Genomic DNA, 105,073 nt, shown 5'->3' with positions numbered 1-105,073 from the left:
CTAAAATTTCCATTCGTCCCGGTAAGAAAATTCTTCTATTTATACCTTTGGTTAACATTGATTTTGTCTTGTTCCAAAGTTGAAAATTAGGTTGGGCACTGATAATAATTTGCACTATTTTGATACTCATTTAAGAAATGATCATTTTCTATTTGCATTTATGAGGGACAGTTCTTTTTATCAAAACACAGGGAAAAACTGGTTCAACATCGAAATACGGTCGCGACAAGAAATCAGCTGTTAGAAAAAGGACATTTTAAAAGCTTGAGACTTGGTAATAAAAGGTTGCTGTACCTACAGCCAGCCAAGCCTCTTGGAAAAGCTTCCAACAGTTTTTGTCGGTGGAAAACGTCCGTAGTCAAGTGGCAAACGCTTGTGGAAATTCCACTCAAAGCTTTGCCTCGTTTTCCAAGTCCTCTCCCAACGGGCGAGCACTCATCGGTGAAAAAAGAGAGAAAGGAAAGAGAAAAAAGAGACAGAAAAAAGAGAACGGCGGCAGTGAAAAAAGAAAACTGAACAGCATGGTGCGAGTTCGGTTCAGATTAAAAAGGCGTTGGCGCCGAGAAGGTCTGGAATATTAAAGAATGCTGATACGAACTCGGTTCCTTTAAGTTTTGTAAATGTGGTCTGTCGAAACACGAGTTAACCGTAGTTTGGTGTTGTAGTCTTGGCAGTGGCGGATTGAACGGAGGACAGTCACTAGTTAGCAGGCGTATTTTCATGTGAAACGATTATAAGCTTTTAGTTTACCATGTGCTATCAACTCGAATCATACTTTACATTAGTTAGCGCTTTTTGTATAACTTTGCGTTACGAATTAGCTTTTGCTGTAAGCTAGTACTTTATATGTTATTTTTGCAATTTTACAAGAACTTGTTATAATTTTTTTTATATTTACGACAAGTCTTTCGTTAAAACTTGAACTACTACTGCGTTGTGTATTTATGGCAGCCCTACTTTGTCATTTTTTGGCAATAAGCTGCTCTGTGCTTTTTTGTTTTTTATAGAAAATATCGTAAATATCCCGCTCATTTTTGAAACAAAAACTTGTATTTGTGGTATGTTATTTTTAACACATTAACCTTGAATGAATGCCCCCCTCCCACACACACGCACCCCTATCCTATACCACGCGTCCCCGTTTCTCGTTTGAATTGGCCTTTTTCCCGTCCGATCGATCGAACGGCGCATCATAAAAGCAAAAACCTCTCGCGCCGGAAACGATACTCAGTAAACAGCTTTATCGACCGCGGTCCGAATCATTCATGTTCCTGGGTAAGCGTTAGAATTCGGTGAAGGCAGTTAATTATAAGTGGTTACTTAATTGGCTTTGAAAGTTTGATTTTCAAGTTCGGCGCAATTACAATTGGGCGTGGTTAATATTTCCTAATTGGAAATAGGCTGCTGCTGATTGGGGCGGGGTTATCGCAACGCCAAAGCTAACTGCAATAGCTAACTGCACTAGCTAGGAGTCGTTATTCTTTGCGACTGAGTACCCGTGGCCAATAAACTTTATGTGGCATGCCACGGCGACCAAACAAAAAAGCTTTTGGAAAAATGCTTGGTAGTTTTTGGCGCATTTTTTTATTACCAAACTATGCGATTGCTTTTATAATTGTCTGAGGTTTGTGATGCTGCAAAACTGTTGAAAAGTAACGTTTTAATTTATTTTGTTTCAGCGTTATAAAATTTTCAAAATTTCAAATAATTTGTTATTATTATTAAATAAAACAACTTGTGATTGAACAATGGGCAATCCAGAACAGAAAATCGACATGGTGACGAAAGAAAGGCGAAGCAACGGAGAGAGCCAGGAAGACCTCCCTGAAAGGTTTGTTTTCTACGGTCTTATTGATTTTCTTGAGGTCGGTTGTTCTGAATTCCCGTTTTCTTTGTCTAACATTAGCGGGTGATATTCACGCCGTTATACATTTGCGGTTCAGCAGATGGATCCTATGTTTAAAAAAAGTGTAACCAACCGCCATAAGGAAACCAAACTTGTTGCCAACGGCAGCTTGCCTATATTTTCTGATGCCTTTAATGTACTTCCTAATTATCGGCAGTGATGTGATACCGATTTCGTACATAACTGATACGCAATGCTATCTAACATAGTAAACGGCTTACTAAAAACTAGCCAAGGTTAAAAAAATATGGAATTTCTCTTTTAAAAAACCTTACATCTGTAATTCGCACGTTTCAACTGTTTTTCCTTGGTCTTTCATGATTGTTATACATCCGCTTAATAGTGAGCGCCATTTGCAGTGGAAATACTCTTAAGCCCAACATATATTATTATTACAGGGAGGGCTGGGGTCATCAGATGGAGTTCATCTTCGCTATGGTCGGATATTCGGTGGGTCTTGGAAACGTGTGGCGCTTTCCTTATCTCTGCTATCGTAATGGAGGAGGTGAGGTTTGATAAGCCGCCAATTCATGTAATTCGATTTGTGTTTTGCCGTGTTTTGAGTGCGGGAGAGCCACAAAAGTCGGCTAACACCTGATGTTGCTTTACGAAATACCTTTAAAGCTAACCAAGCAGTTCCGAAAACCGCGACAGAATGTATAAAATGGGTGGTTTGCACCTAATCAAACGACAACGAAAACTAGTCACAAACGTGTGAAGTGGAACATCACATAATTGGTAAAAACAGCAGTTAAAGTTTTAGCACAAAATATAACAAAAAATGTTCGATATGTTCAATGAGCTATGGAAATAGCTTCAAATTTGAAAATATAACTGAATTTTTCGAAGAGACAATAATAACTGGCATTTTTCCTTCTAAGGCATGGCAAATTCTTCAAACCAAGTCCTAACCCGTCTTTCAATCGGGTTCCAACCATTTTTAAGTTTAATTATTAAATAATAGCATAGTAGGTATTAAAATCACCTCGCCACTGTTTTGAAACCTATCGATAACTTCTATATATAGATTTAAACAAACAGAGATTTGTCCCAAGGACCTCTAAGCCATGGTCCAGTGTGCGCAGCCCATTGAAACGAATAGCACGTGTCGTGGGTGCTTTACCGACGGGTTATCCTATAACCACGAGGTTCAGAGTTGGCACCACGAGGAAATGGAATGCTAAAGGCTAAAGGGTGAAGCGTATCGCCTGTGCGGCACAAAGGGTTAGCGCGAGTCTGGTTAGACACCGAACACTGGAATTTACAAATGTCGGTGTTTCGGATAAGCTAAATCGGGCACAGACAATATTCCACGTGTCGGGTTAACTCTTAGTGTGTCGTTTGTGTAAATCTGGTTGAACAGAGAACTGTAGAATTTTTTGCAACTGCTTTTGGATAAGCTAAATCGGGTAAAGTGAATATTCGCCCGTCGCACCATTGGTAGACTCTTTTACAAAAAAAGTTGACTTTGAATTTAAATAAGCTGGATCTGTCAGGCACTGTATCAAATAAATATTTGCTCGTCCGACAGTTTTTGTTTTAATAAATGTGCAAACGTTTCGATGACCTGTTCAGATAATCTTCGTCAGGGCAATAAACTTGTAACTTAGCGAAAAATATAGATCGCAGTCGAACGATAAATTTGGTATTTGTAATGTTAAAAAACAAGTGAAACACAGAATTTGCTATGTTGGAGCAGAAGGTACTTACGCAATGGTTGATAGCTCAAGGATTTGCAATATATTTTTAGGAAAGACATAAAAATGTCGACTTCCTGTAAACCAACAAATCGCATTTATACCTGCTAAATTTTGACGATCTGCCTTCACCGTAAATCTATATTGCGTAGGAAGATAAATAAAACGTGCCGCACCCGCTGTTAAACGTATCGCGAAATAAAATGTCTAATTTCCTAAAAACCCGCATAAACTCTTTTACGAATTGCAACGAAATGTAAAAACCCTAATTTAATTTGGTTTCCAACCACGTTGTTGACATTGAAGCCGAGAACACAGCTGTACTTGTGATATCTTTGATTAAAGAATAAACGCTTCAGCCCTTAGATCAGTGGTCGGCAAACATTTTTTGTCGCGGCACAAAGTACTCTTTTCATAGATACTGAAGGCCCACTACGTAAAACCACTACGAAAACAGTGACGGATTCAGGATATTTGATTTTAAGGTAAAGTATTACACGGCGGGCGGCGGCTTAATGCCCAAAACACTGCTATACCATAAAAAAGAATATACGCGCGAAGAAACATTTTTCAATTAAATATAGTTAAAGTTGGCTTAAAATTGGTTCGATAGGCTTTCAGAACAGCATTTGACACGTGGGCCTTTCCGAGCTGAGCCAATTTAAAAGTTCTATGACACACCAACTTGTATCACGCGGCCCACAACTACATGATAAGACTAAACTATGACCACTGGCTTAGATTCCTACCATACTGTAACGATTGATATTGTGGTATGCGGGAACGATTCTGTGCCAAAGCAGCAGTAAGACTTGAAAAGTCGGCGGTTTTAGGCCATTGTTCGCTTTTCTGGCGACGCGCCAATTCAACTCAACCGCTAACCTGACGACCTAAAATTTACGCTTTGTTTGATACCAAAAGACATTTTTGACGTTCGTCAAAGGTTATCGTTAACCACGCCTTTGCTTAGCGCACTTGTTTTAGTTGGGCGGCGAAGTGTACAGGTTTACTGTTTTTACGACTGTTTACATGGGGTCCTTTGCGCTTACTAGCAAAATGCGTTGGAAAACGACACTCAATCACGTTTTTAGCACATTATGACTTCCTATAGAGCGAGTCCCCAAATTCAACTGATAAACAAATGTAGCTTTCAAAACCCTTGGTCCACTTATAAACCTTTTTTTAAACTTTAAAGGCAGTTAGGTTCAAGTTTTCCAAAGAGGACTGCCTTTTAAAAGCAGCAAGAACAAAATAGTACAGACTGGTTATGCTTGGAAAAGCCTAGTTGTAAAAAACAGTAAACCTACAGCTTGTTAAAGTTGGATAAAAAGGGAACCAGCCACTCTTTACGAAACGGATCGAAAACGGAACTAAATGCTCTCCCGAAAAGGCAATAAAAACGGGTTGAAGCGGCTGCTTTAAAACCAGTTTTTACGACGCTTTTTCCCTCCATTTGCAGGCGCCTTTCTACTGGTCTATCTCTTCGTGATGCTGCTCGGCGGAATCCCCATGTTTTTCCTCGAGGTCTCGCTGGGCCAGTACACCAAGCTGAGCGCCATCCAGATGTGGAAGCGGCTGCCGTCCATGAAGGCAAGTCCGGCTATACCGCCCCCTTTCATTCGCTTCCGAGAACCTGCCGCTTTTATTTGCTCCCTTTATCGTGCTGTGATAAGAGCCTCGTGTTTTGAGGCAGTCAGCGGGTTGCGCAATCTGCGAAATGAAATGCCGCGTGTGTCGCGACTCCTTGTCCAAAACACCACTGTTGTAGATCGGTGGTTCTTTTTAACCTTTTGACACCACAGGGACCATGCCCCCCCCACAATTTTTTTTATAAATATTGTACTCTTTAATTTGTTTTGTAGCATTTATGAGCAGTTCCACAACAATCGATCACAGGCATGCCACACTTTCAATTGTAATGCATTGTTACGTCACATAAGATGTATTTATTTATTACGTTTGCTATGCTTATTAATGTAGTTTTACTACTTTTTAATTATTTTGTTTTTGCTTTTTAAATGTTTTTTTAGTATTGCGGTAAAACTCAGTCAGTTGCTGCTCGAAACGGTTTGCTAACATTGTTATTTGTGTTTTATACGGCAGTCCATACAATGGTAAAGCTAAACAGAAAGAGGTTTAAACTTTTTCACCCCCCCCCCCATTTGTCTGCTGGCTACGCCGCTGCTTGCAGACCGGTAGAAATACAAATCCTTTCACGGACCGGTAACTAGCATTTCAAATGCACGATTCTTTACTATGACAAATATAAAGTATTTTAAACTTGCTTCCCAAACCTTTAGACACCTACAAACCGGTAGAAGTATAAATACTTTCACGGACCGGTAACTAGAATTTTAAACCACCAATCTACTGAATAGATTCTCCCAAAAGTGCCCTAATATATTTTATCAGGAGACTGATTTTTTGAAAAGCAAAAAAAATGCATTTACACATTTTAAGTTGGTGAAAAACATAATTCCGACTACACAATTAAACATAGCTTTTTAACAGACCGGCAGAAAATTACCGCGGATTGGCGTTTATGTCTACTACTAATAAAATGACTTCAGTCCAAACCCAGTCGTTTGCTAAAAATAGTTAAAATTGTGAAATTTGTTCGATCATGAGACATAATATAATTGACTAACAACAAAAATGTATCGTATAGCGAGCTAAAGAAATGTAAGCAGAATTTGCGACATTAGTCAAGTCAAAACAATCAAAAAACAATGTTTTTTTTTGTGAAATGGAGCATCCAAATTACTGATTTATATTGTTTTACCGTCGTTACTTCCGAACTAGGTGGACTTTAATTACCCCATACTTTTAATTTTAACGTTATTACCTGTAATCAATTTATGCTTCGGCAGCACTAAGATTAGCTTTGCATGCGAATGAACTTTTTTTTGTTTTTTTTTGTTATGTCAAAACATCGGATTCTCATATCACCGATAAAATTGCTCCTGTGCAAATTGGTGAAATAACCTCTTTGCGGAAAATTACTCATACGTTAGAATCCACTGACCTTTGAATATTGTTCGACTATTGAATTGGATGCAAAGTTTTGTTCAACGCAAAACATAATTTCCATATTTAAATAACCCTGTCTAACACGTATCGCACTGAAATGCTTAGCGAACCATTTTTTGGATTGATACTTGAATTTGTTGCCAAATTTTGTTACGCAAATATGAGAGGTGGTTAAGTCTAAAAATGCCTTTCCGATTGTTTTTTTACGACCAACTGGAGCGACTTTTCTCACCATAAAGTTGGTTTACCTTTCTGCTTAAAATGACAGGATCTGTTTTTTCAACTATTGTTGCTCGCCTCAATATAGTCTCGGCCATTTTTTTCACGACCCTTTCGAAAGCTTTTATTGTTGATCTTGGTGTTTCTCACGTCGGCATCGTAAATTCGGAAAAACAATAAGCTGCCACGTAAAATCGTCCTGAAAACGGCGCAAAATATTGATTAAAAAAAGGGATTGCCGCTTCTAGGCGTTGTAGCGCACACTGTTCAAATTTCGTCAATATGACAATAATTTTTACTGTAAAAGAAATCTAAATGCTTTATAAAGCGGCTATGCTTTAAAATAAGGCGCAGTTGAGTTTATGATAAACGCAAACTGTACACTACTGTTTTGGGCAATAACTTCGTTTGCAATGTTGAATAAATTAACTAACGTAAAGGCAATTAATTAGTTGCTTTTTTAACACCCAGCGAACTTGATTTACCGGGATTTTTATTTTCATGTAGGGATAACGTTTTGGATTTAGATTAAGCAGTAATCGAATTGGAATGCTTAATTTGTAGACAATTAACACAGATTAAATTTTCCATTTGCAATGGAAGCATTACGAAATCTACACAATTCTGTCAAAGTATATAGCCAATGTTTTAGGTTTTTAGGCACAATACTTTACTGCTTTAAAAAATAATTACTACTTTAGGCAGCAAGCTGTGCGAAAGGGCTGTGTCTTTGACAAAAGAGACCTGGCCTTCAGTAGGCCTCTGTCACTGTTCAATGGTCCACTTCAGAAAGCTCTTCGATTGTTTTCCAAAGTTGTGTGACAGGAAATTGGACGCAAACGTCACTGGCACAGCGGTCCTTTGTTGTAGTAGCTACATAACAAAACAACTTATCTAGGTCACAGAAGGGGCTTGCGTTTAAAGGAGGTAACCCTCTTCAAAATGCTGCGTTATTAATTTGAAGGCGACCCGCAGTGTTGTAAGTACTTAAGTCAACGAGAGCACTTTAGGTCACTGCTTTTATATGACTTGACTTCGAGTTTGTAGGGTCAAATGACTCGAATTTGGCTGAAGTCTTACGTGTATTAAGGACAAATCACTATACTTGAAATTAGTCTTGTAGAGTGTAGACAATCGGCTTTAGTTAAATAATAATTTATTTAAATACGTTTTTTGTAAAATTAAAGTATTTGACTTATTACTTTGCCTAAAACAGTTGGGAAATTCTTGTTTTAATTTGGTTGCCATGTGTGTTTATGCTCAGCAAAACGTGGATGTTTTCCAATTGAATATGGAAAAACTTTTATTGAAGTAATGAATTTACTTTTAATTCGAACGACTTTGGATTAGAACTTGACTTGCTATTTTGTTGCAAAATGATACGACTTCTACTTTAGATATTAAAAACCACTGATAACTAGGCGCTTTAAAAGTGTCAAGGCAAATTTCAGCTGGCCAATGTACCTCCTCTTAAATGCGAAGTTACTCTAAAATAAAAACGTTAAACCTGGTATGTGGATGGTGCTTCAACTTATGGTATGCGTCACTAATTGCCGTTCAACTGTCCAAGGGTATGGAATCCTTTTGAAGTTTTGCTGTACGCCTGGTCGGTCATCCTTATCAGGTCTGTTGGGTTGTGGAAAATAAAAAGACCCTAGTTTTCCGAGTTACTCTTTGTAGTAGAGGACGCGGTACAAAGTGGTGATTTCCCAAATTTCGTGAATATTGGTTTTAAATGCTCTATCTTATACAGATATTTCCGTTTGTCATCACGCACAAAAAGAATAAGTTAGTTTTACCTCACGAGTCGTTGTGTTGAGGTAAAAACGCAAAAAACAAAATTTTGTAAGTGTTTTATTTTTACTATTTGAAAAAAAGCATCTCCTTCAATCAAATAGTTTTAAAAATTACAGGAATAAAAGCAGTCGAACACGTAATACCATTATACACGATTATACTAAAATCGTCATTTTGTTGTTTTCAAACGTTTCGGCAAAGCCTCGTGCCATCATAAGTGTAAAAAATTGTACACGTCATCCCTGTTAACCGACTACTCTATGACATTTAAACATTTTTGAAAGACCATATATTTAATCTCGACTAAATCATCAAATAAAACCGATTTTTAGCTCTACAAGCCGTCACCAACAGTTTTTTCTATTCTAACGACATATCTTTTCTTTGCAGGGAATCGGTTTTGGCTGCACTTGGGTCAACATGATCTTCAGCACATACAACATGGTTGTAATGGCATGGTCGGTCTACTACCTCGTTCATTCCTTTATACCGGGACCACTGCCCTGGACAACCTGTGGTGAGTGTACTGTCTGGTCATTGGACCCAAATCAATATAAAACCAGTGGTCCCCAAACTGTGGGCGGTGACCCCAAGGGTTGTCTGGGGGTCGGTGGTAGTATTTTATAAAGAAAACTAAAATACGAAAAAAAACGGAAAGGTTATGGTATTTGCTGCTTTTATGGTATTTGCTGCAGTGAACCAGCATTGCTTATTGACGCCACCATAACGCTTGTTTTGTAGTAAATAAATTTAGCATAGTTTTTAGTCAAATAGGGATGGCTATTAAAAATTAAAATTAGACGAAGAGAGGCTTAAACCATACCTTTAGTGAGACATTATCCATATATGGTGCTTTTAAAACTTAACGAAAATTCAGAATACCTTGTTTGTTAAGATTAGCGTTTCTTAGCCATGGTCCTGGGCCTACCGGGGGCACCTAAAATTATTTGGGGGGGCACAAGCATACATTATCTTGGGTTATTAGTCAGTAAACTAGAGTTACAGGCTTTCTTTATGTTTTTTGATATCCCTTGTAACGTTTTATGACGTATTTTTCCAAAACTTGAGCAAGGGAGCCATGCCGATCGGTTTACTGCAAGAGTACAGTTTTTAAGAGCATTTTTTTACTTTTATATTACAGTATTCAAACATGGAAGCACTATGCACGGATCTGTAATGTAGCGTTGTAATGAATTTTAAAACCAAAAAGGGCGAGTAAATCGACGTAATTTTGTTATAGACCAGGGGTTCTTAAACTGGGGTCCATGGACCCCTTGGGGGTACATGAACTAGTTTTACGGGGTCCATGAGAGTCTAATTGAAAGATTTATGTATATTTAAGAAGTAATCAAATTTTTAAAGACAAATATTTCAATTAAACATAAAACATTTTTGCTCTGAATGTATTCACTCTAACATTTTTTTGGTCCGAAAACAGCAGATTTCTAAAGTTCTTTATGTTGTGACGTAAATTTATGACGTCATCTTTAAATTTTTTTTCCCTAACGTGGTCCATGCGAAGCAAAAAACTTCTTTAGGGGTCCGCGGTAAACAAAGTTTAAGAACCCCTGTTATAGACGTTTTGATACTCAGAATGATGAGAATTGCGTCTCACCCTTTTTCAGAATATTTTTCCATCACATTAACTGATGATGATACAAGTGCATATCGAAACTTCTTTATCAAGGTGATGTCGATTACATTGTTGAGAGCCCATTGAAGGGAACCGTTGCTCATAAATTGTTGAGAAACACTGGTTTAGTAGTAAATCTTCACCGTTCAAACGATTTCGTTTTTTTTACTTGTGGTTCTATCACGAGTAATGTTTTTTACGTGTCACCAAGAATTTATTGTTTCCACCACGGGGTTACAGCACCTTATACTATTTTAAATAATTGTTGTTATATTTACCGATAAAAAAAATTATAATGACTTGTTTTTTCCAGTGCCATCAGTTTTAAAAAAGCGCGCCAGCGATCTAAAAGGTGCTGTCTTTATTTTCGGAAACTAAATTATTTTTAGATTAAAGGAAACCAGTAGAAAGCGCAAACATTTCTTGGAAGTTGTTAGAATAAACAGAATGCTTTAACCCGGGACTCGGTTTGCTTTTTGTTTGTTGTTTTTCGCCTGTATTTGCAACAAAACAAGTTGCTTACTGTTTAAGATGGGGATGAAGGAAGGCGATGGTAAGTCTTTATTCCAGGTGCGCCGAATCAAAAAGAACACACTAGAACCGGCGATAAAAAGGCACGAGAAAAATAAGAAAAAGGCAAACATAACGCGGGCGTGTCTGCGTCTGCGTAACTGCTGCGTTACGCGCTGGCAGCCTTCCACGTCGCGGTGGTGTTGCTAGTTTGACCTACTGGGAATCGTCCACATGAGCTGGCTTGAGTCGATCTACGGAGATGCATTCCTCTCTTCCTCCAATCTGTACCGTGTATGTTTTGTCGCCTCATTCCACACTCTGTACGGGCCTGTGTTTGGCGGTGTAAGGGGAGGGCGATGTGTGTCCTTGCGAATAAATACAAAGTCGGTATTTAGTAATGTTGCAGGCAAGGATGTCCGTTGAACCGCATGCCGTAACATGGGTGTTGGCTTCAAGTGACGTACTGCCTCTGAATAGCTGCAAGGCGCTGAGTTTGTTGCAGATGGTACACCTAGTAAATCTCCCGGAACTGTGAGTGGGGTGCCGTATACCAGTTCTGCCGACGACGTGTGTAGGTCCTCCTTTGGAGCGGTCCGTATGCCCAGTAGCACCCATGGAAGTTGATCAACCCAGTTGAGTCCGTTTAGGCGAGCCATCAACGCAGACTTGAGATGACGATGGAATCTCTCGACGAGTCCATTTGCCTGAGGATGATAAGAAGTGGTGCGATGAATTTTCACACCGAGAGTGTCAATCATACTTGACCATAGTTGTGAAGTGAACTGGGCTCCACGATCTGATGAAATGTCCGCGGCAACACCGAAGCGACTTACCCAGTTGCTAATAAATGCACGTGTACAAGTAACGGTCGTTGCGTCTGGCATCGGGATAGCTTCCGGCCTACGTGTAAATCTATCGACCATTGTTAATAGATATCTGTAACCCTGACAAGAAGGCAGGGGACCAACAATATCAATGTTGACATGATCAAAACGCTTACCTGGATCTGCATACCTTACCAGCGGAGCTCATACATGTGTCTGAACTTTTGCCTTCTGACAAGAAATGCATTGCTTTGCTCACAAACCGACTTGTTCGTGGAGGCCGTGCCAAACACATTTTGAGGATATGATTTTCCTCGTGGTCCGAATAGACGGGTGCGATAAGCCATGCATGACGTCGAAAATTTTGCGACGAGGATATCCGGTGGACGTGTTACATAATAAAACAACTCTTGACGAGCCGAGCGGAATCTGTTCGATATGTAGGCCAGAAATAGCTGTTGTGTAAGCTTCAACTTCCGGACATTGTTGTGCCGCTGCCAAAGATGCGTAATCGATGTCAAGTAAATCATCTTGACATAGATTTATGGACGACAAGCGGGAAAGTGCATCAGCCACGCAGTTGTTTTTACCATTGATATGCTGTACATCCGTAGTAAACTCAGCAATTGCAGAAAGATGTTCGTTGTTGCCGCGCAGACATGGATCCGATGCTTCTACAAACGCGAAGGTTAAAGCTTTGTGGTCGGTAAATGCTGTAAACCTACGCCCTTCTAAAAAGTACCGAAAATGTCGGACAGCCAGGTGAAGGGCAAGTAGCTCCCTGTCGAACGTGCTGTACTTTGTTTCTGCTGGCCGTAAATGACGACTGAAAAATGCTAACGGTTTCCAAACACCATCAATGTACTGTTCCAAAACGCCACCAATAGCTCTATCCGAAGCATCCACTGTAAGTGCTGTGCGCGCATTTGCCTGAGGATGGGTTAACAACCAAGCATTGGCGAGAGCGTGTTTGGCTGCGGAAAATGCCGATTGAACTGCAGCTGTCCAAACGAGTGTTTTGGGTTTTCCAGCCAGAGCTTCATAAATTGGTTTCATGACGTTGGCCGCAGACGGTATAAAGCGATGATAAAACTGGATCATTCCCGCAAATTCTTGCAGTCCTTTGATGGTAGATGGTGCAGGAAATTGCTTGCTGATTTCTACCTTTTAAGAAGTGGTGCTGCTCCATTCTTGTTAATGTGATGCCCAAGAAAGTCCATTTCTGCGACACTGAATATGCATTTGTTTGCGTTAATAATCACCCATGTTGGAATCATCTCGACGAATTGTACGAGCGTTCAGTGTCATTCACCCTGACGAAGGCGGCTTGCATAGGTTGCCGAAACGTTGGTAAAGAAATACAATTACCATAGGAGCTGTTTTTTGATTTATATTACCATGCCTGGTAGAAAGAGTTTATATATAGTTTGTAAGAGTTTGGGGGTCACCAATAAGGCGATGGTAAGTCTTTATTCCAGGTGCGCCGAATCAGAAAGAACACACTAGAACCGGCGATAAAAAGGCACGAGAAAAATAAGAAAAAGGCAAACATAACGCTTCGATAAATCCGGGTCGGTGTAGTGTCGCTACAGTCGGTTGTTTTTCGAAAACAATTCGCTGGATATTGTTTGTGTGCATAGATATCGCTGTTCCATTTGTTTTAAGTTGCCGGCAAAAAATAACCGAAATAAAAGCGACAGCTTATCGTTTTTTAACAAAAATACACGGCTGACAGGCATCTTAAAACCTGACCAAAAGTGAAATGTTTCACGTGTTGGTTTAATCACATTAGGATTTAAGTTTAAACATAGTTAAATAATAATGATTAATTCGTGACGCGCATATAAAGATAAAAGCCAGGAAAATTGTACTTTGTGATGCTAGCACTGCTTGTCTTATTATTAAGCGTTTATTATATGCCGTTTTGTCTTTCGTAAGTGACGTGTGAACTCTGCTCTAATTAAGGATCAATTTGTAACCGCATAGCGATACTATGGTGTCATATGACAAAATACACCTAACCCCTTTAGTCCATTTGCATTGTTGATTTTTTCGTCCATCTAAGAATTAAACAGCACCATGACATCCGATACACCTAATTGAAGCGAACAGGTCGCCTGTATTCGTGTCCATTCACACTATAGAGGAGAAAGTCCGTGTTTTTTGTTGTATCCCTATCCCGCTGTGACCTAAAGACGCGTGGTCCTCTCTACCGTGACTCATGCTTATCCATGTTGTATTCACGTACCAATTCTCCTTCAGCATTTTTCCACCAATCGACTCAAATCTACCGTTAGTATTTCCAATAAGGTTGTCATGACTTAAGTAAACAACTTTACTTTACTTAAATGTACTTGCCTTTAGTATTTGCAACCATTGTTCTAATGACTTAAGTCAATGACTTTACTTAAGTGCACTAAAGTCACTGTTATTAAATGACTTGACCTAACTTAAATTGATTGGGCAAAATGACTTGATTGACTTCGGTCTTTTGGGCAAATGACTTGGGCTGAATAAAGTGTTTTCATTTCAAATTTTTTATTAAATTGGATTATTTATCTCTACCATGACTCATAGTTATCCATGTTCGTTATACGTTCCAATTCTCTATTGGATTAAGATCCTTAATCTTTAAACACGAAGTTCTTTTTGTGTGGGCCGAAATATTTTTGTGGTAGCTTTTCACACATAGCGTAGTACTTTGTTTTTTACGCCCACTCGTATTTTAAGCAACCGAAGGGTGGTAAGTTAACTTGGCTTTTCCGCCGCTACTGTATGTCGCGAGATTCGTAGAATATTCTTGTAAAGATTTCGTAAAATATTCTTGTAAAACATTTCACTTTATCGAATAAAAGGATTTCGGCTTTTTGACAGCATGCTTCATTTTTCGGAGAGCCTAAAATTAGGCTAAACACGTAAAACAAGAGCTTAAGACTTTTTTTAATGTCGGATTTTTTTATAATTTTTAAATGAAAACTTAGATTACGTTCCAAATATACCATTGCGCGGCGTGAAAAATATTATTTTAAGTTTTGTGTTTTTTTCACAGGAATATAGTAAGGCGACAAGTTTTGCTGTTATTTTTTCGCAGGAAAAAAATTACTAAGGCGAAATGTTTCGCTGTCATAAACAACCGGTTCATATGAATTCTGCTTGAAAAACTAGCATGTTTACCTTAACAGGTAGAAATACACTGTTCCACAAAACCCTACATCAGTAGTTCTTAATCAGGCTTTAAAAAAATGTTTTGTTGCTCCTTCTTCACTCACACTTTTCGGTCGGTTTCAGACAACTGGTGGAACACCCCCAACTGCAGTCGCACTATGATCAAGAAGTCCGGGCAGAACGCGAGCATTCTCTTAAGCCCTCTGTACAACGGTAGCCGCTCGCTCCTCAACCATTCTTCCTCGACCAACGGCACCAACGTAGTGGGAGGAATTTCACCGGAGGCCGAGTTTTGGCGGTTTGTAGTTTGGCGCGCGCGAGACCTGCGCAATGGCCTCGAACCTGGACCACAGTTTTCTACCCATAGGCAAGTTTACAAGGCCGTTTTTGAGCAAATTTTTTTTGCTCTGTTTTTGTGTAATTTTTGCACTACAAACATTTTGAAGCCCGGTGCGTAATGTTACCCGAAAACTGGGCTGAAAAATTTAACATAATGCTCCCTAAGCAGCTTTGTAAACTGGCCATGCGGCACATTAGAACGGCGGCTATCCCGGGGGTACAACTACAAAAGCAATTCGAGCGTAAAGCCCTAACTCTTTTGTGATTCAACAGCGAATAACTCTCTTAAAACTCACGTCCGCGCGCCCTTTTGTAAAACGAACAAAAAACACATCTGCGACCTAGTTTTCACTCTATCGGGTCGATTTTCGAAACGATTAAGTAGTTTTAAGTCACCGCCTTGACCCGAATACGTTCCTGTGTACTGAACCGCAAGAGTTTAGTAGCAAATGTTGCCAGGGCCGCACTTATTCTCTTTTTGGCTTCAAATTCAACTTGTCTTTCGAGCACTCTTACTGACATCATCTATTCGACACAGCTTGTTAGAAACTTGAAAATAAATTTTATCTTCTTTTCGATTCACTTCTAATATTTTCCTGTCTACTTTCATTTCCGATTTTTTTTCTGGTCCCCTATTTGTGGGCCTGGACCTGGCTGGGTCAATTAAAAGTGCGGCCCTGTCTGTGGGGGATGTTCTTTGAAAAGTGCGAATCGAATTATAATCGCTTGAGTTTCCCTACTTAAAAAAAATTATATTGTAAAAAAGAAATATAATGTTGCTCAATATTTTTTTTTCTAGTCAAATTGTAGTGCTGTTACAATTGTATTAAAAGCCCTGTGACCGCTACAACACCTTGTACATTTGTTCCGCTATGCGGAAGTAGTGTTTTGAAGTTCAACGAAGCGAAAAAAAAAACGTTTCCCAATTTATTTTCGATATCGAGAATACTTTTCAAAACTCCTTCGGTTGTAGAGCGACTAGTTCGATTCGCATCAGGTTTGGAAAAGGACGTCCCTGTTTCAACATGGGCGCCGGCAATGCAAAGAAAGCAACGAAAAAATATTGCCGCATAACTAAAAAACAGACCTTTTTCAATGTTTCGGCTTTTCTAATTAAAATGGCAGCTGGAATTCCAGCTGACCAAAGTTAAAATTCCTAATATCAGTTTTCGGTAAACTGTAGACCCTTTATTGATTCCAAAGAACTAACGCTTTAACTCAGTGGATCGTTCGCCTGGTCGCTTTGATTTATCTAGTTATTGGTCCGAACTCCAATGTAACTGCATTTTCACGGCCATTTTTTGGACCAAATGGTCTATTAATTTTAGCCATGGAATTTTTTGACTTTCAGAGGGTTTGCCAAACTTTTGGCCAAAAATCTCAGTTTTGGAACCTGGATTCTTAATCTCTTGCAAAGACGCTACTTTAAGCTAAACAAATTGAAAATAAAATGTTTAGATGTGTTTTTAAAATGATAATAATTGTTTATTTAAATGACTTTTCGGTCATGCATTTGGTCCAAGTTAATAAGTGCGCGATTTCCAAATCATCTTTTCTGATTTATGCACATCAACCCCACATAATTCGCAAGGCTCAAAATACTATAGCAAGCCATTTATTTGCTTCGGTATTTCGAGCCATGCAATTGAGGCATCCTTCAGTAAAAGTGACTTGGCAAACTGGGCACCGATAGCCGTGAAAACGCAGTGTTTTATGACTTTTTTTACGATTTGTGTGGCGACCAGACGCGCAATCCAACTGAGCTGACGCGGACTTTTAACAAGTGTTTGCTTGCCGGCGCCCAATCGCGTTTGTTCATAAAGAAAAATCGTCACGCCTTCACGGTTTTAAGGCCATTCGACCGAGTTTGCGCCTCGAAATCTAAACGACGGAATACGACACTTAAAAAACGATATAGTGCCTTGAGCCTATAGCACAACAAACCAACCCTAAAATTCTCCCTCGCCACATTTAATCAACCTTTATTTCAGCTGCGCCATTCGAATTTTTCCAAAAATTTAACATTGATATCCCGCGCGTGTAGTTTGCCAATTTCAGCGGAATTTGCGTACAAAAAACGCGAAATTCCCGCTGTTTTCTGTCGGTCTTTTGTCGCGGTTGTTGTTCGGTGATGTGACGCGCAAACCATTTTTTAAGACGCAACGTCTTGCAGCAATCGGCCGGCCTGGAAGACATGGGTACAATCACCAATTGGGGTTTGGTAGGGTGCTTTCTCGTATCCTGGGTGGTTATATACCTGTGCATTTTTAAAGGTGCACGCTGGAGCGGCAAGGTTAGCACTCTTGTTGTGTGATTTTTCCTGAAAGCAAACTTGAAGTAAGGTGTTTTGGCTTTGCAGTATTTTGATTTTTTGTTGTTGCTGTATTCAACCGTAGCGTTAGAAACAAAATAGCGGAAAAACAAGTGTGTGCCATGTAACTTAAAACGTTTAGCAATACGAAACTATATATATATTTTTTTTTTTCTGGCTTGCCTAAAAACGTTGCAAAATATTGTTTAACATATATATAAACAGTAAAATATTGTTTTGCCTATATTAAAACGAATTTACGAAAAACAATAATTTTTTTGGAATGCCATAACAGTAAATAATAGTCGAAATGTCCTTCTCTGAAAACAGTAAACATTGTTTTGCATACCATAACAGGAAATAATAAATGGATATTTCCTTACCTAAAAACAGTAATTTGTTTTTCATTTCATTATTATAGTTAATAAATCCACATTTCCTTGTCTAAAAACAGTAAAATAGTTTCCTGCCTATATTAACAGCAAATTTCCTGAAAACAAGTAATTTAAAGAAAAAATATTTTTTTGCATACCTGAAAACAGTAGATATTATTTAGAAAACCTATAGCTAAAGTATGTTCGCGTTAAAATGTTGCCAGAGTAATTCCATAGCGGTGCCTACGTCCTTTTAAATTAAAAGTATACAATAGCGTCTTCAAGTCGGAGTTAAGTGTGCTCGCGATAAACTGGAGTACCTTGAAATGCGCCAATACTCTGGTTTTTGTGACGCACGTTTTTTGTTGTCTTCGCTGCTTTAGGTGGTCTACGTCACCTCCACTCTGCCCTACGTGTTTCTATTTATCCTCTTCGTTCGCGGAGTAACTCTGGAAGGCGCTGGCGAGGGAATCATGTACCTTATCAAGCCAAACTTCACCAAGCTTGGAGACGCGCAAGTAAGGGGCCTGCTGCTACTAAAACCAAGTTTTTATCTGTTTGGCTTCGATTTTGCTCCTTGTTTTTTTGTACTTCTTTTGCCTACTTCACGACGAGCTGATTAGTACACTTGACCTTTTTTACCTAATTCGAACGATTTTAACACCCACTTGAACATTTTATATCGATTTGACTTTTTTCCAACTTTTGAACGTGTTTTTACGACTTTATGTTAACAAACGTGTAACTACACATGCTTTGCCATAATTTACCTCCTCAAGCCCAAATTTACAAAGCTCGGAGACGCGCAAGTAAGCCCGCTTGTTTCTCTTTAAGGTCAAGCTTTTTTTGTTTGTGGATTTTTAGCAACTTCATTTTAAGCTGTTTCACTCACTTGATCTCTCCTGCTGCTCCTAAAAACCACGTTTTTCTGTTTGTATGACTTTATAATTAGCTGATTAACTCACTTTTTTTTTGCCAAATTCGGCTGTTTGTACAAATACTTGATCCGGCTTTCACGCACTTAATGATTGTATCATTAGTTTAATAATTTTGACACCCGCTTGAACATTTTTTATCGATTTGACATTTTTTAAAGCACTCGACAATTTTCCCTTAAAAGTATTTTATCTCACTGGGCAATTTTTACAACTTTATTTTAATCAACCCATAACTTTATACGTACTTTGCCACTATGTACCTCATCAAGCATAACTTCACCAAGCTATAGGAGAAGCGCAAGTAAGCCCGCCTTCTGCTACTTAAAACCCAAGGTTTTCTCTGTATGACTTCGATCGATTGACTTTAGGATGAGCTAATGAACTCCCTTGACCTTTATTTTTACCAAATTCAACCGTTTGTAGCTTTTCCGGTTTTCACCCACTTTCGTTTTATTAATTTAAGGTTTTAACGTCCACTTGAACATTTTTTATCGATTTGGCAGTTTTTTCCCAAGTACATTTTTTTCTAACACTGGCCGTATTTTTTTATCTCATTGGGTACTTTCTCCCACTTTTGTTGAAACACTTAAATCTTTACACGTACTTCGCCATACCGCACCTGATCAAACCCAATTTAACCAAACTTGGAGACGCGCAAGTAAGCCCGCCTGATTCTCTTTACAAGGCCTCTTTTTTCTTTTTTGTCCCTAGACTTGTTCAGCTGTTTAACAAACTTGGTGTCTTCTACTGCTCCTTGTTTTTTTGTACTCCTTTTCCTACTTTACGACGAGTCGATTAGCTCAGTTGACTTTTTTACCCAATTCGAACGTTTGTACAAATTCTTGACCCGGTTTTTACCCACTTTTGGCAATTTCAATATTTTTTTTTATTAATTTTAAGATTTTAACAACCACTTAAACATTTTTTATCCATTTGAATTTTTTCAAATGTATTTTATCACATTGGCTAAGTTTTACTACTTTAACAAACGTTTTACTACTTTAACAAACGTTTTACTACTTTAACAAACGTTTTACTACTTTAACAAACGATAACTACTACACGTACTTCGCCATAATTTACCTCATTAAGTCCAACTTCACCGAGCTTGAGGACGCTCAAGTAAGGCGCCTTCTGCTCCTTGAAACCAAGTTCTTTTTATCGACTTTACGATGAGCTGGTGCAATTACTTAACCGTTTGTAAGTACATATACTTGACAAGGTTTTCACACACTTTCGACAATTTCAATATTTTTTTCATTAGTGTTAAGTTTTTACACCTCACTCACTTGAATTTTTTTATCGATTTGCCATTTTTTTAAAGCGCTTGACTGTATTTTTTTTAACTCATTGACCAATTTTTACTACTTTTTGTTAACGAACTCATAACTTAACACACATTTCGTCAAACATTTACCTCATTAAGCCCATCTTCACAAAGCTCTAAAACGCTCCTTAAAGATTCTCCGTAAATTAGGCTTTTTTTTGTTCCCCAGGACTTCACCAACTTCATGACAAGAGGTTTAACTCACTTGACCTTTGTGTCACCCTTTTTGACTTTTTGAGCACATTTTGTACAGCTACTTGACAAGTTTTGTACCCATTTAATATAGTTTAACTTTTTTTCGTGAGATGTACCATTTTTTGTACCTAAACATTTTCGATCGATTTGACCATTTATTTTTAAAACATTTGTTACCGATTTTACTATATTTACATTCATTTGCCGCTTTTTTATAAACCGTGACTTATTAAAGATTTTTCTTACTTTTTTCACAAGCTTTCAACTGTATCCGTGTTTTGTCATTATGTACCTCAGCAAGGCAAACTTCACAGGCTTTCCAGACATACGACTGCTAATTCTCCCTACAAACCAAATTTTCCTCTCGGGTTCGAGTTTGAGCTGCTTCCCTTTGTTAGTTGGTTTTTAACTACTTGGTTAAAGCTGTTTTACCTACTCGGCGTTTGTTGAACCGTGCTTACCATAAGTACATCTACTTGGCCAGCATATTTTTTTTCATCAATTTAACGATTTTTGCACTCGCATTTGCCTTTATTTCTTACTTTAATTTTTTTAAATTCATTTAATCCTTTTATCGTTTATTTGACAAAACGTATCCATTTTACCAACTTATTCAACAAAGTGTACTAGCTTTGTATGTTTTAGCCAAGTTTTACCCATTTTGTAGCCCATGACCTTTTTACCCAATTAACATTTTGCTTTACTTTATTTTCTATCAACCTGTTTAATTTATACGTGTTTTTTTCGATTCGACTTTTTGTTAAGTAGTTTCCAATATTATAGTCTGTAAAGTCCCCAAATCACGATAAAATGGACTTTACTAAACCTTGATAGACAAGGCAGTAAGTTGAGAGCATTACAGCGAAGTAGTTCGTCTTTGCTTTGTGAATAACAATCTTGATCTTTCCTTAGGTTTGGGTCGACGCGGGAGGCCAGATCTTTTTTTCGTACGGCATTTGCTTCACTGTTCTTATCACATTCGGAAGCTTCAACAAATTCAACAACAACTGCTACAAGTAAGCATCCCTGTATAAAGTGACACGAGTACTCGTAATTCTGCCATTGAAACTACTACTTTTCTTAAAGAAATAAATGTTTAAACATTAAAGAATAATACTGTGTTAAAATGAAATGTTTAACGATAGTAGTCAGATTCGTAGCTATATCTATATGTTAAATGATCAGAGCTTTGCTTGACAATGTATAGACAACATTAACAAACAATATGCATAAATTGCTTTTATGTTTGATAAAATATGCCATATCCTCGAAGCTCTTTCGACAAACTTTTTAGCTGATATTGACTTAGAGACACCCACTATAGCTGCATTGCTCGAACGGGTTTATAAATTGTCAAAAAAGAACATTTACGATCGAAACTCTGTATATGACGTTTTGGTTATTAATTGTATTAAATTGAAAACATGCATTAAATTAGCACTGAAGTGTTAAGGACGCATTATTGTATAATTAAGATGGCGAATAAATTAACGTCAGAGAATATTTACAAAAAGTTTTATACCCACGTTTAGGTTAGAATTGTTATCAGTAAAACTCACTTCTGTATCTATGAGTTACATTGAAATCTGCATGTATACTGGTTGGGGGTTTTAGTAAAAACTTAGTAAGAATACCAAAGCCCTCACTGACGTAGGTAGTGTTGTGAACGTTTCGAATATATTATTTTTTAACATCACATCGCATTTCCATGCTCATTTCCGCAATGCATTACCGTCCTGTGTTTTTCCGTTTCGGGGGACCCTTTAACTTCATTATAGGGACGCGCGAAATTCCATTTATAGATTTCGTGCGATCGCAAATTATCGATTCTTATATCGAGCGGAAATTTATCGATTTCTATCGCGCGCAAACAAGCTGATCTGAAACGGTAGATTCAGTATATCCTCGACATTTTTAGATGCGAACCGTCAGTGTTATAACAGTGGGCCAGAGAAACCGAACATCTGAATTATATCAAAGCCACGTTTCCGTTTCTATTCGACTGGTTTTGACACTAAAATGTCAGAAAACAGCATCCACCTTTTGATGTTATTTAAGTATAACGACTACGTATAGGACGATTAAGTCCGGTATCGTCTGTCGTCTGTCCGACCATCAATAATTCAATGAACAAAACAAATTGGTCTACGCCGGGAAATTTCTGTCGATAAATCGCATACGTTTAAAGCGAATATAGTTGCGATTCTGTGTGAATTAAGTTTGGATTGAACTTTTTTATTTGTGTAAAAGTATTTAAATTTCACCTACAGTTGAATATTGTTTCTTAAAAATTGATATCAATTATAATAGAATTTAGTAAAAATGAAAATCTCTATATATATAATTCTATGTAATTAAAAAAAATCTAGTTGTCAAGTCTGACAGGCGCTAAGAGCATCAACTAATGCACCTTTCAATTCTCAAAATTTAGGGAGTAAAACGTACAATGGCATACTGCTATCATGTCGACTGTACAAATATCCCCATTTGTTTTTTTAGTGATTTATAAATTCATGTAAATTGTTTTACAAAATTTAATTAATAAAAAAGCAATTCAGTTGATAGTATATGCTTAATGTACAAGTTCAAACTTCTGTCGAAAAAAGGTTGTTGTTCTTGTTTTTATGTCGACATTTTATTTAAATTTATTTATAATTTAATTTTATTATTTAAAAACCAATCGACGTTAAAAACTTATTTTTTATGTTAATTGCTTATTCAAAAAGTTCAAACTTTTGTCAAAAAAAAATGTTTTTAACAACTTTACCTGATGTCCAATCCCAGTTAGCAGTTTGGTTACATTTCCGCACCGTCTTGGCTCAATAGTCAGCTGCTGTTTCTATCTAACCAACGGTGTTTGCTTCACCCACACAGGCAATGTATGGTTCTGGCCAGCACTTGTAGTATCACTTCTCTCTTCTCGTCCCTGGTCATCTTCGGACTACTTGGACACATGGCCTTCGTGCAGGAAAAAGACATTTCCGAAGTCGCCACTTCGGGTAAGTTGAAATCGCCAAAATCATGACGGGTAGACAGATACAAACACAAGTATGCATGGGTTAACTTAAAAAACCTTTTTTGATAGTTGTATTTGTCTTATTCGCATCTGTTGGGTAGCTCAATAATGGATATCAAAGCTACAAACGTCAAGTAAACCGTATCATAATCAGTTAATGTGCTGTAAAGGTGCACATTAACTGATGGTGATACAAGCACGAATTGTAACGTATTTGTTAAGATGATGTCGATTTACTCGACCTTTTTGGCTTTTGACTTTCATTAATAGGTATTTCATTATTATCTATGAAATACATTATTTAGGAAGAAAGTAATGGCTAACTTTTGAAAACCTTTCCTAATGGCCGTATTTGTATAATACTAAATCAGGAAATCGACCATGTATTAAAATAGAAATTATTTCTACTTTGACCTGATGTAACACGGTTGTGCGAAAGCTTGTCAAATTTTTGAAAAAATAAGGTTACTCTACTGCTGTGACCTGAAATATAATGATTTTACATCCGCTATAGCCTTTATCAATACAGAATTATAGTTTTTTCGTGAGCGTTTAAAAATCGATAGGCTAACTTGGAAGTCAAGTATTAATGGCCCACACAGAGCGCCAATTCAAGCTTTAATCAACTTACTCTAGGCTTTAGCTTATATAATAAATAGCAGCACTCTCAAAAAAAAAAATTAAAAAAATCCCCAGGGGGCTTCAATTATTTAGAGAGCGACATTACATTTTTGTTTTTTTCCGCAGGCCCTGGCCTGGTGTTCCTCGTGTACCCGGTCGGCCTCTCTCTACTGCCACTGCCTCACGTGTGGTCGGTTATATTCTTCGCCACCCTCTTTCTGGTCGGTGTAGACACCCAGGTAAGCTGCTTGCTCTACTTAAAAGCGAATGACTTGATTTTAAAAAGGACTCCACTTAGGCTCAGCTCTTTAAAGCAAAAAATAACTTGTAAAAAAATAAAAATAAAAATAAAAAAAACTTTGGCTCAACTCTTTAAAGCAAAAAATAAATTGTAAAAAAAATTTTATTTACCTTTAAGAAAAAATGTTTTAATTCACTGGATTTTTGCCTTAAAACCGTTATGTTAAGTTTTTGGTGTTTGCTCTTTAAAACATTGCTTAGTATCGGACAAGTTTGCCAATTTTACTATTTTATAATTTCGCTATGATTCAAATGACTTTGCCTGTATTTGACTTGATAGATTTTTATTTGTTGTTGAAGCAACATTTTATTAAAGAAAAAAACAGCCAGAAGACCGTGTTTGTTTGTAGCACGAAATAGCAAAAGGAGTTTGCAAAACAGCTCTTAATATTTATCCATTCCGTTTCTCATGAAAGTTAACGGAAATTGATTTTCGATAAGGGTTAAAACATTCCAAAAAATAAATTACTTTGTCGGATCGTTGAATATATTTCTATAATTATGTTTTGGAACGATGCTAATACCACCTTTTTATGGGACAATAATTTTAATAAATAGCAATAAATCGATCTCCTAACGCTTAAAAAAATATATATATATTATATTATATTATTGCTGTTGTCGTCTTTGCCAAATATTGCTGTTGTCGTCTTGCCACGCTTGTCGCACCAAGGACAACCGCGCTTTGCATTTTATGAGTTGCCCCACCCTCGAAAACCACGCCCTAAAAACTCCCCCCGACAAGCCACACAACCACGCCACACCCCCGGGTTATCATACCACATCTTACTAACTAAACCCTTGCAACTGCGGAAAAACATGACTTTCCGGACAAAAACAACCGACAGTCGCACCCACCGCGCACCCCTGGAAAACAAACTCCCCCAACACTTCTGGCAACCACGCCCACCGCACACCCCCTTTGCAACCAAACCCTTCACACACCCCCTTTGCAACCAAAATCTGCACTGCTTGAAAAACTGACAAAATGTTCTTTTTTATGTTTCGTCACTCAGGTTTTACAAGAATGTGAAGTTCAATTCACAATGCTCAGTGTAGTCTGACATTTGCAAAATTAAACCCGCTTCTTGACAATTAAACTCCGTGCCAAAAAGGTCGAGTAAATCGACATCATCAGTTAATGATGAAACAAGTACGTATCGAAAATGTCTTATCAAGATGACGTCTGTTTACTCGACATTTTGATCTTTAAGATTCATTACCAAGATACACATAGATCCGTGCCAAGATACATATAGATTCCGTGCGTTGCGTACCTAAACCTTCTTCTGGATAGGGATCTGAAACCTCGTTTTATTCCCATACCCATACTTATACCCGCTGTTTAAAAGAGCTGTCTATCGATACGATACCAAATAACGTCATTGCTACGTTCCCTTAAGCAAAAAAAAAAGATTTTCATTACAAACCATTGCTAAAATGCCTGTACGAGTTTTCGAACACGGTTTCTCATCCAGGGTCATGAAGCAATTTCGTGGGAATCACGAGAATACAATTGCGCTCAGATAAACTCGAGTTTGGGTTAACTTATGACGTCACACGCCTCCCCTCGTGGCGTATTTGTGCTGAACTTTTCTGCGAAGTGACCAAAGAAAATTAAAGAACCACTGTTCGAGAACCTCTATTTCCGAGTAAAACCATCACTCTAAAGCTTACAGCTACCAAAACCTTGTACAAAAACGACTAAGACTACAAATAACGGCGAAACGCCTTTCCTGTTTTTGTTTTTAGTTCGCCACCTTCGCGGGTTGCCACGATAAAACGTTTACAAAATCGTCATAAATTGACGTCACAAGACGAATAGACTTCGGAGATATGCTGATTTCGGTTTAAAAACTTCTCAAATATACACAAATATTTCAATTTGGCCTTCATGTACCCCCTAAAATAAGTTCACGGACTCCAGGGGGTTCGTGGACCCCAGTTTAAGAACCCGTGTTCTGGGACCCCCATTTCCGAGTAAAACCATCACGCCCAAACATACAGCTAAGAGAACCTTGTACAAAAACGTCGAAGACTACAAATAACGGTAAAACGCCTTTCCTGTTTTTGTTTTCAGTTCGCCAGCGTCGAGGGTTGCGTGACCACATTGTCGGACGTCTTTCCACGCCTTAAACGCGGCAAACACAGTCAGGAACGCCTCACCGGCTGCGTGTCGCTCTTCCTCATGCTGCTCGGAATCCCTCTGCTCACCAATGTAAGTTGACGGACGCCCACTTTGGGCTGTAGTTGTTCTTGTTGTTGTTTGTGGTTTTTGTTGTTGTATTGGTTCGCTTTCGGGCCTTTGCGCTTTTAGGGTGTTGATTTAGTTACCGCTATACAAAAACCTTTGGTGTATAACCAGGATTGGTCCTGGATGAAATAAACCTATACCGTAATTTAGTTTTGTTTTTACGGGACAGGTCGCTCGAGTCTTTTTTTTTTCAGTAATCCAAAACCCAACTCTTTATAACCCCGTGATAATCACGTTTTTTCGTTAATACCCTTTCCGAAGGCCTGACTGCATTCCATAGTTTGTGGCCGCTAAAGATTTACGCCAAATTTATTTTTGAATCCTACGCCAAAATAGGACGATATATACGCAAAAAACTTTTTTTTTGGGGGGGGTGGGGTGGGGTACTTAATCGGCGATATTTCACGCCAAATAACGTCACTGACGTGATTTTGGGGAAGCAGTCCACGCCAAAGTTCTCTGGCGGGAAGTAGTGGAATGCAATCAGTTCCGTACGTAGGTACCTGGTAAATGGTAGCAACAGTTAATATAAATGTAATATTTCCCTTTTCACGTAAAGGGCGGAATTTATCTGTTCGAGCTTCTCAATATGTACGCGGCCAGTGGCATCTCCCTGCTCTTCCTGGTCTTTTTTGAGGCGCTTGCCATCGGCTGGATGTACGACTCTGAGCGCTTCTACGAAAACATTCGCTCGATGGTCGGCTACTACCCCAACCCATACTTCAAGTACTGCTACAAGTTCTTTACTCCCGCTATCGCCGTGGTAAGTCCTAAGCCATTTTTTGCTTTGTTTCTAGGAACTTTGTGATTGTTAGTCGACACCGCGCGTTAGACTTTTAGTAGTTTGTTAGAGTAGGTCATGGGGTGCTGTTTAAATCCATCAGAATTAAATGTGTGGTGTTATGTATATTTTTGTGATTATCCCTGTGGTATTATGATTAAAATCTTGGGGAAACGTTCTTAACATTTTTTGTAAATTTGTTTCGTTTTTGCCTTTACTCTGCAAAGTATCCGCTAAATGTTACCAATTTATGTTTTTGATGCGAATTAAGGCTTTCACTCCAATGATTTAAACTAGGATTTTCTATTTAGTGAAAATTACTTAACTTTAGTTAGTTTTCCAAAGTCTTAACTGGGATTAAAGTAATCTTAAAATGACGTTTGAAAATCACTGTTTTTACGACGCAATACTGACAATTAAACCCGAATCCGAGCTGGAGTTCATCACTTTAGGTGCTGTACTTAAAAGTTAATTTCGGTTATATTTGTGGTTCTAAGCGTTCTCAAATCGGCATAGCGTTTTAAAACCAAACCGACTGACCGCTTCTAAGCAATTAATGTTCCCATCTGTCTTCATCGGGATAACAAAGCATTGCTTATAATAGCGTATTAAGAAGCGTCTCTATGGTCGACACCAGCTGGTCGAATTCGATTAAACTACTGCCTACAGGATGTGGCCACGCTTATCCCAATGTTGATATATCCGCGTAGCTATCTGCTGACATATCCACGCATTACACAAGGCAGTATAGGCGTCTTCTTGGTCTGTCGCATACAAACAAATACAACATTTAGAAATTTTAAACAACTAAAACAAGAGTTACACGTTGGTTTAAATAAATACATGTTTGGTGGCTTCATCTGTTTTCCTCAGTTTTACGGGGGTAAAACAGACTGGTTGTAAATAACGGAAAATTTTCCATACGTTGAAATGTGCGCGGTGTACAGTATTTTTTCGTTATGTTTTAGCGAAGCATTAAGTTATCGTTCAATGAAGTAGCAAAATCAAGTAGGAGTTACTTTGTGCCTTTTTTAACAGTTATTAAAGGTGATAATATGTCATTTAGGTTTTGAAAGGCTGTATCAAGAATACAATAACGCACTTTTGCAAAATTAGAATTATCATCAAGGGCTACAGGGGTTAAATTGAAACAAAATTAGGAAACTCATGCTGTGATAAACACGTGGTTTCAAGATTCAAATGGGGGTGTACCTATTACGGACAAATACCTATACATTTTTAATGTTTTTCAGTTTATTCTTGGCTTCTACATACTAAACTACCGCCCATTGGTGCTTGACGAGTACGTCTATCCTCCATGGGCAAACGCTGTCGGATGGATGCTCTCTCTAACATCGATGCTTTGTGTGCCCGGATTCTTCCTACTTGAGGTGTACAGACAGCCCGGATCTATTACCGAGGTACAGCTGAATTTTGTTTATTTTAGTTCAAGGTGTACTTAAAACTTTGCTTGCGTTGAGTAAGAGTCGGCATGAGATTTTTAAAATCGTCGTCAAAAATTGACCTCAGAAAACGAGTAGACATACCAATCGGAGGTTAAAAAAATAGGAAACTGAAATGGCGTGTGGGTGTGCATTCAAGATAAATGCGCCAACTCTACTCTTTTTAAAATTCCGTTTTTACGTTATGCATAACAATTTTAATCTGGCCTTCTTAGAAACCCTTAAACGAGTCCACGCCCTCCGAAAGGCTCACGACCCCCCCGAAAGGCCTTCTGGTCAAATTTAAGAATGTCCAGTTCTTTGTATACTATTCCTTTAGTGTTTGACAAAAGATACAAATTGGCTTTGTGCTGGCAATTAGCAGAATTTCGTTTCAATCCTTATAGGAAGTCTCGTTACAAGCGGTGGCGGTTTCTTTACTCAAAGCGCGCACGCACGCACACACACGCGCGCGCGTACGAGGAAGCGCGTGTATGAGCGACGCGCGCTTTTTCGTATCCTAATTGGCGCTGTCGAAATGGAACCTTTTTTGTCGCGGTGGTTATTCGATACCTTAACCCTATTAACGCAGTAGGTTAGGGACGCTTCTTTCAATAGGCCGGTGGACACAGTGCCCTGCTATCTTCACGCCTTGACAAAATTAACATCCAGGACGTTTTAGAGTAATTTTCCACGCTCCTGGGACACTTTGGAAGTTTTCCACTGGAAAAAGATGCCACGCCGTTGGTGCTAATCGGAAGTGTTGGCTTACTTAAGCGTTGCTTCGAAGGCAAGGATCTCCAAACTTTTTCTCATAAAGGCCTGGATAACTGTAAAGCCTGGCCATCACGGGCCGGATAAATGTTATGATTTACGATCACGGGCCGGATGCAAAAAAAAATATCAAACTTTCTTAACGTAATTATTGTTATAGATAGGAAATAATAAATACCTATGCATGTCAACTGTAGTGGGCCTTACAAAATTGTCTTACAGTTTAAATTTTCATTGAATTCCACACATTGCAACCGTATCGTATCTACATTCTATATTAAGGAAACATGCCGCGGGCCGGATTAATTAATATTTCATACCACATTAAATTATTTTCCTTCCGTGTATTTTTCTTTACTGTTCACCTAGTTTTTATATATTTATTTTTTCATTTAATAGCTCAAAAAGGCACCTCTTTATTGACAGGATAATTACATTTTGTGTTGGGTAATCAAATGTCTCTTGACTTTATAATCCTACGCAGTTGATAAGACTAATTTTAATCCAAATTGTGGTTTCTTTCGACATTCTAAGGTTTTATTATACCAGCGCATCCTGTGTGTGATGCTTTTTAAGCGGGCCGCAAGTAGGCTAACATAAAAACAAAGCCGATTAAGTTATATTAGGTGGCAATTTACGGCCCATGGATTCAAATGCTTTGTATCTATAAGGTTTCCTGAATATCACCTTTTTTTCACATTTTTTCTTGTTCCAGATAATGCCAAAAATATTGCTCACTTAGGTTTTTGTAGCGACAAAAAAGGTGCTTTTGTAGGCTCGCCATATTTTGCTAGAATAGAGAGCAAAAAAGCCGCAAACTAGGCCAATTTATTTGCCAGATTCTGACCATGAATATTTGATTGTTTCCTTCCTTCATATTATAATAAGAATAATAAGAAAAACATTATTACATCTCATTCCGACAAACACATAACTATAAATCTGTGTTGAAATTACAAGAAAAAAAGCACAAAATGCGAAAAGGTATATAGCGCATCAAAATAAGGCTCTCTTAAAATTACAAGCCAAAAAACACAATTTGCGCAAAGTAGGGCTTGAGCATTTTTTATTATCTTCTGAGTACCATTAGTTTTCTTTATAAAACAGGACAAGTCGTCATGAAAGAGGACATAATACGATATTCCTTAGTTGTTTTAACATATTGATGATGCTTTGAAAACCTATAAGACTTTGCTGATAGTCCTTGACTGTGTCCCGAGTAATTGCCTTATCCCATAGGTTCTCAACCGGGGTGTGCGGCACCCTGGGTGCCTTTCTAATCCTCAAGGGTGCCGTGACATATTTTGGAAAATGTAGAGTTGATGTGTGTTGTTCCAGTTCCGTTTATTGTGACATTCTAGTAAAAGGAAAAATCTCGAAAGGGGTTCCGCAATCTATTGATCACTTCTGAGGTGTGCGCCAGCTATTAAAGACTGCAAAAAACTGCCTTATTGTTCATAAACCGACTTGTATGTTGCAGAAACTTCGCGGCGCGGTAAAGATCGACGTTTCCAGTGAAAAGAGCGGGTCCCTCACACCAAGTACCTCGTCCTCAGACAACCAGGAACTACCGGAAAGCGTCGAGCTCATTGTGTGCAAAGCCTAACTCCCAACTACTTCAAAAACTACTAAAAACTGTCTCAATTGATTTCTACGGGCGAGGCTGCCTGACCATGCTATTTTTTTTTAATCTTTGCTTGTTTTTTAAAGTAACTTCTAAATTAACTCCGGGTTTGTTTTTAAAGCGTGCGTCTGTAATTTAGAAACTTCACTGTGTAGATATAGTTCAACGCTTTTTATATTTTTCTATACATGGGGCGGCAAATTGCACCCCTATCACCACGAGAATCAGCGCAGAAAACCAAACCACTGCGTTTATTTTGTGTTAATCTATAGTAGCCCAGGCCTGTGGATCACATTTATGCTTTCGCTTTTAGGAAAGCATTGTTGTTGTTTATTTTTCTGTGAAAAGTTTGCCTGCTTGTCCTCTTTTGACTCGACTCTGCTTTGCACTTGTGATATTCACAAGACCCTATGCTACATCTTTTAAATGTTGTGCCTGTGTTACTGACGGCGAACCTGCTAAAACTAGAATGTCGCCGTGTTTCCGAATGGCCCTTAACGTAATTCATAAACTTTTTTTTTTAAAGACGACTTCGCACACTTGTTGAACTAATATTTGCCCCCTGTTTTCTTTTGAACTTTCCTTTTTCGTTTCAAATTCTCTTTTTTTAGATTGTATTTACCTTGACCGCGGCTTTATGAGCCGCTACCTCCTCTTGTAGAATAACGTTATACAATTGGGACCGAGCAATTTCAACTTATTTATTTTGCTTTGGATTTGACGTGGTCCGCCGTGATATGTTTTACTGTGTAAAGTTGCCTAACGTTTGTTACAAAATAAAATATCAGATATTCTGAATGCTTGTTTGCTCGCGTTTATTATGCTATGCTGGGCTGATTTCGACAGGAAAAATAGTTTGTTGTTAATATTTATAGAAATGAACAAAAAGGAATCCGTGTGTCTGGTGCTGAACTAGAAATTACCGAGATGCTGGTCTTTGGCAGAAAGAGTGTATTAAAACTGTTTAGGCTGATAGCTATAAACTGAAGGCACAATGCGGAGAGTTTTTTAGAATAAGGACTGTAAAGCTTTTACTCATTAGGAGAATCCGGTTGAGTTGGCGTTGGGTGTCATTTACACTTCATAAAAATTATTTTAACCAACATCTCTGGAAGCTACTATGGTTTTTACACATTCCTTAAATTCGCTGTCAGTAAACCAGAATTTTTTTATAATTACACTTAGTTCTAACAAATTTTACTTTTAAAGCCATATACCGTATTTAAATTCAGTGTTGCATATAAATCAAATTGTTGTTCCGACAATTTTAAAACCTAATCTGCTGGGTTGTGATTTTTTCTCATAAAAAGTGGTTTGTGGCTTTTTGATAGATACCAGTTTAATACACTGATTTAAAGGTTTAATATTGTTCTCTACTGCCACCTAACGGTAAACATTTAACAAATCACGATCTTTACAGCAGTTCGTAAAATGCGGTATAAACGTAGTTTCTGTTAAAAGTGCATATAATTGCCTAAAATAAATATTACTCATTTAAATTTTAAAAGATAGTTATATCAAACCTTTTATTGTGTTCGAAGTTTGTGTCATGAAAAAGGCATTTAAAAAATTATAATGGGCTCGTAAACATAATTTATATCTGTAATAGTATACTTACGTTGCTTACAGCAAGTTTAGAAAAGTGTACGTGAATTCAACCTTTGACGTTACAGATACTGCAATACGTGAAAATACACTATCAAAAATAAAAATATTAGTTTTATCCGTTTTTTACTGTGGGGAAGTCCCGAATAACACGAGTCCGAGAAAAAGATAAAAATATTGCCATCAAGATAATATTGTAAAATAAGGTTTTATTACAAAACACAATTAATAACTCATATTTTAGTTATCATTACACAACGTCTCCTTTAAACATTACATATATATTTTATTTACTTTCTGTGACATATTAAATGTAGTCTATGCGTTTTACTACGTTTTGTACACGAACTAAGTAATCACAGTTTTCGGCGCTGGTCTAGAATCCTACCACATTATTAAAACAACACACAATATTTGAATTAGGGTGTCGGTTAGTGTTTGGGTAAGGGTGGGTCAAGTATTAATATATTCATTATTTAATAATAATACTTGACCTACCCTAACCCAAACGCTAACCCCGCACCCTAACCCAAATAATTTGCATTGTGGTAGGATTCTAGACCAGCGCCCAGTTTTCTCTTATATTATGTATTTCAAGAGTATTTGCTGTTGTTTGTTTTAAGGTTGAAACAATTCAGCAATTTTTACATTTATAAATGGTTTCAACTTGAAGTTTTAGCGGTTATTTAAATTCTATAGTGCTAGAATAGAAGGGATTTCTTGATAAACCTTTAAATATCAAGTGTTGTTGTATTCTGTACACGTTTTCTGTTCTGTGTGAACAACATGCAGCATGATGATGTAAGTTGTAACGTTTGTTATATTTGCCAATAAGTTTTTAAAAGTATGCTAGTTTGAACAAAGCCTTTCAGCATTTGCAATTTATAAATTTAATTTTTGCAATCACAAATATCGGCGCTGTTCTAGAATCCTACCACATTTATTAAATCAACGCACAATATTTGGGTTAGGGTGCAAGTTAGCGTTTGGGTATGGGTGGGTCATGTATTATTATATTTATTTAATAAGAATACTAGAACCACCCTAACCCAAATAATGTGCGTTGTGGTACAATTCTAGACAAATCTCTTTAAACTTTTAAACTAAGATTGACTTAAGTTATAACATACTTATATGTTTTTAGACTCCACAGTATTATTTAATTGGTTTTTGAATTCTTTAGATTAAAGCATACCAAATAAAATCTAATTATATATCATTTACATTTTCTTTTGTAGGTTCTTTGGGATCTCATCGGAAATACAAAAAACTGTTCATATAAAGTAAAGTAAGTACCTAATTTGTTATTGTATACAAAAAATTTATTAGTGTACCATCAGTCCACCACTTTTCTGTAGCTATGGATTCATGTGTACATTTTTCATGTGTATATATATATATGCTATAATTGACTTTTTCTTTATAGAGCCCGCACCTCAAAGACACAAAGATTTTGTAAAAACGATAACAACGTCACTGGACTTTGCAATAGAAATTCCTGTCCTTTATCAAACTCGCAATATGCCACTATAAGAGAAGAAAAAGGTAGAAAACTTTTACACTTACCATTTAATTTTGTTTTTAAATAACCAAAGCATCAATACTGTTTTTCCTTGTATTTGCATTTTTGCTTTAGTAATTTTTAAACAGAGAAATAGTGATTTGTTATCTTGCTGTATATATACCCTTTTTAGGTATTTGTTATTTATACATGAAGACCATAGAAAGAGCTGCATTTCCTGCAAGAATGTGGGAAAAAGTTAAACTTTCCAGAAATTATGAGCAAGCCTTGAAACAAATCGACGAAAACCTAATTTACTGGCCCTATTTCTTGAGACACAAATGTAAACAACGTTACACAAAGATTTATCAATACCTTATAAGAATTCGCAAGCTAACCTTGAAAAGACAGTAAGTACACCGCAGAACTGTACATTAAAATGTATATTTGCTAAAAGTGTTAAATGATTTTGTTTAAAAAAATGAAAGCCCATACAGAAGTAGGTAGCATTTTGAACGTTTCAAACATCTCTTAATTCATTTTTAACAATGTTACCTACTTCTGTATGTGCCTTGATATTCTTACTACGTTTAACTACAACCTTCAACCATTATGCTCCAAAATTTTGCAAATATTTTTGTGATAATTAATAACATAAGCATTTTAAATCATGTTCAAAACATTGGTATTTTACCAGTATCTGAGACAATATTTAATATTGGATTTTCCGCTTTATAGAAAGAAACTTGTTCCAATCCATAAAAAGATTGAAAGAAGAGAAGCAAAGCGAGAAGTATGATTTTCTTTTGTACTAGTGGAAAATGCCTTGTTTTTCCCATAACTTTACATCACAATATTATCTTGAAAATTTTAAAAGTCCCGTTGGAGCACTATTCGGGGCACTATATATAGGAAGCTTTCACCTTGGTTAATTTGAAAGTTTTTTTGTAGCTATACATGTTCAATACTTTGTTTTATACCAGTGTTGTAAACAAGTCATTTTGTAATGTGCAATGACTTAAGTCCCAGTCAAGTAATTTGTAAACGAAGTTAAGTCCAAGTCAAGTCTTTTAAAAAAAGTAAAGTCATAACTTATACCTTTACCAAAAATCATCAAAAACCCAACTTATAGCAAGCACATTGTTAAACGCATAAAAATTAAAATAGGTAGCTTTGTTAAGTATTTTGTGTGGAAAAATTGGAATGAGTAGTTCAATTTTATAAAAAAAAAAGTAAATAAAAATAGACTTAATTTTAACCGAAGTCATTTACCCCAATGACCAAGTCAAGTCATCACAACAGTGTTTAACTGATTTATTCTAAAAAAATTTTGTAAACCCCAACGTCGCTATGCAGCAAAAAGCAATGGTTGCAGCCCAACTGGACACAGCCATCGAAAAAGAATTGCTTGAGCGGCTAAAGCAAGGAACGTACGGCGATATTTATAACTTTCCTTCAACTGCGTTTGATCGTGCTTTGGAACAAGAGGGCGTTGAATCAGAAAGTGAAGAAGAATCGGAGATCGAAGAAGAATCAGAGGTACATTACGTTTTTTTGTCTTTGCTAAACTTTTAATACTTTAACCAGGGCTGCCGAGTCGGAGCCAGTCTACAGACTCGGCAATTTGATAAACTTAGCTGGAGTTGTTATTAAGCTGACTTGCTTTGATCTGTAACCAAATTACCCGAGAGAAAGAGTGTAAAATTCGGTCTGTTTTGAAAACTGTTATTTACACCAATTGAATAAGTAAAATAAAATGACGCGAAACTTTCTGTTTTATCAGGCTGAAGTTGAATATGTGGATACTGATGACTTCGCAGAATCCGAAACAAGTGACATTGAGGTACTTACTATATTTACTTTTTTCATATGCTTTTGTACTATCTTAGTAAATCTGGGTCATCAGGCATATTTTTGCAAAACTTTTGATATGTAAATTTAACAAATTTGCGCTTTCCACGAACTACTAGCCTTTAAAAAAAACGCAATTCTTTTCGCACTTGGACTGAGTTCAGCTGCAAATTTTGAACTAGTGTTTTTAAGATGAATTGTTTTATGACGTCACATCATGGCTTAACTTTGTGACGTCGTTTCCTAAAATTCCTATTTTCTTCCCAAACAAATATCATGGATCTGTCCCTGATTTCCCCTGCACTATTTTGTCCAAAAATACTGTTTTCCCATAAGTTAAAATTTCCTGTTTTTTAATGCAAAATTTTCAATGATGCCGTTTTAAACATACTTGTTGATCAGGTTCTCCCAAAACAAATATTCTGGATGCGCCTCTGATTTTCCCTGCATTATTTTGTCAAAAGCTAGAGTTTTTCCGTTTAAAAATGTTTCATGTTATTCTCGATCATTTTTCCAGGATCTCCAAGTCGGTTCTTCAAGCGACGAAGCTTCCGAGGAAGAAGAAGCAGAAGAGAAAGTGAAAATAAGCTCGAAAAGAAAGAGACCCCAAGTGGAGGTCGAATACGAATACGAAAGCGCCGCCACTCAAAGGACTAAACTTAAAAACTAAAGAGCACATACTTTTTTTTATCATGTTCATAAACTGATATTCCTTTACTTTTTTCGCTGCTGATTGGGGCATTAAGCGGGCTAATTCCAGTGCATTAAATAAATACAAGAAGGTAGGGAGCAAATCTGACGGTTGTTGTTTTAAAGGCTTTGATTAAGCATAACAACGGCAGTTGTAGATATGGAATTTTTGTTTGGGGGATATGAACATTTGGGGGGGGATGGCATCGCGGCGTTGCATCTTACTGTGAAGTCATTAAGAGGTATTTTTAATATCCGCCATACCATTCGTTGATTTTAGTAACGTTTTAGATTGAAGAAATGTTACTTTTAATGCAAAAGCTACATTGCAAATATGTTATCGATTCTCGCAAATCGAAATAACAACGTTATATCGCTACCAAAATATTTTTATAAGTTGCCAAAACTTTGTAATAAGGCGCACAACGCCTTTAAGCTAAAACGATCAATCTTTTGGGTTAAGACCTCCTAGAAACCAAATTCAGATTCATGAAAGCGAGGAAAATACTTGCATCTACGTAGTTAAAATCAGGGCTGCGGAGTCGGTTCAAAAACCCGAGCCGAGTCCGACTCCTGCCAAAAAAATAAACCCGAGTCCGACTCCGGCCCAATGTAAGATTTTGTCGGGTCCCGAGTCCAGCTCTGACTCTACATCCTGTATTTTACCCATTTACGCAACTAAACTAAGGTGGATTTTCTGCAATCCACTCATATTGTTGTCATAATTGATCCACCCGCACCACACGCTTTAAAAATATTTCACCATTTGCTATTACACTTTTACAACTTACATTTTGCCGCCTTAACAGATTTAAAATATGATACTGCGCATGCGCACGTCGGACTCGGGACTCGGGTAGTTTTACGCGGTCTTACTCGAGTCCGACTCTGGCAAAACAAACCGAGTCCCAAACCGACTCCGCAGCCCTGGTTAAAATAGACAAAAAATAAAGTTTGGCGGGGCATGGCCAGCGGGTATTAATTTGCAAAACTCGTCTTTACCTCGTTTTCTGGTAACGGTTGAAAAAACAGGAAATCGAACCCGAACCGGTTTTGGGCAATTTTTTCACCGAGCCTGAACCAGACTTGGACAATTAAATTTATTTTAGCTTTTTAAAATTAGATTAGAATAAGAGCATTTCCAGTAGAATTTTTAGTAAAATCCGAAATTAGATTAGAATTAAAATTGGAGCCTTTCAGTTTTTCCAAATTAGATCATTTTGAGTTTTGTCACATTAGATTAGGATTAGAGTTATCGAAAAAAAAAAAAATTATTAAAAAAGCGAATTTGAACTAGAATTACATGAATATTTACAATCAATTTCAGTAAATCGCAAATTATTTTAATAAAAAAATAATGGTAAAATATACGTGTGCTAATTTTATACCTTTTAGCATAGAATATGCTTTTCAGACTGAAAATTATGCTCCAACCAAAGAGTTTGAATTTAAATTCTTTGTTTTGACTAAGAGAATAAAAATGCCCTTGAACAAAGTAGCATTTTTGGTAAAATCCGAATTCGATTAGAACTAGAATTAGAGCGCACAAGCAATTCACGCATTAGATTAGAATTAGAATTAGACGCATTTTGCTCTAATTCATTGAATTAGAAAACTAGAATTATCTAGTTGTCCAAGTCCGTTGTTTGTCAGAATTTGAGGAGTCAAATAAAAAGGGTAGCCGCTGCGGCTCGAGTAAGTTGAGAACAGTTTGGAAAATACCTTTGAGATTAAATTCACTTAGGGTTTAATTATTATTTCACTTAAATACCGTGAACCTGGTTGTCACATTGGACTAACTATATATTGTGTTGTACTTAACCAGATACCTAATTATCAATAAATGGTTTTAAAATTCACCTAATTATTAAGTTTACCGCACATGTTTCAATATAATGTCCAGTTCGTGATGCTGTACCGTAGTTTTTAGTTTTCTCATCCTGCTTTTAACTCGTATATCAGCGCCAGTTAGCGTACGCAAGTCGATAATCAAGAAGGTTGTTGTGTGGGCCCGGTTAAGATATTCTAGTGAGCCCGTAGTAACTCTTGTGAGTCGCAAAAGGAGTCTAGATACAAGTCTGGTCACTTATAAAGCCGATACAAAATGCTGAGTAACATGTACCACGTATAGGGCTTAACATTGCTTCGACACCAAAATGCGAAGAAGAAATAAACCTGCCACACAATGTTACATGGTAAAATAACACAGACGTCATACCAATTGCGAAAGAAATGACTAGCTGATATCATAACTCTACAAGCCTATTATTGGGATATAAACTATACTTTAAATTTCTCAAACGGCTCGACTCACTGGGAAAAATATACAAAACAACACGTATTTTGTACTTGTTCTTTGAAGCAGCCGTTCAAGGCAAAGATTAATCGACATATTTTTTTTATTTATTTTAACAAATTTTGGGAACTTCTAAAAATTATTAAAAATTAATTTAAATCGCTTCTTAGAAATTCACGGTTAACCTACAACGTATCCTATGGCTATGCAAAAGCAAAAAGTCGAGTTGCAGCTTGCAGTATGTAAAGGGTAATATAATAACGCGTGACACCCAAAATCTTCGAAAGATAAAATGGCGACGTCCAATCGACTTAAGAGTGGAGCAATACAAACAAAACACTCCACAAAGGAACATCTTTACCGCCCTCTAGCACACAAAAAAATAACAAAATCACCTGACAGTAAAAACAACAAAACTTCATGAAAAACACCTGCTTTTAAAATTCATATAATATAGGCTTTTATTTAGCCGCCGTAGGTTAATATTTATTTCACAATAGCGGAATTTTTATTAAATCGCATTAGAAGTTGTGCGAAAGGGTTTTTACGCCGCAAATACCTTTGAACCACGAAACAAGGCGTTTTGGGACTGAGTAGTGATTTACATTGATGGAGGATGATTCAGACGAACTGAGTCATGTCTCCCGCTTGACAAAAGTGCTGACCAGCGACAACAACATGGAGCAGGAATTTCAACACAGCTCCAACTTCTGTGACTTTGAAGGTTAGGCGTTTGTGGTTAACTTTGGTGCTTTTACGATTTTTTCAATGACAAAAACAACATTTATTGTTACAGCCATGTCTATGACATGCCTTGCCGAACTAAAGTAGCAAAAGTTCTACGAATAATTTTTTTCATCTCAAGATATATTGTGATACTTATATGAAGTCTGCACTTTCTCAGAATGCAATAAAGGTTATATGCCTGTTACTCTGAATTCTGTGACACTGTGTAAAGTGCACCTTTTTGAGTTTTTTTAACAGACCAAACCTGCATACGACAAATTAAATATTCATCACGGTTTTCTCATGTGAAAGGTAGCATGGGGACAGTTTCTATTTCATGGAACTGTGCAGTAATTATTTTGGGCACTGGTCTAGAATTGGTGCAACTGTTACTAGAGATCAACCGATATTTTTGGTCTGATACCCGATGCCGATTTTTATATACCTGGGAAATGTTCAAAACTTGAACTAATTGAAGTTTTGGTTTATATACGTAGTTATTAATTATTAAACTATTATTTTGCATATTAACTTGGCGGGATGCTAAAACCCAAATTTGTTTGATCAAAAAATGGGTAAGTTGTTTGTTGTACAAGGAAAATTAAATCATATTTTTGTACTAAAATATTGACCAAAGTATCAGCCTACATTTAATGATATTTCCGTAGAAGCTAAATATCGGCCGATATTAGTGGTAAACCGGTATATCATTCTATCTCTACCTGTTTCCACATTTTTTATGGCCAAGCACCAATGAGACTAGTTAGCCCTTGGGTTTGGCTGGGTCACATATTATTAATGTATTAGTTCTCTAATATTTCCTTCTTTATTAAAATTTAAAATTTAACACTTTATTTTGTTATGTTAAAAATGGAGTGGTAGGTTTCTAGACCAGCGCAGTGCCATAAAGTGCAGAATGGATCTCATTAATAGAAAAAGATAATATATATTAACAAATATTCCATAAATTAATGCACATTGTACAATTTGATGTATTAAAGGACTTACAAGTTTATACAATTGTTTTGTTGATGCAGAAATGTACACCAAAGTTTATTTTCCAAAAATCAAACAAGCAGTGTTCCAGTACTTGCGGTGCAACATCAAATGCCAATCACCACTGTCAATGCAGGACACCAACATGTGAGTTTTAAAATTTATTGTTACTATATGAACACTGCCACGAACGTCCAAGCCCAGGTTTCTGAGGTAAGTTGCAAACCATACCCGCTTTTTTTTCTCGATAAATTTTTATTAACAGGTTTTTTGGCGTTGGTTGCCACATAGAAAGTTTAATAGACCACAACCATTTATTTAAGTATGTAAAAATAAGGATAGTTGTTATGAAAGTAGGCCACATTTTAAGAGTTGTTATATAAATTTGAGAGAACATTTCGGTCCCTCGAAACACAATAAAAACTACTATATATATATATAAGAATTCCTTTGTGTATCAACATACTATAAAATCAGCTATCCTTTTCAAATTACAGTCATTTACAGATAAATTTCCACAGTAAGATGTATCTTTAAAAAAGTGTAATGCTCAACTTGCTTGAATTTATTACTTTTTTGTCATTTTTAACTTTTATTCTGAAATAAATTTATATTTTTAAATTGTTTGTTTTGGCATATTCAGCCTTGCCTTAATTAAAAATTATTATGATTATTTTTGTTATAAGGTGCTTAGAGAATTGCATTCAACACAAATATGTTGAGAATTTTTACTCGAATCTCATCGACATTGTGTCACATCACTTGGCTGAGCTGTCTCAAATGCTATCTGAAATGAGCATTCAATCACTGTCGGACACCTGTTGCTACATTTTAAAGTTTCATACTACACTTAAAGTTTTTGGCAATTTCCTCAATCTTTTTTGTCCTTTTTTTAAAAGCTTGGTAAGTAAACTTGTTTTAATATTTAATGTTAAATAAAATTATTAGGTAAAATACTATTTGAACAGAATGCTGCATACATCAGACCACAACTCCGAACAACTTTAGAAGAGGTAATTTTAAATCTATTCAAGGCTTTAGTGGTTGGTTCCCATGCTTGTAGGCTGATTGGTAAGTGGCATATTGTATGTTTTATGGTGTTTTTCTACACTTGAACTTTCAAAACGTTTGAGTCTGTCATTTATTTTAATTTATTAATAAAACTTTGCACGCTGGTTTATTTGACAGTGCTAACAGTAAATTCCTTGTTACCTGCTTTTGTACGTATGTGTTACAGAGCTGTAAAACTCAGATGGCAATGTAGTTTTAAGTCTGCATATCGAAGGTAAAAACCTAACAAAATTTGTAATTTATATCGCTATAGCACTTAAAAAATTGATGGAGCCCCACTGCAACACTTAAAACTCATTGTATTTCCTCCATTTTGAGAAGCATTATTCTATCCTACAGTCACTAAACTACTGTACAGGCTGATGCAGTGCCCCTAATCCTGCCAAATATTGCCATGTTATTTTAAACTCAGTTTATTAAAATTTCAAACTGATTGACAATATGAACTAGCACACTACTTTTGTTAATTGGGTATTTATATATTTACATTTATTTATACATCACCAGTCCTTACAGTTAGCCAGCCCTTTATGAAAAAAGTTTTGTGACCCCCGTTCTAGACTATAGTATAATTCTTCAATAACTAAACTCTTACATAAAAAAAATTGGCTAATCGCAAATAAAAACATCAGCTAAAACTGACCCCACAATGAATCATTTTCGAAAACGTAAATGTTACATTTGGAATATAGGTGAGTTCTTGTTTTTAAATTGCACTGCTTGCTAGTCTTTTTACCAGCTAATGTCTGTCTTACAATCAAAACATTTTGGCCCAACTGGTTTGGTTGGTTTATCCTTAGCTAATTGGAGTTGTAATTGTTTGCCAGTCTACTGTTTGTCATTAAGGATCCCAGTGACAAATTGAAACTTTGCGTAAATGTAAACTTTTGCATGTCTTTAACTTTTTGTTTTATCTTCAGAGAGCATGCGCAGAGTGCGAGAAGTGCCATTCACTGTTCAACCTTCTGTGATGCACGATGTTGCAAATGCACTGTATTATATGAAACCGGATTGCAGGCAAAATAATTCAGGTTTGTTTATTGCATCTTGCACCAGGGCTCAAAAAAGACTTACTGTTAACAGTGAAGTTTGGATAGCCTGGTTAAATATTTTCCACCACATTGCGCAGGTGGATAAATTATATGATAACCATGCTGTTATCCACTCTATTTTTATAGAGATTTTTAAGTGAAAAACTAGGCTGTGGATTCGAAGCTTTACTGGAGACTCAATAAATTTGGCTTGAGTTTGACTTGGAACTTGACTTTATTTCTTGATTCAGAGTCGGATTTAAAGTTATGTTTAACCTTCGCAGCCCTGCTTTGTACCTTAAATATAAATAATGTTTAAACTTGACCTGACAGTTTATACAAACAGATTTATGTTTTATCTGTTTGTATAAACAGTAGGGTTGTTCAAAAAAGCACTTTTTTGTCAAATTTCAGTGGGGACCCCCTGGAGTTGTTAGGTTGCGTCTAAAAACCCCACAAACCAAATCTGGGAATGTTTGGTTCAGATTTGACCGTGCTATGTCAATTTGAAAATTCAGATTTTGGCTGAAATTTTGAAAAAAATAAATTGTCCTCCCTCTAAAAAAAATTTTTTTTTTGCATTGCTTTGCAATTGAATAGCCATACATTAACCTGTTTTGCAGTAAAAACGTGAGTAGTCATGGTACAAATATCACATTTCAACAACATTTGTTAGGCTGTTTTGTACGAAAAATGACTTTTTAGCACATTTTTTTAACTTTAGATAAGTAATTGATATAATTGTGTGAAGACTAAATGCACTATTATATTAATTTGATGTCATGTTTGCTGCATCTACTTTATTTTAAAATTTTAAGCCATTTTTCATGCATAACAGCCTAACAAATGTTGTTGAAATGTGACATTTGTACCATGACTACTCACTTTTTTACTGCAAAACAGGTTTATTTATGGCTATTCAATTGCAAAGCAATGCAAAAAAAAACAAGAAAAAAAAATTTAGGGGGAGGACAATTTATTTTTTTCAAAATTTTAGCCCAAATCTGAATTTTCAAATTGACGTAGCACGGTCAATACTGAACCAAACATTCTCAGATTTGGTTTGTCGTTTTTTTTGACGCAATCTAACAATTCCAGGGGGTCCCCACTGAAATTTGACAAAAAAGTGTTTTTTTGAACAACCCTAATAAACAGTCTTAAGATCATACTGATACGAAAACAAAAATCTTTCTTTTAAATTTTATTGTCTGCAGGAGATTCCTTACTTTAAGTATTTCATCTTGACCTGACAGTATCTTACTTTTTATTGTATGTATGTATGAGCAAAAATATACAGTTTCCAGCTTTTGTTTAAATGTAAGTCATTGTTTTGCTTATTAGTAGGGATGCTCAAAGTAGAATATCGAATCCTTGGATTCGAATCCAGATGGGATTCGAATCCAATTCTGCCATTTATTTCGGGTAATTGGAACCGATATAATTTAATGTTTTACCGCGGATTGTTGCGCCTAATTGCACAAACGCGTGTGGTAAGTTGGCCTGTCGCCGCGGCGACCAATTTACAGTGCTTGCTTTAAATGTAACCTTGTAGTGCACTGTCAGCGTTTTTTCGGGCGACCAATTACCGCGTCTCGCGATAACGTTCGTCTAATAATTAAGTGTCAATCAAGCGTTATTGGGCGAGCGGCTAACGTGTAATGTCTGGTGTGGAATTTGCAATTTCCCTAAATGCGTTAAGTTGCAAAAGTAACATAGCGTTGCAAAACGTGCTGGCCGTCCACAAAATGCCCTATGGGGTTACTTAAGGTCAACTTTAGGCCAATATTCAGGGAAATTATGCAGTTATGCACCACGTAATTGTCAAGAATTCGTTATGTCAATAATAACTTTGTATTCTTTGCAGTACATCATATGACTGCATAGCAGATCATGTTAGTCAAAAAAGAAGCAATAATACTTAATAATGCCTTCAAAATCAGGACCGAATTGCTTAAGACTTTTGTGTGCAGTGTTGCATTTGCTCACTTTTGGCAAAAATATAAGTTTTGGACACAACCTGGGCAGTTGACATATTACAGTTTACAGAACGGCTTAAGATGACAGAACTTTGTTAAGAATGTTAAACATATGAGAGAGTTTTTTTTATTATAATGTTCACATGTTAGAAAATTGTTTGGGCTATTTTTTGCTGTGATTGTGGGCCCTGTAGGGTAGATTAAGATTAATCCCTTCCTCAAACAAAATCGAGGATAAATAATTTAATAAAAATATACTAGGATTCGCTATTCTGGATTCGTTATTCTAGATTCGAAACCTATTATTCTAGAATACCTTGGGATTCTACTTTGAACATCCCTACTTATTAGATTTGTTCGCGTGCTATATTCCGAACGCTATCACACCCCTCAAGAGTTCCGATTTAGACAAAGAAAAGGAAAGTGTAAAGTTGATGCAGATGTCCATTCGCCAAGAGTTCAATAATAATTTACGGTTTGTGTTTCGCATTGTTTAGTTTGCTTTATTTAAACGCTGTGCCCTTAACTCCTTTATTAGCAAAACTTGGTTAATATCTTAGATGCAATTGCATATTTGTTACATTTAAATTAAAAACTTCATCCCTCAAATTTTTTTTTTCCTTTTTTCTTCGTCTATTGAAATCTTTCCTGCCTATTACCAACAAAAAATACTTAAATCAAGTTTTTTTATTAATATCACTTTAAATTATTACTCTACGTTCAGGTCCTCAATACGAAAACGTTCAAGTGACGATTTACAAAAAGAGGTAAATATGCAAATGAAATGAAATCAAGATTTAAATGTTGATGACCTCAAAGAGCTAAAATACAAACGTTTGCTTTAAGTTTCGACTTATTTATGTGTTTATTCTTACTATGTATAAAGTGTAGTTTAAAAAGCATCCAAATTTGTTAAGCATTATATAAAACAGTACTTTAAAAGAATTAAATTTTTTCTAAACAACATGGATATGTGTACTTTAAAAGCATCGAATTTTTGCTGATTAACATAAAAAAAGACTTATTTTAAAAGCATCCGGTTTTTGCTGTCTAACATAAAAAGTTTACTTTAAAAGCTTTAAAAAAGCAATTTGTTCGATTTGAGTTAAATCGGACAAAAAAGTTATCCGCATAAGCGGATTAGTTTTTTTTTTTTCTGAACGGCGCCCGCATACGGAGTGAGCATAAAAAGTGTACTTCAAAAGCGACCAATTTTTGCTCAGCAGCATAAAAAGTGTCTTTTAAAAGCATCCAATTTTGGCTAATGAACAAAAAACTTTACCTTGAGCAACATAACTTTTTACGAATAAAAATACCCACTTGCTTTCCAGGACAGCGAATGTTCGCAATCCTCCATACTGGCCTCTTTATTAATGGGACTTGGAACTTGAAAAAGACCGACTTAAAACCGCAAATACTGTGCTGCTTAGTGGAACATATCGTTCTCATGACATATTATGCTTAGGAAATACAATCTTTGTTTGTCCTGTGCTTTTTAAGAAAGGTAATAATGCTGTTGATGCCTTATTGTACTTTTTCGCCTTGTTTTGTCTATTGAAGCTTGGCTTGGCATATTTACTATGGCATATGTCCTTTTAATTGTTTTGTGAATCATCCCAAAACCCTAGTGTGGTTTAGTCTTATGAGATGGATGTTATAAACCTGACTTTAACTGTTAGAAATACTTTGGAGAAAATAGCGGTTTTTTATGTTAAACTGTCGAGCATTTTGCCACAAAGAGCTGTTAGGAAATGTAAGACAAATTCGTCTTAGCGTTTTATCGTTAGTTATTTTTTCGTGTTTTTTTGCCTGTTTGTTGCCCATCAATAATTATAATTTCAGTTTTTTTTAACCTTGGCGAAATGAGTTACAAATTTTGCACTATTAAAATTGCACTACCGCACCCCCTGATAAAACCCTTCATACATTTTTTCGTGAGTATGTGTTGCAGAATTTTAATAAACTGAAATATCGTTATTGTTTCGTGAATATTCTTGTTGATAAGGTATACACAGGTTAAACTTAGTAAAATGGTGTTGTCATGGTTTAAATTGAACATCAACTAATAAACTTCATCTCACTTAACGCTAATTAAGTTTGGACACTCTTTTAAAAACTACCTTTTTAACCCTAGTACTGTAAATCTAGCCAGCAGCTCAATCCTTTAAAATGATGTGTTAAACCACAACCATATTATGATTATGCATTGTTTATAATATAATATATTCAGTTGAAAATATAATACAAATCATTTGATTCGTAAGTTTTCATTTAACTCTATATAGTAGGAGTTTTCCAAATAACATTTAGTCTAACTTCGTAAGCCATTTCAAAGTGGCAGACCTCAAATACTATAACACAAATTTGGTTAGGTCAGTCTAAAAATGATGACGCCCTTCTAGAGATTTTCTGCAGGGGCAACAGTATACTGTCTTTCGTCTCCGAAGTCCGAAACCCCTGTTGCTTTCTCTTATTTTAATCTTCAGGTTTAAGACAATTACAAGTATGACTAGTTGATATGAATTATTGAACCATTGTAAATGAAACAGGTATCTTGATATAAATTGAAAATACTTAGGTTAATTATTTTGTTTAATATTGCTATGAAGATATATGACGTCAGTAGTTTTACAGAAATGTCGCATATAAATTGGGTAAATCCCCTGTTTCCGATTGAGCACTAAAAAGGAAGAATAAAGCAAACTTTAGATTTATATTGAAAATACTGTTAGCTGCTTTGTACAATTTTTACATCAGTTGCTGTTTTCTTAGTGGTTATGGATATTAACTGACAGAAAGTTACAGTTATGGAGCAACGGCGTGTACAAGTGTTCCACTCTGAGAATAATCTTGGAAAGGTAACTAGTTTGTTTAAAAACATGTTTATAACAGACAAGATTCTATTCTATTATATCAACAAATATTTCACGTATGTTAAACTATGTAACATTTTGTTCTCTTTTATGTTGTGGTGATTGCAAATTTAGATGAGACCAGTGCTGGGTAAAATAATGTCCAATTAAAATTACAAAACTGCCTATCAGGATAAACGCATTTACAATTAATTTGTTTAGTAAGCAGACATACAACTTTATAGCTTTTATTTACTAATTGTTACTACTGTAACAACAGTAGGATTCATCGTGGTTTTATTAAGTTGTTTGGCATTGTATCACTATCACAGGTGTTTACAGTTCCCGAGTCTCTTCAAGATTTAATAGATCAAGTTCAGGTTGACTTTTCTTGTTCTGTTAGCAAGATCTGCACAGTTTCTGGAGCGGAAATTCTCAGCACTGAAACTATCAGGTGATTTTTAAGCTTGCAGCTATCATTACTTGTAATTAGATCATGATTAAATGATAAAACAGTTATATATGTGCATAACTTTAATCTAAACTTTTTGTTCAAATTCGCAACAATAAAGACTGCTTTGTTGGAATGGGATAAGCAATTTAAATAAATTAACGTGCAAAAAACTCCAAAAAGGTATTATGGGATAGCCTCAGGTTATTTGTAAAAAACTTGCCACTAACAAAAACCAAAGACCAGAAGCATTTTGTTGCTTTCCTGTCACAATAACTTATTAATGTCATTGATGGCTTTTTGGAAAACATTAAAATGACTATTTCTATTTTGTGATGTAAAGTAAAACATTCTAGTCTACATTAATAACTTATCTGAAATATTGTTGTTTTATTTTTCACAGTAATACTCCTTTTTGTCTCCTTTTTTAAATAGATTAGTTTATTTGTTTCAGGGATGATGAAATCTTGTATATCAACAATACCAAACCTAAAGAAACAGGTAAGATCTAACTCAATTTCTATCCCAATAAAATTTATTGTAAATGCAAAACCTAATGAAAAAGGTAAGGTCTCACTACATTTCTATCTTAATGAAATTTATTTTGAATCCTATTTTATATTTAAAAAATTGTTCAGAAACAGTGACTGCAATAACTAACAAAATGGAGAATTGTTTCTCTTCAGATGACTGGATCAGTCTTAATGTTGGAGGCACAATTTTTACCACAACTAGGTAAAGTGTAAATATGTTTCATGGATGTGGTTTCAACAAATCGATCTATGTTCAATTTGTTTTATTTTTTATAGAACTACATTAGTTGCAACAGAGACAGATAGCGTGCTCGCCAAAATGTTTCGAAATCCCAGTAAGTGCTGTTTAGTTTCAGTTTTAATCAAATAAACTACAATACTGGATAACATGATATATATATCTTTAAAAAATATATTTACTGTACTAATAACTATTTTTATATCTTAATAGTTAATTGCAGTAATTCTTGCGAATTAAATTTATTTTAATGTTTTTAGAACAATGGAAAAACACAGTTGATAAAGCGGGTGCTGTTATGTTAGACCGGTCACCGGTTTACTTTGAGGCAATTCTTGGGTTTCTAAGACATGGAAAGCTTATCATAGGCCCCACTGTTGATCCTAGAGGTAATTTATTTAATATGGAGTCTGGGCCAAAGGCGATTGTTTTAACTAAATATAGTCAGGCAAAATGCACTAGTTTTTACTTCTGCTATTTTGAGCAAAATTTGTTTCTCTCTGTCTAGTCATATTTTGTGTCATCCATTTAGCTTGACCCTTTAGGTGATTCAATTAATATAAGATTTTTGCAAAAGGCTATATTTTTTATCTATATTAAGCAGTTTTAAAAAATCTATATTAAACGAAAAAAAATGTTCCTCTCCTAGCCATATTTTGTTTCATCTTTTAAAATTGTGATTTAATTAATATGAGATCTAAGCAAAAGGCTATACATTTTTAACTAAATAGATTCATGCAAAAAGAAGTAGTTTTTAATTAAGATATGTTGAACGATATTTACTGTTTTTCTCTGTCTTTATATTTTGTGTCATCTTGTTAGTGATACTTAACAAACTGTTTTAAAAACAGGAGTTTTGGAAGAAGCAGAGTTCTTTGGAATGCCTTCGGTTTGTGAACAAGCTGAGAAAATGATACAGGTATGAACATATTAAGAATTAGTTCCTTGATTTTGAAACGTTAGGATGTATTTTTGATAATTGTGAGCTCAGAAAAAGGTTTTTATCATATAAGTAAAACCTTGTTTGTTAGTTGTTATATTAATCTAGTCAATAGGTCACACAACATATTACTTCGTAATTCCAAAACAGGTGTGTTGATTTTAATAATTCTTTGATATATAGGAGCAAGTGGCAACAATTAAGATTAAAAAACTTAACATATTTGTTTGTTACAACTAGGGCCTGTCAATTGACTTGTCAAATACGGTCAATTGATCGGTCAATTTACTGCACTTTATTTAACCGGTCAAATACATATATTGGAAGTAAATGTTGTAAATGTTATCAGCCTTGTTTTTTGTGATTAAAGTTTTCAATTAGTATTCAGTGCATGTCATCAGGATGTAAGGAATAGTATTTCGGATAATGATGTATTTTGAACCAAAAATGCACAACTTTCAGAATTACTTAAGCCAATTGCTGATTCTATTTATAAATTGGAAAGTGACGTAACTACATTGTCTAATATTAGACAATAGATTTTAAATATCCAAAAACACATTCATGGAGCTGTGCATTTCAGCCCATTGAGATGCTTAAAAGAAGAAAATGTAAGGGCAAGAATTTTGTTCTGTAAAAACCGATTAGTTACATCAACACACAATGCTACATACTTACTTGACCCCAGATTTTCAAGTTGTGAGAAAGAGTAAAAATTTTTTTGGCTGATATTGTTTTCTCTTTTACAAACCATTCTACCTGAGCTAAAACGTTTATATATTTATTTAAGGGTAAAATCAAGGTTTATTTTTAACTTCAATTGCATTTTGAAAGTGTGTATAAAATTTGACCAATATTTGACCTATTTGACGAGTATTTAACCGGTCAATTGACTGGATTTTATTTGACTGGTCAAATGCCCAACCCAAGTTACAACTATTTTAGCTTAATATAAACGCAGTATTATTTGTTATGAACAATCACGTAAACTGTAACAGCCAGAAATGTGAAGGAAGTCTGACTAAAAATAGCCTGCTATATTTTGTTGTGTTCTGTCAATAAATGTTTTACAATCATGTGTCACAACTGTTATATAATATTGTTTTGATTTTATTCGGATTTGTGTTTTTGTTGTGCTTTAACAAATCTGAATCATACCACAAACACAAAATTCAAATACAAAAAATCCCAAAATTGATTCATAAAACAATTCTAATACTTAACAAGCAATGAGTATTGATATTGTAATTTAGCTTATTTCAACAGATGTTTTATCTAATAGTATTCCAGTGTTGTAAGGCAGTCATTTTAAAATGAGTCCCACTTAAGTCATTTACAAATTAACTCAAGTCTAATTCAAGTGGTTTGCAAATAAGTTGTTTCCCAGTCCAAGTCATTGTTACAACAAAATCCATTATGACTAGGGCGAATATTTTTTGACTTGTGAAAAAAAGTCAAAATTTTGTCAAAATTGACAGGTTAGGTCAAAATTTGTCAATATTTTTGTAAGTCAAAATCGAATAAAAATGCACATAAATTGCTTACAAAATTAAAAAAAAACTCAGCTTTTTGAAATTGGTCGTTTGGTTATTTTGAAATTTATCTTTTATTTTATCAAAAAAAAAGTAGTTTTCATATAAGTTCAAAGTCATTTTAACTGAATCATATCTTTATTAGAGCCATATACAGTATAAAAAACGCGTGATTAACGACGCCTAGGTTATTTAAACCAATGTATTTCTAACAGGTCAAAATTTTGTCAAAATAAATTATTTTCAGGTCAAAATTGTAATTTCTAAGGTCAAAATTTCCTCTTTTTTTTGGTAAAAAAATATTCGCCCTAGCCCCTAGTTATAACAAAAGTCCATTATTTGCATCCAAACAAATTGTAAATATGTTAGAATTGTTTCATTTATCTAATCCCGGCGGTATTTTAATTAGCAAACTAAACTAGTAACATAAATAATTAAATTGTTTTACAAGCAGAAATTAAAGCTATCCAAATCTAACGAAAAAATAATGTAACACTTAAGTTTAGTTCAAGTCATTGGTGAGAAAGACTGAAGTAAGTGATTTTACCCAAAATATTTAAGTCAAGTCAATTTATTTAAAAATGATGACTTAGGTTAATAACTTTTCAACACCGGGGAATTTATTTTTCAATTTTTTTTTCAAGTCGATTTTTAACAGGATGTATCTGAAATATATATTTAGGTCTATATTTGTTTTTCATCCAATATTTTTTCCTAATTTTTCCTTTAGGAAAGATATGAGGAAAGTTTCCTGGAGCCTTTGACTCGTGGCATGGTTATTAAAACACTGTTGGTCACCCCATCTAAATGTGAACTGCGCTTTCAGGTATTATAGTCTATAACATTTTTTGTAAATATCAATGTAACCCTGGGTCTTGATTAGCTAAACTAATCAAACTGGTTCGACTTTAACATGTTTTTTTGTTTTGTTAACTAGACCAAAAAGAAAGTTTAACTGTCTATAATAATTGCTTATATGTTACGAACATTTAAACATTGGAACACAATACTCGGGTTTTTTAGTAACTTCAATAAAATATAAAAGCCATAATATTTGATAAAAGCGACATTTCGCAATTTACAGACGTTTCAGCAATAACTTGATTTTTAAACTGATGATGGCATGAGTTATTGCTGAAACGTCTGTAAATTGCAAAATGTCGCTTTTATCAAATATTATGGCTTTTATATTTTCTTTGAAATTAAACATTAAAATGAAAAAAAGCATATGGGTGTATATTATTACTGATCAGCCCATTTGAAAAAGTACTTACCAACGATTATGGTATAATCATAATAATTTATCGGGTGCCTTCGGAAAGACTATTACCAAAACCAGTTGTCGTAACCAGTATTGTGTTGCAAACAAGGCCAGGCTCGAAGAACAACTAGCCTGTTGTGAGATTCGAATTAACGACCCGGCTGTACCGGGATCGTCGCTTTACCGACTCAGCTACACAGGCTTAGGGGAAATTAGTCGAGAAACGACCGTAGCACCGTTGACCGCTGCATCCATTTGGTAAACTCATGTGGATTGTTTGTTGCTTGATCCGTGCCGTTGATTACCTAACATGAAGTTATATAATGCCAGTCCGAGACCAAATTAATCTGTCAAATTATTTTCTCGGTTGCGACCAGACCGTATAATGACGTCATTTGGTGTCGGATCGGACGTTTTTTGTCCAGCATTTCGGTTGTCAGTATCGGATTAAAATATGAAGTGGCAGACATCGCAACTCGCGATTGGATTTAAGTCAAAAAATCAGTACAGCACTTCTGCTAGGTGGCGCTATAACCCCGTATGATATGCGAACGAATTGTCAAGAATCATTAAATGACTTGGATCGCAAACTCAACCTTTTTAAAACAATCAAATTGCCGTGGAAAAATAATGACAATGCTATGTGCATCCTTTCACGCCGCCGGGCTGAATTCGTGTCGCTGGGTTTGGCCACGGGTATCACGGATTTCTAATCGAGCGGATTCAACTTAACTTAAGCGCTAGAAACCTTAAGAAAAATTTGTTAACCCTTGTATCAAAAATAAGCCAATAAGCTTGAATTATTATTGATCTTATTCCCGGTAGATTCGTAAAAAAGCCTGACTGTGCGATTAGCACGCTTTGTTTAAAGCGGCCATAAACTACTTTTCAGGGTATTCGTGCCGGCCTTGGACCGGTGGTTCTCGAACTTTTTCAACTTGCTGCTGTTTAATAAATAAATAAAAAAAACCTTCGCGGCACACTCCTCCAAAACAATATTATTGTAACTAAGCATATTAAGCCTTCCACTTGGTACGTAAATGCCTTTATATTATTAGTCCTAATAGATAGTGTGCGTTCAGGTCTCGTATAGGTTTGTGTTCATGCCGATTTGCAATACGAATAGGTTAGTTCGCAGAATTACAAAAAGTTACACGTCACACTGGCACACAGTTTGAAAATTATAAGGACATGCTAAAACAAGGGTTCCTAAACCGGGGTCCGTGGACACCTTTAGGGACATTAGACTAGTTTTCAGTGCTTCTCAACCTATGGGTCGCGACCCAAAACTGGGTCACTGTTTGATTTGGTTGGGTCGCCGACCGCAGTAGTCACATGTTTCTACTAATTGAGATTGGTTCTGAAAAAGAAATTTGGAAAATTAAGAAAATTAAGGAAGCAATACAAATAATGTCTTGGAATAATTATTAAAATTCGAAATTCTTTATGCTAATGCCTATTTTTTGTTCGCTTACAAGAAGCTAGTTTTTATGTTCGCTTACAAGAAAAAACAGCTGTGTCGCCAAAACGTAGTCATATACTTACACCTAATTTTTGGGTCGCCGCGAAAAAAGGTTGAGAAGCACTGTCTTAGTGTATCGTTTGAAAAAATACTTTTTGTAAATAAATATAATTTAATAAAAAATAAACCCTTCGACGCCTTCTCCTTGTTTTTATTTAGACTTTATTTTAATTTCCTATTTGTTGGACCAAAAACAGCAGGTTTCTTAGAGTTGCTTGTTTTATGACGTCAACTGTAACAATTTCATGCCGACCATGGTCCACGCTAACACCCCCGATTTTTGCGTTTAAAAAAGTACAACGATTTGCGGACGCAAGTCACATCCCTGGTTTAAACGCGTCTATATCGTCCTTCTTTTGTTTACGCCTCGACAGGGAATCAATTTCTCGGGCGCCGATCTATCTCGTCTCGATCTGCGCTACATCAACTTCAAGCTGGCCAACCTAAGCCGCTGCAACCTGGCCCAGGCAAACCTGCATTGCTGCTCGCTCGAGAGGGCTGACCTGTCCGGAGCCATACTCGACGTGAGTGTTTTCACTATGCGGCCCGAACAAAAAAAATTTTTTTTTTAGACTCAAGTTTTTTTTCTTTTTTTTTTTATATTTCGCTTTTATGCGGACTTGACTTAAAATAGCAAAAATATCAGTAATCAAGCACCCAAAGCTTATTTTTACAGTTTTTTTAAAAAAAATATTTTATTCTAATATAATGCATTGTTCCTGTTTTTCTTGCCTTTGTTTTTAAAATGTTCAATATTTTGGATGTTGCTCGAGTTAAAAATGCAAGATGTCTTTGAAATTCAAACAAACTAATTTTTAGTTCTTAACTTCAAAATAATGGCCAAAAGTTTTTTTATTCGAAACTAGTGTTTAGTTCAGTAAGCATTCGAGTGCAAAAGGTTGAAGAGGTTTGAACGAATTTATTGACGGTTAAAGAATCCTGAACAAATTACCCTTTTTTGGCGTTTTACTGGCGTTTTTGTCTCTGTTTTTTCGATAAGTGTTTTCAGCCCGTCATTCATGACAATTGCGTTCTATTGGTTCGATCGCCGACTGCAGTTGTTTTATATTGTTATGTTGGAGATTCAAGAATTCCTGCTGTATTAGAGCTGTGCTCTTCTAGCCGAAAGTCAGGCGATAAGCATTTATCGACCTCTGTCGTATATATGATTTAAGTCAAGGGCTTATAGCCCCATCCCTCAGCCAAACTATTCAAAAAATCCAAAGCAATGTTTACGAAGAAAATCCTACATTCCAATCTTTTTTTTTTCTATCATGTGTACAGTGCCAATTCTTTATAAGAGGATTAAATCATCGATAATATTCTTCAACTACAAAGTTTCAAAATCTAATTTTGTTTGTTTGTTTGTTTGTTTGTTTGTTTTTTATTTACCGAAAATCAGTGTTACGATCTAAAAAATACCTTTCATCGTGGCACCATTTACAGTGAGTAACGCACCAGTTTCAGAAACAACACGTTAACGATAACTCAATAGTGTTGCGACGATATCGTATATTTCATGAGGTTTGTGCGAGTCGCGATTAATGCAAATTTTAATGCCAAAAACAAAAACGATAATCTCAATTTCATCTTGCCAAAGAGCGCTTACTTATTTCCGGAGGTTCCGGCGAAAAAGCTAATTTCTCGTTGAGCTGCGATGTAATCGTCTCGGCATATCTGCTTATCTCCGTCATGCCGCCTAATGAATTTACACTAATGATGAGCCAAGCCCGGCTTACTAGCCGAATCTTTTCCCTCTGAGCTAAATTTTTGTGCCCTGAAGGTTCAGCCGCCTACCATAGCTGGCCGCAGCTATATTTCAAACATTTTTTGGGGCTATTAGTTCTGTTAAGAACGACGCTGTTTTTTGAAATACCGAAACTGGCCGGCGTATCTTGAATATAATCCGCGTTGTTTTGCCGATGAAGCCGATATTTTCTCACACCCTTTGCCTGGTTTTCTTTAGCGCGGTTCTTTCCCGAGATAAATTTCGTGATATTTCTCCAAAATAGACCAACTTTTTATCGTTTGACACCGGGTGAGGCTAAGCAAACAAACAATCAGATGATTTGGGAAAGTTTTTGCAAGTCTTTAAAACTAATTAGCAGTGTTGTAAACAAGTCATTTTAAGATGGTTGAAGAAAAATATAACCTGTAAATTGTTACTACGAAGAGAGTGCATAATTATTAGTAATCTACTTACATGATATTTTAATTGAAACAATATAGTTATGCAAGTTTTTGTAAGTCTTTAAAATTAATTAACAGTGTGGCAAACAAGTCATTTTGAAATGACTCAAATCGAAATCAGCCAGTCGTTTATAAAATAACTTTAGTTCAAGTTAAGTATTTTTCAAATAATTTAAAAAGTCAAGCCCAGGTTCAGTTTTTTTAAATATTACCCAAGTCAAATCCCAGTCGTTATTAGAGTAAGTCAACTTTACGTCAAATCATTGTGGTAAAAATAAAACTCTAAACTATTAAAGTTGGAAAATTTGGCCGTATATGAGTAATATCTCATCTATAAAAATAACAAAAACGCTACATATAGCAATCAAATTGTTTTACGTGCATTGAAAAAACTTTATTTCAACTCAAGTTATTTTACACAATGTCTCAAGTCCAATCCAAGTTATTTGTCCCGAATAATTAAGTCAAGTCAATTAATTTTGCCCAAAAGCCTTAATTTAATCAAGTCATTTAAAAACATGAATCTTATGTCGAGTCATGGTCATTACAACACTTCTAATTAGTAAATAAAAAAATGCGAATACTCATCGCTTTCTAGCGGAAATATGAATACCAAATGCAGCCTCTCTTGTTGCTCTTTCTAACTTATCTCACAGTTCTGTTATTAATTAATTATTATAACAATTAATTATAACTATTAACGCAAAATGCAATGCACAAACCATAAAATTTGGTCGATGTTTTAAAGGTTAGCGATAGTATTTTTCTGCTTTATTACCAAATTTTAGACGAACGACAAAATATACAATTGCAGTTTAACTTTAACAGGGTTGCCAGTGCCACAAAGTCTTCAGATGGTTTTGAATTAATTTGCGTCTTGAAAAATTGTTTTTAAGAGAAAAGACGTTAAATTTATTTTATACGCAGCTTAAGTTATGTGTTTACAAAGTGGCGTAGCAAAACATTTTTTTAAAGTATTTGTTATTGTGGTGACCGTTGCATTTAACCTGTTTTGTTTCTCAATTATATTTGACACACGCCGAGTGATCTAATTATAGGTGTTTAAAATGTGTTTTTTTTTTTTGAAGCCATGAAATGTTTTTATTTTTTCATAAAGTGTGTGGGCAACTTTACGTATAAATTAACAAAAAACAGCGACAGTAGGTTTTACGTCTATCGCGTTGGCCATAAACATATTTTTCCCAAAGCATTCGGCTGACATTATAACTTCCTTTTCCCGTAAACTCACATCGGCGACCAACACATACAAACATGCAATGTGCACGACGAAATGTATATCTTCGATTTCCTAATCCGCGTTTGTATTTCTTCCAAAACCGTCGACGCTTGCCGATTAAAATCGCCGGCAAAAAGCAGTCTGGTAACACGCTTTACGAGCTCAAACCATCTTCCGTTTTACCTTGCGATATGGTGAGCCGGTAAGCTGCTTTGATTGGCGGCCAGACCGAGAATTGCGGCGCTTAAGTACCGCTCTATATGCTTATCTGCGCGGCCTATACGCCCTGTAGATCCGTGGTTCTTGTATGGTGGGTAGACATCACTAAAGGGGTATTTTTGGGGGGCGTTAGTTTGAAATATTTACGATGTGCCGGGTATAGGTTCTACCGCCGGATTGTTGTTTTTAGCTTTCTATTTTGGTAAAATGACATACAAACCTTGATTATTAAACAATGGGCAATTGGTATTACCCCCCAATGGGCAATTGGCATTTTGTTTGTTTGTTTGCAGGTCTATAGTTGACGTTTTTTCGGATAAATAACATATCATGTGTTTGTACCGTTTGAATAGCAAAATAACTTTACCTGTTTCATATGTTTAATGACCTTTTCATGCAGATCATATTTGTTGTTTTCATCGATATTACTTTTTTGTTGTTAAGGTGATGATTAACTAAATTTTGATCTTCTAAAGTTTTTATAAGTGAGAAATAGAAACAATCCTTTCTTCAAGAACCACTGCACCAAATTACCGCATGGGCCTGTTACAAAAAAATCCAGTTACTGTCATCCATGTATATTTTATTAAGCAAACCAGTCTGATTATTCCATACGAGCTCCTAACAAATCTAGTTGACAATGAGCTTGATTAAATCACATGGCCCGTCCGCAATGCTCGAAATTATTCGAATTACAATCTTTAGGACCTAATTTCTAGCCCTGCGGCGGGCCAGAGCGGTTTGAACTCTTGCAAATCCCAGAACATCGCACAAGGAGATAGTGTATTGCAGTTCTTCGCCGTAATTGCTTGTTTATGTTTTATTCAAACAGATGAACCGCTAACGATCTGCATTTGACAGTTGGCTTATTTTGGTCGGCTTTATCGCGATTGCCTGATTGCAAGGCTGCATGTGTTTCGCTGAGAGGGGTTAACAGTTCCCATACTTGTGTTAGTGTTAGGAAGATAAAAAAAGATCAATGTTGTGTAATTTAACTTTCGATACGGAAGCTTTGCGCTAAATAAAACATATGTCATATGTTTGCCAAATGCTACTAAACTCTTGACTGCATTTTTCGTTTTTGTTTATGCCCTAAAAGTCATACGCATCTGTTATTTTTTTCATAGGCTTATTGTGCTTTATTAAACGTAAAACATGGTTAAATTCCACCATTAATGCTTTGTTAAATAAAGACATTTCGACTCTCTTTACGAAAATCAATTCTGACTCTAATCAATCCAAGTGATTGCCAAAAAGTCAGTGCATTTCAACTTTTTTATTTAAATAAACTATTTTTTTAATTATTTTTTATCTTTAACCATGGAAACAATTGCATTGCAACCTTAAAAAATATCGATAAATAAAAAATAAATGAAATAAAAATATCGATAAATAAATGAATTACCACAGTTTTTGCGTTCCAACAGAGTTTAATGAAAGCTTGGGGGAGTCTATTGTGTAATTGTTACGTCACACTCAGGTTACTCGCGTTGAAAACGAAATTGGACCCAGCTCTGTTTTGTTTCTTGTCACTCCTGCTCCAACTTAGTGCCCAAAATGCTCGTATCAAACCCAAAGCACTTAACGTAAACCAAACTGAGCGATTGTCATGTGTTCAGTTCTAAAAGTTACACACAAAAACGTGTTCAACAACTGTAATGTAGCCTCCCGAATCTGCTTTTTGACCAACGATTACTGCCCACGTATCATAGTACACCAAAAGGCATCGCAGACTCGCCGAATTTGTCGATAAATGATGCAAGCAGGACAGACTAGAAAAACAACTAGCCTGCGGTGAGGTTCGAACTCACAACCTCCGGTCATACCGGGACCGTCGCTCTACCAACTGAGCTACATAGGATACGAGAGGAGCGAGTCGAGAAACAACCATACGCCAATGCTTGCTGCATTATGTTAGTACAAGCAACTTCACATTGGAGGGGATCTACAGTAATATATCATCATTTAATGAAAGATACACACAAACCTGTTAAACAACTGTGATCTAGCCCTTCTAAAGTCCCTTTTTGAGTTTTCATCCAACAATAACGGTGTATGTTTTTTAATGTCCACAGGGTGCCAACCTACAAGGCGTCCGCATGATTTGCTGCAATGCTGAGGGAAGTTCCATGAAGGGTTGTAACTTTGACGACCCGTCTGGTCTCAAGGCCAATATGGAAGGTAGGCCTTCGTGCTAGTGTTCTTTCGTTAACAGCAGTTTTTCAAAGAAAATATTTGGCGCGACGCAAATTTAAAATTAAATATTGAAAGCGAACTGAATACACCCTAGCGTAGAGGCTCCTCTCTACCGGGGGGATTTTTGAAGTTTCAAGGACGGAATCTGGAATTTGATTAAATAAAGCACATTTCAGTTGGGGGTGGAGTTTGCGTCGAATAAATATTGATGCCTTTTAAAATCTAAATATTGCAGGTCTTTTTTGCAAGCGATAAAAAATTATAATTTGGTACCATTATAACGGCCGAAAAGCTTTCAGTTTTATCTAGTTTATACGCTCTTTATATCGACAGATTTGAAAGTGATAATTTTCTTAGGGATATTAAGTTTTAAATAGCGGTTAAAGGGTTCCATGGAGTGAAAACGGATGGGAACCACTGCATTAGCGCATATTTATAATGGCGCGGGGAGTAGCCTATACAATAAATGGAGATTGAATGAGCCAAGAAAAGACAAATTAGTGTTAACGTTACAAATAAAATACAAACTACAACTTATAAGTGGATGAAGCACTAATATAATAGTTTTATGCAAAATGAGTGTATGCACTAAATTACTAAAACATCCATTTAAAATAATATATGCCAGAGGAACCTATTTTAAATATACTATGCCTGGTAGCAACAGTATATTAAAACACCCATTGTTAAATAGAAACACTTAACTTATTTTTTTCTGAATTTATAATAAGGCAAGTAACCCGTGCTTGCTTCGACGAGCTTGTTGCGCCTTTTCAGCACAGTGCCTCCAACGTATCGAACAGCTGGCACTATAACAAGCGCTTAACTGCTGTTTACACATCTACGCAACAACCCAAAAAGATAGCTGCGCTTTTCGAGCGGCGCGCACACATTCTCTCGTTTTGTTTACAAACACAATTTGCCGCGAGCGTGATTTGTTTACGCACCTGCATATTTGCCACAACACCTCACTCTCGCTTCTCAGCCGAAATTGGCTTTTTTGGAGTACGCTTGGCCGCAGGATTTCGGTTTGGTCTTTTAAGTTTTCGCCTTTTTTGGCCTTTTGTAGTTGAAATAGCAATACACACACTCTTAGCCAGGGGCTCTTAAACTGGGGTCCATGGACCCATTGGGGGTCCGTGAGCTAGTCTTAGGGGTGGTCATGAAAGCCTAATTGAAATATTAGTGTTTTATTTAAAAAGCCATCCAATTTTAAAAAGAAAAAAAAGTTTATTAAAAATAAAACGTTTTTACACTCAATATAGTAAAGAATTCATTTCACTTTCACATTTTTGGACCGGAAACATCAGATTCCTGAAGTCAATTTGTATTGTGACGTAAAGTTATGATGTCATCCTTAAAAATTTGTTGCCCGTACTGGTCCATGCAAAAAATCTTTAGGGGTCCGCGGTAAAAAGTTTAAGAACCCCTGCGCTCTAAGCGAAAAATTGTAATCATTTTACGTTAATATTACTACTTTATAAATATTTTTTTGAAAATGTGTGCGCTGGATAGCTGCCAATACAAGGTTTGTGCGACAATTTCAGCTCAGTAGTGGACTAAGCTAACTTATGAAGTTTTTACACTCTGAAAAACCTAAAGCGCCTCGCGCCAGAAGACCAGATTTCTTAAATTTGGCCTGTTGCACTTTCAGACACAGCGCAAAATTTTGAAGTAAATTTATTACAGCCAGGCAATTTTAACCTTAATAAACGCCCCCTGACAATGTCCAAAGTTTCGAATTTTGGTGAATGATATCAAGGATTAGCCGAGCAGTTTGTCGCATAGTAACCTAAAGACCTATCTGTGCAGTGTTTAGTGTTGAAAGAACAATTTGGCATTTTTTTTCTTATATTTGGCCTGTTCTCGCGAAAGTTTTGCCTTTTTTAATTTTTGAACCTGTTCACTGTCGCTTATCACTTGTTCCGTGACACTGGCAGGTGCCAACATGAAAGGTGTCAACTTCGAGGGAAGCCTGATGGCAGGTGCCAATCTGCGCGTCGCCACCGTCAAGAACTCCAACCTGAAGAACTGCGACCTTAGAGGCGCCATATTGGCCGGCACCGATTTGGAGGTGGGTTTTGTTGTGAACGCACATTTCACCTACAGCTCATATACGCTTCTCTCGGTCAAAAATTGGTCTTGAACAAAAAAAAAATTTAACTAGTTTATTGTGGCATTGGGTTAAATTTTCTCAATTTGTTTTATCTTCAGCTAAAAATGTCTAGCCGGCACCGTTTTCGAGGCAGGTTGTACTGTAAACCTCAACTTTGACCAATTTGTTTTGACTTTGACTAATTTGTTTTATCTCAAAAAAAAATGTTTTTAACACTATTTCGGCTGCTTATCACTCGACACACTAACATATATTTTTTGATATTACATCGGTGATATTGACCGGGACCGATTTGAAGGTGGGTTGTGTTGTGCACGCACATTTCACCTTCACCTTTATTTTATTCAATGCGGCGTGCTACCAACCAGATTCTCCAACCATTAATATTTATGTTCTTTTTTTTTAAACGAACACGTCACAGTGCAGTTTGCACAGGCATAGCATTAGGTTACAGATTTAACTTGCCCAGCCAAAGGCGTATAGCGCTATTTGTGTGCATGCTTTTGTGTGTGGTGAGATTAACCTCGAGCACAATTTTGAACACAAACAATCCACGTGAAAACCGACAATTGGAAGCCCCCGCCAATCCGTCATCGACTAAACATCCGGCCCTATTTAGGTATGCTAAATTCAATTTCGTTTAGCGTGCAAAACCGGTTTGTACTTTTCCAGCAAATGTCGATTAACAATAGGGGCAACAAAAAACAATGTTTTGCCAAATCGATCAACTTTCTCCGGGTTAACGAAAAAATAAAAGTAAAACCAGTTTAAATACAGTTAATTGCATTCCACTGCATATACGTTTCAACGCCATTTAGGTCGCCTTTGTTAGGATAAATGACCCTGACTAGGACGACAAGTGTATAGTTTAATGCCTCCCACGGTTTAAGAGGGTTGTTTCTTGTTGCTTGAGACCAAAGACACAAAGGTTGCTTGGCAGACAACCCTTTAAAGCAGTGGTAGGAAAACTGTGCCCCCCTCCCCCCCCAACAAAAATACTATTTTTTTTTACTCTTATTCTTTTTTCAACAATTTATATACTAAATCAGAGCTTTTTAACATTTTGGTAATAATCCCAAAAGGAGTAATTTGACAAATTTTCTGAGGGAATTTTTGCAACGTTATGAGGGTCTTTAAGGCCTAATAGCTAGAATGTTACATGATATACAATATACAAATTTCAAATGATTTCATTCATGCTGATTTGAAAGTAAGTTGTTAGTTTATTCGAGTTTGTTCATTGATTAATTGAATAAAACTTTTTAACGATTAGGGTGGATAGTTGGACCGTATTCAGTTCTTTCTATGGGTAGCGATACTAAAAAGTTTAACAACAACTGTACTAAAATAAAGTCAGTTTACATTTTAAGGTGTAGATCCCATGTCTAAATAGTGTGCCTCAAATGTGTACTCCAAATACCATTGACTAAATGCGCTCGTGAAGGCAATGAAGTATATGGTCGGTCTAACTTGATTGCAGCGATTTGAGAATGGATGTTAAACAGGAATAAACATTTAACCGAAACGTTCAAATAATATAACTTACTTCTGTATGGACTTTAATATTCCTACTATTGTAATATAGTTTTTTAAATAGTGTAAATCCCATGTCTAAATAGTTCGCCTTAAGTGTATATACTCTAAATGCCCGCATAAAGGCAAGGAAGGGAATAGTCGTTCCAACTTGTCACTTAACCGTTAGATTACAACGCTTTGACCTACTAACCTACAGCCTGTATTCCGTAACCCCAATAACGACCCATAAACAGGCTTTGACCAGACAGTTGCCGTAATTAGCTGATGCCTGACAAGTCGTACATTAGCCTCGACGACACATTATACCCCACTATTTCATGAATTGTGAGAAACAGATCTAAGGCACAGTGTTATACAAGTCTTTTTAAAAGTCCCAGTCAATTTATTTGTAAAACAACTTAAATCCAGATCTGTTCATAAGTTTAATGGTGAAAATAACGGCCCAAATAGACGTTAAAAGCGACATGCTTTATTTTCAAACGTTTCGGCAATTTCTAATGCCATCATCAGTGATATGAAAGCCACATCGGTTGCACCCGTTTATACACACTTTGGTCGCACCAAGAAGGGTGCAACCGATGTGGCTTTCATATCACTGATGATGGCATTAGAAATTGCCGAAACGTTTGAAAATAAAGCATGTCGCTTTTAACGTCTATTTGGGCCGTTATTTTCACCATTAAACTTAAATCCAATTGTAGTCTTTTTCGATAAATTACAATCACAGTAAAGTCATAATTATAGGCAATCCCATGGCATTATCATAAAGTCAATCCCATGGCATTGTCATAAAAAGTAAAGGTTAAAAACATTTGGTTAATTCGATAGATTACGGGCAATAAATCAACTAAAAAATAACAAAAAACCCAACTTATTGATATATAGCAAGCAATTTTTATGTGGAATGATTAAGATATAAAACTCATTTTTTTTTAAATGCCTAAAGAATCAAAACCCTTCATTTTAACCCAAGTCATTTGTTTGAAAATTGAGTCAAGTCAAGCCATTTGCCCAAAGAAATTTAGTCATGCCAAGTATTTTTTTCCAAATGACTTAAGTAAAGTCATTGACTAAAGTGATTACAACACTGCTATAATGTCTCAATCATCCCCTCGGTACCAGTTTTTAATTTTCATTTTTTTTGTCCAGTGTAATCGTTTTTTGTCGAGGTAAGCCTAGTGCAGAGAGTAACTTTTTTTTGCGGCTAAAACCATACCAAGCCTCTGATAGCACTTAACATGTTGTTTCGTTTAGTTTTTCAAATTTTGTGATTTTAAAGCGCCAATTTGCAATTAAAATTTCAACATAGGTTTTCGAATATGGTTTAACCTATTTATGTGTGCAGTTCAAATCTAAAATCAATTTTTATCAAATCCGTATTTTACCACTAAGTAGCTTTTCAGAAGTAGACATATGTATATGCGAGTATAGCAAAATACTTGCTGGTGCGTCCGATTTGTTGGCTTATCTGGGCAAAGTTCGCAGCGAAAAAACACGTTTTTGTAAATTTGGCGTGACGGCGAGCACTGATGGGCTAAAAAGGTGGGAAATTATCTGCGAACTGCTGTCGCAATTACACCCGACGTGGAAATGCCGTTCTAACAGAGCAAACAAAAAATATATCTAATGACATCTACAATTAAACGAAAATGTCGTTGGAAGTTATTGATTTCTTCAATTAGAGATTTAAACAAGCAACATTGTCTAACCAAAGGTCACGCAATTTAGGATTAAAATTATCAGCAGCCCTTTATGAAAAGCTCTGATCCGCAAGTGGACAACGTTGCAGAATAACAAAACGCGTACATACTTCTGGTTTCGCGGTTTTTTCGTCGAAATCAACTCCATGCAGTCGCACGAAGGCTAGGCGAGCCTCAAAGGCTTTTAAATGCGCCGAACAAACATAGAGGAGGGGTTAACGGTGGAACAAGCTTCAAAATAACCGCGGGGCAGGTGTGTGGGGCCCGGGGACATTTCGACGCCTCAGAAAAACCGCCGCCCCTTGAAAAACCACCCCCTCTTCACCCAAGTGGAAACCCATTCGCACACTGGCATTTTTGGCGTACCCCGGCCGCTATCTGATTGCAATTTGCGATCCTGTCGACCCCCTAGTGCCCCCTCCCCCCTCGTAGGCCCCAGGCGTGCCCCGTTTCGAAATTAGGCGGGCAACGGCTCGGAAAAGATTGATTTGTTCGCCTTTTGCGTTTTTTTTTGTTTTGCTGATCCTTTTAATTAATTTCTTTTTAGCGGAGCGGTGAAAAAGAGAATTCTAATTATAAGTTTTCGAATATTGTAGAAGGAGAACTGAAAATAAACCCTTATTCCATGGGTGGTGGTTTTCGGGATGTGTTTCATAGGGAAAAAATGCGTAGCAACACCCACGCCTAGTTTTTTTGCTTTTTTTGCCGTTCCTTTTAATTAAGATATTTAGCGGGGCGAAAAAAATAAAATTCTAATTATAAGTTTTCGAATATTGTAGAAGGAGAATTGAATTAAAAATAAACCCTTATTCTACAACTGGGTGGTGTTTTTAGGCTGTGTTTCAACGAAGGTGTGTAACTGGGCACATGTGCAACAACATCACGCCTAGTTTTTTTCCTGATCCTTTATTTAATTTATTTTGCCCGGAGCAAAAAAAGGAAATTCTAGTTATAAGTTTTCGTAGATGGAGAAATAGATTGAAAATAAACCCTTATTGTACAACCAGGTGGTGTTTTTTGGGCTGTGTTTCGTCGAAGGTGTGTAACTGGGCAAATGCGCATCAACATCAAGCCTAGTTTGTTTTTTTGGCGCTCTTTCACTATTGTACGTGAAAAATTATGCAAAAAAAAAATAATAATACCGCATACCACAACTCATATTGTTTGGGTTAGGGTGCGGGTTAGCGTTTGGGTGAGGGTGGGTCAAGTAATATTATGTTTATTATTAATAATAACTTGACCCACCCTCAACCAAACGCTAACCTGCACCCCAACCCAAACAATATGTGTTGTGGTATGCGGCATTTGAAGAAAGTTTGTTTTTTATTAATTTTTACGTACAATAGTGAAAGAGCGCCGTTTTTTTTCCTGATCCTTTAGTTTTTTTTTTGCCCGGAGTGAAAAAAAGAGAAAATCCTCATTAAAAGTTTTCGAATATTATAGAAGGAGATATTAATTGAAAATAAACCCTTATTGCATCGAAGTGTAACTTGGCAAATGCGCGGCCTAATTTTTTTATTTTTTTGTATTCTATTTTATTTTTTGCTTATCCTTTTAATTAATTTATTTTGCCCGGGGCGAAAAATCGCGGGTGAGATCCGTTCACAGAAGCTGTCGTTTTAACCAGCCCCGGCCCGCATAATCGTGCCTCTCTGGTTTCGCTCAATATAAACACGCAATCGACCACGTTTCAACAAGAAGCCGTAAGCCCTCGGGCATCGAGTGTCGATTTTTGCAACGCGCTTTTTGTCGCTTTACAGGTTTTCCCGATTCTGAGGTAAAATGGCGCTTTTCAAAACCGATATTACGTGTATCGCGTGTATGACTCGCACTGCAAAAAATGCATTCGCTGAATAGCTGCCTTGTGGTTTGTACGTGTTGGGAATGAGCGTGCGAGTGTGAATGGGAAAGTTGCATTGCGTTACCTAATCTGATATTATGACTATATAGATAGGTGCAACTGAAATTTGATCGATGAATAATTGTCTTTGCGGTTTAGGCTTGCAGCTATTGATTGGGGGGTATTTGCATTGTGTTACCCTATCTAAAGACTGCGCATTAAAACTTTACGATTCCCTGAGGCTTAAAAATTTACCTTTACATGCTTTTATATTACATTTTTATAAGCCACCTATACCTTATAGCTAGATTAGGACGCCTAAAAACATTCCGCAAAACTGTTTACTTCATTTTTATCGCACTTCAATCGATTTTTGTTCATTGCTTACGAATCTAACGCAGAGTTAAAAAAACAGCCTTCCAAAATGCCAACTATGTCGAAAAAAATTGGAAACCATTTTCAAAACCGGAGGATGTTTTCGCGAAAATATACATACCGTGCTTGTGCCATTTTTGAAGCGCTAAAAAAACATTGTATAACATTTAAGACGATTTCCCCGGGGCTAAAAGATTTGTCCTCTTATTTTTTTGCTTTTACGCCATTTTTTTATTGGCTACCGATCTTATAGCGAGATTCAGACGCTTAAAACATCGCGCAAAACTGTTTACTTCATTTTTATTGCACAACGTTTTTTTGTTAATTGCTCTAACAAATCTAACGCATAGTCAAAACAGCTTGCTAAAATGCCAGCCGCTTCAAAAAATCCCAACCCTATTTTCTAAACCACAGTGTGTTAAAAAAAATGTACACCGTTCTTGTAAACCTTTCTGAAATTACCCAATAAAACTTCGATAACGTTTGAGAACAGCGAAAAAAACACCAGTGCCTTTTCAGAACTGCGATCTTTCCGGGTGCGACTTGTTCGAAGCCAACTTGCGTGGTTGCAACGTGAAAGGCACAAAGTTCGAGGAGATGATAACACCCCTTCACATGACCCAGGCCGTACCCTGACTTCACCCTTGCCGGAGCCTCCTTGCAGGCGTCATACCGTCAAATCACGACGCTACTGTTACTTGTATTTACCGCTGGGATTCTAGATACACGTAACTTAGCCTTGGTAGCCCCGTACAAGCTTATGCCGTCTTACATTGGTCGAACTCTGTAGTGGTCAAACACTGCAGTCGTTAAATGTTGTACTGCTCTGTCAAACCACTGCGCTACAGTTTGTAGTATTTACTTCTGTGTGTGCGTGTTGTATACGTGGCTTGGGCTTATGGCAGCCTTATACTATCTCTTCGTAATGCTGCCTTACACTGGTCGAACTGTTAGTGTGTAGTCGTCGAACTCTTGCACTCGTCACAGTTTGTACTGCTCTGGCAAACAACGACTACTGTGAAATTGTATTTACCCCCGGAATTCCAGATGCACGTAAATTCTCCGTACCGCAAAACCGCCTTATAGCCGTCAAAACTCTGCAGTCGTTAAACTTAGTACTGCTTCGGCAAATTAAAGCGCCACTGTAACTTGTTTTTACAGTTGGGAGTCGACATGTAAATAAGTGTAGTCATATACAAACTTATTGCAAGGCGTGGTGCGCCCAATACACTATGTCCAATGTCCATACAATTCGTTGCACCAAGGGTGGCTTACTTAAAGAGACGCATTTGTAATTGATATGCTTGTATATTATGTGCAATACCCCTGCACTTTCTGCACGCACAATTGGTTTGCAATAAAAATAACTTTCAAAGAAAGAATGTAAGCACATAAAGACCGATGTAAAATTGGGGAGAAATATTAAAAAGTCACAATTTAAATAGTTTGGGTTTGGTTTAGGAATAAAAAAAATCATTTTTGCAGAGCCCCTTAAATTGTAAGGATATAAAATTCTATCTGTGGACGCTAAATAGCAAAAAGTAGTTACAGCTATTGTTTAAATTTTCAACGTTTGCTTGAAAGTAAGATAGCTTAAACTATAGTTATAGGTTCCGTTTGTTGAAATTTTTATTGTTCATTTTGATAAATTGTTACGTAATTTTTATGTTGTTTACTTATAAATGGATTTATAAATGGAGGCCCACAAATTTTTTTGGATGGGTAATTTACATAAATGGAAGGCTTTTTAAGGGTAATAAACTATAATAGGTTAAAAAACACTATACAGCAGAGTTAATGATCATCGCATTATGTTGTAATTAAATCTATTCAACGAAATGAATTTCCTCTACGTTTTATTAGATACTTTTTGACAGAGTCTTGCACTACTATTTTTGCAACCTAGAAATAGCGTTTAATGCTTAGGTTTATGGCTGCTATAGCTTTTGTGGCCTATAGCGTTTTTGCAAATTATATCGCTATGGAGAACCTATCGCTCTTTATATTACCATTACTATTTACTCTACGCTTTTCAATATTTGGTTATCACGTGTTGTTGTGGATTGAAAATACACAATACGCAAACTGCACCCAGTAGTAATATTATTTGGAGTTCAGTCTAATAATAGGTAACACTTCTCACAGTTGATCAAACAAGTTAAGTTAAAAAGCGTAACTGATTAAAAAAACAGCGCTCGTTTAATTTAACTTTTCACTTCGTGCTGTGTTTAACATGCATTGAATCGAATGAGTGAACTTTTAATCTCAGTTCCAATTGCAAGTTCAACAACTTTTGAGGTATTTTTAACCAACTGAGCCGAGTAAGTTTCAAATCGCATTCCAATTTTCTTTTTGGTTTAATTTTCTGAAAATTCAGCCGAGAAAGGGACAAATTGCAATTCTATCTAAAGTTCGCCATTTTCACAGTGTTGTAAACCAGTCATTTTGAATGACTCGAGTCCCAGTCAAGTCATTTGTAAAACTAAATGAAGTCAAAGTTTAGTCATTTGTGAAATAACTGAAGTCCAAGTTAAAACTTTTCGAATAAACAAGTCCCAGTCAAGTCATTATTAGAGCAAGTCCATTCCAAGTCAAGTCCTTGTCATAAAAATTTAACGTTAAATTATTAAAATTGTTAACTCGTTTAAACGTGAGCAACAACTCAAGTAAAAAATAACATAAACACAACATATAGCAAGCAAAGTGTTTTATGTGCAAAAATTAGATAAATAACCAATACTATAAAAAACGCCCAATGAAAACAATTTATTTTAAACTAAGTCATTTGTCCAAATGAAAAAGACTTAAGTCAATTCAAGTCATTTGAAAACAGTGACTTAATTCAAGTAATTACAACACTGTGTAGTGCTAGACCAATTCTTCCTGCCTAACGACCGTCACTGACCGGATTTTTAGTCCAAGTCATTTGTTTAAAATACTTAAGTCAAGTCAAGTCATTTATCTAAAAGTGTTGAGTCAAATCAAATCGTTTTGCCCAAAACACAAGTCATTTGAAACAGTGACTAAAGTGCACTTGAGTGAAGTCATTACAACACTGTATTTTCAAGCTTTTTATAAATGCATATTATATTCATATACACGCACCAAGTTTATCACGCGAATTAACATCTGTATTCGCACGATTTCTTTGCACTCGCTTCAAGAACATGGGCAGACTTGGAAAACTTTATTTTAGCTTTTAAATTAGATTTGAATTAAACTTAATCATTTTAGCTTTTTTCCAATTAGATTAAAATTAGAATTAGATCGTTTTGATTTTTCTTAAAACAGATTAGAATTTAGAATTGGAATTACCGAATTCCTAAAAAATAAGCTTCAACTAGAATTACATTAAATTAACACAATTTTAATTCAAATCGTGGCAAATATAATTGTGGTAATTTTTAAGCCTTTTAATGGTTTTTAAACTGTAAACCAAGTCACATTGTGCTTTAATTTATTGAATTAAAAAACTAGAATTATCTAGTTGTCCAAGTCTGAACCGGAGACCGTGTTGCATATTCACGCACCAGGTTTATCCCGCCAATTCACATCTGTATACGTTCAATTTCTCGCACTCATTTCAAGAACCCGAGGTTGCTACGTGTTGATTGTTCTTTGCATTTCGCGGCGCGGGGATTTTTGCCGCTGTGACGCGCATTGCGAGAGTCGGAATAACGCCGCAAAGACAAACACGGGAGCGCCCGCGACAGCTCAACAAACCGCAGATAAAATCCCGGATTGCGGACACGTCTTGAACCTGTGACCGTTCGCCAAGCGATTTTCAGTTCGTACAGATGCTTTACGTAACTCGCCAAGCGAATTTGGCAAGCTCGTTCTTCGCTAATTGCCCTTTCCAGTTTCTACGGTTTTTTAGCGCTAATTATTCAGCTGAAACGCGCGACAATGCGCTTATTCGCATCGCCAGGCGAACTCTATACTCATAACGCAGCGCCACTAATCTTCCCGTAAACCCGCTCCTGTTAGGATTAGCCAGTCAGCAAGAAGGCTAAAGGCTAGGCCCGAGCTCTCAATCACAATTTTACGCCGCTCAATACCGCCGGCTAACGCGCCTCGTTGTTTTGGCGTCTGCTGCTAATAAATGATCTTCGCTGCCTCGTCGCGACAACTGCAAAACATACAAGCTCGCGTCGTATCTTTTTGTTTGTTTGTGGTCGTAGTGTTTAATGCCACGGGCAAACGTCACAGCAAAAAGACACGATCTAATAGAGAGAAGTTCGCTTTCGGCATATCTATACGCATAAAGAGGGAAAGTTTTTTCTATGGTCTTAAAAAAAGAAGAACTCTTAACGCTACGAAATTGCAACTCCAAAGATTTTACGATAAAATAAATCCTAAGAGTTTCAGTTTAAATACAATTAAATATTACGAGTAGGCCTAGTGTAAAAAACACCAGCAATTTTATAAATTTCAAATTAAAAATAGTATTTTCACGTTACTAGTGTCAATGTAGATGAAACAACTGCTAAGAAAAACCAAGACATTACAAAAACGGGAATGAAAGCATGCCACAGATTTTCAAGTTTTAAGGAACTGTAATTAAAAGCTCACAGATGTCCAAGCGGCAACGTGCAAATTGTTGAGAGTATTTCAAAAAAACTTGTAAAACAAACTGTTCAGCGTTTTTCAGGGCAAGTGTGTGCCAGCTTTGGCGGGTTAAATACAGTTATCGGTCCCCTCGTGTTAATTCACACCCACACGCGTTTTGGAACTTCACTTTAAAAGTTAAAAAAAAGAAAACGTCTTGAAAAAGCGGTTTGAACGGACGGCTACAAAGCGACGATAAGCACACCTATAGGAAAACAACAAAACGCGAAAACCGCGGCGTACATGGAACACGCTAAAAGGTAAAAGTTTGGAATGCTTAATTTTTCTCAGTTGAATTTGGCGAGCACGCAAACTCGATTTAAAACATTTTTCTCGCCGAAAAACTCAAGTGTACTTTCTGCGAATCAGCTGGTTGACGAAAAACGGGCTTGTGACGCAGTGGGCGGCGCCATGGGGCGAGGTGATTCCCCGGTTGCTGGGCGCATAGGGGTTGTGCAGCTGCTGGCTGTGTGCCATGGCCATAGCCGCGGCACTGCTACCCTCATAGCCCATAGCATTGGGAGCATCAGGACTGGTAGGTGTAGCAGCAGGCGAAGAGATATTCACATTGCTGCCACCGCCGCTGATTCCATACCTGGAGCAGGCTTCCATAATGCTGCCTCCGCCTCCACCGCCTATATTCCCCATTGGTAAGGGACTGCGCTGTAGGCCGGGTGTTAGCGGACTCCGTGCGTGGTTTCCTTCGTCTATTGATTCGGTGGAATGCTGCGCCTGTATTTCTGGCTTTACGTGCATACCGTTGCCGATTCCGTCGTGTCCGTACATACCAGCAGCTGACTGATGCTGGTGCTTGATGTCCATGTTAGACATGGAGCCTGACGGACCGTTCTGCTGCTGTTGTTGTTGTTGTTGCTGCTGCTGTTGCTGGTGATGTGTGGCGTGCTGCTGGATTTGAGGGCTGGAAACAGGGTTCATGCGATTCTCGTGGTGCACAGCGTTCAAGAGGGACATGGGCGGCGGGATCTGGGGCAGGTTGAAGTCAGAAGGGCGGTCCGGCACTTCTTTGGATACCAGGGTGGTCTGGTCGCGACGCTTTCGTTTCCGTCTGAAAATAGTTCAACAGAAGTTAAATTAGGCTACGGTTGCAGTTTATGCAAAAATAAGAAACAAAACACTATACTTCAGCCAAGACATAAAATATACATATCTTAAAAACGAATTTTGTTAGATTATCATTATTGGTTGATATAATTTTAGTCGAGTATTTAGTAAAAAAATCATTTTTTACGATTTTTCTGTCAGTTTACACAGAATGATTAATTTTGTACACAAACGACAACGGAAAGCGAGATAAATTTCGTACTAAATAACTTTAGGATGCCATAATAAATTATGCGTTTCAGCAAATAGCGGGAAAAGGTTCCGTTTAATTAAAACGTTTATTTTTTCTTTAGGTTAGAAATAGCATTCTTTTGGATAATTGTTTTACTATTACCATTGTTTTTACCTTTGTTATATTCTTTACAGATTGACTAACAATTTACCAACAAATGTTTAAAATGTAATTGTACAGTCAAGGGCTGTCGTCAGTTTTGATTTTTGCATCTTATTTTGTAAGTCGTTCTAGTATTTATTACATATTTTTAAAAGCGACTGAGAGTAACTTGTTAAAAGTGACAATACTCAGTAGCGAGCAGGTCAGCTGTGTAATTTGTTTGTCAATGCAAGTTCGAGTTAAACTTATTTAGTTAAATCAGAACTAGCTTCCTAGAATAACTTAGAAACGTTAAGTTTAAATAGTGAATTTAATGGGAGTATTAGCTGCTATGTTTGTTATAGCAATTCTGTTCAGTTTTAGTTTGTTTCTTTTGGTTAATGTAACAAAAAGTACAACTAATATTAATTATAGAGAAACTGACTGTACCAACAATGGTATTTTTTTGAAGTTAGATTTTCACTTCTATTTGAAAACTGTTTCGCTACTGCATGACTGTGCGAACCTATTAGTGTTGTTTCGATGCGTGATGTCGCAACTGAAATACCCTTACTGCATCGCTCTTGCATTTTCAAAATGGCGGAACGCTCGAACGCAGACCAGCCGTTCGCCACGTTGCTGTTCGCTTGTTTCTGAAATGTTTGTGGTGAACTGCGCAGCAGTGTGGTAACTCTGTGCTGTTTTTAAGCAGCCTGCATTTCTAATGGTTTGGGTCGTTTGTCAATTTCAGCGTCGGAAGCGGTTTATTTGCAAGTTGACGCTTGTGATTCGCGATATTTGCTCGTAAGCTAAAAAAAAAGTTTTTTGCAAAGAAATCAAGTCTTCTGACAGTTTATTTCCCATGTAGCGGCTACACCGGTGTTCTACGTGTTAGGTTTCTTTCCTGTCAAATATCCAATGTCGTCAATAGCGCGCGATCCCGAATCGGCTGCGGCCAAATTAATGGCGCACAGGATACGGGGCCGATATGGTGGCGATAACGACGCGATTAGAGTTTCAAAAAAGTGCGCAATGCCCACTTCACAAAGCGACCGGGAACTCTGAACTTGGGTCATGCGAATTGGCGTCTGCCTTTAGCAACCGCTTACTGAGTTAGGCTGGCACGTACAGCTACGCAGAGGCAACGTTCACGTGACCCAGCTAGGTTTGTCGATAAACATGTTTTGCCGGTTTACCCCAACAAAACATCTCAATAGACTTTCGCCCCATGGCCCGGGTATGCCGTGCTACGCTTTACTGCAACCTATACAAGGCTGTTGCAGTTTGTGAAGCTGATATATACAGTTACAAGCAAGCAGGTGCGCTAGGCAGATGTGAACTGCGCCAGTACACCAATACAAACACAAACTATTTTACGAAAAAAACAGACATGCATGCTGGCACATTTACTGTGTACCTTTTGCAAATAAACTATTTTTCTGAAGACGTCACTGGTATTGGCTAATGTTGTTTAAGTGTATATTGAAATTTATTACCTGGAGCATAATGGTTAGAAGTTGTAGTAAGACGTGGTGAGATATCATAAAAGTCCATACAGTAGGTATCTTTTTGAACGTCAAAATGAAAAAAAAGATATATCCGAAACGTTCAAATGATTGATACCTACTTCTGTATGGGCTTTGACAAAATTCATTACGTTTCTGATATCGTACAATGCCGACTTGCTTACGCACAGATGTTCACCTGGCCTAAGTCAGGCATGGCGACCTTATTGTGCGACCCATAACATGATTGTAGCATCTATCTATCTATATCGCTCGTTTCACCAGCAGCAGCATACCGCATTCGTTATGCCAGCAAGGATATAACGTTGACACTACTGTAGCGGCATTTACACACAACAGGAAAGCGCCCGCGATTTTCTTGGGTCAATTTTGAGGTAAATATTTACCTTTGTGGAGTAATTTGAAAATTAGAGGAATTAGACATTTAATCTGCTCCATAAAGGCTTTTCAAGGATATCCTCATTACAAACGCTAATTTTACAGAGACAGTCCTAATTGGTTTATCTAATGCAAAGCGTTTTATCCTGAGGCTAATAAGTAGTTCACATTGTTGTAATATTTATTTTCACAAAGTTTTTTTTAAATGCTGTTTTATGGCTTTTAAACATACATGCTCACGAAAAAAAAACCTTTCCTGTTTCCATAGACTCGGTAAAATCAGCTAAACTTTTAGGTTGGTGTTTGGTAAATATGTCAATTAGTTACAATATAATCTGGTTTAGGTATATACTTATTACAACTATAAACACTAAAAAAAACATGTTTGTAAAAATTAAATACTTGTAATATAGTAAATAGTTTAATAAAAACAAAATGGACAAAAGAAGATTTGTTGCTAACATAATAATTTATGTAAAGGTTTATATTTGTAAATTTGCAATCTGTTTGGCGCACTTAATCAGTTTGTAAAATTTGCATTTTTTCAGTTACCCAACCTCTGAATACTTTACACTTTTTGAGTCGTAACTCCATTGCGTTGCTCGTTGAATTGGAAAATATTCAAGATATAATAAAGTTGCAATGTTTTAAGTACAGAAACGAATTTTAACGTACAATTTTTCCAAATACATTAAATAGTTTGTATTTAAGGAAAAAAATATTTTACTCAGGCGAATTTATGTTTTGTCAGTGAAGTTAATTTACCTGAAAGTTTTAAAGTTATAACTGATAAACCAGGGTTATTATTGGCATAAATTAAAAATGCATTTGGTCCAGCTAAATTGTGTTTTCCAAATTTTGCAATGGTTTCGCAGGTTGTTCAAGAAAACATTGTCACGTATTTTATTCCAAGATATTTCTTCTTGGTTAGACTATCTGATAGAAAACTAGGGCTGTTGTATTTTTGAAAATATTTTTTAATAATGCATTTTTAGATAATGACGGTACGATTACAAAGTTATTATATGTATGTAAAATGTTATATTATTTTTAAATAAATAGCTTTTATTAAAAATCGAGTTATTTTATGGCTTGTGATTATGGAGCAAATTTGTACTTAGCATTATTTTGCTGTGTAATCAAACTTGAATTTTTAGTTGTTTTGTTTTGACTTGTTATTTGTATCAATTTGTTATGTTGTGTTTATTTGCCTCCTCAAATATGTTTAACTATTTTGTGATATAGTTAACGCAAATTTTTACACCATGACTTCGACTTACCTCCGTTTGCCATGATTACACTATAACCATTGATAAAAAGTTCGTGATGAGGTATTGGGCATTTGCAGCAAAAAAGGCCTATATCGGAAATTTGTAAAATAGTTTTTAGAAAGGTAATATAGTTTATCTTTTAAATTTTAAAATAAGTTTCACGGGCGCCCTTAAAATTCCTTATGGATCCCTAGGCGTTCGCGAAGTATCTTTTCAATTAATTGACGTATAAATTATTTTACCTGAGATTTGTAAATCATTGTAAACCATTTTACAGCTCTTGTTTAACGTATAGTTTGTGAGTGTTTATTTACATTTATGTGTAATTGTTGTTCCGTCTGTTTTTTAGTATATTTTTCCTAACAACACAGTGGTCCCAATCCCTATTATTTTCAGGAAGTTGAAAGTGGTCCTCCAGCTAAAATAGTTTTCGAGCCGTTAGAAAAAAACGAATGATTTTCTCCGATTTTTACCGCAGCCAGCAGAAAATAGCTCGCAAAAAAAATTGCCACGTCTTTTTCCCCGAGTACCTTGCGCGATTTTCGTCTGATCTTACGATTCCTTGTTGTCGCCAGGACGCTCCACTGCGATTCGCAACGCTGTTTTGACTATGAAGGGGTCATCGCTAAGTTTCGGAGACGATTTTATGTCTGCGACACGGCGCACCACGTGAAAAGCAAAATACCTCGGGTTTTGTTGCACTTAGGGGGACAAATTTGGGGGTTTTAGCAGGATCTTAAGTCTATTGGATTACTCACTAAATTCATACGTCTTTACTATGCTTGTCGAACAAACCCCGCCGTAACGATACAAAAAACAAAAGAATCAGAAGTTATGTTTTGATCACCCTTAACAAATAAGTTGCGTTGATATTTCCCAAATTTTTAGTATTATGAATACGGCTGATCATTTTAAAACATTTAAATTTGAGACTGTGCTAACACCTATAGTTAGCTTCGTTAATTTATACGGTATTTCTAAGAGAGCAATGTTTGATCTAGGATGACAACAATAGTCTCTGAAAGAGTCTGTCAGTCAATTAGGTTGATACCTTTTTCATGGAGATTGACGGAAACAAATATTTTCACAGCGCGGCGTTATAGTCACTGGAAACACGGGAATCGGGAAAATTCTCTAGTTAAACCGAACCAACCCTTATACAGCACATACGCTGTGCAAGCCACCAACAAACAGCGCCACCCCTACGGCAAGCAAGGCTAACCGGTTATTTGTGGGCAAATCGCAACAGTCGACACCCCCCAGTACATTGATTGTGTTGTGTGTAAATCGTCGCCCTGCAACAAGCGCCCAAATACCTCGGCCGCACGCTCACTTTCTCCCCGGCATAGTGACGTCATACGCGAGAGCTCTCCGTTCCGAGGCTGAGAGCGTTGGCAGATTATCCGGGCAACTAAACATGCCAGCAGCCTCGGCACCGGCATATAGACATATACAGGCGTCAAGGCATCATTACGGCGCTAAGAGGCCACGGTTTGTTTTCGCCACGCTAGAAATATCCGATTAAAACGACGAAGATAAAATCGCGCGCTGGAGATGCCGCAGCAGCGGACAACGCGTGTGTGATTAAAAACGCAGCGGAATGCCGCTCTCGCGGGGCATTTTCGAAGATGCTATCGCCGCGGCTACCGCGAAAACGTCGCGGCCATGTCGCACGTTTTTTTTCGATTGACTAGAAACACACGTTTTTCTTTTTTACAAGGGTCGCGAGAAAAAACGGAAACCGCGCGCGTGTGAAAGTCCCCGGAAACAAAATGGCGGCCGAAATTTGGCGCGCGGGTGGACAAAGCTCTTATTATATTATCACCTGAAGTTTCCGTTGTCGAACATCTTCTCGCAGTTTGGGTCAAGCGCCCAGTAGTTTCCTTTTCCAGGGTCATCCTCATCACGAGCCACCTTCTTGAAGCAATCATTCAGCGACAAGTTGTGTCGTATCGAGTTCTGCCAGCCCGCTCTGCTCTTCTTGTAGAAAGGAAAGTTCTCTGCCACGTACTGGTAGATCTGCGACAGGGTGAGCTTCTTGTCGGGCGAGTTCTGGATCGCCATTGCTATGAGCGCAGAGTAGGAGTAGGGCGGTCGCACCATCTTGAACAGCTCCGATTGGCTGCTTAGCGAAAGCCAGGCAAAGTCGGAACCGAATCCGGTGGCGCCGAAAAACTGCCGCTGCCCTGCCGCGGCAGCCACCGCAGCGGCTCCATAGGTGGCCGATTGCATGTAAGAAGACGCCTGGCTGAACGGGTTGCTTGCCGCCCCCATAGAGGACGAACCAGCGGCGGGGTTCAGCCATAAATAAGGGTTAGAAGCCCCTGCCGCCGAGGGGTACTCTAACGCTGAAGCGTACGGGTGTCCACTAGCAACCGGGTGTTGTCCGCGGGCCGCGGCCGCCGCTTGCGCCGCGAAAGCGTTCTGGTTGTAGAAGTTGTCGTATACTGATCCGCCGGAACTAGCGCCGCTGCTGCCGTCTAGCAAGTCCTGCTGACTGGCGGCGTGGTGATGCGGTGGGATTGAACTCATCATGCTTCCGTCGCGATACGAGGACGACTGGTTGCGCTCGTACATGTGCGCCCAGCTTGGTGCGCCTTGCAACTGTTGCTGAGGCGGGGAGTCGAACTTGGACTTGGACGGAAACGGCACGGACGCGGCGTCGTGCGATGCCTCTCGCTTGCACGAGCTTTCGCGGAAGTCTTCCGTGGCTTCGAACTGGCACGGGCTGCAGTGGTTAAAGTTAAAGAAGGGCGTCTGCGCGTTGCTTGGCGAGGACGAGTGATGGTAGGACGGTGATTGTTGCAGCAGTGGGCCTTTGATTTCGCGTGATTCGTGTGTTGCAGCCTCGTAGGTGAATACCATGCTAAAAGCGCTAATCAGACGGTTGACATTCCGCCAGAAAATCAACTATATCAGCTAAAAGGCAAAATACATAAAAATACATAAGGAAATATATAGAGCACTACATGTGAATCGCCTAGGACCCAAGCTTATCACACCTTGAACGCGTTATCCGGGCTTTCTGTTTTGGTTTGCATCATCATTATCGTTTACCTACTCACTCACTTATTTCTACGCTCGAGGCTTTCGTTTATCTCCAGCTGTTCACCGAAAAAAAAAAAAACTCTTCTGCTGCTGTTTTATGGCAACACTAATCTGGCTCGACTCTATTGAGCCCCAAAACGCGGGCACGGTTGCAGTAACAAATAGAGGCCTCGGCGCGCCGGTATTGCAGTAACAAACCTGTGCTCTCGTCGCTTAGTTGTTACCGGCAACAGCGACAGTCTCGTTATGGCACTCAGTCGCCTCTCTCGCCACTGCTGAAGTCCTGTGCCGCGGGATGCACCGTTCCACATCAGAGCGCATGTCGTTGCCGGCAACTCGCGACCGTAAACGCGACGGACGTCGGAACACAAACAGCTGACTACTGAATGGAGTACTATACACCTTGCTTGCTTCTTTTCTGTGTGGTTATTTTGCCGCAAACGCTCACTGCCGCCGCTCCCGGGGCTCTGAGATTTTTCGCGCGCTGCTAAATCCCTGTTTACGGCACGCACCGCCGCCAAGTTTGTTTTCCAAATTATTCGCAAGGTTTGTAGCGCGCTCGCCCTATAAGCAGCCACTGCAGAATATAAGACAGGTGCGCTCCCGGCCTGTCTCAACGGAACTGCCAGCGTCCTGGCGGAAGGCTGATGCCTTATGGCGCCAACGCTCTAGCCTTTAGTGATAGTCGTACCTCCGGCGTTTAGATCGATTCTCGAGTAATTAGCGTGAGGCAAGGCAGCGCTAGAAGACCCATAAGTCTTTTCTTGACGGGCGCGCGATTTTCTGCGGCCTCCAGAAACGTAAACAGACGCCCGATATCGCACGCCTCGGGGTCGGAGCGATGCAAGTTAGGAGAGAGACGCGATAGAAGCAAGCGTTCGTTCGTTCGAAGCGGTTTGGCGATTATTATTAAGGCGCACTTTTTATGTCGGCGGCTTTTCTAATTGCCCAGCCAAAAAGGTTCGCGTTTTGGGGGGCAAATGCTGCAAAAACTAGCCGTATTTTTTGTTTTAAACGGTGAACAGAGGGTGTCAGCACGATACCGGCTTCCCAATTGAATTTTTTTTTGTTTACGTTTTTTATGTAAAATATAAGTCATTTTCGATTAAATTGCCAATAAAAAATCTAAAGGTTTTTAAGTCAATCAACTTTTAACTAACAAATCAAGAACAGTGGTATGAGTATACTTTTTTATTTTATTTGCTAAAATTACTTTAATATTCTAGTCTCAACAGAACTTAAAACACAGCAAAAATATCGTGTTGTTTACATTGCTATAGCTTTGATACATCCTAATGCGAAACAAAAGCTGTAATGCGCAAAGTTTTCCGAGGTTTTTATAAATTGAATCGAGGTTAAATTAACACTGGTAATTTTTTTTTCGATTACCAGCGGTATGTTTATACGTTTTTCTTTTGATTGCAAAAAGTAAGTATATAGTTGGTCTCAATAGAACATTTTCCAAAATACATAAAAACGTACTGTTGTTTACAATCCAATATTTTTGATACGTTTTGATGCGATGCAAAAGCTTTAACACACGACAATTTCTGAAGTTATAATAAAATTATGAGATTAAATTAGCACTTCAAACCTTTTTTTCGATTTTCTGCTGTTTTCGACACCCACGTGGTCGCTAACCTGTAAATTCGGACACATTATTATTAATACAAGCCGCTCGTATTTAGTCTAATCTCAGCGTCCTGACACGCACTGGCCTAGAGCCTAGTTTTCAACCCCAATATAAACTGTTTACGGTACGGAAACTGGCTGGGAAGTAGCCTTTGATTGGTTTTTATTATTCCGTCGCGCGTGATTACCTTTTTTCCGATCTGACAAGAAACCGAAGGCGCCCTAAGGTTCCAATTCACATGGGCGGCGTCGGTGGTTTCTTTCTTCTGGCTTACGCCATAGGACAAGACTCCCTAACCTGGGAGTAGATTACTTTAATTAAAGAGGGTAAATTTGGCAACCGTAATACACAATGTTACCCTTAATTTGTCCCGGTTTAAACTAAAATGTTTTTATTTAATATCCAATATTTTTTTTTATAAACGCTATGTTGTAAATCGGCGGTGACGCGATAGTGTTTTTGGGTGAATCTGACAAGTAAAAGTTGTTTAAACGGGTATTAAAATTCATGCCATCGGACTTTCCAACATAAACCAAAGTTTCAATGAGAATAATAAAACTGTAAAATTTCATAAAACCGAGTCGACTTACCATTATATGCCGATTAAATCGAAAGTTTTGGCGTTGTTATTTTTATTGAAATTTGCAAACAAACATCAAACAAAAGCCCTTGACCTAATACGTTTTTTAAGAAATTTAATTCGATAAACATTTCTATAAAAAATAAAGTAAAAACAACCGAAAAAAGCTCGTTTAAATTTACACAATATTTACTGATGAAAACAATTCGTTGTCACTTTTATTTGTTATTCTCTGCCGTATTTGTAAAACCTTGCGTATGGCTTGTACTAGCGATAAACTGCCCCAAGATGTTTTCGTGACAAACGCGTTTCCGCCGTACGTAAACAAAACAAAGTTGTTTTGTGCGCGCCGTGAAAGGAAGTGTACGTTTTGCACATGCAGTCTTGCATCCAGCCAAAGTAGAGATCCCCGCGGATTATACATTGTGTCTCTCAAAGTGTGTGCTTGTAAGACGTGTAGGATTGTTTGTAACCAAAACCACGCTCTTTGCTCAAACCATCCCGACGTATTTATGTGTTAAATGGTAATTGCAATTCTTTTGACGTTGATAATTCTTGTGACGTTCTGGCTACTCTGTTCGTGTTTCTCATAAAAGTTAATAAATTCCATTGGGCTCTATAATGCGGATGTCAAAAATAAATTAAAACCCTAATTAGAACCAAAAAAATAATAAAATGCAATTTATGACGGTTTGGTTTAGTTGACATCGTTCAAATAAATGTATATTTTGCAAACTCTGTGGTATAACTCCCTCTTTGTAGAACGCAATTAATGAGGCACACTATATGCACGGATAGGCTGTAAAGTAGCTTGGTAATGAATTTCAAAGCCAAAAAGGTCGAGTAAATCGACATAATCTTAATAAAGACGTTTCGAAACGCACTTGTATCATCACCAGTTAATGTGACTCAAATCTAGCCAAGCTAAATAATGCACAGTTCGGGAAAATCTCGCGACCCAAGCATTTGTCGTCATATTTTAAAAGCCATACAAGAATGCGTTGGAGACAAACAGAACTATAAAAGCAGTAACTTTTTTCGAAAATAATATGTTTACCAAATCACCACTAAGATAGCTGTGCTCGCTTGCTCTTAGTGAGTTTTTAAAATCGAGGTTATATTTTGCTCAATAAACCTATAGGTGAAAGTGAAACCGAGTTTTAAAAACGCTTAATTGTATGATCGTTTTGCAATTTTTCGTAGGCCTAATAATTAACAAAACTATAGTTCACTTTAAAATAACAATAATAAAAACGAAAACTGTTAAAAGTTCTATTTTTTACTTTTAGATTCATTATCAAGCTACAAGTTGATTAATGGTATATTTTTTTTAAATCTAAAACTACATCTTCTTCGTAAGTTCAGTAATCTAAACCTGGCTCGTATTGAAGAAGCTGTACCTAATTTTTATACGAAGATTCTAAATGCTTTGGTGGGATCAAGTTTCCTAATGAAACGTTAAAACTGACAAAGTCGATGATTAATTTCATGTTCTAATAGCAGTACTTAACATGTAAAACACTTGAAATTTTTACCGAAGCATCTGGTAGCGCTGGACACCCTTTATGGACCTTTTCCATGTCAGGGGTCAGATAAAAATCCCCCCAACAAGGGCGAAATGCTTAAAAAGCGCAGTCGCGAACAGGCGCCTGTATTTTCGATCGTTGACTTCAATCGAGATCAAAAAGCGACGCGCCGCGTTTTTGATTGTTACGCCACAAACTATATGCAGCGCGGCGTAAAGGTGAAAGCAACGTTGGCGCAAGCGCCAGCAGTTAATCCAAGTCGTCACGCCGTCGTTTTAATTGGCGTGAAATGCGTCGGCGCCGGGATTACTCAATATTCCCGCTATTTCGCGCCGATCCAAATAGTCGGAAGAACTTGTTCGGTTTATTTGTCGTTCTTGACTCCGTGCGCCGGTTAAAAACAAACAGCACGGATAATAATGCATTGAGCCTCTATGGCGGATAGTTGACTTGCAACTCCTTGGCTTTTAATGGTCGTTAGCGTTTTTAGTAGGCCACGTTTTACGGGTTCGTTTTAAGTTTAGATATATTATGACCAACAGCAGTTTCGCTTGCTATGTTGATTTCTGTTGCAAACGTCACCACTTTCTATTCTGGTGGTGGTGTAACAGTACTTGCTACTCGTATAAAGTGTTGGAATATAGATTCGCGTTTCGCTTTGCTATCAGGAGACCGTCACTTTTATAGTTTTCTATTTATATCAATGCTACAATTATTATTTGATGAAAAGAACACCACATGGATTTTTTTTCGTGGTTAATGGGTGTGCTTTTGTCACAACGTGAAAACTCGTGGGTGCAACGAAATCTGTTCCCAATTATAATTTACTCGAATTTAATTTATTTATAAGTCAGTGTTAGATTCGTTATCTATCGAAAAAATCAGGCTTTACGAAGCATTTTATTTCCATTGTATTTAAACCTACTAACGAACAAATAAGACTAACCACAAACTGCGTTTTGGTTTATTGCCAATCAGAGAAAAAATGGTTCGTTTCACTGCAATATGTTCGCCTATCTTTATAGTAAAAGTCAATATTCGAATAGTTATAAAAGCAAAAATACGTTAGAACCATCTTTAGGATTTCATGAATGAACAATGCATTGTTTTTGTCATTGTGTATCCTTTTACTATTTGTATTATATTAATTAAACAGCGCTATGACTAAACTAATTTTTTAATTTTTCTTTGTGGAAATATATATTTTTAAATACATTAGTTTCAACTTGGCAAAGATGTAACGTAAAAAATAGAGCTACCCAAGTTTCCGAAATGTCTGACCCGTTTTTTCGGAGCGAATTCGAATAGTCGGAAGAACGCCCGGTGACCTTCCACAGTTTGTTTTCAGTCGTGAGATTGGAGCGCTGGGCGAAAACAAACAGCTAGGCGATTGACTTGAACTCACAGCAATGAACTCGCATAAAGCTGTCGAAAAAACTCTTCAGCGCTGCCTTCGCGCTGGCGTCTTAAGCCGTTGCTAAATGTCAGTGTTGTAAACAAGTCGATTGTAAAGTAACTTAAGTCAAAGTCAAGTCTTGTTGAATAAATAACAAGTCAATTCTTTGCCATGCAAAATGAAATGTTAAACTATTAAATTTGGTAGGCTCGCCCGATTATGAGCAATAGCTCAAATAAAAAACAACAAAAACGGAAAAAAATTGTTTTATTTGCAAAAATAAGATAAATAACTCAATTTTATAAGAAAATGCCTTATTAAAACATTTCGTTTTAACCCAAGTCATTTGTTGAGAATACTGTAATAAAGTTAAGTCATTTGTCAAAAAGACTTGACACAAGTCATTTGTTTAAAAGACTTAAGTCAATCCAAGTTTTTTTTGCCCAAAAAAGACTTAAGTCAAGTCATTTGAAAACAGTAAATTAAGTGCACTTAAGTCAAGCCAAGTCATTTAAAAACGTTGACTTAAGTGCACTTAAGTTAAGTCATCAAGTCATTGAGTCAAGTCATTACAACACTAGTAAGCGTCCGGCGTGTTAGCGTCGATTAAGTGATTAGCGCTTGCAGAGCGCCTACAGGTTGCGGCCGTGTGTTAAAATTTAATGCGTCTGTTTGCAGTCCAACAACGTCGCTTGCGTTTCGCCGCTGCTCGTAGCGCTTGTGTGTAAATAACTGAGAAGCGGGGACTTGAAAACACAGGTTTCACGCAAGGCGGCAGCGCATATGGCGTTTGGGGTATCACTCATGTTTGCATGCGTTTGCATTGGACACTCTGCCGCGCGTTCCTACTACGCGTTCTATTGCTTGTAAACAACCGACTGCTGTCACTGCTTGTCAGTCAAGAGATTATAGCGTTGTTTTTTTTGTGTGAAGATGATTAATAATTTGAAGGTAGGTAGAAGCGGCTGCACCTGTCTCTTTCCCGCTGAAGACCAAAAAGCGCCCAAAATAATCCCAATTACGTGAAATCCACGAAATGGGCTGGCACAGGGTTGCGGTGCTATTACCTGCCCCTCTCATGGGAATTAACGATCTATTCTCGCCTTTTGGGCTAATTGTCGAAAAATAAGAGGTGCGAAATCGGAATTTAAACAGTGTTACTTTTTCGGTCTTGCGTTAATTTTCGTGCCGACGAGTCGAAATGCGATTAATTATATTAATGGCAGCTTCCCGGTCTCTCAGCCGTTATATGAATGATTTAACGTCTCGGCCAATATACGCCGGTGTCACCAGCGCCCTGACAAAAAAGCAGCGCTCTCTAACCTTGTTTTCGCGCTCATTTTGCCAAAGTAACAGACGTCCATTAAGAGCTGTTGCCATTGCACACAAGCCGGGCAGCGCAACTTCGCTTAACCCCGCACGGGTCTTTTCACTTTCTCGCCGTTCCCTCTGTGCGCGTATTTTGACTGAAAACACCTGCGCAGTGGGAAAGTGTCGCCATTTCGCGCCGTTCCTTGGCGACTGCCGACTATTCTCGATTGCCTAGCACGCCTGTACAAGCCAGTGGGACGGCTTGTCTTTGTAATAGCCTTGTTCACACCCCTGGTAACTCCGCCCAGTCGATTTGCCCCAGTGTTGTGTATTTGCGTAATGCCATCTAAAATCGGTGATTTCCGAGTTTGATTGACAATTTTGCCCCAGGTAAGTCCTTATCACAAATCGGGTGAAAAGAAACTTGTTTTGGGCTGCCTGTAATCGCAAGAGCTAACTTTCCCCAGTTGAGTTACGTCATTTCAGAGATGATGTAATTAGGCTATCAACGATGGCACGATTTTTATTTATTTTTGCTGAGGCTTTTTTAGAAGTGTTGAGAAAGTGGAATACTATTTTTTCCACAGAGGCTCTTTTTATTAGTCAGAACTTTTAAAGCGTGTTTATTTATTGATGCTGCTAATTATATACATTAAAACCAACTTAAAACATCAACCCACGAGAAAGTATTCTGTGGCCTACATTGTTTTCTACAAAAAATAAAATAGGTTAAAAAAACACATATATTTTACCGATAACAAGGTATTCAGCTCTAAAACCTATATCAAAGGTTCATTAAACATTCACAACTGAAAATATCTGTTCATTTTTTAGGTGTTTACTATTTTAACCTTTCCATATATGTACAGAGGTAAAAATGGCGAAATAACTTTCTTGTTACCTTTCGCTTTTACCTTTAAAACTCTGGTGATCTTATCACACATTTATATCTACAATAATTTTTACGAAGAATATTTGGACACACGAAATCAACCAGAAGATTTGAAACTTCAAAGCAGTTCTATCTGTTACCTCAACAAAATAGTTATAATCGGAAAGAATTTGTCAATTCTAAATTGTATTGTAGCCATTAATGCAAATGCGAAATTTAATAAATAAATTAAGAACCAAATTTAAAATAAAAAGAATAGCTAATGTAATAGAGATGAAACAAATTCATTTTTTATCCGTTGCAGGGAATTTTATCCGTTACACGGAACTATTGGGTGTCTGTTGTTTGTTATACCGATCTCACCATTTTAGTACATTGTTAAAAAAAATCCGTTACATGTATGTTGTGCAACCAAAACGACGAAGAGTCCACCTGGATTTTCCCGACGACACCGTTAAAAAGCATTCTTCGGCGCTGAAGAGACGCGCCAGCGAAAGCGCAAAACAAAATTGTCGCCAAATACACCATCTTTGTGAAAGTGTTTGCGACACACACGGGATTACACTGCCTAAAACGACCGGGGCGCTTTGTCTCGGCCGGGTAAAACCGGAGAAAACCAGTCTGGGACACGGCGGCGGAACCTCTGGCCACAATATTGCCATATTTCGCCCCGACACATGTTACAAAGCGCCGGAATTCGCGTCGGCGACGGGTAATTCGTCGGCGCGCTATCGGGTAACTGGAAATCGTATAGCGGCGTGTTTGCGTGCACCATAGGGCCCGACTTGATGAATATTGGGCGAAAAGCGCGACCCCTTGGCACTACCGGGGTGACGTGCTTTGTCCCTGGACCGTCAGCAGGGGGGAGGGGGCATTCTTTTCAATTAGCTGATCGATTCCCACCGTCTCTGCTCGCTGGAGCCTGATCGGCACCACTTCCTTGCGAGCTATTTTCACCCAACTCTGCGTTGATGGGGTTGGCCCCCTATTTGCTCGCGTGATGTCAGCCGCCTCACATTGGGGGGCGGGGGTTCGTTACAAGCTTAACAGGGGCCACCTGGGTTCCGAGTTTTCAGGCCAATGCTTCTGCGAAAAAGGAGGGCGTCTCTAATTGCCCGTCACGCTATATTCGGGCCTTCTCCTTTTGTGATCGTTACACCGGCGGCATAGCGCCCTTCTGACGTGTCTGACGCCGCGGGGACTGATCCCTCCGGCCGCCCGGAGGCCCAGGGGCCCGGTGCCCGCGACCCCGTTACAGGCGCCGGTCCCGGAATGGCCCAAAGGTCGTCCGGGCCCTGTTTACAGTGCGCGCCTGTGCCCGTTCGAATGGATCGGCTCGGAAAGTTTTGGCAACCGGGCGGTTTCAGGTTCGCCTATTGAGCAAACAGCTAACGATGCCCGGTGCCTGGCTGATGGTGTCGCGAACGGGGATGGATAACTAGATCTGCTCCTCTATAGCCTTGAAAGAGCTAGGAGCGAGGCTCTTAGGAGTATGGGTCCTCCTTTTTACGGAACAATCAGCACTTATCTGGACCGCAAATAGTTGCTCTAATGAGGCCCGTTTCCAGCCAGGGCGATCCCACGGCCGTCAATCGTCTTCTGTCTGTCGGGATGATTCACCGACGCCGCCGCTCTGCTGCGCTCATCATCAGGGAACAGAAACTGCAACAAATCTTTTTGTGCGTCTCCCGCAGTAAACACCCCCCCCCCCCCTAACCTCACCTGATCAAACAAACGCTGCGAAAATGGCATTTTTTCTTTAAATGTTGTGCTGCTTTAGCCGATATTAGCACCCAGAGGGTATAGCACTCGTGTTATCAGCGTTTTTCAATGTGATCCTCTGTGGAAACGTATACAGCTGTTTGCTGCTAGCGCATCGCAACCGCATGCCCCTTGTAGCAAGGCAAGGCGGCGCGCAGATGTTGACATTAAACACGCTGATTATTTACAGGCAGCTAATAACGGGCCCTGGTGCGTATGAACGCCTATTTGGTCGCACTAGACCGCGCAGTTTTCGTCCAAAACCCCGAAAAATCGCGCCTCGCATTCCTTTATAGTTTATACGCCTTGTATGGGAACGCCGCGTTGTTTGCCATTAAAATATTGACTGTGAAGACGATTTATGATCAATTTGCTCGGCTTTGATCCGCTTCGAGTTAACGCGCTTGGCTGTACATTAGCGGATGTTTTGTCTTTGTCGAGAGCGCAGCGACTGTCGCTATAATTCAGTGTGTTTTGTGATTTTGTCGAAGCTATAAGGCCGAGTTTTTTATGATTGGACGCTTTTCCAGTCCTGCAATAAACCATATGGATATAGATGCTTTTATAATAATTTGGCATCTCTTCATGTTTTGTAAAATTATTGAAATTTTGTATTAAAAAAGTGTCTTTAGAAAATATGTGGACAATTAGAAATATGTGTTTATAGCGACATTAATACGGTTTTGTTTTCAATTATTTTTAATAAACGTCGATGAATTTTCTTTCAAAAGTCTTTAAATGTTTCTTGTTTTCACAAAAATGTGTGGCAACCCTGTTCGTACCATTTGTGTTTTGTTTAATGCGAGACTTTTATAGTTGCCGGACGCATACAAAAGATTTAGAGCCCGGCGTAGAGATAAAAGCTAGATACTAATTATTCTCGTACGATTTCGGTACTGTTTAAGAATTGTGTTTTCAAAAATAAATTGGATTGTCGATTGTTTTTTCTTAACTCGTGACTAGGATCGGCGAACACACTGAAGACATAAAAATTACATAAAACAAATTACCCTGGTAGTCCTGCTTTGGCTTTGTGTGATACAATCGGTTTTTAGAAGCAAGCGATCTAGCTTACGTGCTATGCGCAATGCTAAAGATTAAGCTTCGGGTTTACAATCGCGTCACGCGGCCATTCTGTCAATAAAGATTCCTTTTAAACTTGAGTGCGGCATCCGGTCAGTGACGATCATAAGGCAGGAAAAATAAAAAGATGGCGTAACACGTGCACCGAAAAACGCATCAGAAACAAACGGACTGCGGAAATTTTAAATTTCACCAGGACGTTTTGTTTCCTTGGGTACACTATGTCGGATCTGTAATGTAGCTTGATAATAAATTGCAAAGCCAAAAAAGGTCGAATAGATCGACATCATCTTTTCGTTTCCTATATGCAAAAATCGCGTCACCTTTCCGCTGTGGTATAAAGTCGCTCGCTTCAAGCAGCGTACACACCTCCACATTTCACCGCCATATTTGTACAAAACACAGAGCCATCAACCGACGACGGCGTATACTGTTGTTTCGCGGAAACGCCGGCCTTTCTAATTAGGGGCGCCCAGGAAAATCTCGACCGCCTTCACCGTCTATGACGTCACAACGGGTTCAACGCATTGTGCGTGCTTCAAAAACTTGGCGCCGTGCTCAGCAGAGTGGCAAACTGGGAAAGACCAACAAACGGCGCCCCTATGGCCCTTTATTGCCTGTCACGCAACCCGAAAATGCCTGGACGCTGACATTTTCTTCCGGCTTTTTTGTCGTTTGTTTCCCACCGCGCCGCAGTGACCCCTGGTGGCGAATTTTATGCGGTTTGATATAAAGCCACCGAAAGTAGGTCGCTGTGCGTAACGATCAAGTCTTCGAAAATCGGCGGAAAAAGGTGGGGGTGTGTTCTCACAAATCTGATGTGTTTTAGCATTAAATGCCATCATGTAGGCATTTTTGATATGTAATGTTTTTCTTCATTTAATCGTCCTTTGCGTTAACGGTAATAAGTAGTGAAATGTTTCGAGACCAAATAATATCATTTCACTGGTAAAAAAAACGTTTTCTGCGTTAAACTAGGTAATATACTTGTTTCACGATGTCAAATGTTCACGTATTTCTGTCCTATCTTTTAAAATATCGTTACTCAAGCATAAATGCGAAATCCACCACTGCCAAAAGTAAAACTGACACAAGGACAGAATAAGGTACACTTCAGACTTGAGAGACATGAAAAATATATTTTAACAATCATGTAATTACAAAGGTTTGAGAATTTCAAACGATACGCTTTGGGGGTAAATATCTTACTGTTCCCGAAAACTGTTTGATGATGATATGGACTAAGTAAAAATGGGAAAAAATATTTACTTTATACAGTGTCTTTAGGGGCTGCGGTTTGACCGAGCCCGTCTGAAACAGGCGTGAAACAGCATTTTGTAGTTTCTGCTTGTCACCGAATTTACCCACCGCGATTCTTCCATTATATTTCAACTGTTTTGCAAACAGTCGTTTTTTTTTCAAAATCGACCTACCTCGGGATTTGCAGTGGTCGTACACGTCACGTTACAAAGTTCAGCGCGGGGACGCACAAGAGGTGGCTGTTTGACAGCCAATCTGTCATCATTACTGTTATTGCTCAGCCGTCAACCGCGCTCTGCAAATCCCGCTTTTCGATCGCCACTTGCGATTTATCCGGAGAAATGCCGCCAGTCGCTCCCGCACAATTATCAGCCTTTAGCACAGGGGTTCTTAAACTTTTTTAACCGCGGACCCCTAAAATTTTATTTTATCTCGCGTGGACCAGTGTAGGCAAAAAAATTTAAAATTGACGACATAAGTTGACGTCACAATACAAATAGACTTCATAAATTTGCTGATTTTGATCCTAAAATGTTAAGTGAAATGGAGTCTAAATATATTCAGTGAAAAACCGTTTTGTTTTTGTTTAAATTGTTTTCTTTAAAAATCTGATTATTTCTTAAAGATACACTAATATTTCAACCTTCATGGACCCCCTAAAACTAGTTTACGGACCCTAAGGGGTCCACGGACCCCAGTTCAAGAACCCCTGCTTTAGCAGTTGATTGCTACCAGGGTGCGTAAAAATGGTTACATATGTCCCGCTTGTGCAACGCAAATTGACAAAACTTGTTTGTGAGTGTTTTGTGAAGTATATTTTATGCTTGAGCATTTGTTGAACTTTGGGATCTACCAAAAAAAGTTGCAAGGGGTCCCGTGAATGAACTAACTAAATACAGAGATATGTAAATAAAAGTCATCAGCAGGGGTAAAGGTAGAAGAATTTTCTTACCGGACGCATTAACATTTGTCGAGATGCCATCATATAGTCCATTATGTCATCACAAGCCGTCTAAAACACGAAATCCTAGGAAACCTGAAGTTATCGTTCGACCGTTCCATGCAGTGCACAAATATGGAACTGAAATCTTAGTTTGAATACACATTTAAGAAGATGGTGGCATGGCCCGGAAAATGGACATACCTGGCCTGGCTGAAAAATAACACTTTGAACGGTACGGTGTACCCGCAAAAAATATTTTAGCGAAAACTCGTTTAGGACCGTACTTTCATAAAACTGGTATCGTCAAACTATTCATTTGTTTTAGTTCCAGGCCCAGTGCCCCCGAAATCTTTCCGTGTAACCCATAGCAACGAGACATCGGTGACCTTGACTTGGGATGAACCGCTGAAACCAAACGCAGAACTTGTTTGATGTGGAATCAGTTCTTAAGTGAGCACTTTTCCATACACTTTATGTTTGAAGCTAATTCGACTTCAATGATGCATATAAAGTGAGCTCGGATTTATAAATGTGGGCGTAGTTTTAAAATTTTTGTTATGTTATTGGTTGATTTTTACAAGGATGCCTAAAAAGTCTTTAAAAGGTTTTGGCACCGAGCTTCAAACGGTTTGAAAGGTTTCGTGACAAAATAACTTTGGGAATCACCTACCGAGGCTTGTCTACCGCTACACCACCCAAAACATGCACGATCGAACAATTGAAATTTATAGACAACCCTTTCCGTTCAGGTTAATATTAATGGGTTTACAATCAATTGTTGCTTTAGTAAATATCCGACGAAATAAGGAGGGAAGTCACGATAATTTTCTGAGATGTGCACCTTGATTTTAAGAACAAATCATAGAAATAACGACGATATGCTAGCTCCGCCTATAGGGTTCCTCATTTTCGCCAATGATTTGTCTTTAGCGTCGACTGTCGACCGTTTTTCTGAGGTGTATAGATCACGATTTTAAGGATACATCCTAGAAATCAGGACGATATGGCAGCTCTGCCCATATTGTTCCTCTCTTTGTCGCGAATTATTTGTCTTTAGTGCCAAACGGCTCCTTGTGGAATTGCGGATGGACCGCAAGAGACTCCAGGTATGCCGGTTTGTTGCATCACTGGGCGGCCGTTTGCGTCATCAGCCCATGACGAAAATACCGCGGACATCGGATCCGCGGGCATTTCTGCGTTGTTCGCGCTTACGAAACGTAAACAGTCGCTCAAGGTTTAATCACCGAGCCTAAATTTGCTGGAAAAACTCTCAAAGTCCTGTAGCCGTATAGCTGGAGCGGCGGGTCGTTTTGTTGCAACAGTTGTCATAATAAGCTGTCCGGTTTAAGCAGATTAGCATCGCGGCTCGCGAAATCGCCTGAGCCCTGTATACGGACGCTTCTTGTTTACGGGCTTTGCTTTCGCACGGGCCAGCGGCCTATCACGATTTACGACGAAAATTCGACGGGGACAAGATAGGCAATCGCGATAAGAGCGCAGCGCAAAAACTTTATTTATTTCTCGCCGGGCGCGGTTCAGCAAGGTACTCCCAGCGCTGCAATGCCGACTTAATTGCCCGCCGCCGACGCCGCACTAATGCCATGGCCGACAGGGTTACTGAAGTTCGCGGTGGCAAGGCAAAAGCGATTAGCTGGCCGATTATTACTTTCCTCTCAATCTGCGTCACAATTTCGCGACGGCTTTCGCGCAAAGGGCTTAATTCGTCAAAGCGTCGATTGTTTATTAACATAGCCCGGTTTCCCATAACGCCCCATCGCCAAACAGGATGTGCCCGGGGTCGGCGTAGCGCGCTGTCACACTTTTCCCGCACGTCGTTCACCCCCCTGTCTAGCCCCCCTTTCGATTTGCACCGAAATTCGGACAGGAAAGCGTCGTCGCTGCCGCGTCATCCGCCCATTTGTTGGCAAACAAGCGCTTAGCGCGTTGTCGCAACGAAGCAAGTTCAAAGACGCTTCCAGCTTTTTAACGAGATTCACGCTCCAGGAAAGCTTTAAGGATTTTTGCCGCCTCTTCGTATCTCAGAAGCTTGGTCTATACCGTGGTTCTCAACCGGGCTCTCTGGAGTGCCAGAGATATTTGAGAATCTTTAATAATCTGATTTTTGCTCAACTCTTACAAATATTGTGTAAGATTAGAGTGGAATATAACCAATTAAAACTTTCTGCGTTGTGCAGTGTTAATTTGTGTTGTTTCAGTTCCGTTTATTGTGACATTCTAGTTATTTACCTACGGAAAAATCTTGTAGGGGTGCCGCAATCTGTTCAATATTTGAGAGGGGTGCCGTAAGCCATAACAGGTTGAGAACCACTGGTTTATATACTCTATTGCCGGTCGCTTTCTCTTCACGCTAAGGCAGGCTGCCTCCTAAACGACATGTACTGAGCTCAGAGGTGTGAAGGAGGAGCTCTTAAGGGGAGTTATGTAATATGCAGACGGCTGTCCTTGCTTCGCTAGTTGTGATAATGACCTGTTTGTTGGCTGATCTCTTGTTATAGATTAGGTTTGTTTTTTACTTAATAGCGGTGATATCTTTGCTGTAAAAACAAAGAAGAGGACTTCTGGCAATCCCAACCTTTCAAAAGACTTCTGGCCTTCGAGGCGTTTATTGCAGGCAAACGTACACAGAAGAGTGGCCAATCAACGCCTAACAGCCGTAAACAAACTTCCAGTTTCTTCAATTTTCTTTATAGGTCCTCTTTCCCCCCTTTAAGACCGATAAGCAGCAGGTTTAAAACATGCCAGGCGGCTAGTTCATGTGTCCTCCGCGCGTGATCTCCCGTTTGACAGGTTGAGGTGTAGATTAGGCGAAAATCAGCTGTAATTCTCATCAAGCACGCTTTGAACTTTGACATCTTGTTTCAGCTTGCAACCTGCGCACATGTCTTCCATACACAAGAAGACTAACTCGTTGTCCGTTAAAATTTTGGTGCTCGCCTCTCCTAAATTTAGCACTACCATGTCCCTATACAAATCTTTATTAGTCGTAACTTGACGTTAGTTCCAAGTCTCTTAATTATTATAATATAATGACAACAGTGTCCTGCTTGTCACGTTGGATTTGTATAAATTTTTTGCCACGGATTTTAATTTAAATTTCGTCTTCCGGAAGATGTCGCCCTTTTCTGGATAATTTAACTATTGAGATGTTTCCACTAACTTCCTTACCTGCGTTGATATTTAATATACCAGTTAAAGAAAAATCCATTATCCTCGCTTTTCTAAAGTAACAAAGCTTACTTTGAATTTTGAATTAAAAATATTTTAACAATCAATCAAAACCTTTGATGGACGCCCTTTATTAGACGAAAACATGTTTTTCACATTTGAGAGTTTGTGTAACTATGGTCCAAAATGAGAACTTTAAAACATTATTTACAGAATATAGAAAACTGGTCAATTTAGCAACATAAACAATCAGTTAACACACGCCAAAAGATTACAAATAAATCAGTGAAGATTTTGAATGGAAGAGCATACAATGATAGCTATCGAAAAAGGGTATTCTACATAGTATGTTTGTAGTAAAATAAGTATGACCACATGTGATACAACTCGTCAACAATGTGTATCACCGGTCTGTAGAATGTTTAGTAGGTTGATTTTTATCGAAGTGTACTAGAACATATGACAAAATATGCATTTTAAAGAAGGTAGAACGGTATGTCCGATAAAATAGGGTTGAAGCCGATACCTACTGCAAGTGGTAGAATTGGTACCTGCCCGATACTAGGATCGTTTTGGTGCCTGTATCCAAATTAATTTTAGATTTTTAGCCACGCTTTGCGTTCATTCTTACTAGCATATTAACAACAAAGATAACAAAGTTTCCACAACAATTTATATCTTAACAACCAGGAAGTGATTAGGTTTGTAAATTTTCTTTCGATCCATTTTGCTTTATTTACCATACTGACGTCATTTGATATCGACAAAACTTTTTGCCTTAAAATATCGGATATCGGTATTTGAATAAATTACGAAGTATGGGACAATCCCAATAAGAAGAGACACGGTGGAGACACTTTCTGAAAACATTTACCAATGAAGTGGTTTTGATCGGTCGTATGGCGTATTAACGAACTACAAACTGTACAGCAAACTATTCGGGACTGCTGGCCAAATGTGGGCCTTTGAGAAATTTTAGTGGCCCGCGAGCTATTCGCTAGTATCTCAGTTTTATCATGTAGTTGTGGCCTGCGTGACAACTGTACATTCACTTTATTTTAAGAGTTGGTGTGGCTACGAGTTTTATTTTGGATCGTTCTTTTACCTCCCCGGAAAATACACTTTTCAGCACTCCGATTTTTATTTATTTCAGTATACCGTGCTGACTTAACCTTCGACCCCATACATTCTACTTCGTTGGTGCGTTTCTCTGACATTCATCGATGTCGTACAAATGTTGCCGTTCGATTTCAAAAACAGAGGCGGTATCAAAGCCCCATATCGCACATACCTGTACATAGCGCCCGTTTGGCTCCACGTCGCCGCTGCATTTGTTTTGATTCCGACACATTAACGCAATCTGCAATTTTCCGCCAGTTAACCGCGCGCCGGTGTCGCCTCGTTAAGGCCAGCAATGTCTCGCGACGTGTCGGTTTAGGCGATCATCCACATCCTATGGCCGCTTCGACTGCCTGTCAATCAAAGACAGAGCGTTGGACCTCAGTAAAACGCCATAGAGTTGCTGGCGCCCGTCTGTCCAACTCGGGCACTTTCGTTTCGGCCGAGGTCAAGTTCTTTTATTATTTCTTTTCTACGTGGCTATTTTAAATGGCCGCGATTGAAAATTTCACGCTCGTAAAATTTTGCCTGTGCCTGTGCGGGCCTTTGATGTGCGATCTTTTAGGCACGAGCGTTTGCCAACATTTGTGAGTCAACGTGTAAAAAAGAAAGTGTGATAACGAGCTTTCGCTGCCGCCGTTTTGTTGATACATTGGTTTTTCTGGGATTCAGCACTTTCCCCAAAATCATTAAGGAATGCTCCCAAAAGGAACTTTGTCCCAACAGTTTACATTCGCAGAATTTAGCATCGAAAAACACGAGTTCGTGGTGTTTTGTTTTAGCTGATTGCTCATCTGGAAGATTTCTTGGATAATTTACCTCTTTTGTTATTACTTTATGCATTGCGTCTATATATCGCGTAAAATAACCGTTAGCTAAATTGCAAAAGCTAGTATTGTTTGCCGTTGCACAATAAATTCAATTTTAAACATAAAGTTACATTCTATTTTTACACAAATTTGAACCTCTTTTAGTAAGTGCTTGGAGTCACAAGTTAATCACAAAAAACTCGGTATTGTTTATAACAAAAACAAACTTATACAATTTTATTTGCGAATAGCATTTATTTTTATTGAATATGTGTTTTTTTGTCATATAATAAAACCAATTCGCCTCTCCGAACCGGCCTAATTCATTAGGTGAATAAAATCCTAAACAGCGACACCTTCCGCTCAAATTCGCCTAAAACTCCGCTCGCTAGGTGGATTTGAAATCGCTCGCCTAATTTCCCCTTTTTCGTCGCATATACGACGTTGTTCATGATAAAGTGTCGGATTATTCCGCGAGCGTCGGCCGATGGAGTTAATCCGCGGTCAAGTATGACGCCAAAGTGTGCCCAGCAAAACTATATAAGCTGGGATTGCTGTAAGCTGCTGAGGCGACGCAATTTGGCGGAAACAAGTTGTCGGCTGTTGGCGGCTTAAGCTGATTACTGAAAGCGCGATATCGAGATTCGTCGCTTCTTTATAAGGCGCTGAAATCAGCAAACAAACCTCGCAGGTGACGACGCGTGATTCGTTGACGAATTATCACATGACGAGCATTTCTGAATTCGTGCTAAACTTGCAGCAACACAAATGCCTTATCTTGTATGGGTCGTTGTGGGTGAATTGGCGTACAAATCCTAGAGACCTAATTAAAGATGTCCGATGCTTGACATTTTATTCCGATACCGATACCCGATATTTTTGACGTAAATTATCGCGACCCGATCCGTTACCAAATGACGTCATTGGCGTGCTCAAATAAGCGCAATACATATCCAGGTTTTTAGCGTAAACTTTGCGTTTGCGTTAGAAAGTTTAGTTTCTCCCAGTTATTACTACTATTGTTTCATAAATTTAACGTTAAAGTTAGAAATCATTGCGTTGAATCACAAATTATGGCTGTAGTCTCTATATGAATTTGGTATCGGATCAGGGCCGATACCACCCCTAGTATCGGACGAGTACCGATACGACCACTTGACATCAGGTGTTGGCTCCGATCCGATATTATCGGGCATTCCTAGACCCAATTTTGAGCTACGATGTTGATAAACGCGACTTTTGTGGATATAAGTTTTATCTATTGTAAAATTGTTCTATGAAGATTTTCGTTAAAGGTAATCTAAACGTCGATACATTTAAGAAAAAAATATTTGCAGGAAGAACAAGTTTACAGTTGATACAATCACTGGCAGAAACAGTATACTCTTAAATTATATCTGTTAATATAAAGTGAAATTTATGACTTCAAGTTTGGCCAGGATCCAAAGTGAGATCATCTTCGCGTTTACCAAATGAATTTATGCCGAATTGTTTGGCAACTAACAAAATAGTTCCCTTGGAGCCAAAGCCCAATATTATTCTCCCAGCAGCTTAATACACTCTTCAGGGTTAACTTAATCGGTTTAGGTGCCTGTTTCCAGAAATTCGTAAAACCAAGATCGGATTAAGACACCTTGACGATCGGTCGATCTGCAAAATAGGTTTTACCGAGTTTGAGTTGATTTGTTGATATCTTGCGTGCAGCCTTTACCTGGAAACAGTGGATATGGATCGGCAAACATTCACAGTTTAATTTCGCTTCCTAACCACCGTCTTTGATAATGTGATTGAAGATAATCTACAGCTGGTGCAAATAAATGAGCTCTTTGAAGTTCGAGTTTGGACGATTGTTTTTTATAGAGATCGACCGATATCCATTTTTTGGACCGATACCCGATTTTTTACAATTTTTCAACCGATATCCGATACCGATTTTCTATATACCTGGGAAATGTGTCAAAACTTAAATAAATTGAAAACGAAATCCTAGTAATGTTTTAGTTTATACACCATAAATTATTAAACTATTATTTTGCATATTAACTTGGCGTGATGCTAAAACCAAAATGTTTTTCATAAAAAAATTGACAAGTTGTTTGTTTTACAGAAAAAATTATATCATATTTTCGTGCTAAAATATCGGGAGAACTATCGGCCTACATTTACCGATACCGATATATCGGTAGAAGCCAAATATCGGCCGATATTATCGGTGAACCGATATATCTGTCTATCTCTAGTTTTTTACATCTCGCTCAAAATTGGGCCTTTGACAAATAGGTTATTCCTGTTCGCATGCAGCGTTTTCACGTTGCAAGTTTCGCATCTTCGGATACTTTTTTAAGTGGTCCGATGAGCCAGTCCCTGTTTTGTAATGACTTAAGTCAACCACTTAATTGCACAAAAGTCAAATTGCGGCTCTGATTTTTCTCCTTTCGGGTTATTTTTGTTCACCGTCGAGGTAAACGGAGTCGACAAAAATGTTAAACAATGGTTTGCGAGTAATCTTTAAACGTGCCGTTGAAAAAGGTCAACTATATCCTAATTAATTAATGTTTTACGACAGTGAATTGCAGTTCTGAAGACTGAAATATCGCAGTTATGAAGACTGCCAATTGTAAATAGGGCATAACTTGTTAAACGAAGCCAAGCTAAACAATCCTAACTCAATAAATCTTGGTCACAAACATTGAACGGCAGAAACCAATTAGGAAATAACAAACTGCCCTTGTATCATTTTTCAACTTGCCGTTGATTGACGTGCCCTATAAAAACCCGCTAAACCTTGGCAATAGGATCAAGCCAGAAGGCGAAACAGACAAGTTCGCGCCTCTGTTGTTTACCTTTTTCGGGTCCGGCCGTGATTTGCAACGATGCCAATCCTAGCGTGAGAGACACAAGCAATTCGACTCGTTTCCCTAGCTTCTGTTGTCGCGCTTCGCCTAGCCTTACTTCAATCAGTGTTTTGGACGAGCCCAGCCATCCGAGGCCATAACTCAGGATACGCGCGACCTGCGTAGGCTGAGATTTGCTGGTTAACGCTTAAGCTTTACCGTCATGCCGTCTTCTACCTTTTCTTGTTTGTGGCGCCTTTGGATCTCGCAGGTGCGAATTGATGTTTTGTGCGGGTTCGTTTGCTGTGTGTGGATTGTCTTATATACACCCGTTAAGAGCGAGCGCGATTAGGCCTAGGATCCAAATGGTCGATTTATCAAAGGACATGCGTGTTTGCGTCTTTTCCCACGTCAGATGTTTCTCTATCAAACGGCAACTTTGACTTGGTTGCCGTTAATTTGTTTTGTACATACACAGTGTCGTGTTCCCGCAAAACGACTTGACGTCATAACCTTATCCCGTGACTTTCCAGCCACATTGATTCAAGAACTTGTTCCAGGATTTTTGCGTGTAGCGAAAGTTTTATAGGTAAGTCAATAGAGGAATGAGATAAGTCTTAATCTTGAAGTAAGTTAAGAACTGCACTTCCAGAGGCATACTAAATCACGCTTGGCATGTTTTGTTGGCAACAGACTCATTTCAAGTTTGTACAAAACATATATATATTTTTTCTAAGATAGTTACGGCTCCAAACGTTTTGTTTCCGCAAACATGTGACCAAAGTTGATACCAAAGGTCTAAAGGCAACATTTCCATCTTATTGCGTTAATTTATAGCCGCCTCCTATATAGTTTTAACAGGGCCCCAGCATTGATACAAACACCAGCACATAGTTGTGCAAAAAGGCTCTTGTTTCCCCATTTGTTTTCCTCCACCCTTGCTCTCGCGTCTCCATTTCCTTTTCCGGACACTTAAGCCCTACGTCGTTATGTGTTACGGGCGTTAATTAGTCGTCCAACACTTTCGATTATTAGTCATCGGGTTATTTTTGCTTCCACCGACGCCCGACAGCGACACGTTTTCGCTCTTAAAGCCGCGAATCGATATTCCGCAATTCGTCGCGCGGGCCACGGCGTCAAAAACTATTTTCCCTATCGTCAGCGGCGATTTTTTTTAAATTCTCCAGCAATTACAGCTCGTCTGTTTATCTGCACGAATTCTGCCACGCTCATACCCGGTTCGATACGAGCTAACACCGACTGTATAGCGCCAATTCAGCACGCTATCCCGTTGGCTGACTGGCAGTGATCGATATTTGTGCTGTTGTCATCGATTCTGAACGGTGTGCCACTGCATATAGTTTGATTTGTGACCTAAACCCGGTGTTACGGGATGTACAACGTTGTTCCAACGCCATGGTCCTGGGCCTGTGGCATATTTTTTTTCTGATTTAAGATTTTTGCATTTTAAACGCTGGAATTCAAGCAATACATGAGGCGTATAGATTCCCATTTATATTTCTTTCAAGTTTGACTTTTTTTGTCTTTTTTCTGTTTGAAGATTTTTAATTTTCGCAACTTTAACGCTGAAACTCAAGCGATAGGTCAAAATTATGTTTTAGTTGTTTCTTTATTTTACTTTGAAGACTTGGTTAATCGCAATTAAATTAAAAAACATTGCATGGATATAACAAATCATACAACACACCTTTCAGGGCCAGGGGGGCAGCGGTAAAATTTTTGAACTTTGACTTGGCCGCAGCGATACTCAAGGATGTGCGACAATATCTTATCGGCGTCCATACCCGATACCAAATTAATAGCGGTATTATCTGATACTGGACCGATCCATAACCAAATAATTTCAGCAGTTTAGTCATGTTTGGCATTCCAGTACAGTTGAAAGGCAATTTTCCGAAAAAACATTGCATTTAAATTTATGATAAATAAGCATTTCAGGACAGTATAACTCCGGTATAAGAATTTACAAGCTTGATTAATTTTGCTTGTTTAACTAAACTAATTACGTCATTTAGTATAGAAACGGTCGGGTGTACACTTCTGCTCAAAATATAAAATATCAACGTAAAACACAAAACATTGGACATACCTAGTAATAACCACTGTTCCAATAAACCGGGACAATTCGATCCTGCGCTAATTGACAAGTGACTTTGGCCGTCACGCTCTGTCGCGCCGTGCGTGCTCCTGTCCTGCCAAGTTCGATTTTGTGACGCGCGAAGAGATTCGGCGGCGACGGACCCGTCAGAACATGATACATTTTGTTGGTGGGCGCAATCGACATGTGACGCAGTAAGTGAAATGAGCCATAATGGTATGATTAGCGAAATTCAATACTGTAAAGCCGAGAAATTTCCAGTTGTAGAATTCAATTAATCATTTTTGATCATGACCTAAATCTACTTTAATTAAATTTCCTTTTATATAGTCCTTGCTACACACAAAAGACGACCCAAGTGGATAAATTGAAAATGAAAATCGGTTTGTTCAGATTTTAAAGATAAATGAATTTAACAGCGCTAACATCTAAAACACTATGGCATTTTAACTGCTCGGAGCACATTAGACACATACAGTTTTAGTTGGTATATCGCAACTTATGTCATTCTCAGATTAATAGCCGATGTGTGTAAGTGAATTTCAGTTGCAACAGATGCCTACATTTCTCAATGTCCAGATTTGGTTCCATTGTATATATTTTTAATGTCCGCAAGTGTAGCGCTGGTTTGTAAGCACCCCTCTGTGACATCTTACAAATCGCATCTCGGAATTTAAATCTCATAGGCTGGCCGCCACGTTCATTTCTTCCGTGTATAGGCAACGTTTCGCCGCATTGCCGATTCAATTTCGCGAAAACCCTGATCAACAGGCAGAGCACCTAACCCACCTAGACCCCTAGCCGACAGCCAACCCCTGACCCCCCTATCGCCTTGCCCCTGGCATTGGCGTCGCTGCGTTTTGGCTGGTCACGCTTATCCGCACATATGAGCGCTTTTTGCGGTCAACGGCGACACCGTTTTGTTCCCAGCATTTGTGCCTGTACTTGGCTCTTTTGCGAGAAAAAAGCCTCGCGACTTGCAATCGGACACGCTTCACGGGTCGGTTTGTCCATGCCACTTCACAGGAGGCCGACTGTAGTGTTTTTTCGCCCGTTTTTTTTTCGGCATTTCCTCTCGTTACGTCGAAAAGACAATGGAAAGTTGGCGCAGAACTTGTGGGTCAACTGTATTTCGAATGTAATTTGACCGAGGTGTTGAAAAAACGCAGCAAAGGCGTTAGGTAAAAAGCTTAAACCAGCCCTTTAAAAATAGCATGAAAACGGCGGATTCGGCGACAATTTAAACTGCAATTTTAATCAGACCTTTAAAAATCGTGGACTTTTTGATGTGGCGTGCTGAACTGGGCTTTTAAAAAGCGTATGAAAACTAGATTGGACAGCGTAAAAGGTCCATAAAAATAGCCAAAGTGTCGAAAAAACTTTGGCAAAAAGGTTGCTGTTGAACGTGACTAAAACTGGCCTACGATTGCCAGTTTACCCTTTTAATACTGTATTAAAACGGGTTAAAAAAGTTTATCTCCAGCAGATACTCAGCTGGTCAAATTGCACACAAAGCACAGCAAAGGCTCCAAAATAGCGCCTGTTCGAAAAGGTCATCAAAACTAGCATTTAGAAGGCCATAGGGGCGCGCCATGTCACTGTCCTGGGTCCTGGGGGCCAAGTGGCGTTGACCCGCAGCAAAAACACAACCCCGGCGAGGGTTGACATCGAAGTGCGGATTTAATTTTCACTCGACTGCAGACGGGTGGTAACATGAGACCGGTCGGAGAGCACGATTTTGACAAACCCAAGTCGAACGCCGACTCGTGCAGATATCCGGAGTGGGTTTGGTTAGACTGGCGTGCTGTTTTGTGTGATTGCGGGGCCCTCGTATATCGGGCGCTGGCTAATGAACCAGAAACGCGCCCAGACAGGTTGCCCGATTTTTCTTGCTGCTCCTGGTTCGCGTTAACCCCCCCTCCCCCGCTTTTTTCGGCTCGTGATTGCCTTCGACTGCGGAAAACCGTCGTTATAGTCACGCCCAATTTAACATGCGATACGGAATTGGGTTTGTTTCCGCTAGGTGATTGCGTTTATCTTGTACACCAGCATTTTTTTACTTGCATTGTGTGCTGCGTGTTGCAGCGCTATTGTCTTACTATAGGATTTGTTAAAAAAAAGAAAAAAAAGTCAAACACACTAAAATCGAGTGGAACCTTTGAAAAATTGTTTTTTTTATGTTGACGAGCTTTCGAACAACCATGCTTCATCAGGTTGGAAAAATAACTTACAGAGTACCTAAACGCACCATTTGACACCGGTGGCACTTGCTTTTAGATTTTGAATAAGACAAATACAGCTATCAACCAAGATTTTATCGCCTCTTTCTACCCAATGTATTTATTCTTTACATTCAACATTGTTTATACGGATTCAAACTAGCTTCATCATATTTAAACACTATAAGTGTCAACTTTATTATGCTTTTCCAATACAGAATCTTGACCTCCAACAGAACGCATGATACCAGCGATATATTGATATAAGTTCTAAAATGTTTTTAATAGCTTGAGAAGCGCAAAGCTTCGAACTAAAATAAGCCAGCAAGGTCTTAAAACCTAAATTATAAATTAGCATTTCGCCAAGTAAGTCTAATCAACAGATTTTTTATGTATAAATGTCATAATGTATTTCGTTTCTGTTATAAATCTACTTCGTTTTCAAGTCCCTAGAAAAGTTTTCCTAAGTAATCTTGAAATCATTTTGCTTAACCCAAACTGTTAAGTCAGTTGAACTATGGTTCCTTTATTCGATCATGTCGCTGTCCAGGTGGTTTGCAGAAAATTGCTGTTCT

At 37.9% G+C, this 105,073-nt stretch overlaps 5 protein-coding genes and 1 long non-coding RNA gene across 6 annotated transcripts; 5 read left to right on the top strand and 1 right to left on the bottom strand.

Annotated features, from left to right (window-relative positions):
* Nucleotides 1–1,683: 1,683 nt before the first annotated feature.
* Nucleotides 1,684–31,443, top strand: LOC146165036 (sodium- and chloride-dependent GABA transporter 1-like). Its single transcript, XM_083382894.1, has 14 exons — nt 1,684–1,831; nt 2,305–2,411; nt 5,063–5,193; nt 9,040–9,166; nt 14,908–15,082; nt 17,281–17,416; nt 18,192–18,326; nt 21,181–21,284; nt 23,143–23,267; nt 24,032–24,144; nt 26,286–26,423; nt 27,019–27,222; nt 28,494–28,661; nt 30,937–31,443. The coding sequence occupies exons 1-14, from the start codon at nt 1,749–1,751 to the stop codon at nt 31,060–31,062; spliced, it is 1,872 nt and encodes a 623-aa protein (XP_083239020.1). The 5' UTR covers nt 1,684–1,748; the 3' UTR covers nt 31,063–31,443.
* A 1,871-nt stretch (nt 31,444–33,314) lies between these two features.
* Nucleotides 33,315–36,810, top strand: LOC146165035 (protein MAK16 homolog B-like). The gene is made up of 8 exons (XM_083382140.1): nt 33,315–33,486; nt 33,924–33,973; nt 34,112–34,230; nt 34,380–34,596; nt 34,925–34,979; nt 35,543–35,725; nt 35,970–36,029; nt 36,555–36,810. Exons 1-8 carry the CDS (start codon nt 33,472–33,474, stop codon nt 36,705–36,707), a joined length of 852 nt encoding a protein of 283 aa, XP_083238266.1. The 5' UTR covers nt 33,315–33,471; the 3' UTR covers nt 36,708–36,810.
* Nucleotides 36,811–39,434: 2,624 nt separating this feature from the next.
* Nucleotides 39,435–41,027, top strand: LOC146165034 (uncharacterized). The gene is made up of 2 exons (XR_014494600.1): nt 39,435–39,747; nt 40,787–41,027. It is a non-coding gene; the product is annotated as an uncharacterized LOC146165034 (long non-coding RNA).
* On the top strand, nt 40,920–46,800 carry LOC146165033 (uncharacterized). The gene is made up of 6 exons (XM_083380916.1): nt 40,920–40,958; nt 41,714–41,816; nt 42,737–42,847; nt 45,175–45,298; nt 45,449–45,590; nt 46,155–46,800. The coding sequence occupies exons 1-6, from the start codon at nt 40,920–40,922 to the stop codon at nt 46,212–46,214; spliced, it is 579 nt and encodes a 192-aa protein (XP_083237042.1). The 3' UTR covers nt 46,215–46,800.
* Nucleotides 46,801–47,517: 717 nt separating this feature from the next.
* On the top strand, nt 47,518–68,619 carry LOC146165032 (BTB/POZ domain-containing protein KCTD9-like). The gene is made up of 12 exons (XM_083381539.1): nt 47,518–47,681; nt 48,008–48,129; nt 48,581–48,627; nt 48,765–48,861; nt 48,936–48,994; nt 49,158–49,286; nt 49,749–49,816; nt 52,100–52,195; nt 54,527–54,676; nt 59,874–59,979; nt 61,935–62,068; nt 68,081–68,619. Exons 1-12 carry the CDS (start codon nt 47,631–47,633, stop codon nt 68,195–68,197), a joined length of 1,176 nt encoding a protein of 391 aa, XP_083237665.1. The 5' UTR covers nt 47,518–47,630; the 3' UTR covers nt 68,198–68,619.
* Nucleotides 68,620–71,737: 3,118 nt separating this feature from the next.
* On the bottom strand, nt 71,738–79,688 carry LOC146165031 (uncharacterized). Its single transcript, XM_083381886.1, has 2 exons — nt 78,605–79,688; nt 71,738–73,235 (listed from the first exon to the last, which is right to left on the bottom strand). Exons 1-2 carry the CDS (start codon nt 79,642–79,644, stop codon nt 72,515–72,517), a joined length of 1,761 nt encoding a protein of 586 aa, XP_083238012.1. The 5' UTR covers nt 79,645–79,688; the 3' UTR covers nt 71,738–72,514.
* Between the last annotated feature and the right edge of the window lie 25,385 nt (nt 79,689–105,073).

The sequence above is a fragment of the Ascidiella aspersa genome, chromosome 2 (assembly GCF_963924565.1).
Source record: "Ascidiella aspersa chromosome 2, kaAscAspe10.2, whole genome shotgun sequence".
Taxonomy (NCBI): Eukaryota; Metazoa; Chordata; class Ascidiacea; order Phlebobranchia; family Ascidiidae; genus Ascidiella; species Ascidiella aspersa.
Note: the sequence above shows the minus strand (reverse complement) of the source record. Positions and strands in the feature narration are given on the sequence as shown.

What these genes read in the sequence shown, in the direction of transcription:
- LOC146165035 (XM_083382140.1), top strand. An exon ending in GAAGAGAAGCAAAGCGAGAA is followed by an intron (nt 34,980 to 35,542) that starts GTATGATTTTCT and finishes GTCGCTATGCAG; the next exon opens with CAAAAAGCAATGGTTGCAGC. An exon ending in CCGAAACAAGTGACATTGAG is followed by an intron (nt 36,030 to 36,554) that starts GTACTTACTATA and finishes TCATTTTTCCAG; the next exon opens with GATCTCCAAGTCGGTTCTTC.
- LOC146165032 (XM_083381539.1), top strand. Translation starts at nt 47,631, where the DNA reads ATGGAGCAACGGCGTGTACAAGTGTTCCACTCTGAGAATAATCTTGGA. An exon ending in CTCAGCACTGAAACTATCAG is followed by an intron (nt 48,130 to 48,580) that starts GTGATTTTTAAG and finishes TATTTGTTTCAG; the next exon opens with GGATGATGAAATCTTGTATA. An exon ending in TCTCAAGGCCAATATGGAAG is followed by an intron (nt 59,980 to 61,934) that starts GTAGGCCTTCGT and finishes TGACACTGGCAG; the next exon opens with GTGCCAACATGAAAGGTGTC.
- LOC146165033 (XM_083380916.1), top strand. Translation starts at nt 40,920, where the DNA reads ATGAACACTGCCACGAACGTCCAAGCCCAGGTTTCTGAG. An exon ending in CCATGCTTGTAGGCTGATTG is followed by an intron (nt 41,817 to 42,736) that starts GTAAGTGGCATA and finishes TTTTATCTTCAG; the next exon opens with AGAGCATGCGCAGAGTGCGA. An exon ending in TTGCAGGCAAAATAATTCAG is followed by an intron (nt 42,848 to 45,174) that starts GTTTGTTTATTG and finishes CCTACTTATTAG; the next exon opens with ATTTGTTCGCGTGCTATATT.
- LOC146165036 (XM_083382894.1), top strand. Translation starts at nt 1,749, where the DNA reads ATGGGCAATCCAGAACAGAAAATCGACATGGTGACGAAAGAAAGGCGA. An exon ending in GTGCACGCTGGAGCGGCAAG is followed by an intron (nt 17,417 to 18,191) that starts GTTAGCACTCTT and finishes TCGCTGCTTTAG; the next exon opens with GTGGTCTACGTCACCTCCAC. An exon ending in AGCCCGGATCTATTACCGAG is followed by an intron (nt 28,662 to 30,936) that starts GTACAGCTGAAT and finishes TGTATGTTGCAG; the next exon opens with AAACTTCGCGGCGCGGTAAA.
- LOC146165031 (XM_083381886.1), bottom strand. Translation starts at nt 79,644, where the DNA reads ATGGTATTCACCTACGAGGCTGCAACACACGAATCACGCGAAATCAAA. An exon ending in TTCGACAACGGAAACTTCAG is followed by an intron (nt 73,236 to 78,604) that starts GTGATAATATAA and finishes AACTATTTTCAG; the next exon opens with ACGGAAACGAAAGCGTCGCG.